This window comes from Ciconia boyciana, chromosome 6 (assembly GCF_034638445.1).
Source record: "Ciconia boyciana chromosome 6, ASM3463844v1, whole genome shotgun sequence".
NCBI classification, from domain to species: domain Eukaryota; kingdom Metazoa; phylum Chordata; class Aves; order Ciconiiformes; family Ciconiidae; genus Ciconia; species Ciconia boyciana.
In genome coordinates this window covers 62663602-62807780 of record NC_132939.1, presented here as the reverse complement: position 1 = coordinate 62807780, position 144179 = coordinate 62663602, and the positions used below count along the sequence as shown (strand labels likewise).

The 144179-nt window shown below is 41.6% G+C and overlaps 1 protein-coding gene across 2 annotated transcripts; it reads left to right on the top strand.

Moving 5' to 3' along the window:
• Positions 1 to 61224: 61224 nt before the first annotated feature.
• Positions 61225 to 124436, top strand: NUDT14 (nudix hydrolase 14). Of its 2 annotated transcripts, XM_072865550.1 has the most exons (6): positions 61394 to 61481; positions 74343 to 74449; positions 89809 to 89852; positions 104689 to 104753; positions 109572 to 109809; positions 122344 to 124436. In XM_072865550.1, the coding sequence occupies exons 3-6, from the start codon at positions 89836 to 89838 to the stop codon at positions 122651 to 122653; spliced, it is 630 nt and encodes a 209-aa protein (XP_072721651.1). In that variant the 5' UTR covers positions 61394 to 61481; positions 74343 to 74449; positions 89809 to 89835; the 3' UTR covers positions 122654 to 124436. The 2 variants fall into 2 exon arrangements, with proteins under 2 accessions (XP_072721650.1, XP_072721651.1); XM_072865549.1 differs by lacking the exon at positions 74343 to 74449 and having other exon boundaries at positions 61225 to 61481; positions 122344 to 124435.
• Positions 124437 to 144179: the final 19743 nt, after the last annotated feature.

Here is a 144179-nt window from a genome sequence, read left to right as displayed (position 1 = left end):
AATACGTGAAATTAGTAAAGTCATTTTCTGCTTTGATTCAAAAAACTTTTCTGTTCTCAGATTCAGAGTTCAGCAATAAACTCTGTGTTCGGGTACCACTGAGAAACCTTAAGATATGAAAAAAAAAATTATCAGCGCTAACAGAATGAGACAGACGGCCTTCTCCTTCCACTTTCTAACACCCTCTGGTCACACATGATGTACAACAGTAAAGCTGCACAGCAGTTTTTTGAACAATTCTAGCTTGTGAAGAACTCCACTAAAGTTTTAGTGTCAAGTAAAGTTTTAGGACCTCATTCAGATTTCAGAGTTTTGGAGTAAAGAAAACATGAGCTGATACATTATTAGTAATGATCTGGACACCCACAGCTCATCTCAAACTAGCTATACTATAGCCTTCGTGGTAAACAGTCATAGATTTTGTTTATGTTAAAATCTGCAGAAAAGGCATTTGGGGGACGCTTTGAAGCCTTTTGAAACAGGGCAAAGAACACTGTTTTTCCCGTTAGCCTTCCAAACTCACATATCTAAGGGCATCTTAAAGTGAAAGACATAGTGGGGGTGTCACAAGGCCACCCCCGCTCCAAAATAACAATAATACACAAATAGTTCAGCTATTGAATAGGATTGGGTAATCCTTTGTACTTTTAGTATTTCACCATCTGCCATGTCTAAAAAGAAGTACATGTAGCCAGGAGCACTGTGAAAGATAGGCAGGCGAGGGATCATGACCCCTGCTTTTGACCTTGATGCTGAAAACTCACATCTCAAAAGAGATCTAGGACTGCAAACCTGTCACTAGTCCTGCCCTTCAGAGGCGGACAATTGGCAGGGCACAGATTCATCTCTGTAAAAATGAGAAACTGTTGTGGGGGGCTTAAGGGGGGGAGAACATCAGAGAACAACAACTGCATTTCGAAGTACCCAACTTATTCCTCTCAACCCTCCTATCAGCATTTCCCTTCTCTCATTTCCATACCGAAGGCAGATATAAAGCTGTGAAAGATGTTCAAGATGTGGCATCCATTTGGAAACTTCCCAGGCAGTTGTACTAACATGTTTTTAAAGACTGCCTGTAGGTCTTTCATCTGGATTAGCTGCACATTCTTTCCTTGACTATTTTTTTGTACTGAAGAGCTCACTCACTTTTATTCGCTGCAGGACAAAGTTCCCCTTAAATCCCCACCTTAGAACTAGCTAATTTACACAATAGAAGAAGCTCGCTTACCACCGCTTTTGCATCTGTATTTACACACGAAGGGCACCTGGATCCAAGTGAAGCTTCTTTTGGGGATTGACTTCCCTTTGCAAATCAGGAGTACATTCCAGAGCTTCACTCACTTTAAGTTCACACCAAATACACAAGTTCAGCTGACCTATTCATTGGAGTAAGGCAAGCAAGAGCTGGCCTCCTACTTGACTTCACATACGAGCAAGGTCTGTCTTTTCTTTTTTTTTCTTTTTTTTTTCTTTTCCCTTTTTAAGTGCTAGAACAAGTACGCAGAAGTTTCTGCTTTCAAAGAAAGGACTGCTGGATACATCACACCAATTTTGTTGTCCTGGGCTACTTCTCTTTCATTAGGTTGGTTTTTTGTTATTGAAGAGGAAAATAACATAGATGGAAAAAATTCAGGAAGATCTATGCCAGACACATAAAGCTGAGGTGTTCATGTTTTGCAAATTGTTTCTTTCAGCTTGTTGATAATGGAGTTTTTGACACTGAGCCACAGAAAAAAAAACTTTGCCTGCCTTGGCCAACATATTGAAACAAATAATCTCCTCTTTCCAGTCTGTTTCCAGTCCCCTCATTAATCCTTCTTTCCTGCCCAGCTTAACTCTCCCATCCTGTTATCTTTACTCTATGATGTTTCACCCAAGACAAGGGTGATGCCTACCGTACTAAATTCCTCCAAGAGACGTGGCAAAAAGAGAACATGACAAGAATCTGCAGGTAGACAGAAACCTGAATGGCTGGCCTTAAGCAATATTGATATTTCTGTAGTGATATATAAAGGAACTGCAATAAAAAACTAGACCTTTGGCTCAGTAGGGCCAGTTACTTGTTTTTTAGATGTGGCTGCTAATTAGTCTTTCAAAGGAAGATGAAAAGTCGCTGTATTACACTGAGCCACAGTGTATGCTACACAGAGGAAATTTTTCCTCGGCCTTACAAAATCAGCAAGATATGTCATGCTTATTCTGGTATTGTCTTAATCCAAATACCTACAAATGTTATCAAACAACATCAAATAACTGAGTCCTAATCAAAATCCTACTCAAAATCCAAGTAAACAAACCTGAGTATGAGACTATGTAATTGTGTCATTGGTCATGATATGTTGCCCTTTAAAAATTTTAATTTTTCTTCATTTTGGAAAGGTTGAAATAAATGATCTGATTGTCTCTGACCCAGCAAAGGAAAATTAAATAAGAACAGCTGGGTAGGTCAAGAAGGAGATGAGTCATGTTACAGTCAACTCATCAGGAAGGGCCAGAGATCTGGACTACAGGAATTAGGACAGCTGAGTGGGAGTAAAGCAATTGCAAGTGTATTAGACTCTTATCCAAATCTTAAAATGGGCTTTGGTTCTCACAAAGACAGGGCCAAATAGAAGTCAACAGAAAACTGGTAATATTTTGTTGGAAATATTTAACAAGAGTGGAAAAGAAATTACTTTAACACAACGTTCAGTGGAAAATGTCAATCCTTTATTTGAAAATATAGGCTGCTGTCTGAAAACCTGGAAGGTTTTAGCACAAGAATTGTTGCAGTAAAATCCAGACTAATTTAGGTGAAATCAGAAATGTTGTCAAAAGATATCTTACCCTGACTTGATGCAAACTTTTTGGATTTTTTATTCCTGAAGTATATTATACAGACCTAAATCAATACACTGAAATACTAGCAAGCATTACGAGCTGTACATATGCTTTCATTTAACTATTAATGGTATTAATGCTAGAAAGAGCAAACTGTGCTCTTTTACATGTATCTGATTACTTCCACTTACAAATATGGATTTGCTGTAATAGTGATCTTCTAGAACAGGACACACCCTTGAATGCTTCACACTTTTCCCCATATAAATCTTGTGTAAACTCCTTCTCCTGGCCACAATCATCTCTCTGCAATACTGCTCCTGATCACTTCCACCATTTCTGCTTCTTAACCACTCACTTGGTATGGTGTCCACAAGTAACGTCCTAGTGAAGTCTCAAACCAAAACAAAGCAATTGTGGATGAGTGAAAAAAGCTCTGAGTGCACAGGACCTCAGATAACGCTCTAAATACAAATGTGCATCATGCCAGTGGAATAACTGAAAACTCTCTTCAGGTCAATGAGGATCAGGTAAAATTGGAGGCAAGCAAAGGCAGGCAAACAGTCTTTGGATTAAGCACACGTTTTTTTTCCTCTGATTTTGCCTCAGGTTCATTTTGAAGTTTATAAGGTTTTTTAATTATACCTCCAGTGTTTGAGGTTTTATTGGGACTTTTGGGTTTCTTTTTTTTCTGGGTAAAAAGAATATTGAAATATGATAAATGCTCAGACAAACTGGCAGGAAATATTTCCTGAAACCAAGAGAAACAAAGATGAAGATGAAAGTACCAGCAACTCACATTGCTCTCGCTAGTCACTTCAGTGCTGAAGATAATTGTTTTTTCACAAGGAACAAGAAGGAATGTACATGCAACAGCAACATCTCTGAAGGACCAGGGACTAGCACCGTATTGCCCAGTACATGAACTCCCATTAGCTCACTGCTAAATAGCTGCATGGTTTAATGTATTTAAGTATCACACAGCTTCAAGAGAGCAATGAGTGCTTCAGATCATTGACTGTTGTGGAGTCTCCATTCTTGGAGATACTCCTGACTGTGCTGTTTTTGGCTAGGATAGAGTTAATTTTCTTCACAGTAGCTAGTATGGGGCTATGTTTTGGATTTGTGCTGGAAACGGTGTTGATAACACAGGGATGTTTTAGTTGCTGCTGAGCAGTGCTTACACAGAGTCAAGGCCTTTTCTGCTCCTCAGCCCACCCCACAGCGAGTGGGCTGGGGGGGCACAAGGAGTTGGGAGGGGACACAGCTGGGACAGCTGACCCCAACCGACCAAAGGGCTATTCCATACCATATGGCATTATGCTCAGTATATAAAGCTGGGGAAAGAAGGAAGGGGGGACATTTGGAGTGATGGCGTTTGTCTTCCCAAGTCACTGTTATGTGTGATGGAGCCCTGCTTTCCTGGAGATGGCTGAACACCTGCCTGCCCATGGGAAGGAGTGAATGAATTCCTTGATTTGCTTTGCTTGCGTGCATGCCTTTTGCTTTCCCTATTAACCTGTCTTTATCTCAACCCACGAGTTTTCTCACTTTTACCCTTCTGATTCTCTCCTCCATCCCACCAGGGGGGAGTAAGTGAGCGGCTGGGTGGGGCTGAGTTGCCAGCTGGGGTTAAACCACGACAGTCCTTTTTGGTGCCAAACGTGGGGCTCGAAGACTTCAAGATAACGACAGATTTGATTGGAATGTGCTAGATCAAATTTATAGCTGTTAAAGCTGTTTAGCTATTAATTGACAGGCTTCTGTGCTTGCCATGGGGCTTGCTTGCCTCACTGTATATTAGAGTCTAGTGCTTATTAGTGGCTGTGTTTTGCCTTCGCTGCTTGCTGTACTGCTGTACTGCTGATCATCTTACTCTGCTGTGCCTGGGAACATTTTGGTAACAGCAATGGCAATGCACCTGGGCTGGCAGATGGCTGGGGCATCTCTGCTGTTTCTGTGCTGCTGTACTGGACAGGCTGGAACTCCAGTGTGAACTCCAGTTGAAGCAACTGTGACCTGTGGATGAGTGCATGCAGGAGCAGGACACCCCGAAGCATCTGTGGCCGTGAATAAGTCCACACCAGAGCAGGTACATCTTGAAGCATCTGTGGCCAGGTTATGTCTGTGCCACGGCAGTTATACCTCTGAAGGGATTGTGGCCCAAGGATAAGTCCACACTGGAGAAAGTACACCTCAAAGCATCTGTGGCTGTGGATAAGTCCATGCTGCAGCAGGTACACCTTGAAGCATCAGTGGCTATGCGTGAGGTCATGCCAGAGCACCTCAAAGCGTGTGGCCATGGATAAGCCCATGACAGAGCAGGTACACCCCTGGAGGGACTGTAGCCATGGGTAAGGCCATGTTGGAGCAGGTTTACTCCGACGGGACTGTGGCTATGGGTAAGGCCATGCTGGAGCAGGTATATCTCTGAAGGCATTGTGACCCATGGAGAAGACCACGCTGGAACAGGTGCACCTCAAAGCGACTGTGGCTGTGGAGAAGTCTATGCTGCAGCAGGTATACCCCTGGAGAGAATGTGGCTCATATATAAGGCTCCACTTGGAGCAGGTACACCCCTAAGGGACTGCAGTCTGTGGATAAATCCAAGCCGGAGCAGGGGCAAGGGGAGGAGTTCCTTGCAATGTTAAACCCTATAACCTGGCCCAAAGGGACCAGGGGTGGAGATTAATGGAAATACCTTTAAATTGTTGTAACCTGGGATTTGAGTTGCATGTTACAGGAATCTATAGCAGGAACCACCTGAACCAATGGAGGACAAGCCTTACAAGAAGCAGTGCAAGTGCAGCAGTGGCTGAGCTGGCTGAGCTGGCTTTGGTGCCCAATAACTCCACTCAACACACCACATCTCCTGTCCTGAGTGACCACCATTACAGATGGAGCCCAAAGTCATGGACTAAATGAACTCAATGTACATTTTGTGGACATTTTACAAGGGTGGTCCATAGACTAAGGGAATTATATCTGTGTATTATATCAAAGGATGGAAATGGGGGTGGTGGTTAATGAGGGTGTATTGGATAGTGTGGGACCTGAGCATGATGTAAATGATATGGAATAAGGGGTGGAGAATGTGCTGGTTTTGGCTGGGGTACAGTTAATTTTCTTCACAGTAGCTAGTATGGGGCTGTGTTCTGGATTTGTGCTGAAAAGAGTGTTGATAATACAGTGATGTTTTCATTATTAGTGAGCAGTGCTTACACAGAGTCAAGGCCTTTTCTGCTTTTTTTCACCATCCCACCAGCAAGTAGGCTGGGGGTGCACAAGAAGTTGGGAGGGGACACAGCTGGGACAGCTGACCCCAACTGACCAAAGGGCTATTCCATACCATATGGCGTCATGCTCAGCATATAAAGCTGGGGGAAGAAGAAGGAAGGGGGGGACGTTCAGAGTGATGGCGTTTGTCTTCCCAAGTCACCGTTAGGCGTGATGGAGCCCTGCTTTCCTGGAGATGGCTGAACACCTGCCTGCCCATGGGAAGGAGTGAATTCATTCCTTGTTTTGCTTTGCTTGCGTGCATGCCTTTTGCTTTACTTATTAAACTGTCTTTATCTCAGCCCATGAGTTTTCTCACTTTTTCTCCTTCTGCTTCTCTCCCCCATCCCACTGGGGGGGAGTGAGCGAGTGGCTGGGTGGGGCTGAGTTGCCGTCCAGGGTTAAACATCTCCAAAGGACCAAGGACTAGCACCGTATTGTCCAGTACATGAACTCCCATTAACTCACTGCTAAATAGCTGCATGGTTGGATGTATTTAAGTATCACACAGCTTCAAGAGAGCAATGAGTGCTTCAGATCATTGACTGTTGTGGAGTCTCCATCCTTGGAGATACTCCAGACTCAGCTGGATATGACCTTGAGCAACCTGATCTAACTTTGAAGTTGCATCTGACTTTGAAGTTAGCTCTGCTGTGAGTGGGCGTTGGACCAGGTGACACTGAGAGGTCCCTTCCAGCCTAAGTTGTTCTATGATTCTCTCTAAAGCTACTCAAATTACTTACTTCTACAGCTAGAGTGACATAAAGAAAGGCAGTGATAATGTTTTAGTACAGAAGCTATAGGCAGCAATATGAGTAATGTCTCTCTTTCCAAAGGCAAAGACAAGATGTGAGAGTTGCTAAAGTCATGATGATCTCACGATATAAACAAGGCAGTTGTTTGGAAGGTAAGATAGTATCTTTTTATTAAGCCAACTGATAAGGGTGTAAAAACAAAGATAAGGTTTGAGGCATTTAAGCCTTTTTCAGGTCTGCTTTTTTTCATGTTAGGTCATCTTCAGTTGATCTTGTAAATAATCATAATTACTGCAGTGCTAAACTATGGAGAGATGGTGACTCTATGCATATAATTACTCAAGAAAATGAAGAATGTGAGATTAAGCTTTAAAATGTGTATTAAGGAGACGTACAGCCTGAAGCAAAAGGAGCATTGAGTTTGTTTTGAAATAAAATACAGTGTAAAGGTAAATTCTACAAGCTGGATTTCAAAAGTAATTTTAATTTACAGGTTTATGTTTAATTTCCTTGGGATACTCCAGTTTGCACAGACCGTAAAACTACCGCTCCTTTCACTGGAAATGGTGGTGCCTGCTGAAGAGAAGCCCTTGTCTGGGACAGCAGAGGACATTTCAGGTCAGAAGTAAAAAAGTTTTTTGCTAGCAGTGATGGCCTTCAAAGAGCTTCCTAGAGCTGTGCTTACCCTGTGCGTCACTCTTTTACAAAACCAAGAAATGTATCCAGATTATATATACTTAAAGCAAGAAGCGAGGTTTTTTACCTTTTTTTTTAGAGATGTCTTATTTCTTCAACTGTTCGACATCAAGACATCTTCCAAGTGCTGCGTGGCAGCTGTGTCTATCCTGCATTCAGAGAACTGTCTAACCATGTCAGGGCTGGTCTGTAGCTTGGACGAATCCAAACCTCCTATATTTTTGCCCTTAGATTACCCTCTAGATTATTTGTTAAAAAGTCCCGGCCATTCAGCAGAATGAGTTATTTGTTTAGAGTCTGAGGGGAACCCCAAAACCTCCTTTCCTCTGGTTCCTGACTGTCTCCAACTCCATGCAGCTCAGCACCCCTCTTCTGCTGCCTCTGACTCTGTGTGGATTAACTAAGGGTGAAGTTACCTTGGTGGGGGGCGTGGGAAGCCTCTTGGGACTTGTTTCCAAGTGCTGGTATTTTTAAAGAACCGAGGGTTATTTGAGAGGTGGACTATACATGTCCAAAATAAGGTATCAACTCTGAGAAAAGTCACAACATGCTGACTGCAAAAGGCACAAAGGACCCACATCCAAAGCCCACCGGATCAATGGAAGGATGTGCAACAACCTAATCTGATAAAGCACAAGGCAATGAGATGCTCAGAAGCTGAAGCCTTTGATACGTGAGCCCTGTAGCAAAGATTCCCTGGATACCATGAAGGTGAACTGAGGTTAGCAGGGAGCAGATAAACACAGGACGGCGCAGACTTCCATCCACCTGATGACGGAGCACACTTTGCTTTCATCTAAGTGGGGCCCTGTGTTTTCTAAACATTTCAGATGCTGCGTTCTTGTTTTGGTTTGGTTTTCATTATTAAAAACGCAGCAAATGAAACTCCCAGAAAAGAAGCGGGAGGGAGAGCTGCTCCCACATTTTCACCTCTAGGTGGATTGCTTGACCCTGCCCACAGTCCCACCTCGAGTGACTAACAAAAACATAAATCCCTGTGGGACACGGGAAAATACTGGTTTTATGTACCAGCAGAGCATGCCTCAGGAAAAGGTGTGAAATCATCACCAAGGAATCTCAGCATTCGTATGCAGCTCCAAAGTAATCACCATCTTCTGTTTATTGCTTGGGTAAAACCCTTTATTTCTTGGGTGGTGCATATTTGAGTTCCTACCTATCGCAGACAAAACAGACATTTTGTTCTTCTTGCAGCTGCATCCTGTATACTCAGAGGTGCCCCATGCTCTCTCAGATTTTCCCTTTTTTTCTCTTTATTGGCATCATTTTCCTCATTGAAGAACTACAGCAACATTTTGTTTGCACAGGAAACAATGACATATACCAGAGCTACCATGAACATCCTGTTATCTGTAAGCAACGGTCCCTATGCTTATTTTTCACAAAGGATATTTTAAAATTTCCAGACCAAAATGGCTTGAAAACTCATTAGTTAACATGAAGCTGTCCAGTCTTTATTAGGCTTGATATTTCTCTGAGTACGATAAGGCTCTGAAGTCCATCCTCAGTGAATTACGTCTACAGGGCAACAAGGGCCCTATAGGGAGGGAGAAAAGTTCCCCATAACTCGCAGCTCATGATTTAGGCAGGGACACCTGTCCCAGGTGCCCTGCTTGGAGAGCAGAGGCCAGTTAGGCAGCATAAACCACTCCATTCCCTGTGTACATCCACTACATGCATAGCTGTTTCAGTGATGCACCAGGTTCAGCACATATTTTCTGCAAAGCAACAGCTGATGGAGAACACCCTTTTGACACCTACACAGACTCCAAATCTTTAAAAACATGGTCTTTTCAGTATGAGATGAGAAACAGCATCTTAACTGACGTATGACTTGTGTCTAGTTCTTGTGACTATCAGTCCTTGCGTGCCAAGGCAAGAAGCACGCAGTTAGGAAGACATGTCCATGTCCATATCCAGACCCTACCGACACCCGCAGTCTGGGCAATGGCAGATTGACTGAGTTGAGGATGTTACAGAGAGACTCTGTTCCTGGGAGCTACCCAGGGCAGACCTGAGCAGGGGTTGGCACAAAACGCAATCAACCTGAGAGGTTTATTTGAGCAACAAACCCTAGTCTTTCTTACCACAAGCAAGTTTTGCCCCAGACAGTGCTTTAAAAAACTCAGATCCATCTATGTGGCTAGTGCCTCCTGAACAGCCTAGGTATAGTCCATCCGCCCAGGGGCTTGTGCACACCGTTGTCATGACTCAAGCTGTCCAAGAAGTTTGTCGATGAATTTCTGTGTGCCAACTAATAACAAGCCACTGGCTGGGTGCAGATGATGGGTGCATTTGCTCAGACTATACCACTCAGAGGGTGACTCGGATCACCCTTTCAGCAGCGTGCTATGTAGGGAATACTGTAAAACACTTTGGCAAACATGAATGCGCACAATGTGAATATTATAACCACCAAATGTGTTCTGGGTCCCTGTGACTAGCCAGAGCTCTAAGATTTCAGCAGGGATTGAATTTTGTAGCATGTCCCAGGGAACTGTGGGAAAGTCATCCTTGGTATAATGCCTTAGATCTTGGGGTGAACTGAGACTTGTGTAAGTGTTAATCCCAGGTAATTATTCTACAGGATTTTGCTAGAAGAAAGTACAGTGATTTGATACTTGAGCACTCTAGGGCTAAGGAGAGCTGGGTTTAATGCCCAGTCTTCCACAGACCCTGCCTCATGGGTCACATAGACTGTCTGGGGACTGCTGGGTGACAGCCACTATCTCTTCTCTGGTTATACCCCGAGAGACTGGCAGGAATTACATCGCATCCCCTGTCCACCTGTCCCTTTATTCTTCTCCTCCATCTTCCACCTTTCCAGTCCAGTGGTTGCTGTCTGCAGCCAGCAGAGTCCCAGGAGCTGTGGCACAGCCCGCGTACTTCATGGCTGCACTCCTGGACATGCTCCTGGTTTTAGGTGGCATGGCTGCAAAATGCCGCTCTACCAAAATCAAGTCGTTTGCAGTCTCCCTCTCTGGGTGTGCCTTTTCCAAGGCACAAAGATAGGTTTGATAACACTGCACTAGCTACCATGTTTTTTTTTAAAAAAATCACACCTTTTGCCTTGTGCTGGGAAATATGTGGGCATTGGAGCAAGATATATATATACACACACACATATGTCGGTGCGTACGTATGTTATGTATATTCTGCCTATCTATGTATATAGATATCTGTGTCTACTTACATATATGTGTATGTAAAGTAAGCCTTATCTGTAGAAGCAGGCTAATACGCCCCTTTTTTCGAAAAACAAACATTTATTGCTGACTTGTCAGGCATATTCCTTTTTGTTGTTTTTTTAACTTGGCCAGTTCTTAGAGTACAATAGTACATTGGCCATCTGTGCAGAGGAGAAGAGGGGTTTAATGAATAGACAAAGCAGGGAATGATTGACTGATTGGGACTGTTTCCCAGTCTCATTCATACCAGCCATACAATGGAATCACTCCCCATTTACACCGCCAGAAGTGAAAGGAGAATCACGTCTGTTTTGAGTTCATTCCTCAGAAGCTCGGATCATCCTCCTGGGCAAAAGACTTAAAAGCACGTGTTGCTGAATCCAGGCTATCTAGTTTATTCAGAACGTGCCCAAGCCTTTCATACATGCTAGTAAAATTAGCTTCTCCTCGGCCCTTCTGATGGTGTCACGCAGCAGACGTGGCCTTTGTATAGGGCTAGGACAGTTTGTGTCCGGACAAACTTGTTTATGCAACCCAGTATGCCCCTTCCTTTTTTTGTCCCCATGTATAATGACAAAGTTCTAGGCACGTGGGCAGATCACTTTCTTTCCCCTTTTGTCAGAGTACAAATTTACAACAGCCTGTTTGCATACCGTGCGCTGGATTTTAATCAAGTTCACTGTAAGGAGAGATAATAAAAATGAGAACCATGATTACTTCACAGTTGATTTCATTTGAATAAAGAGCTGCTCAATGACAGATGGTTTCTAGAGCTGCTCTATATGTGAGCTGCCATGATGTTGAATAGTAAGAAGCACAAGAAAGTATGCTGCTGTGGTCTTTGGGTCCTTACTTTGTCTTATCTATATTCATGTTTTATTCAGAGAGGAAATTAGATTCCACACCATTTTTTATTCAGAAGAGAAGGTTGGAAAGGGATAATTCACAGTATGCAAACCTGCCAGCTTCTCTCAGATCAGGTCCACATCCCTCTACTCTGCCAATACAGCTTTAACAGAATTCTCCACCAGCAAAACGCCTTATTGTGAATGCAGCTTATATCAGGAAAACTGCGCTTTTGGCAGTGTGACTTGTTTCACCTCCACCCTCAGCCCAGAGGCAAATGTGTTATCCCAGAAAAACAAAGCAAGGGGTTTTTGTTTGTAAGACCTGTGTGAGGAAGGGATGTCTCTATGTACTGCCTGATATGGCTATCCCAGCAACTCTTTGCAGTGCAGGCATGAGCTGTGAGTCTGTTTCCACTGGCTTTGCATTTGGTGACTTCTGTTGGTTACTTTTGCCACGTCTATATGCTACAATACTTGCCGAGGACTTTCTTTTCAGAGTTTTATTCTGTGGCAGCAATGCCCCTCTGCCAGATATTGAGGGAGTATATAACCTGTCCAAAACAAAGACTGATGCTTGCAAACTTTTCCTTGCCTGCACAACCAGAGGTCTGCTGGCCACAACTATCATTTCTTACCTCATCTTGCAACATCTTGGTGACATATTCTTGTTGAAATGAGTGGTTTTTCATCAGCAACCTAGAGTAATTTTTTTCTTCTTAAACAGAATATTGTTTGTCCTCCCCACCTTTTCTGATCTCTCCCTGATTGCATGCTTACCTGATCCCAGCTGCATTATTCTGATTGACTCTGTTCTGAGCTGGAATGGAAAATCATTGACTTAATGAATTAAAATGCTAGGCTTGCTTTGCATTTGGAACAGGTTTTCCAGAAAATGAGAAAATCTGCAATTTCTGAACATCCAATTAATAGTTAGGAAGGTCAACATTTGTAGGGAAAGGGAATAGCTTTTATTAGACCAGCTGTTGTGCTTGGAAGGGTTACACAAGTTTTTAAGCACACCACTGAACTTCAGCTCAGAAAGTACCAATCTTCAAAACTAGGTACAGGTTGAAAACTGTTGCTCTGAATTCAGTCAATACATCAGGAAGCAATATCGCTTGAGATGAAAAGTAGTTGGTGCCTGTGGCTTGTTAGTGTCAGAAGGGATTACTAGTAAAAGTGGAGTCCAGAAGGGCATTAGCCCATGTGGTTCAGAGGGAAAGAGACAGGTAATTTATCACCTGAGGAACACAGAGGTATTTGCTGAGAATAGTTACTGAGGGATTAGAACATGCCATAAAACCACTGTCTTTATTGCATCCACAAATTTTGCATCCAATAATGATTAAAACCAAGAGGTAAATATTTCAGCTCCTCAGGCCTCATTAATGGGAGTCTTTCCAGTGGCTTTAAAATGCTTTGAATCGTGCTCACATAGAGCACATTCATCTTGTAAGCTTTTGGACTAAACTTTTTTGGCTGTTGAACCATGGGTTCAGCTAGTGACCACCTGTGACTCTTGTGATCACTGTGATTATTAGCTTAGGCAAATGCTCTTGTCTTCCATTCCTCCTTCCTGTCTCCATTTATCCTACCAGGGTATTCACCTGTTGTGTGTTGTCTAAATCCTTGATTAGGAGGTCTCCGGGTCAGGGCCTGTCTTTGTGTCCTTTGTTAGATCTCTTCAATATTAATCCCTTTCACATTGGCAGTATATGAAAGGTGGATTCCTCACAAATTCTTATTAAGTACCCAATTAATAAGAGCAAGAGTGTGTTAAGAGCACAGCACAGAGACAATGCTCCATTCAGATGCTGCATGAAATCTTGATGCTGATACTGTCATTTGAGTGAAGTCTGTCTAGGGCTGGGGATGAATCCCATGATGAGCACTAGGAGAGGATTATTAACAGGGCTGGACATTTTTTATTTATTTATTTGGAATTTAGTGTGTGTATGATGAAATAAAAGCAACAAATGATTCCTTTGTTTTTCACTGTGCACCATTTATACAGATTTTATTTTAGAAATTCAGACATAGCTTGATCCTGGGAAAAAACGATAAATTGGCCTAAACATTAGCCCCCAAATCTGAGCGTAATCAGGGGTTTCATTCTGCTTTACACCTTCTCTAGAAGCATACCACAACACAGAGCATTTTATGGCCATTTGGAGGAACCAGGACATCTAGCATTCTCTCCTGGGGTATCTCTGTCTGTCTAAGGGACTCATCAGTTCCCATGTGCCAAAGGATTAATGAAGTTCAGACAACATCAGACCCAAAATCTGAGTAGAGCAGAATGCCTAAGAGCATCAGCGAGGAACCTTGTGGCAGATAGGCACTGAATAAAAAGGGGCTTGTATTAGACTGAGAGGAGAGCTGGGAGCAAGATGACTCCTTGGATTCAGTGACAACAGGGAATTGGCAGAGGCCATCTGACCACGAGGGCAAGCAAGATGAAGGGAAAGGTTCTGGTAGGCCTGGCTGGGACTGCAGGTTGAGAGAAAACCCTGCAGTTTACCTGAAATGCCAAACTAAATAAGGTGCCAAGCTACAATATTCACTTTCAGAATAGATGGCTCCACATTTCTGGAAGGAGGCTCACATCTGAGGTTTCCAGTGGGTCCATACTGAGAAGTGTCAAGCTGTGAAGCCTGGTTCTGCTTCCAGGCTCCTTCCCCTTGCAGGAGTTCAGACTTCCTCCTTCCCTCACTCAAGTCTCCTCAAATACGAACGTCAGAAAGCACGGGCACGTATGGAGTGCCTTGAGTTTCTGACTCTACCATACCAGTGCCTTGAAAAAATATTCCCACGGTGCACCTCCGGCTGTGGATGCGAGGTGATAAAGGCAGGCCTCTGTGTGCTCCCAAAGATGCTGGGTGCTCGTTTTGCCATTCATTGCCCTATAGAGCAGCCTTTAGGCTGCTCTGAATGGTAACAGGTGCTTCTGGCCCCATTGTGCTGTCCCAGCTGTCAGGGATTTCTGGGGACCAGTGAGTGAGATTGTGTAGGAGTTGCTTTAGTGGCTCTTTGCCATTCAGGAATTCTTTTGCGCCAAGGGAATCCTCCAACAGCTGTTTGGGCTGGCTTGGTGACAGCTTTGTGCTGCCAGAGCTGGGCAAAGCAGCCCCAGCTGGGCCAAGGATCTGGCTCCTTGCGTGTAACTTGCTTATTTAGGCCTGCCGCCCTGTTTCGTAGGTAATCTCTGCTACTGTTAGTGAATGCAGCAAGCTGCTGAAGTTGGTGGCCTTTGCCAAAGAGCAAAATACCGACTGATGTAATTGGAATGTGAGATCTGCAACGCTTGAAAATTCTGCCAGAAACTAGTTAAATGGAGATGGCATCTCATTAAAGGGAAGAATGGGGTCTCTGTGCATGCTTTCTGTCCTTAGTCCGGGCAATGGATCTCCAGCAAGTTTCCTCTGCAAAAGATAAGCATTTGAAAGAGAGGATGTAGAAGAGCTGGATCTGTGGGTGAAATGCATAGGTGCAGGCCTACTGTATCCAAGGATGTGACATCCAGGTGCAACAAATGAAGACATGGCTGAAGGCTACACATCCCTCATAAATAAAGATATGCTTTGCCATGCCATACTTTTGGTTTGTGCATGTGCTCTGATTGTCTTTCCTCATCCCTTTGTGCTATTGCCTATTCAGTAGCCACGAGGAGCATATCATAAGGCCAGCTAGCGACAATGTCTCCATATCTACTGAGTCACGACTGGCAATGCACGCTTCGAGGATCAGCTGTTTGATTATCCAGAGAGCATGTGGCTTTACTCAGCTGCTCCAAGCAAAAAAAGCTGAGAAGGACAACTGACTGATTGTCAAGAAGTGTGGACAATGAGGCAGGAGGGGGAATCCATGTGACTGGTTTCTGAGTATGGTCCTTCAGTATCCAGTCAAAATAGAATTGGCTTGAGCTATCTGATGACCTGCACATGTAAAAATATTTGTCCTTATTCAAAAGGGAGTGGAACACCATATACTGTGAATGGAACAATGCATGCAAGCATTTGGATATCCAAGACGTGCCTTGTAGTTAAGTCATATGAAATGACATATTTCCCCAAGTGCACTGTTGATGGGCAGTCAGGTCCCAACAAAGCTGTGAGGAAAATAAAAGTGGCACAAAACAAACTCCTTGCTAGTGAGCAAGCCCATTATTTGTCTCTGCTAAATATGTAAATACTGAAACAGGTTAAGCAACTGTAGCTTAGAAAGAGATATTTTTCTGTTCTTTCTCCTATATTTTGTAGGCTAATGGACTAAAGTGCAAAGCTGACAGGCTGCTTTAAAGAGATGTTCCTTGTGGGACGTTAAAAAGTCTTCATACATTAACCTAGACAAAACAGACAACCACCTCGCTGTCTTTGCTCTGATCGAAAATGGGGCTGCTTTTTATATTCAGTGCTACCAAAGGATATGCTTTATGCCAGTAACTGGATGGAGGAAGGATACGCAATAGAGACAGACATCATCTAGAAATTACAGTATTTGCCATTATTTGAAATACATCTCCCTCGGGAGGATGGTAAAAGCATTCGCTTCCCTCACCTCTGTTAGAAACACAGTTACAGAATTATGTGGCCTGGATTAATCTGCGAAAGTAATGCCTTGAAGGGACCTTCCCAAGGGAAGAGAGGTCAATGTGATCCCATGGTTCCCAACTATTTCCTTCTGGACCTTAGTGAAGACACTGCCTGCAGATGGTGTCCCTATGGAATACCAGGCTGGATGGGCTAAGGCAGGGCCATGAAGCGGCTCTGTCCCCAGGACAGCGTCCCAGAGCTTACCTGGAAAAGCCAGAAAAGACTGGAGCCCCACCACGTCTCCTGTGCTGCCTCCAGGCTGTCTGCTGGGGAGCAGCGGGGAGGCATGGGGTGTCCAGCCCCTGTGGATGGGCTTGGCTTTCCGCAGATCCCCTAGGATTTGTGATATCCCTGGAAACCTCTTGGATGTGAACCACCCACCTCTCTTCTTCCTCCAGCCCCAGTAGTGAAACTTTACCACATTGACCATGTCACGGATGGGGGCCTGGGCTTGGATGATGGGCACCTCCAGACGGTTGCTCGCCCAGGGGCGTTGGCATCCCTCTTTCCCGCTGTGGAGGAAGCCAGTGCCCACATCCGGGGAGCCGAGCTGAGGGGCAGTTTCCCACAGGAGGGAAGAGAGGCTGGTGGGTTTGGAGCCAGGGCTTGCAGCTATTCGAATGCAGAGGTAAACTTCATCTGCACCCGGAGCCAGCATGTTTAGGGGTTGGAGGGAGGGAGGGATGAACTCTCCCTGAGGCAATATCCTCCCTGCGAGGGACTCTCCAGGGTTTTTAAGCGTAGGCTGCAGAAATCTTTTTGATTCGTAGATACATGTTGCTCTTTAAAGGAAAACAATCCCTTCCTCTTCCCCCCCCACCCCGGGCTACTTTAAAATCTTCTTCTCCCATGAGGACTTTATCCAAAGAGAGAAGACTCCTCATTGTATTAAAGAGAGGCCTGCTGGGTGTGAGCCATTGCACCAAATTCAAAATAAACCTGGAAAATATTGCCAAAAATAATAATAATAAAAAAGAGCCTGTGTGGTGTGAGAAAACATTTTGCGAGCAGATTAAAATAGGAAAGCAAGGGGGAGCTTTCCTGAAGTGGAGCCCAGAGGATCTCTTAGGGCAAAGCCTGAGCATTGCTGACCAAGCTTCTGCCCCTCTGCTCCTGCTCCCGTGCTACACAGAGTCCTCCCAGGTCTCCTGGCCCCTCCCCATCACACATGGTGCCTCCTTTGCCACATGAACCAGCGTGCCGGATCCATCCCACGGCCCCCATTGTCTCACACCAGAAAATGTGACAGCTCTGTGCATGAAGCTTGGTGCAGACTTACCCAGCCTCAAAGTTAGAGCATAGTATAAATTAGGAAGAAAAGCTCCACGCTCCTCTGATAGTCTAAGCTTATGTCATCGCAACCTGCTAATACAGGAAGAGGGCCAGCTATTATTTTTTCATGCAGTGCTTTTTGTCAGCTTGAGCATGTGTAACGTCAGCTCACTGATATTTTTCATGCTTTAATAAAATGCATCCAACACTTTGGGAACAGCATGCATTTACATTTTCTGCTCCAGTCTCAACCACCTTAAAAATCAGCAGTACCAAATGCTAGGCAGTTACCACGACCGACTTACAGTCACTGGTGATGATGGACCAGATAAGAGAGAGAATACCGTTTTCTCAACACTACTTTTATCTCATACTTTAAACCCCCATCAAAGAATTTCATACATATTTCTCTACATATTGCAACTTGTTGTAGGGGCTGGACTTGGATTGTCTTTTTAGTTAATTGCTACTTCACTTTATATTTTATTTAAAATACACCAGTTCTAAGAAGCTCTGCTAGGAGGTCATTGTCTCAGGTACTGTGTAAATGTCAGCTATGTTTTCATTTGCTCCTTTATTTCCTTTTTTTTTTTAGGATTTTCCTCCAGGCCATACTCCCTTGAGATTCAGAGTCCCTGAGCCTCTGTTCCAGCTCCTTTACTTTCCAGCTGAGCATCCTACTATCGTTAGTAATGTAGTTCCAAAATGCACACATTTCTTACAGCTGAGATAAGAATCTTTGGGGTTTTCTTTGAGTAGTCTCTCTTCCTTCAGCCTCATGTAAGACTGTTGTTGTTCATAGGCAACAAATCTGCACCACTTTGATTCACAAATTCATCTCCCCTGTCCTTGTGGACCTAACCCTGTAATTGGATCCAGACACAGAAGCTACATGTACACTGGTGAATTAAACATGCCCAGCAGTGTTCCTGGGCACTGCAGCCAGCTGGCATGGAAAAGGCAGTGTCTGTGCTAGCGAACTGCCTAGTTAAAAGTGTTCACATAGTAATCACTTACTGGAAATGGTCCCTGGACTGGTCTAAGTGCTATGTCCAGGAACAGAGTTAGAATGGGCCAAATTCATGTCAGGAATGCTCTAACAGTCTGCTAATGCAGGCAGTCACAGCCCAGCACCTGGGGATGCTACTGCCATACCTGAATTTACTAGCATAGCCATTGCTGCCCGAGTATCTTGCTACAAAGACAGTGCTGTGGGAGCAGGCTATAAGGATCAGCCCACTGCTTTATCTGGGTGAGTTGTTAGTACCGTGGTGCAATCCACATCTGCTGTATATGATAGCATACCACTCGTGGCTCAATTGCATGTCAAGGTACAGTTGTCTTAAGTACTGTAAGATACACTGTGAAGCTTGAGACATTGCTAAATGACACACAGTATCTGGATACATAGGTAGGTAGGTAGGTAGGTAGGTCAATAGATCGATCAATCAATCGATCAGGGTTTTTCGTCCTTTGGCTGCTCTTCTCCAATGTCTAATTAGAGAAGATGAGGTGGAAGGGACTCAAAGGGATGTCAATCCCCACTGCAGAGCATCGACATAAAAATTCTTACACAAGGTCACCCATGAGTCCAGGTGCTCCAGGACCCTGTCTCTGACAGTGACCTGCAGCACGTTTGTAGAGGGAGTCCAAAGCAGGGCATAATACAGTAATCCTCCTCTGGGCATGGCCTCCTCCCAGCTTTTGGCAATCAACAACTTCCTAAGTCTTTGCATTCAATACACACAAAAGGAATTTTTCATCATGAATGTTTCTATTCCTTTTCTGAAACCAGTTATGTTCTTGGACTCCATAACACCCTGGGCAAGGAGTTCCACAAATCCATTAGATGTGGTATGAAACACCATTTCTTCTTGTTTGAGTTTGCTGCTTGATCATTTCTTTGCATGTCTCCCAGTTCTTCAAATGTAAGAACAGCTGTCTTTATTTACCTTTTCTATACCATTTGGGATTTAAAACATTTTTCTCACATGTTGCCTTTCATCATCGCTTTTTTCCATAAGGAAGATTCCAGTCTACTTGTTCAGTCTTTTCATAGAAGTTGTTCCTCCATAGCTATCATACGATACTCTATCACAGTTACAGATCTCGTCTAGTTCTGCTCTGTGCTTCTGAAATGGGGGGACCAGACCTGTTTGAATGTACTTGAATTTAAGTAATGGCTTAATAAATTTTTCTATTTTTTCTGTATTCTTTTTCCAATAATTACTAACATCCTGTTTGCCTTTTGGACCTCTGCTGAGCACTGGTGTGATAGTTTCATAGGACTGTCCCCAGTAGCTCCAGTTTCCCTTTCCTGATCGGTAACAACTATATTAGAAGCCCTCATTACATATGTAATATTTGGATTGTTTTTCTCCGAAGTGCATTACATTGCACTTTCCAACACTGAATTCCATTTGCTGTTTTATCATCTGGTCACTCAGTAATGCCAACCTCTTCTGCAATGCTTTGCTCTCAGCTGTAGTTTTGACAGCCAGGTCCTACCAGATCCGGTGGAAACCCCCATGCTGACTCTTTATTCTACCTTTGATTCCTCTCTTTTAAAGAAAGTCAATTTACAGAGGAACCCATCCATCCCTTTGCAGACTCTCTGCGACCTACACACTATTGCTGTCGTCCAAACAGAAGTCTTGTCATAGACCTGCCATTCTTCTCCAATTGATATTGAACTAATGAATTAAATCTCTTATGCATGTTGCTAGGAATAAGATTGGACTTCTCCTACTCTATAAGCGATATACTGTGCTCCATTGGCCCCCTGCAGCAGTTTTCATCTCCACATATCAAAGTACTTGCAAAGATGGGGGAGTATCAATGTCTCCAGGTGACAGCCAGGGAAACTGATACCCCTTTTAGCAGTAACAGTATGCAGTGTTCTAGAGTGGCCTGAATGCTATTTGTTGAATAAATTAGTTAATGAGTAACAGCAATAGTTTCTAATTAACATACTCAATGAATATTTATGCTGGCATCTCGCCAGTTGTACATCTTATACAATGTGTCTTTTACTCTCACTTTCCCCTTATTTATTTCATACCATGAGCTCCCATCGGAAACGACCTATCCTGGCTCTGCCTCCCCAGCATCTGTCGCAAGGAAAGCCGACTTCTTCTTCCCACCCTGCAGCAGCCAATCATGATCAAATGTAAATCTCGGAAATCATCCCCAGACTCACTGTGGCCCTACTTCCCAATGTAGCAGTCGATCAATGGGCCCTCCACAGCACACCTAGGATTTACAGAGTGAAACTGTAGAGAGGAAAGAAGATCCCAGCTTATGGGATGAGATAGAACTGACAAGTAACCTGTGGGATTCGAGGCACACTTTTTGCCTCTGTCACAGGCCAGCATCAGAAGAGGTGTGCTTTCAAAACATAAGCGTCCTGTATATTGAAAGCTTCATAAAGAAAATCAATAGCTTCATTTCAACCTGGAATCCAATCTGCAGCCTGCACAGCTCCAGGCCCATCACTGTACCCCACAGCCTGGATGAGCTCCAGTGCCTGGAATAGCCCCAGGCGTGTGCATTACAGTCATCTCACTAATCAGGCATTTCAACTCTGTACTCCCTGTAGGATGATGAGGTAAGAATTGGTGTTTGTAATTCAAGAAATGAGGGAGTCTGTTGGTGTCATCTCTCCTTTTGAGATGTCCAACACATCTTTGGTCCAGAGAAGAGCATCATACAGACACAAAACCCAAAGCTTGACGGCTTGCGTTCAATACCACCCTTAGAGATGGGACTCTATTAATGTCGCCCAAGTTAGTAAAAAGCTAATGCCAACTGTGAACAGTAAAACAACTAATGCTGGTTGTGAAGAGTCGCAGAAAATCCCACTCCAGCAGTGACTGAAATCTCACATTAGCAAATGATAAAATAGCAAATAAAAGTTTCATGATAACAAATGCAAACTCATGCTTACAGGGAAAAAACTCCACCCTAACAATGTCTCTACAGTAATGGACATTACATTAGCTGTTACCACTCAGGAAAGACACTCTGCAATCACTGTGGATAGTGCTGTTAAGTACGTAACTCAGGATCCAGCAGCACTCAGAAAGAAAAACTGAACATCAGGAACTATTAGGAAAGAAACTGAGAAAACAAAAAGATGCCTGTCCCCATCCCTGTGTTGCTGTGTACACTGATGGTGTGTGCCCTCTTCACCACTGCAGGCAGGGCTGCTTGCTGTGCCTAGGAAAAACAGAGTAGGACCAAAAATGTTCACAGGAGATCAACAGGGATGATCAAAGCTACGGAAAGCCTTCAAAATAAAGAAGTATCATATGGGCTGGGACTGTTCAACTGGAAAAGAGACCACTGGGACAGCAGATGAGAGAGGTATGTGAAATCAGGAATGGCCTGGAGAATGTGATAAAAACGTGTCTCTCATAGTGCAAGGACTGGGAAGCCTTTACATGATTACTTGTCAGGTTTAAAGCAAACACACCCAATGCATAACCACATTGTGACACCCGTTGCCGCAGGATGTCATGGAGGCCAAAAGTATAAATGGGTTCAAAAAGCAATCAGAAAATTCTTGAAAGAAAAGTCCATCAAAGGCTCCTAGACCGCAGAGATGAAGATAGAGCCCTGGCTCAGGAAGTCCCTAAACTCCAGATTGCCAGAAACTGGAAGGATGAAGTGGAGGAAATATCGCTGTACTTGCCCTGCTCTTGTGCTCTTTTGCTGAGCATCCGCTATGGGCTGGTCAGAGACAGGATATGGTCTAGGTGACCCCTCGGTCTGACTCAGCACTGCTGTTCCTGCAGCCTGGCTCTTTTCCAACTGGGCTAATTCACACGATGGCTGCTTGGAGGCTGTATTTCTTCATGTCCCGCTGTCATGTGTTATTCAGGTCATCCAGAAGAGACGATTGTCTCTGCCAGTGAGGGCAGACCCTTGTTGGGATCAAGTCAAAGGGGCATTTTTGGACACAGTGACCAAAGCCAAGGAACGTGGTACTATGAGGTCAAGGGTCCTGACATGTAGCTGCAAAGGAAAAGCAATGACAAGGACAAGAGCTAAAACAGACCCTGGGTCTGCTGTGACAAGACCAGCAATGGCTACCACATCGCTCTGGCAGGACCTCATGGGGGTGTAGGAAATCACACTCAGATCCATTTCTTCTGAGACAGGCCCCATGTCCAACCTGTGCCACACAGGGTAGGAATACGGATGTGTAAGGGATTTTGGATCCACGCCATGCCCAGCACTTAAACACTTTCTGCTGACTTTGCCTCCTACCAGGGCATAACAGCTCTGGGCTTTGCACTGCAGTTCCTCACTAAACGAAAGAGGGGGCGAGTGTTGCTCCAGGCTCCTGCCAGGCTCTTCACTGAGACTTCCCAGCCTTCCCATGGCACATGCACAGAGCTGCAGGAGGTTCAGATAAGGCCTCATTCCAAAAAAAACCAAAAAAACCAAACCACCTGAGCACCCAGGTAATGAGCAGCACCTGTGCACCTCTAGGCACACGGCACTTCCCAGCAGAGCCTATGGAGCTGCTCCACATGCTGGAAATTATGCCTGTACTTCAGCATGTCGCTCTATCAGGGCGTAAAATTGAGCAGAAAAACCGTCCTTTGCCTCACTTTGCAAAGCTACAGTATTTGTGAACATCTTGCTGCAGATAAGTAGTTTAAGTGCATTGTAGCAGTGCAGCTGTTTTTGAATTACTAAAATCCCAGCACTACAAGCTTTGTCTGTGATAAGCCTAATCTCCTCTTCTCATCATTATCATGCTAGAAATCATGCTGGAGGCCTCTACAATCTGACTTCATTTTGCATTAACCATAATTGTGAGAACTTGCTTTCTGCATGCGTGTTTGGGCAGAAATTGTTTGCCAATGACTTTATACAATTATTTTACTCCCAGAACCATGCCAGAATTAATTTCTTTTGCTTGATTTAAAAAATAAAAAAGTAATTATCCCAAGGGCAAAAGAAAAGGGAAAGAAAAGAAAGTCCCTGTTGTACAGCATGACTCTGAAGTGTACACTGATAGCCTTAGTGGCACAAATTACAGAGTCAGAGATACTGAATAACCAGGCTTTGCCAGTCAGCTTGGTGTATGTTGCCTCAGTGAATATTGCTGTGACAGATGGAGTCCCAACGCACCAGCTCTCAGTAGGGGAAATATGTAATAGCATGTATTGCAGATGTATCTTCACCTTTGCTACTCTCTAATTAATACAGATACAGTGTTGGGTTTGGACATCCTTTTTTTTGTTCTAGTTTTACCAAAAGCCACACTGTCTGTTTGCTCATTACTTTTTCCTTTTCTTTACAGACTACCAGGAGTTTTCCTTACCTCTAGGGACTAATCCTATTCCTATTAAACCAACAAGAGACCTCACACGAGGTGTGGGACAGGGGCAGGACTTGGGATGGGAGCTGCAGAGGAAGCTCTGCACTGCAGAGGGTGTGGAGACTGAGCACAGGCTAACAGCTCTCCAGAGTCAGTGAGGAGCTACAGGGCCCAAAGAGCAGCGCCAATATTTGCAGCTGCAAAGCAGACCTGATGCTGATCCCAACCCCTTTAGATCCCAGTCTGATACGAGAAAAAAATATTTCATAGTCTTTCCATTAAACACCTTATCAGCGATGTTAAAGCATCTGGAGTGACTGAGTGCTAAGGAGGAGACACTCATCATGAGAGAGGTTTATAAAGAGGAACACCTAAGAACATGAAACCAAATATATTATTATGGCTAATGAAACAAAGGCATTTGATTAATTACTGACATTGCAGAAGTACATTTTTTAAAATGATTACTATAACTAGAGATGTCGAACATGATAATATGCACTAAGCAACATACAATAGGGCTGGAGAAGATTTATGAGATTCTCCTGCACCTTGGCTGTAACACGGTGAGTTCACTGAGTCCCAGAAGCTCACAGGAAGAGACCTGAAGAGCTGTGAGTCTTCTCCAAACCACCGGAGAGCCACATTAACTAACTGAGACTGTCAGTGATACAGATAATATACCATGAGTCACCTAGGAGGGGGAGAAGAAGGCAAGGCTGCTGGGCTGGTAGCCTGTTCCCAGTACAGGGGGTACAGTGGCTTGGCCCTGACCAGAACGTCCAGGGAGTTGTGTAACAGGAGGCACATGGGGCAATCGCGGTGCTCACGCTTCCACGTGCCACTTCTTCCCAGCAGTCCTCATGGGGCAGTTTGGAGGTTGCAGGGGGTTCTGCCACAGAGGGGCAAAACTGAGTTTTCCTGAAGGGCTTCACCATGGGAAGACCTCCAGCACATGTGAACCCAGCTGTCTGCTGGTGCTTTCCACCACCCTGGCCACGGCACGATGGAGTCATACGTTGCCTTCCAGCACTTGGCCCTGCACAATTTGCTTGGGCAACACCATTACACATGAGCCTCAGCTGCTGCAGGGGGGGGAATGCATCCAGTCTCCATTTGCTGGTGCAACCCCAAAGTAATGAGGAAAAATTGGCCCAGGGAGGGGAAGCCCTCTGAAGAAGGGCTCTTGCAGCCTCCTGCTTCTAGATCAGGATGTCTCCAAAAGCTGAGGACTGTCACTTGCATTATAGATATAAGTGTTGGAAAATGGGTAATTTTTCATCAACATTTTATACATTACCAATTGCCACACCTGGGTCAGATTAGTCACTGGTGGCTAGCAGAGCAGTCTGGAGAAATACCACTATCTGCTGCCCTGTTATTATCCTCTCCCACAGACATCAGTCCCTGGCTGCTCTCAGAGAGCACCAACACATAGCCAAAACTCAGGTTACACATTGCATGTTAATTTGTAAGCTAATTTTGCTCTCTTTGCTCTGTTTGTGCTCTGGCTCTGAGTTCCCGTTCATAGTTAGAACTAGCCATGCATATTTAGACAGTGACGGTAAGGAGGGGAGAGCTCAGGACAGGCAGGCAGTCAAGTCTTTAACATTTCCACCTGCATTCTAGTTGAGGACAGTACCTAGAAACACTGCTCCTCTCTGCATTCTGCATGGAAATACGTCTTTATTGATTACAGGTAGGACTGCAAACAAAGCATTTCTGAAATGGCAAACAAATGGTGATCACAAAAAGAAAAACAAGTTATGAAAAAGAAAGAATCAGATATAAGAAGGCAAGTTGCAACAGTGAACACCGGGGATTTGTCTAAGGGCCAAAAACTAACCCAGTGTTGGTAGGTGCTCTTGGACAACTGCAATGTAAAGATTTGGAGCCAGATTCTCTGTCAGGGTAAGCAAGCAATGAAGTAAATTGCACTAATCTGATTTATAGCAACAGAAACTCTCTGCCATTAAAAGCATAGATCCCTCCAGAAGTGCAAGGGGCATCTTTTATGAGTTGCTGCATGACAGCAATTCCTTACGCACTGGAGAAATATCTCAATGATTTCATTGGCAGACATATGCCCGTAGGGAAGTGTCAAAAGGTGAAAAAAATAACAATATCCTTAAGCTACCTGTAACAATTGCTAATTTCCAGCTACCTTCTTTTTTAATCATCGAGACTGGAGTATGTTGACATTCCTTTATCATTGCTATTAATCAGATTCGCCTATCTCTGTTTAACTACCACCTTCGTATGCCCCATGGCATTTTTTTGCATTTGTATGACAGCTCCGTAACCTTAACTGTGTTGACCTGCACTAACAACACTGGGTGTAGTGCGATAGGTTCAGATAAAGGTGCTAATAAAATATGTTTGCAGATGCCCTTAACACAGTGGTGTTGAAGGAGGATTATAGGTCCTGCCCCTGCCAGCAGAGGTCACTGCAGAATGGATGTGCCAACATTCACCTAGAAACCATTTTAAGTCGAATTTGCAAAGTGAGTTTCTTTCCTCCTTCTCAGATACACACGTGTGAATTCACACATATTAAGTCTTTTTTTAAAAAATTTAGACTTGTGGAGGTCTGAATCCAAACAGTGCCAAAGCCTCCAGGTAGCACAGTGGATCTCCCCAGGGCTCAAGTGACCAGACAAAATGTGTTTCTAATGCTTGCCTCTCCCAGTAGGCCAGATCACGCTTGTTTCAGGCGAGGGTACCCACTACAACCAAAAACAATACAACATTTTCTTAAAATAGCAATATATTTTAATATCATTGCTAGCAGATTGGTTACTTTTGATAGCAGACCTATTGTGTAAAAAAAAGGGGGGGGGGGCGTGGCTATTTTTTATTATTATTGTTCTTTATCTCAGTTTCTGAGGCCCTGATATTGAATGCTGTAATCTCAGTGAGATTTAATTCTGATTACCCAGTATGGAAACATTTCTCTTATTCATCTCTCTGGGGTATATAAACACATGTGAATATGGACAGTATGGATTTTCCAATGCACCCAGGGTCACACAAGGGTTGTCAGAGTAAGGACTAAAGGGGATTGGCAGGGAAGATCAACTCTGCTGGACATTCTGTTTTGTCATGGGAGCTTTCATGATAATCATCTGACCTGCTGTATAACCCTGATATAAAACCAACTCCCATGAGCTCTTCTGCATCTTCAGATGTTGCAGAGGAGATCTCAGGAAGTCATCCACCCTGGATTTAAAGAGAAACTGAGAATCCAACTTTACTCTAGTAAGTTGTGGTTAATTACCTTCAATTTTTTTACTTGACTTCTGTTCTGGATGTGTCTAGCATCAACAACCAACCACTGGATTTTATTATGGGTTTATTTTCTGCTTGAAACATCTGTTGCATTTTCCCCATGCTCATACTTGTAGACCGCAAGCAAGTCACCCCTTAGCCTTCTTTCAAACAGACGAATTCCACTGAGTTCTCAGTCTCCTACCATAAAGTTTTCCAGATCTCAGATTGCTCATATACCTTTCCCTGATGCCTTTCCAACCTGTCAACATCTATTTTGAAGTGCAGACTTGAAAACAGGAAAAATGCGCTTTTGTGCACAGAAATAAATCCAGGTCATGGCTCCTCCTGTGCGTGTTCAGGACATTCTGCACAGCAGCACTGCACGAGGAGCTTACATTTATCTGGTTATTTCCCATCACCCTTACATCTTCACAGCTCCCCTGTGGTGCAAGGAATGGAGTCCTCTTCTTTTCGGAGGGAACTTTGACACCACCCCCAGCTCCATACACAGTAATGAAAGGCCGGCCCTGAGCTTGGGGAAGAAAATGGCTCCCCTGATCCTTGGACCATTTGGCTTAGGACCAACCCCAGGTTTAAGTTAGAGCCTCAAGGGAGACTCCCCAGCTGCAGCAGCACAAAAAGGATGGAGCTGGGAGCAAGGGTGGAGCCTGCATTCCTCAATCTAAAAGGAGACTTTTAGTCTCTTCCTCGCCTCCCTTTCTTTGAAATGTCTCTCAAGAGATGGTTAGAGAACAAAGGCGAGGAATGAATAAAACACACATTATCAGCACTTTGCATGAGTCCTGCAGGGAAAGGTGGCAAGCTCTCTCCTTTTCTCCTCCTTTTCTTGTTCCTCCCTTGCCATAGTGACTCTCCCAGCTCCGGCTGGCTTGGCATCCTCCTTGCAATTCTTTGCAGATCTCCCCTTGGAGTCCCAGGAGATGCTGGCTTCACTGTGGGCCTCACTGCTTTGCTGCTGCTTATTAGCATCCCAGTTAAAAATGCCTCGACTGGAATGACACAAATGGCAGTAGCAGAGGGAAACACACAAGAATGGGAACAAAATGCTGCACAATGATAAATGAAAAGCCATAACTGTTGGGGGCTGGTGCGCACCACTGACTCACTGGGGAGCAAAGCAGAGCCATATCACTCCTCGCCATCAGGAAAATCTGTAAGGACAATGTTACATCCTAGAACAATGACATTTTACAAATTAATATATTCTTTCTTTTCTGTCTCTTGGAGCATACCTTCGAAAACTACATTGGCCAGTGCTGCGCCATACTTCTTTTTTTTTTACATAGGATTTTAATGGAAATTACTTCCTTTCCGATCCATAGAGCTTTACACACAGTTCCTCCAACTGTAACTCCATTAGTGCCATGCAATGGAAAACCAAGCCCTACATCTTGTCCTAATTGGTCAGAGTTATTTGTATAGGCCAGAAAATCTTTTGAATGCATTCTTTCATTAGCTATTAAGGGTTTTGTGCCTTTTCCAAGCAAGTTCTGCAGAAGATGAGCATTTGCTAGCCTGGAATATGTCAGCATAGCTCCATGAATGATGTAAAGCCAAATCTGAATAATGCCATTGGTATTAATTTGCATGACCGCTTAATGTAATCACAGAAAAAGTGGATAGGGATGGATTGCCCATTGTTTTTTGCTGTACATGAACTGGGTTCAAAACAAACAAGAAGTGGTAGTTTTGCATGCAACAGATAGCAGATCTATGGAATTGCTTGACAAAGGATGTTGTGGATGGTAAAAGTTTATAAGGGTTCAAGCAGTGACTGGACAAGTTCACAGTAGAGAAATGCACCGAGGTTACTAAACACGCAGAAACCACACCTAGCTCATGGAGTCCCTGAACTGAGAACAGTTGGATGCTGAAAGAGTATCATCAGGGGAACATATCTTATAGGTTTGCCCTTTCCTTACTCTTCCCAAGGCATCTGCTTATGATTACAGTCCAAAACTGGATGCCAGGCTAGATGGACCTTGACGTGACCTGGTATGGCTACTCTCCTGTTTTTATGTTTGTGGTACAGATAGATAGTGGTGGCAAGGAGGCTGTAGTTGTGTTTGTATTTCCTGAAGTGTTTAGTTCTTATGAGAGAAATGACCTAGATATTTGTATTTATTTCTACAACTACGGTCTGTTTTGGGTTATGCATGGCTTTCAAGAAGCAGAGTTGGATAGTGGCAATATTACTTATATTTTCTGTGGATGAGTTATGTCTTCTTTATTCACAAACTCACAAGAAAATCAGGACAGTAAAGAAAAAAAAGGGGGGGAAATTAAAAACAAAGAAATGGAGTACACGTGTTATTTTGACCCAAAACAAGTCCATGACAGCTTAGTACACACAGACATTTCAACAGGCATGTTGGCTTTATAATACATTCTTTGGCATCCGCATAAGTGATGAAAGGTAGCCATGTGTCCAGATAACTCCATATGAGTGATTAGAAAACCTGGTCATTTTTCCCATGGCACAGGCCCCTACCTGCCTTTTTAAAGACAGCCTTCTTCCAAGATGCTTGATGAATGTGAGCTTGTTGCAGTATTACCAGTAATGTCATGTACCTGTGAACATGCAGCCCAGCCCTGCAAGAAGCAAGTGCCAGGGAAGAGGATGAAAAGCAGCCTCTAAAAGCTTGAATACTCCAGATGGGCAGACTGTCCCCAGGGAAGAGCTCTCCTCTTGTTTCTATCAGCAAGCAGAGGGAAACAGTTAAAAGAGACAGGCCGTGTTTGCATTAATATTTAGAGTGTTTTGGCCAAAACGTAGCTAAATAATGAATCTGAAGGTACTAAACACTGTTGTGTGAAGCTGGAGCTCAGACCAAACAGAGGAAGAGAGGTGGCAGGAAGGCATCTTGGGGAAGCAGAGACTCTGCTTGGCCCCATGTGCCATCAAGGTCTTTCTGCAGGACTCCACAGAGATCAGACTGCGAGACCACGATGAACCCGACTGCAACCTCAGGAGGAAACATTGGTGCCATATTAGTGGCCAGTGGAGAGCTTTTATTGAAGCAGCTAAGGACTGCAGCTTAGCTGAGAAAATCCAGCGAGGGCTTGTCTATCCAGCAAGCCAGAATCACCTTGGCTAAATTAACCAGTGAAAGCAGGAGAGGCATCGCTTCCCTGAAGGGCCGGAGATCACCCAAACTTCCCGATGCCAGTCAACCGGAGCGGCGGAGGAGGAACAGGCACTGAATGAACACCACTGTATGGGATGTTCAAACTACAGGTGGAGAACTGAGCTCAAAAACTACTGCCAAGATGCTGCTGGTGGTGGGAAACAGCGAATCTCACTTCGCAGCCGTAGATTAGATCTAGATGCAGACGTAGATATTGTTGGTTTATTAATGCGCCTATTCTCGAACTGGGTGGCATGCCCCCCCAGGGGGCTGGAACGCATAGGGTTGAATAGTTTACTTCTGCGAGGGAGAAAGCAAGTCTGAAGCAAATCCCCCGCGCCGCTTCCCTCTGTGTTACTGCTCGGATCAACCAGACTTGCTTTTCCAGGATGCCAGGACCCACAGGCCACATCCGACGTCCACGTGCAGGCCCCACCTCTGCATCGCTATCCTCCTCCAGCCGGGGATGTGCCCAGCGGCTCTCACCTTGCCCTTGGCACTGGCCTGGCCACATTCCCAACCCTGCACCAAACAATCCCCAGCAATTCCTCCTGCTCCCCCAAATTAGGATATTTTCCCTGGGGACTGCTGTCTGAGTGTCAGTTTTTCCAAGTTGAGGCTATGCCAGCTTTTCATTTCCTTTTCTTTCCTCATACACTAACTCAAGCTTTGTCCGTGGGAAGCTTTGTCTAATAAAAGCACCTGGTGAAGACAGTAGTTTTCCTAGGCCTCCAGGCTAGGGCTCAGGTTGGTGGTAGCCATCACACTGGATGAAATCACGAGGCATTTAAACCCATCTCTGCTGCTGCCAGTGGCAGCTGACAGGGGGGTTGCAATATCAGGGTATAAAATAGCAATTTATAACAAATGAATAATGTATAAAAACTGACCAAAGACTGAGGTACCATGCCTGATGCACACAGTTGGTACCATGCCTGATGCACAAGAAAGGCAGTCTACACTGACCAGAAATCCTGACCTCTTCCATTCACGGCCACCCATTTTACCCCTGTTCATGCAAGTATTTGAGTTCATTCCTCTGCTTCTCACACTGTGGTGCAAGAGGTGCTGGCTCTTGCTCAGGAGGGTGTGCTGCCACAGCGGTCTCCTCGTCTTTGCCCAGGGTAGAGCCAGAGGGCTAGTCTTCACCACCTGGGCACTTCAGTCCTGCATGAAGAACGTGGAAGCCCACCTGCCCATGCTGCTTTAGTCACTGATGTTCAAAACCCTCCTTCAGTTCCTGGGTCATCAGGGAGCAGTGTCAGTGCAGAAGAGGTGTGAGGAGGGTCAGAAGAAAGTTCTTTGGTTTGCAGTAACTTGATGCTGGCTGAGATCCTGTCAGAGCCCATGGGTCTTTTATGACAGCCTAATGGCTGGGCAGAAGCTGCCATTGGGATTGTCTGATGGAAAACTGAAGCCAGAGGTGGGTTTAGTGACCAATGACCAAGTCAACTCACCAGGGCCACAGTCATGGAAGTGCATACGTGCATAATAAGATGCTGGGTGAAAGGGAGGAAGATATTCTGCCTTAGCCTCTCCTGAGGATCACCACAAGTTTAACTCCTGAGTGTAGGTTCAAGAAGGCTCTTAATTTTGTGATGAGAAATGCAGAGATTTGATTTGATGCTGGAGAGCTCAACATCAGAGAGCTGGTGACTTTCAGTAAACACCCCCTATCAGCAGAGCCTGACACGGCATCACAAAGAGCCGAATTTCATTCTAAACAGATATATTTGTTTTGGAAAGGTGTCCGTATAGCCGAACATGGTGCAAGTATGCTGCTGGCAGTGAATTTTCTGGCAGAGTCCCTCTTGGCATGCAGCAAAGTTACTAGTCCAGTCCCGTCATTCACGCTGGGCCTGAATCACCAGCGTGTTGCTGCAGCTTTGTGCTGGTACCATTCCAGAGAAATGAGTGAGTTGTTCCGGAGAGCCCCTGAGCCATGCTGTGCTCCCATCTGCATGGCAAGGACAGTGGCAAAGCTGCTCGCCAGCAGCTGGCTCTGTGCAGGAATGCCCCTCCAGCCACGTCAGGATCCTCTTGCTGTCGTTTGCCATCTGCCCATCTGTGCCTTGTTTTCTCTCCTGGTCCTACATCAGGCTGGGTGGACAGGGAGCATCCCGGTGAAAGCGATAAGCAGCTGCTGTGCCTCCTGCAAACAGTAAGAACTGTGTCCCAGCTGTGTTGCAGAGTGATGATGACAGGGGTACTATAGTGGAAAGTGGGGGGAGAGACACAAAATCCCGGTGAGGTTTGCATCTGACCTATGCTCAAGGTGAGTAGCGCCCTGCTTTTTTGGAGAAAGAGTCAAGTGGCTTAGAGTCAGATGTATGCCTTGTACATACAGGCAAAGAGTTATTTTGAAGCTAAGACCCTGAACAAGGACTTGAAATAATAGGAGTTAGTTCTCACCACTGTCACAACTCTCATAGGTCACCAAACAACGTTATTTCTCCAGGTTTCAGTTCCTTCCCTGGGGAATGGGGAATTTCATCTTCCTTCTCCCATCCTTTGCTGCTCCTGCCTGTTTAAAACTGCAAGTTGTTTAGGCCAAGTGTTTCTCATCAGGTGTACGTACAGTGCATACGCCTAGGAATAAAAATGGAAACTTAGGACTCCTATAAATCTGACAAGTCCCGATAAGGAACCTGCTCACCCTGCAGGCTGTGTCTACCAGGTGGCAGCATATGTGGTCAGTGCTTTGAGAGGTATTAATCCGATGTTTCCTCGTCCCCTCGGTCTCTTTGACCTCGTGTGCTGCCAGACATCCATGGCTACAGCGAGTCTCCCTAATCACTAGCTGCTGGCAAATACACAATCAGTCACCAGCCACTTTTGAAGCGTGCCAGACACGTAGTGGAATATGTGCTCCTCTCAACCCATCTGCACAACAGGCTACAGATGCCAGCTGCTTTCCTTGGAGTGACATGGACGAGAGAGAAAGAAGGGAAAAGGAGAAAACAGAGTAACTGAAAACCATATTCTCCATGCTTCTTTTAACTCATTTCCCTCTTGCCTGCATACTACTGTCTTGCTGTTGCCCCAATCTTTCTCTCCTTTTCATTTTTCCATTGACTAATCAGGCTATCATTGAGTTAATGAGGTTAGTGAGTTTCTATCTCATGACAATAAAATATGAGATGTTCCTAAAGTGCCTCCATACTGGTCTTTCAAAATATAGGACTTTTATTCAACATGTCCCATACTTGATGGTTTCGATCATTTGAATACACTGACAAGAGCAGCCAGTTCTGAGAACCTCTCAGTGGAATTCACCCTTCCTTCATAAAGAAAACTAACACTGTGGATTTCCTTGGGAATATTCCTGATTTTAAAAAGGGTAAGATACAAAAGAGCACTGGGGATAATAAGCCTAACCTTGTTCTCCTTTATACTTTCCCAACACTGCTCTGACTTCACTGACCATGATGAAAGTACTCCTGGTTGATGCTGGCCAGCAGCAGTTGAAATGGAAGTTGGGTAGTCTGAAACGAATAGCTGGTCTACAGCAGGTACACATGGAAAATGCAAATGTACAAGTTCTGAGGCATGCTGGTATGGCAAACTGTTGTGAACAAGGCTACTGGGTATGTCGCTGGTCATCATGTTGCAACAATATTAACAGGGTAATGATGTCACCATGACTCTTGTGCAGGATCATACATATTTTGTGCCAATATTTTAGGAAGAAAATTTACTTCTTAAAATGTTTATCCTCCTGGTGCAAATCCACATGCAAAACCTCTTCCTTTAAAATAAATGTAGCTGGGTATGATTTTGTGCACGAAGGCACATGAGCATGGCTGCATCACCTGAATAAATTCCAGTTCAGTGGGATTGAACCTGTAATACAAAACAAAGTGCATTGGACCACTTGGATATAGAAAAAAAGAGGAAAGAGATCACTGTGCGCGGCTTTTCCTTTTGAAAACAAAGTGAATGAAAGCAAGCAAAGGTTAATCATTCCATGTGCCCTCAGATGAAAGGTGGTTGATGAAGACAAGAAGTCATTCTGGGAGTTTGATTTTTTTAGCACACAATTTTTTGTGAAATTCTGAATTTGGTCAGCATCTACCACATCAAGCTCCCCAGCTTATCTGGGAGCCCTGCAGACCCTCCCTGCATGTGTAATGAATAAATAAAGATTGTGAACAGCAGAAGCCACATTTCTTCTGAGTGAAGTCTGTCTGCACAGACACACCATATGAATGAAACCATTTTCAATTCACAACTCTTATTAATTTGGTGACAGAGGGGGAGAACACAAGACTGGTGGGTACAATGAGCTAATTGGATAAAAGGCATGTGAAAACACTATACCTATAATGTACCTTGTTAGCATATGCAAATGAGAATTATACAGGCTGACAGCAGTTAGGCACAGTAATACATAGTCCATGTGAACTGTCCACAAATACTTTTGAGATCAAGAAATGAAAGTCAATTCTTTAAACATCCTAATTGGTTGCCAAAAGGAAATTCATTCCAGCTAGAACTTAATTCAGTGTAAAGTAACGTAACTCATTTGATCTCAATGAAGATCAAAAAAACACAACCATATCCAGACAATCTTGGATTAGAGTGCATTGTTTGTATATATTTACTACATAAAGTTATTATGGAAAAACAACCTAAATGAGATGAAGGCTCTGTGAAATCATTCATTACTATTTCTCATGTGTTATTAGTGAGCTGAACACTGTCCTGTTCATGCAAGGAGACACCAGATCTTCCTAAAATCTGGGTTTGCATACAGGATTTCTACAAGTCAAATGGATAGCCAGATGTTTCTCATTCCCTCAATTGCACTCAGTGATTTTGCACTTCAAATTTAGGCCAGCCTCTCACCTTTCAAACTATTCATGTACCTCAGAGACATTTTCTAGGGAATTATTCAGGTAGACAACATTTTTTCTACTTGATTTGCTATGAAATGACAAGCACTGTTAAACCAAAGGTTAATCATTGATTAAGTTTAATGACACTAAAAGAAACAGGTCATGTGAGAAAGCAATTGCACTTTCATTTTTGCTGTCACAGGTCATTTATAGCTTTTGATTCAAATTCCACCCCACGCAAAGAGTTGCTAACAACATCCTACTTCAAATTCTAATGTACTACAACTGCAGAGCAAGCATGTGAGCTGGCAGTAATCAGGCCATTTGTAAAGCATACACTGATTCTTTCATTCATCCTGGCCATTAAACTGTTTGAAAAGATTATTTTACTGTTCCACATTAAAAGGCAGTGCTTTTGACAACTCGTTTTACAGAGAAGTGCCCCGTTTTATTTGTACGCAAGACTGTTCTGCCATTTTCATGCATTTAAGAACCTCAAACTCATCACCACCTGCAGTTCTTCCCACTTTGGTATGGACTTAAAACAAAAAACAACAACAAAAAAGGAAACCAGCTTGAAAGGAGAGCATTTATGTTCTCTGTGACCAATAGCTCTCGTGCTCCAAAATACACGAGGAGCTGAAAAGTCAACTGTAAGTCTCTATGATTCTTTCAAGGATGGCTACATCAGCAGAGAGCTGCTCATAGCAGTAATAGAGCTTGCTTCTGATCTCATCCTGCTTTGTACTGTGGCATATCCATTTGGTTCCAGGACGTGGCTCTTCCTTTACACCAGCATCAAGCAGATCAGAATCAAATCTTCCACCTGCTGAGGGAGAGTTAATGGGCATTGTTAATCCAATATGCATCTATCCTTTGGCCTACTAGCCAAAATAATTAGCCCACTAACAAAGAAAGGAGCCTTTGAAAACTTAGACGTGGGCAGGAAATAAGCAATAGAAGTAGATCATGAGGCTTGTAAGGCTATATAAAGCCTCTGTAAGCTTTCTTTTCTTCCTTTTCATCCACATAATATGAAAAAGAAGGGCCTACTGCTCTAAGCTTTTGGGGACTCACACCAGGACCCATACATTTAATGCACAAATGTCAAAGAATTTTCAAAACTGACCTTGTTTGAAAGAAAAACCATAAAGACAGTGATATTGGTTTGACCTAAAAAGTCAGGGTTTCTGTTACAAAGAGCACTTATAGGCAAAGGGGAACTGTGCTTACAAAAAACTAATCATGGGACAAGAGATGAGGTTGCCTTTATTTGTAGATTGTACATTAATTCAGGGATGAGTTGGAACTAGACCATTGCCAGACTCTTCAGAACTAGATCGTTGCCAGATGTAAAGCTGTGGAGAACGGCTTGCCTCTGAAGCATAGCACTGAATCTTCATGCAGTGGGCAAACCACTCTGGGTGTGATTTGATGAAAAAGGGCTATTGGTATAGATCAATTGCAGAGTATCACCAGAGTTGATATCAAGAAATTGGCTTTAAAATGGTAGTAAAACTGATTCAACAAAAGGAATGCCTTGAAGCATTAAGATATTTCTCTTCTCAAATAATGCAGCGAGCATTGTTCAAATATAGAAAACATGAAGAAAGCTCTAGTTCTGCAATATTGACATGATTTTTTTCCTTTAAATTTCCTCTAATTCAGGAATGATCATAAAAAAACCTGCATTCAAAATTCTCATTTTCAGTGCTGCAGCGCTGGAGCATTGCCATGGGCTTTTTGAAGAGTCACTCCACATCCACATCTATTTTCACCCTTTCAACCCAATTCTATATTGTTACTGCTGAGTGGTGGAGCTGCCTTTGAAAACATACAAAGCAGGTGATTTTCAATTGTGTAAAGCCGTGTTTGGCTTTAGGCGTTTCAGTTCATGGGAATAGCCTTTCAAAGTGCCTAGTCCAAAGCATAGTGAAGTCAATGGAAAACCTCCAGGTGACTTCACTGGGCCTTGGACCCAGTCCAAACTCTGGAGCCTCGAAGTCTGGAAGTCTCAACTGGGCTTGAAGTTAGTCCTAATTGTTCAAAAACAGAGTAAGAATTTTGCAAGGTCAACCTCCTCCACACATGCTGTGTCCTATTTTGCAATGACTTGAGGGTCTCCTCAAAGGCCACAGGCATTCAGCACCTCGCAAAATGAACTCCCATCTTAGGATAAACCTTCTTACAAAAGTCACAGCAGTAGATGTGCAGTGGATTCATCACGTTGTCTCAATCCTTCTCTGCCAAAATTCGTCCAGCTGTGCAGTTTAGTCATCTTTAGCTACAAGTTGTGGTTGCGGCTCATTTGCTGCACTTAGAAAGCCACATGGAAATTCACTTCTAGGAGACTATTCCCTCCAGGAATCAGCCAAGAAAAATAAATAAATAAAAACAAAAATACAAAAATTTAAATTAAAAGTGTGATCTGATCTCCGAAACAATTCTTTACCCATAAAGTTCCCACCCAAGGAACCAGTTATATGTGTGCTTCACGGAACTATATTGTTTAAAGAAAGTGTAAATGTCACACAGTTAAAAGAGAGAGATGCAGCTAGATTTAGTTAAACAATTGACTAATAACTCAGTCAACAATATTCTTATCCTAGGTAGGAGTTATCAGCTTAGACAGCTGTTACAATCTTTCACTGTAATACTTAAAAGGCAAACCACCAAATTCAATACCATATTGTTTGTGTAGTAGTGTTTGTTTAAAGGTAAATCACTCATAAAAGTGTAATTTCCTGCTGATACATAATGGCGGACAGCGGCAGGAAGCCGGTCCAAGCAGACTGAGACCCTGAGATATGCAGTGCTAAACTGCCAGCAGTACTTTACCCCAGCTCTAAAATGATTGTGTTTTTACACCCAGTCACATCTAAATTAGCACCAGCATATTAGGCCTTCTTGCAGATGCCTCTTTTCTCTTTGTGCAACAGCACAAGATAAGAAAAAGTGCTACAATCGACACAATGAAGTCGTGTTTCTACAAATAAAGATTCCCTTCCTGCCAGGGAGACCCTGCTGGGCAAAATTCCCTCCCCAGTCTGTTTTTCTTATTGATTTGTTACAGAATCATACTTATATTTTGTGTTTCCTTCTGCTTGCTTTCAGCTGACACACTACCTCATAGGATTTCATCATTTTTGGAACTGCTAATTGAAGCTCCCAAATTCACAGTGTTTCATTCACTGGTTTCTGAGTGTCAGCAGCGTAGACAGAGAGCAACTGCTGTTGGCTTTGGAAGAGCTGCTCTAGATTCATGTCAGTATAACCAAAACCACAATTAACTCGTAAGCATGTACTAACTCTTCACCCAATGGCCCCTCAACCTATATAGGGGCTGGCAGTATGAAAGCAATGGGGATGCTCCCAGGGATTAAGCCTGAGACACTGACACTATACCAAGCATCGGATGAAACGTGCCCATCTTGGTCCTTTGAGCTGAATTCTTTTTGCCCAACTTCATCTGCCTAAATCTCAGGTTGCTGAGTCCAAGCCAGCTCTCTACGTGACATATTTTAAATTATAATCAATTAGAAGAGAGGCAGAAGGCAATTCATGCTGTGTACTCTGTGTACCTTTTTTGGGCAGAATGAATCAGTATCCATGTCTCAGATGGTCCCTAGTGCCCAGGGCAGGTGGATATATATTTTACTTTCCTGCATTTCTCTAAAGAGATATCCCGGGATGCCATCAATATGCCTCGATGGCCTGATGCCAGAGCACTCCCCGTGTGCCATAAGAATGCACTGGATAAACTCTTACAGCCTATAGCTCAAGCCCATGCAGAGCAGGGAGGAAAGGACTCGCACTGCATCTCTCTCGCTTTCTTTGCCAAGAGCTTAATTGTTCAGCCAGCTTAAGAGAGGAAGAACAACTTGTGTCCTCTGCTCTCTCTTACCCGTCTGTACCTGGAAAGCTGGACCCAACCAGACCTGGATCTAAGCCACAGTGTTCAGAGGAAGTTTTGACAGATAGAGGATGTTGAGCCTCATTTGGTAGGAAGGGCACTTGTTGTGGAATTTGTACTGGGACTGCCTTGTTCTTTTGGACAGGAGAGACTTCTGATACATGTATATGCAGATACTTTTTACAGAATTCCTTTTAGCAGTCCACAGAAAGGAAATAGGAGTCCTGCAAAGATCGCAGAAAAGTGAACTACTCTGCTAAATTTAAAATCATAAAACATTAATAGAAGACTAAATTGTAAATCAGTTCCATCTTCCTCCATCTGCCAAGCTCTGCTTTCTCAGCAGCAAAGCACATAGCTCAGGGAAATTCTCCCATCTCTCTCCATTAGGGTTTGATGTTATCAGCCTTTTCCTGTCACACACAAAAAATTACCTTTAATTAGCTCAGTTTACAGCTATACTACCCAGCCCTGGAAACTTGTTTTGGGATATGAGGAACCAGTGGTCTTCTCAAGTGTCTTATGAATCACCAGCAGCAATAAATACATCAAAGTCCTGCAGCTCAGGAGGGCTGTCTGGCATAACTGAGGCCAATACTTAGTCCTGGAGATGGTGCTCCATTGAACATGCCATTCCTTGTGCACAGTCCCGCATCCAGTCCAGTTGAGCCATCACTGCCCCTAGGCTATCTCAGCACTGAGAGGAACAAGAGCAAAAAGCTACCTTGCCTTCCTATGTCAGCAAGTGTATCCCAAATTATGACCTAGATAGAAGACTTGCTTGCCTAAAAATGCTTTTTTTTCCCCCCCAGTTGTTTTTGTTTTGTTTTGTTTTTTTAACACAAATGCATTTAGGAACATGAGTTTCCAGTGCAGTGTGAGCTGCTCACATTCCCTGAAGTTCATGTTGTTAGAAATGAAGGGGGATTCATTCCTGATAAGTTGGATGAAATCCTTTTGCAGGTTGCATAGTTCACAACTAAATATAGCATTTGTCAATGCTTTCCTTGCCTGGAAGAAGAGAAGATTGTCTATTGGTTTCCTCTTCATTAAACAGTTGCTAAAATAAAATGTCTTTGTTTAATTGAATGCCTCTGCAGACTTAGCCAGGTGCAACTCCTATTTCTTAAAAAAAAAGGGTAACAAAGGAAACATGCAACTGCCATATAACCTTGTCATTTGCTTTGAGGAGAGGAAGAGTTACACGCCAGTCACACGTTTCCCTCAGTGCTTCAAGGACAGAAGGAACAGCTGTCAGTCTGGGGGCAGCAGGATGGAAGAGGATCACACACTATATAAAAGCAGAATAGGATTTGGAGTTAAATTGCAATCAGCAGGGTTTGGAAAAGGCTATGATGGACACAGTTTTGTCATGGTAATTCTCTCTGCTGGACCATCAGGTTTCTGCTGCGGTAGGTGATTCCTCACCCAAAAAGTTCTCTTGAAGCCAAGTGAGATTTTACAATAACCCTGGCGTGAGTGAAGATGCCATAATTTCGCATCACTTGTGCAAAATGGACCTCTTTGGTATGAGGATCAAGCTACTGGCCTGAGTCAAGGATTGGGTAAATGTCTGTCCTTTTTTTAGTAAATATTATTTCTTATTATTGTTTGCACTGCAACCCTGACTGAGAAAAGACCTCTTCATACTTAGAAAGACAGGCCCTGCCCCTCCAGACTTGCATTTGAAATCAGTGAGAGAGATGTGGTATCGCAAAGATAACAGAAACGGAAAGGAAAGGAAAGGAAAGGAAAGGAAAGAATTAGGTTGTCAGAAATCACACAAGAGGTTAGTAGCAGTGCCTGAATGCTGATTTTAGGATGCTAACAATAGAAGGTAAGAATATGGGGAAATAATTAAGGAAATCTCCCAGGAGTTCATCACTTATTTGATGATAAAATTCAGGGTTTCTGAATAACACTCTCTGTTATTCAAAATAACAGAATTCAGAATAACATACTCTGTCAATAACATACATAGACCCATGTTTTTGCAGTCTGTACTCTGAAAAACCATAGGAATCTCAGGCTTTTCTTTTCTTAATTCATCAGGTCTGAATTTGTTCTCCCTTCAGTCACAGCAGGGGTGACTTTGTGGAAAACCACTGAGTTATACCAGAATGGAACTCAGCAGAGAGCAGAAAAACAGCAAGTCACCTGGCTTGCAGTTGCAGTGAGACTCTGCCTGCATTGCTGTTGTAAGATAGGTTTGCTAGCCTGTAAACCACTTCCACGTGAACCTGAATCTGTCCCCTCTTCCCTTTCTCCCTGTCTTAAATGGTGTAGCACAGGCAAAGCCCCATGCTGATCTCTGGCTGTGGCAGCCTGTGCATTCATAGCTCCCCAGGCCTGAATGCCTTCTCTAGCAGTAGAAGAATAAATCTGGACAATGACTGCAGCTCACGGATTTGTAATCATACAGATTTTAAGGCCAAAGAGGCTGTCATGATCTCGTGATCTGATAGTCTGACCTTTGGCGTAACCCAGGGCAGAGAAATTCATGCAGAAGCTCCTGCACAACCCTGTGGTCTCAATTTGTGGTTGTTGGTGGTTTAGAAACTATGGCTTTCTCCAGTCTCCTGATGATGGAGAATCACCACATCCCTAGTCAGGTATTGCAGTGGTTTGCTGCACTCAGTGAGTCACCTTAACACAAATCCTCTTAAGCCTCACAGGCCTCCTATCCGCTTGGAAACCTGGAAACCAAGACATTTTGCAGATTCCGTTTCAGTACAATACAAATAAAAATCTCATGTTGGGTCTATTGCTCAGCCTAAAGCATCCAACAGAAGTAAGAGCTGGTGCTCAGAATATATGGATATTCTCTATACAGTGTCACTGAAGAGAGGAAAACCTACTTTCTACCTACACCACAAATTTACAAGCTGGTGTATTATCCAACTCAGACATTGTTATTTAAGCCAGTCTTGGCCTCTGAGAGAAGGTCTGACTTTGCCAAGAGGCTCCTAAGGACATTGAAACTGAATTTCTCTTCCTGTTTGAAAACATCTCTCGCTGAAACACTCTTTGAGGGAAATCACAAATGCAGGAAACAGCAGCTACAGTGCCGCATGTTTGTCCGTATAGAAGGAATGTGATGATATCATTTTGGAATGTGCTTTCCTTCTCAGGTTTTTGTTTTGGTGGTAGGAATGTCACTTTCTTAAAAAGTAAAGCACATTCTTGGCCATTCTCTCCCTCCCCCTCCTTCCAAATTTTGCCTACAAATCAATATTCCCATCTCCTGCCATGTGTTTTTCCCAACCTGTCAGATACTGTTCTCATGTTACTAGTACAACCATCTGATGTCAGGCATCCCAACAGGCAATTATAAATAGTCATTTACTATTAGCTAGAGGGCTTATTTCTACAGATATAAGTTTCAAGATGTTCTTTGCTATTTTAACTTGAAAGCGTTATTTATTTGTGTTTGGCATAGAGGATTTGACCATTTAAAACACGTCCATTTCCATCATGCTGTGGTAAAATCCCAAGTGAAACCTTAGCCCTCTGAAATGAACCGTTAACACCTCATGTTATCCATTTCAGAGGAACCCAAAGGCATGTGATGTCCTGTTCTCCATGAATCTGACTGGGCACCTCTCTTTTACAGCTCTCACTGAGAGTGCGCATTTCCCAGTGGACATATCCTTATAGCCAAATAACATTTGTCAGTGCAGATGAAGCTGGCCAAGACATGGAGATCTCCTTTGCCGTGCTTTTGTGTGGAACTGTCACTTTTTTCCCCATTTAAACCTAATCCATGTGTTATGCACTTCTACTACATCCCCTATTACATCATGCTTTTATACTTCTACTTCCAATTGTTGTTAAGACTAACTTAAGGTTAAGTGATATCCTAAACCAGTCCCTCATGGTCCCCAAGGACTAATGCCCCAAAGGGACTGAGATGCTGGAGAACGCACCTGCACTTCCAAGAGGCAAACCCTGTCTCTTCATGCCAGGTTGTTGTCTCTGGGAGCACCTTCCATTGCATGGAGGAATGAAAATTCAAAATTGTCCAGGAAACAAACCTTCAGGCAGAAGAATCTGAGAGTTTAACACTATTTTTCTCATCTAAAGTGGCTTCCCACTGTGGATCTCAGTGTGCTTTGCAGACGATCAGGACAGAAATGATCCTTCCAGGAAACAACACGAGGGAAACTTTACATGGTTGGAAGGTTCCCTTGTCCACATGCGGAAGATGAGTGTGGCTTTCCCAGAAGACAACACTGGTGCCTCAGGAGCTTGTCCTGCAGCAGTCTGGGACCTCTTCAAATGGCAAGTGGATCCCTGCTGGATGGAAGGACAAAACGAGCTTCTTGTCCACCCTAGCAGCCAGACTCACGGTGTTTAAATTTTGATATTGAGAAGGGCAATGTGTATCAAAACAGTGAGTTACAAAAATCCTACTGATCCCTAAAACCAACATGTTTTCTAAAGTGTGTACTTCAGCAATGAACATCTGGTAAAGAATACAGTAGAACAGCAGGGCATTGCCAACATGGGAGTCAATTCAAATGCAAAAATGTTGATTCCTGTGTAAATGAAAGCTGACTTCAGAAAGCTGTCTTAAAGTCTTCTTGTCCTAGTATAACTATCTCATGTCTCAGAGATGACATGGTGTGTTTCCTAGGTCTTTATTCTCAGAGAACAGCAACATTAACATCAGTCAAACTGCAATTTCTTATCAGGATCATCATGTCTATAGTAATGAACACAGCGCTAGTGAAACCCAATTCACTGTCCCTGGTCTAATGTTCTGTCTGATCTCCAGGGTCATTTCCAATGAACGCTACTGTGGCTTTTATCATAAAAGTCTTTCCTTTTATTGAAGAATGTTTGACAAAATGCTAAGGATCTGTAATTGGACAGAGAATCAAAATTATCTAATATATCAAGGACACTGCAAGATCAAATATTGACTTTGCACTAGCAAAGCCATTGCTACAAAAGAATTAAGAAGCCTGGCTGGGCAGATGTAATCCTGCAAGCATCAGCTAATACATTTTCTTAAGTCTTCTATACTGGCTATAAAATGATTATGCAAAACCGGAGGCTTCCTACTGACTTAAATCAGTATTGTGTGTGGGTGTAAGGGTGTGCCTTCACTGGGGCAGTTTACATGGCAGGGGCCAGAAACCCAACTCAACAAGTCTCTGTATTCTTTAACAATTAGATAAACCAGTAATAAGTTCATAATTGCAATTCCACAAGGTAATTTCATGTGCCTGGGACATGACAATATGCATACAATTAAAAGAAGAAAGCTTTTCATCCTGCAAACTATATTACTGAATACTCCGGTCTTTTCTATTTGAAGCACACCAGCAGAAGGGAGGGCAGGGGTCACCCTGAGCAGCATGGAGGTACCAAGAGGGGAAGAGGGAATCCTCAAGGCTGTAAATTCACTGAGTTCAGTTCAACAGAAAATAGGGAAACACAGCTCTCTGATACGCTACCTCTTCTTAGCAATTTTCAGCTTTTTGGTTGTAGGCAAGAGGAAACGTCTTGGGATAAGGTTCTTAGATCTAGTATAACAAATAGGGTATGAAAAATCCTTTTCACGCTGACCATCTCTGAAATAACAAAGCAGCTCAATTTCTGAATTATTATATTTAAGCTGTCTTTCAACTTTCCTTTTTCCCCCGACAGCTTTAAATCTCTCTGTGGGTGGAGGTCTAATGTTGGCACATGCAATTCTATACTTTAATCATTTTTTAACTACAAGATCAAAGCAAGTAGGTTTTTATTACTCCAGTGTCCGATACTTCATAACTTAACTATTGAATGTCAGGCAACAGCTATTCTCAATGCATTAAAACTGCATTCTCAACCGCATTAAAATAAATCTTTCCAGCTACACTCCCCTTCCACCAAGAAATGTATTAAAGAAAAAAAAGAAGAATATTTTATTAATCATATGAAAATTAGTAGCAGTACAAATAAAATATAACAAACTTGTTTCTTCACTTACTCTGGGGCTGTGTGAGGGGTATACTGCCTAAGACAAAACCCTGAGGCAGACATTGTTAGCATCTTCATCTTACTTTAATTTCTAACACTTTTCTTCACTTTCCCTGCTCCCACACAGGAACCGAGAGAAATTAATACCTGGCCCGTAGCCAGACTGTCTGGGTGAGCAGTCCCCTGGGGTATTATTCCTCTGCCATGGCAGTGCAGAGCCATCACACCAGGAGAATGAAGGCATCTTTTACCCCCCTAACTGTGCCCGAATCCTGTCTACATTGCTGGTCTCTCTCCACCTCCCTGTCTATGGGAATTCCTCCTATCCATTTGCTAGTGTCTCACTCTCATGGCTGGGTATCACGGGAATAAAGTTTTCCGGACTGACTGCACACATTTGTTCTTTTTTTGACATCACTGGCTTCGAGTTTGGGACAAGAACTGCAAAACAGGGCAAAATTTTGATCACTCCTTTGTACTTCTGGATAAAAGATTTCACTTACAATTATACATGACTTGTTAATGCGTTCACCACTGCTTACAGCGAAGTGACATAATCTCATTTAGTAGTCCAGAGGAATCTTAACCTTCTTATTGTGACTACAGCATAAGCTCTGAGCTAACTTTTCTGCACGTGAATCACTTTGGGCACCCGAGCAGTCCCACTGACCCTTGCCATTCAGCTGCTCCCTGTGCCCGAGGATTTGCCGGGCAGCATTTCCAACCGAGCAGAGCATGCACAACGCTTGCACTTTGTTGTCAGGTTGAAATCCTCCTAAATACTTCTCTGTCACAAGCTGTTCCAATTAAGAAGGCATGCAATATTATCCCTAATTACATTTTACTTTGATGAGAGATCTAGGCATTTTTTAAAAATGCGTGTTGTATAGGGTTAGGAGAATCTTCATTTCAATTCTTTGCATATTTTGGCATGAGCCGAGTCTCCGCCCTTCGGCAGGCTCCAGGCCCTGCAGGGGCACATGCATCTCTTCTGCTACGGCAACCCAGGCTCTGGATGCCAGACGCCAGCAGAGCGACGCGGGGTTATTTTTTGCTGACTCACACTGATGCTAAACCTGCGAGCTCTGACAGCTCCAATGCAAGAAGAAAAAAGACCCTGAGCAGTCCAGGGGCTCAGATGGAAGGGTCCTGCTGTAAAATGCTCCCTCAGAGCTGTCAGGTTCAAGCGAGCGCTTAGAAGGAGATTTATATTTTGATGATTACAATGGTAATAAGCCACAAACACAAATTCAAAGAGTAAGAGTCAACCAAACCCATGTTCTCTTTGAGTGAGATAAAATCTCTACCTTTTACACACCTATCTATTGATGTGTTCCTGGATAAAATGTGTAATTTTAATTAACTGAAAGTACCTGCCTTTTATATTGAACTTGGTGCTAAAAACAAAGAAAATCATACAGCAAAAATGCCATGTTGGCTGTGTGCATCTTTCTTTTGTGCTGAGAAATCGGTATGTGCACTGCTTTCCTCTCAATCAATACACATTAGTGTGTAATTGGTGACTATAAAGATATCCACATCACTTTGCTAATTCTCTTGCCAAACAGGCACAAGCATTTATATGTTAAGCTTCTCCGATGCAGGTTCCACAGACAAATAGTGAAGCAGCTACAGCGAATGCAATTATCCCTAAAATAAGGAAGGAAAAGAAGAAAACCTAAAAACAAATGTGTCAATGCAGAACTAAAGTCAAGCACAAGGAAATTAGATTCTTCACTGTAATTGTTTAATAATATTCTAGTATGATACATTTGTCTCTATTATTTAAACTATTATGTCAAAACCATCTCCATTTAACACACATATATGTAAGTACAGATGGAGGTATACATCTATGTTTTTATCTATGTATTTATCTATGTATGACTCAAGAATGGTCTTTTTTTGTTGGATCTCTCAGGATTATTTGGTCAGTACAGATCCCTTGATCATACTAAAGAAGAATTTTAGGTCAGGAATTTATATTTACACTGAACCAAAATTCTGAGCAAATGGTATTTCATTAGAGCTAACTTTTAATCTCCATCCAGACCCAGGTCTCAAACATCCCTTCCTGGATATCCTCTGTTTTCTCTGCCCAAGGGTTTTGCCATCTCACTCTCTTTCGACACCACCCTGTTGTTTGGCTAGTGAGACACGTTGTTTCTCTAACTAAATCAAGGATTTTGCCAAGTCCTGTTGCTTCCACTTCTGTAGCATATTTTGAATTCCTCCAGCCCTCTCTATCTCGAAATTCTTGGCCCTGCACAACTGTTTTATTTTGGCTGCTAGAAGCCGACACTAACCTAACCAGATTTTGGTTGGCAACATAGATCTGTTTAACCATGTCTGTTTTTCCCTGGGCACATCCTTGTTTACCAAGTCTGGTGGTGGTGGAACCAGTACAGTAAAACTCAGCATATAGAGACAGCAAGGAAAATCCACGCTGAGTCTTTAAAACAAATAAAAGTGCCACAAAACAGACCTGAGGACATGGCTTAGCCTAAGACTCAGGTTTTCTTTGGTTTCTTTTTTTTAGGATACCTGTATCTGTCTACTGACTACAGCTTCTTTTTAATGTTTCCAAAATGTAAGCATACGATGCACAATTTTAATTTTTCCTGCCCAGTTTGTACACAGGTGAATGCCCACAAGCAACCGTCTCTGGGTAATGGCAAACAAGATGCAGAGACTCTGTGATTCCCCCATTAAAGCTGACTGAATTGGGCTATTACAGCTAATAATGTCTGTTAATATATTAGTGGATTGCTGGTTTCATGTACACTGGTAGATAAATGTAGATGTTGGTATTGGTGATGGCAGTGATAAAAATATAACAGTACAAACACGCTGTCTTCTGCTGCAAATCAATTCTTCCTCTATTACCTTCCCCAGTGTTTTAAGTAAAATTCAGATTCAATTTTAGTAGCAAACCTTTAAGCAAAGCTCAGCTAACATTTATCCCATGACCATTTTTATCAGTATTATCTTCCTCCTCTGGTAACGTTAGATAGAGCGCTAACTTCAACAGTTTTCCTACATACACTATGCACAAGATTGCTTTCCTTTAAGAGTTGCCTCAGTGGTTTATGAAAAGACAAAGTTCATCTTTCTTTTTTAGAGCTTTTTATAAAACCCATTTTGGCTGAACTTGGAAAATGTGACTATACAATGGGAAAGGGCAGGCCCTGCTTTTTTTTTTTTTGTCTGAACACAATGGCAGGATAAGGGAGGCACCGCTCATTACAAGGAATACACTTTAATCAAGTTGCCCAGCACCAAGTATTTGTCTTCCACCACTCTAGATGCCAATGTTTGTCTTCTGTCTGGGAGAAGAAACAGACACCACTTTTCATTTTAATAAAAATCTTTCAGAATGAAGCAAACAGATGACTTATTTTGGAGGATCTACTTCTTTACTTGGTTTGCAAGTGACTTACTTAGGAGGTAAAGATGACTGGAGGTCTCCCATTACAGCGTTGCTGGAGGAGATTTAACACTTTCCTGCTCAGTTTGCTAGCTGAGAAGAGTGAGATCGATTGCTATGGTGTTTAATTCCACTCTCACTGCTTCAACAACATTGCCATTACTGTCACATACAGCTTGGCTTGAATGGGAACTGCAAAATATGCTGCTATGACTAAAACTGCAGTTGGAAAGGTGGAAATCTGGTTTTATTAAACACATGTGGGCGCCTGTTAAAATTACTACTGCAACTAAAACCAGGACTTCATCTTCATTCTCACAACAGTCCCATTCTCTGGTACAATAGCATCCAGCATTGCCAGTTTTAAGGATATCATTGCAAGTCTTCTGATACATTTCTTTACCCTACAGTACTGGATGTCTAAGTATATGAAGACAAGAAATCTTAATCATAAGGCTCATTTTTCACCTAAATAATTCATTTCAAGCCTCCAAGTTTGTGCAGAAGAACAGAAAAGCCTTAAAGACTCATAGTGCAGGGAAACTGAAATGCTTATTTATTTTGAATCCTCATTATATCATGGCCAATCTCCAGGACTCTGGGGCTCGAGTGCTACATTTTTTATGCTGTTAGCTGACAGCAGATACTAACAACACTTGAGGGCTTCAAGCATCTTGTCCTGTTTGGATGTAGCATCTGATAACAGCAGAGACTTACTTTATTGTCTGTGACCAGGTAGAAATAACAGCCTGAATTCAGACTCCTGTTCTGTTCTAGGATTCATCTCCTTTAAAGCCAGATCTCCCCCCCTCTTCTCCCAGCAGCACTTAACTCCTCAAAATCAAGCAAGGAAAGGGTAAGAGGAAGGGTGAAGAAGCAGAAACATGAAACTTAAGTCCTCTTTCCCCTCCATCACCTCACATACCAAGGGAGCAGCCCTGTTGTCACTGAGCTGCAGGCACAAAAGACAGGATCGCTGCAGGTTGTCCTCCTGAGATTCTCTGCTGGGAACAGAGGAGGGACACCAGGGAAGAGGAGACAGGAGGTCATGGAGGACTGGAACCAACGTGTTTTCTACCATGCACTTCTCCCCAGATAAATCCCTACTTGCCTTGCGTCACACAGCCTGTAACAGCTGAAACGTGCTGGAATCTGTCAACTTGTCTACAAACTACCAAAAAATATCGTATTAACTATCAGCTACCATGAGACAGTTTCCCTTGGTACTTGTGCTCCAGTGGTGAATGTTGGAAACACATGTCTTATTCCTCATTTAAACTTGCCTCACTGTAGCTTTCTACTGCTAATTCTTGCTATCACAATGCCATACAGCATCTCCCTGCAAAGGTGAATTAGGCAAAAACAAGGCATACAAAGATACTGCCATTTTTTTTGTGAGCAGAAGCTGGGACCTGCTCTTCTGCCTGCCTGCACCAGAGAATACAGCAGGTATTACTGATAGCATGGAGCTGCTTTTGAGGCCCAGGATACATGTGCCATGTAGCTAATGTACAAAAATAAACGGTCTGTTGTAAGGATCTTACAGTAATATCTGGCAAAACATATACTGGACACTGTATACCTTGAGGGGGTCATTGACTGGTGACAAGCATGGGATTCAATCTTTGTCCCAGAGCCATCCATGAATGGATTAGTCCTCATTTTCATAAAATTCTTGTTTATTCTACTGGCCCACTAATTACTACTATTAAAGCAAATGGTACCGTGTATGGTCTTGCATGTGCATTATTAAGAGCATCAACAACCTAGAGCTGCCAGGCACCTAGGTGTGTTGCAAAGTGCTGCATACAAACATCTACACCCATCAGATGGGCATGTCTTTGATTATCCCTCTGTTTTACCTTTGCTATCTCTTAGGGCAGTTCCCCTCCATGGGCACTGTACATACTGATATCACTGCCTACCTGTTTTAGCCATCAGTTGCTACCAGCTCTGCACTATTCATTTGGCAGAGCTTTCACTCCCGAGAAGGTTATCATGGTTATGGGCATTTTCCTGTGTTGGAGGGACCAGGAGTGAAGGTGCTTTCACGTGGTTTTGGTCCACATCACTCTGTGGCCCATGGAGTATCCAACTCCCTGAAACCATATCCCCTGTTCACTGCTGACATTGGGAATTCATCTGGATTCAAAGGTAGGAGGTGCAATTTAATATGTACTTTTCCTCCCGAGCACTGTAAACCACCTTGGGATTTTTTTTACCATTTCAGAGATGACATCCAGGAGAATGTAGGATTAACTTTCCTCTACCAAAACCAGCAATACTATGTCAGCAGAGAGTTTGTCCCGAAGGCTGGATTAGTGCTGGATATGCAGCACTCCTGGTAACATGAACAATGGATTATTCTGGAGAATAATCTGTAGAAATCCTGCTAAATCTCACCCACAGAGAGGTCTCAGAGATCCCAAGCTGGGGCAAGGGAATGACCCACGGGCACCCAGAAGGACAGATTCCTGAAGACATTACTACACATAAAGCAGCCACTAAGCTTATCAACTCCAACACAAGAGTTTAATTTAGATCAAAACAGTTCAAATTAAACATCTCATCATTCATTAGTATTTTTCTTTTCTCTTTTTTTCTGGTTGTAAGAAAATGTTTTTCTTCCACCCAGAGCTTTTAAAACAGTTTTAATTTAGCAGTCTGCTGTCCCTGCTTGGGAAGTGCAGAAAACAAGTGGAGAAATACAAATTTATTTTCTATAGATTGGAAATCTTTTTTTCTGGTCAGCTCCGTTACTGAGTCAGCTATCTGTGTGCACTGCCAAAGGAAGTAATGGAAGTTGTCTATACAAAACAGAGGGAGCACAAATCAACAGGAAAGAAAATTGGGTTTCTCTTGAGCCACCGGCAAAAACAAACCTATCAACGATGTAAAACAAGACAGGGCTCACTGCAGACTTGCAGATTCCCTGTACTGTATTGATGATATCTAAGTTGCATGACTGCTTCGCAGCTCTTTTTCCTGTTATCCAAATAGTATCAGCCCTGAGACTGCTTCTCAGCAGATCTGTCTGCTTGCAGACACTACTGCATTGATTTCCATCTGGTGCATGTTTTAAAAGTTTTCCTCACAACCTTAAGGATTAACTGCCCCTTTTTTTTTTTACAGAAGTTTAGATTCTGAAGCACGCTGAAAAAAACAATCATAGCAAAGAAGTACCAAATCTCTTGCAAACTCTTCCCTGATCATTGGGCATTCAAAGATCTACCAGCAGCTGTTAATGTAACGTTATGGATGTTTAGCAGGACTTCCTGTATCTAATGAACATAGCTCTTTCAGTGAGGAGACAAAGTGCAACGCTGTCCCAGGAAAATAAAAACGATGTAACATTCAGTCAGGAATGCACTTAGTACATGGCCTGGAATGGCGAATTGATCTCATGCTTCTGTAACAAAGATCTCATCTGTAGTCCCCATGCACTGCAGGCACTGGCGCGGCTTCAGCACAAGCGCGATGATCCTGCTCCCAAAAGGAACTGATTAGGAGGGATGTTCCAGGAGCTATTTGATACAGGCAGCACAATCCAGAATGCCATTTATAGAGTAAAAAAAAATATAGAAATACAGCAATCTTAAATATTTTTATGTCTAAGAATGCCAACAGCATCATCTAACTGATAGTGAAAATAAAGGCTTTTTAAGCACTCCTATAAAAATGGTGTTCCTGGATTTGAAGTAGGCAGAGGGGACGGACAGATGTTTTGGTGTGAGTATGGCACATAAGAGAAAAAGGTTCAGTTTGTTTTCCGCTGCTTTCCTCTTGATTTTAATAGGAATTATATATGTAGGTCCATTTAAAATCCTACTGCTCATTTCTCTATGCCTGCACACAGAATGTATCCAGGGATATGTGAAGCAAAATGTAAAGTGGTGAGGCGACCCGCTGGTGTTGGAAAAAAGGATGATGTAAGTAACACAGGCAACTTGTAAGAAAGGCCCTTGGCATCTTTTGCCAAATACCCAACTTGCGGTAACAGTGCAAGCAAGGGAGTGAAAATGTACTCGGAGTTTTGCTTCGTCAATACTATAAAATAAACCTAACTTAAAATGGGTGTTGCCCAATCCAATTGTCAAACATCGCTGCCACAATACAAAGACAAATGTTTATTGGCTTAACTTTGAAACTGCAGTAAATGCTCTTCTATTCAATTAGATAAACAAATACAGTACTGAGTATATAATAGGGTCCTTTCAAGTAAATTATGCTTCCTAACTCATGTGTAAAAGAAAAATGACCTTTAATGTTTATATTCCTGTAAAATAAGAAACCATCAAGGCTCTCCTTCTGTTATATTCCAAATATAAAAAAATAAAGAAGGTTTAAATGATGTCCATTTTATGACAACATGAGCAAAGCAAAGAAGTATAGCCAGGCTGACATTCCAGCTTTTCTTCTCACTATTACGAGAGTGAAGGAGAAAAAAATTCTCTGTTACGTTCTCATTTACAGTAGCACAAATCCCCAGGAACTGCACTGACTTCAGTTGGTTATTTTGGATTTACAGCAGACTGAAAGAGATTAGAATTTGGTCACACATGAATGAAGAACAGAATATCCATATTCACTCTAAATATATTTTCCTTTCTTATGTACACAAAACAGCAATGCTGTCCTTAGCAATGACAGATTATGGGCTATTGTTTTACCTGATTGCCTAGAGGTATTTATAAAGGTATCAAGCAGGATGCCTCAGTGAAGGAACTAGTTACCTTCTCCAGCAAATGCACCCACATCCATGTCCAGAAAGAACTGCATTCTCTACAGGATCAGGGCGTTAGGCAAAAGGCTAAAATGCATACATACAGCATTATGCATCCAGTGATGAGAACCACCTGTTTGTGAGTCTGTTCTATTGTTTCTGCCAAAGATTGGCTCTAAGTCATGACAATCTCTCATGCAGATATAATAGCATACATGGATTGTATATCTTTAAAATACCAAGTAGAAAACTGTAGTAGTTATTGTAGAGCACTATGGTTAAAACAATAATAATTCCTGATCTTGATGAAGGAGGGCATTTTCTTCATACAGCCTGCTTAGTTATGAGAATCTCAGATTTAGTCTCAGGAAAAAAAGCAATGCAGTGAATCCCTATCGATTTAAAAGCAATGATAACCCTTGCACAGCATGAACCAGCTTCGGATCCTAATGCCCCATGCTTTGCCAGTCTTGTTCAGCTGAGGTGCAAGATCCTTATGCACAAGCAGGTAGCCAAACAAACTGTCTTTCCTTTGGTCTTGACACCTATCAACATTAAATACATCCACCTCTTCCATTTTGCAGGCTTTCTAATGAAGTGTCTGCATGCAAGGAAAAGGCATTAAGAGAGGGAGCATGGCAAAAGTAAAGTGAAAATAGGCTGCTCCAGGAGATCGACAGAGATTAGGGTTGGATATCCCTGGGCTCAGTTTGACTGCGAGCATACTAATGCCCAAATCTCCAATTGAAATGCTCTGGAAACCATCTCTGCAGCCTCCAACAACACAGTGCAAAATAATAAATCGAGCAAGATGGTTCACAAATAGGAAAGCGGGAGAAGGATTGACTTTTGTGTTGTTTTTTTTTTCTAGGACTATAACCAAAGAATTGAAAATGTCTAAATATGCAGAACATTTACTAAAACAAAAAAATTGTCAAGGTTTCAAAGTCAAGCACTCGAAAGTTAGAAAATGTTAATGCCAACAGTTTTGAGAGTCCAGTGTAAGATGCCTAGGATTTTATTTTTCAGAACTTTGATTCCTATGGAGACCCAATCTCTTAAAGACCCCATCTCTAACCTTCCAGCGAGCTCTCAGCAACAGATCAGCTCAACTACTTGCAAGCTACTTGCTGAATCATCTCAACTAAATCAGTCCGACCCCTATATTGCTTCCTGACTTCAACTCTCCTATACTGAAATCCTGCTGTGTCGCATCTCCAGCCCACGTCCCGCACTGCCGTAGTGCTCCCAGGCTCTGTTCTCCATGCTGTCCTTCAATCACACATGCTCTTTGATGAAAGTTACACCCCCTCGAATTAGGCTGTGGAGAGCTTACCCTGTCCTTCCTCAGAGCTCTCCTCCAACTCACTTCTAACCACAAGAATCTCACAAAAGCATTTAGGCTGTTTTGCTCCATGTTTTGCTCTGTCCTGTCTACAATAAAGTTCTGGATTTCTAAGCACTGCTGCAATACAAATAAATAGGAAAATAATACAGTATGCCTAATGAAGAAGAGGCAGGAAAACGGCCAGTTGTATCTCCTTACCTTTCTATCCCATAAATCACATATACATGTATTTATATTTAAATATATCAAGATAGAAGCCAGGTACCTGCTCCCTACATCTGGTGGAAAAAAACCCCTCTGACAATTTTTTTTCTTTGGAATGTCTCAATTTACCGAACAGAAACATTTCATACAGACAAGTATTCAATTAAGTTCCTTTGGAAAGCAGGCAAGCTTCCACTGGAGCTATGCCAGCCCCGCCTTCTGAGCAGTCCAGCTGGTAGTCTCCTGAGGACCAGGGCTTCCAGCTCCCACAGCTTCAACAAATCTTGCTAGGCAAACTGCCTGAAGATTAAGGACCCTTGGGTTTATAATGCCTGCAGTCCAGGGCAGGCTACCAGGCATAGCACAGTGTCACGGTGACTGGAGAGCTCAGAGATACCAGGGTCATGGCTAGAGCCATGGCCAACATTCAAGTATCCAACAACTTGGGCTCCAGTCTTTTTTACAGACAATTTCAAACTATTGGAACATCAAGGTTCCCTGAGAAATCAAAATACTTTTCTCCTTCCAGCTCTATTGCATACATATGGGGCAAACAAAAGCAGATTATTCTTATTCCTTTACTCTCCTTCAACTGTTCCTTATTACCATACGTTAGTCTTGTTTGTTCCTTTGTATGAATTAGTTTGCAGCTTTTTTGGAAAAGACACCATTTTTCTACCTGAGTTTGAATGGTTTCTAGCATAATGAGACCCACATTGTAGCTGTACGTGGTACTGTAATACAAATAACAAGGTGTTATCTTTTTCTTTTTTCCCTCATTAGACAGGAGCTTATTGAAAAATCAAAGTCTTCCCTCTAATCATTTTCACTCTGTTAGCTGTAGGCAACATTTGTTGGATAGTAATTAAAATAATTTAAAAGTATCTAAATTTTGCATGCATATTGTTTCTTATTTTTTCACAGACTATGTGTTTGTTCTTCCCCCAGCTGAAAAGCTAGAAATCAGAATTTACTTCCCATGTTCTCACCTCCCTCTCTCTACTTTATACCATATTGCAACTTGTCATATTATATTATGAGTATCTTATGAACAGTCTAATTGACATATTAGTTACATATTTATGTTGAAGAGCTTTTTTCTTTCACTATTTTTAGAGATCGATTTTACATGTCATGATATCCATATCTATATTTATACTTAATATATTTCAATTATTTTTTTCTTACCATATTTAGTTCAAGGATTTTAATGATAATATGCACTGAAAAAAGACCTTTGTATCAGCCCTTGATTTCACAAGGCAGACGGATAAATTTCAGCTCTTCTGGGAAATCATACTATGCTACTAGACACAGGTGAGTTTTCCACTACAGCCACGAGACAGTACTTCACTTTGCAAAGACCAAGATGGTCCTTTCTCATTAAAAGATACGCACTTTGGTTTTCTGAAAACAAGGAGGAGCTAATGAAAACATCTAAGGGAAACAAACTGAAATATTGCTCTAACTTGGAGTGGTGCACATCAACAATACCACACACCATTCCTGTCCTGCTTACACTGTCAGTCCTTATGAACCAAATTCGGCAAACCCATACATGAATAATTACTCTGAGTTCTTCAGACTGAGGCTATTCATGTGATTAAAGCAGCTCTAAACCAACGAATGGTGAATAAAATTGTTGGAACATAATTTTATGTACTGCAGTGCAGACCTCTAATTTTATATTTCGTAATAGAAATGTAAATTATTTTTTAAAAAAGTCGTCTCTCAGAAATGTTACTACTAAAATAAAAACAAATTTCTCTAGGGCTCTATTTACAATGCAGAAGAATTGCATAAGCACGATTCCTGACTTTCATGAATGTAACCAGGGTGGTTATGCCCCAGAACTGAATAATAATTAAAAGCTAGATATTGGCAGCTTCAGGCTTGCTTTTCCACAGGAGCCTAAGGGGTAAACTTTAGAAGGCAAACTTCACAACAGCCACTTCATTATGGAAAGAACCTGCATCTGATCCCCAGAAAGGCACTCAAAACTAACATCTCTGTGGCAATGCAAGGATGGTCCACATGAAGAGGACAAACTCTCATGCTGCCACCTGTATGGATTCCTAACATGAGATTACAAAATATACTTGATTTTGGACATTTTCATCCATCTATCCCACTAAGCCTGTACAGCAAGGGTGTCTGACCTTCCCGATACCCTTATGTGACCTTAACAAAAACTGCACGTGGCCCGGGGAGCTGAGGAGGAGGAGGAAGTTCTGGAGTAGTTTCCAGGCAGAAGACAATGGCTCTGCAGGCATCCCAGCCATCTGGTGCTGGAGGGGGCTGAACCCGGCACACAGCTGGACCCTGGGTCAGCCAGCACCTATTGGCTTCAGCAGCCTCTGCTGGCTTTCTTCTGCCCAGAGCTGGGGATTCAGGTTATCTGTCACCCCAACATCAAAGCCTTTCTACTACGTATATGGCACCGCTTTGGCATGGGACCTGTGCTTAACAGCTCACAAACCATGGGTTTGCCATAGTTTACATTTCCTGGCTTTTTTTCTGCAACCATGAGGGTTAGAAATTGTTTTTTAAAAATGAAAGCTGAGAATTGCAAGTCAGCATGCCTCTAGTTGCTGAGGCTTTCATACTCACAGTATCTTAGTAACTACAGTACTCACAAATATAAAAAGAAATATAAGAAAGTAATGATCCTCTGCAATATATTAATGAGCCCTCTGGAGATAAGAAAGGCTCAGGATTTGATGATTTTTGTTCATGAGCAACGGCACGTCACAGAGCAAAGCAAGCCCGGTAAGGACTGACTGAATTTAAAAACACATGCAAAAACGCACACAGAGAAAAATCACTATGGAAAATGTGCTGCCTAACTGTGCATGAATAAACCCAGCAGCTCAAGCACTTTGCTAAGCTCCAGCAGGAAGTGGGAAGTACTGCAAGGGACATTCCTGGGTGCCCACCCGCCCACGGTGAACAGTGGGGCTGCTGCCTGAACAGATGGGCCAGGGCAGGTGGCAAAGGACAGTCCGGACTCCCTGCACACCCATACCCATGAATGCAGATGGAGGTGAGATGGTGTGCTGGCTCCTGGAGCCACCACGAGCAGGAGAAGGGCAGTAGCGCCAGGCTTGCACGGGAAACATTCCCCGTTTCGTCCCAAAGCAAACAGCAATAAAACAAACTGCTAATGAGGATGCAACCTCTGCAAAGTATATGCCCGAGGACTGTGTGTCTGCCTGTGTTTAAGGGGAGGGGAAGGACCGTGTTGGTGGAAACTTCAAGCTCAAGGGGATTTTTATCCAAACAACAACAAAAAATTGTTTGGATATTTTGCTGGTAATAAAAGTTACTCACAAAGTACCAGAGAGAAAACACTGCTTTGAAGGAAAGAGAAAACTGTTAAACAAAGAACCTTACCCTGCAGAAAGAATTCCTTTTTAACGCTAATGTTAACATTTCATTTTTTATAAGAAATCCCAGTGAATCTTCCCTTAGGACTCTTCAGCTCCAGACAGGACACTTCTCTTTTTTCCTCTCTGCCTGTTGACCTACTCTGCTGATCTTTCTTTCCAGGAAAGAAACAAAATTTTACTCACATTTTTTGCTTCTCTTTATTAGGCTGTTTATCACACTGTTACACAAACTGTTCTCAGACCCGTTAGAGCCTTTGCAGGTAAAACATCTAGATTTTAGTATTTTACAACAGGAAACTAAAGAACCCATGAGGAAACCACTCATGACAACATTCACAACCTTATATCTGTTATTTTAAAAGGCAAGAAAACAATATATAATACAGAAGCCACTTCTTTGGAAGATAAAGGAACGTATTTAATGTAGTGAAAGGCAACCTGTCATTCTGACACCTTCCTGGTTTTGGGGGAGTCAAATTAACAATAACACTTAGCAAGGAAGATGTGATGGCACAAGGCGGTTGGGTTATTGAAGCATATCATTAGCAGCTATTTTAATTATGAGTGTAATGTTAAACATGGATAGGGCTCTGCAAAGAAACTGTGATGGCAGAGAGTAATCCAGGATGTAAAAAGTTTGGAAACTGATGATCTAGGGACAGTACCATAGAAATGTAAATGATACTGTATGGAGTAGTGTTAATCAAAACCAAAAGATTTTGCAAGCAGTTAAACATGGGCTTAAACTTAAGTATCGGAACCATCTCACTGAAGCTAATAGACATGAACACAGTACTCGAACACCTTGGAATTATGAACATCTATTTTCACAAGTTTCGGGAGGAACACCACTAGTACTTCTGCTTTAAAAAAGGAGCAGACACACAGGGATGTCAAGTAACACACAACAGAGTAGTTCAGAGATCTACAAGCTGATCGTTATCTGAGGTTATAAATCCATACGGGGCAGCACTCTGTCTGAGCAAACACACCTGGTCTCTCAATGTCCTTTGGAATCAACTTACTCCAGCAAAAGTGGTGAGCGCATGGTGGGCATATCCCACACATGGTGGGACTTCATGTGTGAACAGAGCTCTCCTGACTCCTGAGCAGAGCTGCTAAGTAGCATCTCTGCATTGTATCCTCTCATACTTCTTGCTGTGAAGCCAGTGCATTTAGAGCCAGGTCAGAGTCACTGCCAGTCAGCACAAGCAAGCTACAGAAGTAGTGCAAGGGAACAGGAAAGCAGGAGTGCTGTTAAGCACTAACCCATGCAAAAGCATCTAACCCATGCAAAACTAAGTTATTCCCCTTCATTATTGTCCACTGGAGTAAGTGGGAGCTGAGGGGCATTTCCTTCCCATGAGTGTTCCTGGACGAGCAAAGGCAAAGCCACTTGCTGCACAGGGTATCTAGGCCTTAACGAAGAATCGTAATGAAGTTCAGGTCCAGCTGCTCAACACTAGTCCCACTATGCACGACATATTTTTCCCATTTATTTTCTCACTCAGGTTTCACCTGTAAAACAGTAACATTAAGGCAGCTCCTCAATCGCAGCCTGTTAAATACTTAGTTCAGCTAGCATAGTCACAAATAACATTTTCCAATAAAGAAGTCTACAACTTGCAGTTGCAATTGTAACACTAGAAGCCCCGTGAAATGTGCAACAGTGCGCTCAACTGTTCCAGGTACATTAGCGAGATCAGGTCTGTGACACATCACAACCCCAAAAGCTTCCCACCTAAGACTAAGAATGGAATAAGCAATCCATCACACGCTATGACATGTTCCCCAAAACACACACACACTGAAAACCTTAAAGTGGTGTCAGAATGTTTATTGAAGAGGGCAATCTAACTGGCTGAACCGACCTGGGTACCCGGTAACTTTTAATATAAGCAAACAGAGATACTGTAAACTTTCTGTGCATGGAAACTGTGTTTATACTTAAATTAGACTTGGAAGACTGAAATAATTTAATAGAAAAATATAGCTTAAGTTCCCAGGAGCTCTGAATGACCTCAAGATCATTCTGAAAAAACATAAATATAGGGACATCTCCAATTATGCAAATAGTTACACAAATATTTTCAAAGTCAGATAATAAAATACATTTAGTTGCCTATTTGTTATGATAGCTTTGCAAATATACTTTTAAAAACACTTTTCGGTCCCACCAAACATTTGTCACTTGCGTTATTAGAACTGATGGTAAGCATTCTGCAATGTAAGTGCTGCCTCATTTACTTAGTCAGTTTTGTAATTGTTGGATCTATTCTTTTTAGCCATACTGCTGAGATTCTTACTACCACGTGACAAGATAATAAACTTTCTTAGTGATGCAGCGGAAGTAGATTAGAAAAGAAGAAACAAGATGCAAGAAATTTCAGATTACTCTCACTGTGGTCAATATATTGACAAAATAATTTGATTTATATAGCAACTAAAATAGCTGTACACTGGAACATCAGCATGGAACGTGAACACAAATCACAGGGATAATGACCATGACAAATTGTGAGCGCTGTTGTTCATGAATCTAGAAAATCATTATTTGGAATATTAAAACACCAAGGGGAATCTAACCTAATGTTGCATAACGATGATCAGACTCCTATGAAAATCAGGAAATCGTTAAATCTAATAGTGATTTACTTAATAAAATGAAGTAAAAGGGGAGAGGGTAATTATTTTGTAACTGTCGCTGAAAACAGCCAGATGAGTCTAATGAAGCTGCATTTGTTCTTCTGCCACAGGCTGGGTGCATGGCCATGACTGGAAGCTGGCCCCGAAAGTTTGAGAAGCACTGAATGACGCGTTGCAGTTACCAATGAATCCGCATTCATACCTGCATTTTCCACGCCACTCACACAACTCCCGTTTTGACATGAAAACGCCACGCAGGCAGACATAACGGACTGTGCTTTTAACAGCAGGGTCCTCATGCTGCAAAACCTTACGTACGTCCAGGATCGGGACGACCTGTGGCAAAATTCAGCACTGTTTTTGCGGAGTAAAGGTGACCAGGCACCTCCGTGCTGCTGCAGCGTCCCCATTTTGGGGGTGAAACCCAGCATTTCGGCTCTTCTCTGAGGGAAGGGGGCAGGAGGGCGCAGCAGCTCCGCACCGGGCCCAGCCCTGCACTGCGGCCGGCAGCCGCCCGCCCGGCCGCGGACACCACCGCGTGCTCTGCGCGCACCGGGGCCACGCCGCGCCCTGCCCTGCCCTGCCCGCCCGGGCCCTGCCCGCCTGGGCTCGGCTCGGCTCGGCCCTGCCCGCCGCCCTCGGCCCGGCCGCCAGCGGCTGCGCGCGCCTCTCCCCTTCCTCCTCCTCCTCCTCCTCCTCCTCCTGGCGGCCGCTGCCCCCGGCAGGGATGGAGGCCATTGAGGAACTGGCGCTCAAACCCTGCACCTCCTCCCTTTACCTACGGCCTTTCCGTCTCTGTTACCGGCAGGTGAGTGGCGCCGGCGGCTCGACCCTCGGCGCCCGCCCAGCCCCTTCCCTCACGCCCGGGCCGGCCCCTCCCGGCCCGTCCCCCCACCGCTTCCCTCCGCCGCGGCCGGGCGGCGGGGCCTCTCCCGCCTCGTCGCGGCGCTGAGGGGCGGGAGGGCGAAGGAGAAGGGCCGGCCGACCCGCGGGCCCCTCCGGTGTCCTGTGACTTCCCCGCCTCCGCCATTTTGGGACATTGGCGGTGTCGCCGGAGGAGCGTCCGCCTCAGCCTCATGGCGCCCTCCCGCCCCACACCGCTCGGAACCGCCCCTCAGGCGGCTGCTCTGCCCCTGCCCGCCCGCCGCATCCCTCCCTGGCGGGCGGGGAAGTTGGGGCTCCAGGTGAGCAGGCAAGGTAGCGCGAAAGACCGGTGCCTGTGGAGGGCACTGCCTTGGCGTGTGCCACCAACTCCGGCTCCTCCATGGGTGCGCCAAGGCGCCGGGTGCCCGGTACCTCACCGGGGTCTGGGGCTGTCTCCATAACCCCGTTCTGTTTTTTCGGTTCACCTTTGAGTGGGGCACCTCTTGATTTGGGTCTTGCTTTGGTGCTGATAGTTTGCAGATCGAGCCGTTGATGGGCAGCCCTCAGCACGGCAGGTTGTTACTGATACCGACGAGGTATGCCGCTGCTCTGCGAGGCCAGCCTCAGCGCTGGCACGTGGGAAGCGGGGCCCCTTTCCTTACCATGTTTATATCAACGTCAGTCACCTGTCAGAGGGTCCCTGAGAACTGGTGCTTCCAAGAGTGGCAAGAATGCAAGGTGTGAAAGGAAAATCGCTTCTCGTGGCATAAAGTGCTGCATGTTCCTTGAATGTTTTCTGCGAGCAAGGTCATGCACAAAACGTCAGTTGTTTCTCTAGCTGACAATGCAGCGTTGGCCAGTCCAGGGTGAGCCTTTAGCCGGGTAGAGGGGGGGAAGTGGAAATGCAGAAGAATTTGGGCAGCCCTGGAAATGCATGCAGCAGACCACCTCCTCTCTTATTCCTCCTTTGCTTTGGTTCTAAACACATCAGTTGAAAAGGCAGAAGAGGGAATGTATATGGAGGAGGTGTGTTTAAGTCCAACAGAGAGATAACATACAGAAAAGGAAAAGCAAGGGTTTAGATAGCTTGCATCAAAGCAGATGAACTGATTTTTTACCCTTTAAAAATACATTTTAATACATTTTGTACATGATTTTCCTAAAGAAAGCTCTCTTCTCATTGGTTGGGATAAGTAAAACATTTTGATTTGTGAACAGCTGAAAGCTTTACACTGAATTAATTATTTCTTTTTAGGTATTGGAAGAAAACCTGAAGAACATTCTTTCATGTTCTGAATTTTTGCTGGCTTAGTTTATAAGTGACAAGTTTTACTTCTTAATTTCATTTTCATTTCTGAGTCATGCTCTATTTACATGAAAAATGAGATTTAATTAAAATGTACAAAACATTGTACAGTATTACAAAATTACATTTAATTGAATACCAGTGCCTTAAATGTGATGAGTATGGTAAAGAAGAAATAAGGATGTGTTTGGTCACATGCTGTGATTTGACAGAGACCAGCATTGCCACCGTAAGAAGTAGACTTGCCCTTTCTGCACATCTTGCTACTTCCTCTCCTTGCACAAGTGTTTGTGCAGCAACATCGTGAGCTGGGTCAGGTATCTGGTCCAGGTCAAACCTAATCTGGCCAAAAAAAGAAGTAAGTTTTAACCTAAACAGGGTCTCTGATTCAATTCAAATGCTTATGCTGGCAGAGGGGAGGTGGTAATGTGGTGGTTAGGGATGAGTGTTTGGGGGCTGGTTGAGGGCAGAGATTGTTTCTCTTGGCTGCAGCACTGTCTTAAAATGAACGTGAAAATGTAGTTTATGTGGCATCTGTACAGAAGCTGGCTTGGGTCCAGCCTACTGAGAGCATAAGCTCAACAAGTGCACAATTGTCTGCACCTGACCTGGGAGACAGGCCATACATTTGTTAAAAACACATTTTGCATTTAAAAACTGACTTACTAACCAGAGGAAATGCTAAATATTTTTAGTCATTTCACTAATTGTTTCAAAGGCATTTAGGCCTGCTGAAAACCCCATTAAATACCTAAACAGTTAAGTGTCTTAAATGTAAGGGAGTTAGGTGCCTGATCTGCTTAAGAATTTTTGAAAATTCCACCACTCATCTAAAACTGAAAATGATTTCTGAAATCTAGTCCTTGGTCTTAATGGTTTTATGCTGAGTAGCTCTTCCCCTTGTCCAACTTTTTTTATTCACTAGCTGAAAAAAGAAAATAAACTTTTCTTCTTCTAATTGGTGCCTTATCTTAGAGTAAAATTAGTTTCCCCCTCCATGAATTCCCTGCACCTGCTTGCTGAACTTAACCCAAATCTAATAAAAAAGTCTTTCTGAATAACAGAACAATTTAAATGAGGAAAATGTCAATAATGGCATTTGTTGCACTATGAAAACTGAAACTAGTTTGGATATTTACTTTATGCAATATGTGGCATCATGCTGTAACCAGAAGGTTTGAGGCGATCTTACACAGAGTTTTTGTGAAGCTATAACATGTCCCCTATAATTCATTATAATCTGAAGAAGATTAATTGATGCATATTTTTGTGTTATGTAATATTGATGAAGGATAATTTAGGCCTTGAAGACTGAGATTTTGAAATCTGTTTTCAAAGAGACACGTTCCTAAAATAGCATTGATATCTCAACATAACTTCTCTGTCCAAGGATGTACGTAGAATTAGAATTTTATTTTATTAGTTTGGTTTTTTACAACTACTGCTTTTCTGTACAAACAGGAAATGGAAAGAATTTTTACATACATGTGATTTTAAGATTATTTAAGCATTCATGAGCACTTATGTTACAGCATTGATTTGTAGACATTTCATCATGAACATGTATGTTACAGCATTGATTCTAAGACATTTCATGTAAAAATTACACTATTTGTGTGGAGGTAATTTTGATCCCATCACTATAGCTAAACCAGTTAAGTTTTCAACAGTTAAACATAAATTGATATAGGTGATTTATATCACAGTTTACTGTGCAAATCTGGTTTTATCCATTCAACCTGCACCCCACTGAGTTGTAAACCACAGTTGCTCTAGCAGGTTTGCAGACCACCAGAAATCCGCAAGACATCAGAAGGGGATCCTGGAGGGGGGTGAAATCTAAACAAAATGCTGAATAAATACTGTTGTAAGCCCACACAGGTTATGCATCTGAAGAAGGTTGTGGTCAGACCTGATCAAGAGCAGAGCCAGACACTCAGATGGTCATCTACCTGTTCGTCAGAGGCACTTAACATATTTAAAATTGTAGGCACAAAGATTGGATTAGTGTTTTGGCCAGCTCAGTATTTTCCTTGGGTATCTGGATGTTCAGAGAAGGAGTTGTGGACACACACAGGAACAGAGTTATATGTACTTAAAATCAAGTGAGGTGGGTACTGTCATGTTAGACAAAACTCCAGTATTGTCTTTCTAGGTTGGTGCTTCAGTCCCAAGTTCCCCTTGTTCCGAGACCTTGATTTGTGTCCTTTGGATTGGACCTGTTACATTTGGTTACATATAGAAATACTCTTCCAAAAGGTCACGAGAAAAAAATGTAGATTTCTGGCTATTTAACTGTGGAGAGGATTGTAATAATTCTTAGGAGTTCCTGAATTTACAACAATTTATGCCCACAGTGGATCTACTCTTCTAATAGAGAGGGTCATGAGATCTTTTCATATGAGGTCTTTGGTCTTTCTCTTCCTCTGCCCACCCATATTGTTTTAAATAAAAGTAATGAGCACTGCATGTTTCTTGTAAAGCGTAAAAGTAAGTGTACACACTTCTGAAAGAATTCTAGGTTTTGAATCGTGTGGATGGAGGCAACATGCAGCTTGGTGTTAGGCATCCAAGTTCTGGGGAGTAGCCTGGCTCTCCAGACCAATCACTGTACCAGCTACTTTTTTAAATGATCTGTCTTTGTATAGTGCAAAGGTAGAAACGGAAGTGCAGTAAAGGAGTCGTGGAATTCAGCAAACTGTAGGCAGATTTGGTTAGGGCCGATGTGGAGGAGTAGTGTGAAGAACTATGTTCTTCAAAAGAGACATCTAACAGCTCCTCAAAATGGACCTCACTTTCTACTTGGGATTTTCAGCTGTCAACCCTTTCCTTGAGATGGGGTCCTCAGTCAAGGAAGCTATGTTATTTTAAGTGGGGTGGCCTGACTGAGAGATGGACAAGGTACCTCACATGAATATCCTCTTCATTTTGTCAGTAGGTATCCTGTTTACGTATTTTTGTTCTGCTTGGTACTGAAAGAAGAGAATTCATTTATCTCACGTATAGGATAGCATCTGGCTAGTTTTAATGTGTACTTGCCCTCGAAGTGCAAATTGATTTGTTGTCTAAAGTGGCTTTTTTTTTTTTTTTTAAAACATATATCACCTCCTGAAGAATTGGCTTCTTTACCAGAACTCCATGGTAAATCTCTTTTCACTTTTTCCTATTGAAGTTTTCCTGCTTTTCATAAATAATTTATTCAAGAGACCAGAGGGATGGCTAATGAGATATTAACTCAATGCCCAAGGGCTAGGGCATTTCCCTGGGATGTGGTGGAGTCAGGCTGCAAGATCTTGCTGCAATTAATACTGCTTCCCACATCACAGAAGAGTGTGCTCACTGCTGGGAAACACATTTGTGTGTAAATCTTCAGCTTTCATTTGTGTATGTTAGCCAGGCACTGGCCTATATATTAGACAGACAAAAAAAATACTAAGTTTAAGAATTCTGCTGAGACTAAGTCATGAAGTAGACTCTGAGTAGTAACAGTTGAGCAGAGTTGTTCGGATTTGGGGCAGCATTAAGTATCCAAATGGGAATCTGGATTCAACGTAGACTTCTTAATCAGCACCTGAGCTGGGATTTCAGTGGTTCTGCATGTTGGATTTGGACCCTAACACAGGGCTTTGACAGTCAGAGCTCTGGTGAATCTTGCTGTAGTTATTTAAGAAGTTACTGCATGCACTTGTTTATCCCTGTGCTAGTGGTTACTACCCTCTGAGAATCAGCAGAAAGGAAAGTAGTTTTGCTCCAGCTGTTACTCTACTGTTCCAGTTCAAACCTACCTCCATCAGCCCTTTAAGCTAAATTACTGAGCTTTACATAGGGCTAAGTGAGGAGCCTTTGCATATGCTTTTTGGTGACCTCTGTGCTGGGGACAATATCCTTCAAGGGGAGGCAGAGCATCAGCTGGGGGGAAGCATCTAGCTGGGGGAATAATATCTTGAGCTGTTACAGAAACTGTTGCCCAGAGCTCACATATCAAAGCCTTTGTGGATCTAGCCCAGACTCCTATAGCTTTGTTTTTGAAGGTTGTTCTGGCAAGGGAGCTCTTGCCACTGTTTCCTCGCATTGTATAAACATATATGTGCCCAGGAACTTTTAGAAGTTTGCTGCTAGACTAATATCAACTGTCAGTAATTTTCCCAGTGTGTACGTAAATGAGTTTGTATTTCAAATCTGTGGAATGGTGAATGGGCATCTGTTTCAATGATGTGGGATAAACCTCAAAAATTCTGTGCATATCAACTGAACCATACAGTCAGTAGTGGTAAATTGGAACTATTTGCTGTTTTGTGAGCTTCTCATTCTTCTGCCCTGGAGAGTAGTCCAGTGCCTAAGCATCACATTTCCTCTATTGATTTAATGTTTAGAATCATTAATTTTGAAGTGAAACATTAAAAATGTTCCCTTCAGTTTCATTTTAATGCATGATGTTTTCTTTCAGTGTTAAGGGAATTAAATTATAATATCTTTGAGTTTTACAGTCATTCTAAAGGAATTTTCAAGACTATTGTAGATTTTAACGCATTGTGAACTTTCTAATGGGTAGAAAATGTACTTCAGGAGTAGTGCGCAATTCATCGGTGAAGAAGGAATTTCTTCTTTCTAATCTTAGATTTGCTACTGCTTTCTTTTGTGACCATGAGCAACCACTATGTTTCTGTGCCTTACAATTTAACTGTCTTGGAGATGTCATGAAGATTAAAACCCTGATTCTATGTATACATGCAGAGAGAAGTGAGGCCTGTATCATTAATGTCATGAAAACTTTGAAGATGAAAAAAGCAAAGCGGTGCAGTGTTACAATAATATTAACAATCTGATTTTACATTCAGAATTTTTTTTTATATGGTAATAGCAACATGAATGTGCCCAGCTGCCTGAAATATTCTCTGGAACTTACATCTGCTTTTTTATAAACATAAAACATTCTTTTCTATTTTGACAGTTAAAAATGATGCTGTTGAGGGAGTAAACAGATTTTTAAGTTACCTGTTCAAACAAGCAAGACTTCTGTTGAATCTTCAAAAGCCTCCAGTAGTAGGAAATATACTACTGAGTAATACATTTATTTGCAGTTCATTTTTTCAGAGCAGTAGTGCAATAAAAGGAGATGCCATTTTTGCTGCAAAATTTGTCTCATTTTCTTCAGCTTGTCAAGTCTGTTATGTCAGTATATAGTATTAATCTTAAATGCAAACATACCGGTTCTAGCTCAGGAAGTCCCTGAGCTGCAAATTGCAGGAGGCTGAGAGTATTTTAACAATATATTCTTCCTTAGGCATCTTGGGTTCTGTCAGAGGTAGGATCCTGGATGAGACAGATTTTTGATCTGACTGATCTGACTGCTGCTGTGTTAACCGGGAATTATGCTTGAAGTACAATATAATTCTTTTATATGGGTGAAAGAAAAGAAATGTGAAGTTTTTGCAGTGACAGCATTAGGGAGTTAAATGCCAAGGGAACATAATTTCCTTTGAGAGAAACAGTGTTCTTTGCAATCAGAGCACAGATTTAAGAAAATAAATTAAGGAATCTAGGTGTATCTGCTTCTGGCTCTGCCATATACCTTGAATTCAACCCTGGAAAATTGTACCAGTTATTCTTGTATGAGACGTTTATGAAATATTAAAGGGGGAAATGAGAAGAATTAGTTAATAAGAGTAGTAGTTGAAAAGAACACTAGTACTTGTTTTTGTTTCTGTGAATATTATGTTGTATTAAATCTTAATTTCTTTATCTAGCGTGCTTTGACAAGTGAATGTAGGGTTCTTTGAAGTAAATGCATGAAAAACAGTTGGCAGTGACAAAACTTCACATTTTTAGGTCAGTCTTACTATGATTTAACAAACTTAGGACAACAAATGTCACTTGTTGGAAAGAATAAGGCTCTGTTGAGCATCTTTTGTAGCACCTTGTAGCACCTTGCACAGGGCTGAAATGTGTCTACACTTTCATAAATGAACATTAAAATCTCATTTAATGTCACCAGTAGCTAGACTACTTGGGTTACTGTGCAATAGCTATGAAGTTAAGACTGAGTATTTATTAGGAGGAGGTACGTAAGTTGTAGTTAGCTTAAACCAGTATTTTTCAAGTTCTGATACGTAGCTCATTGAGGGCTGTTGGACTACTTGTAGGTGATCCATGTGAGTCAACTAAGAAAAGCAGATTAATTATCAGCAGATTTTAATGTGCTACCAAGATCTGCAGCTTCACTGGAAGATGTTTCCAGGTTGCAGATGAAGAGGTTGAAAACCATTGGCTTTGACAATACCACTCCGGTAGCCTCATCTGCAAGGGCTTGTCTACACAGGACTTTCCTGATTAACTCCATGTCTCATTCTACAACAAAGAGTCTGGTTCTGTTTATGTTAAACCATTTTCAAAGTACGACTGCACTTTGAATTCATACCCTACCTTAATCCATGTTAACTTTCCAGTGCATGCCCTAAGGGAGCAGTAAACTGAATGACTATGTCCACACAGGGGTTTAATGGAGTTTAACTAGCAGAATTCAAGTTCATCAAGGTACTTATCTCAGATTCATTTTCTTGATGTCCTGGTATAGACAAGCCCTAAGAATGAAAGTGGTTTAGTTCTAAGTGAACGAACCATGTTATAAAATCCATCACTGAGATTTTATTATATTTTGTGTGTGTGAAATACAACTATTGTAGGGTATAAAGTAGGGGGTTTTGACTTGTTTGGTACCATCTCTTTTGTAGTAATTGCAGTTAGATCTGAGAAATAAAATACTATTCATGTTCTTCAACAACTAAATGCTTTATTTGTTTTTTGGTTTGGATCAAGATACATATGTTTGCTTAAATAGCAGAAACTTCTTTTTCCTAGTACAAAAAATCTGTCATCTGAATCATAATTTCAGCTATGACATTATGTGTATTTGGTATGTTTTAAAGCAGATGCACACAGTAACATTTTAAATGTTTATAGCAAATCTGTATATTATGGAAATTAGACTTTTTCTGTAGATGGGAATATTCTTTAAAATGTCTGGTTTTGATGGTCTATATGGAATGAAACTATACTTTATTATATTCCTGAAAATACAAGCGTGTTTTAAATAACAATTTTACCTCAACTGCTGCCATATTTAAAATACATTTGTATTTGCAGCTGTAACTCATAAAGGGTCAGCTCCCATGCTTTGAAAACTCTACTCAAGTTGATGTTGCATAAATAAGCATGCTTTACACAGCAGACATATAAAGTTAACTGCCCCTCTGACTTGCATTCAGATTAATTTTTCTTCATAATTTTTAACTAACACAAGTTAAAGAACTTAGCTTTTTGGTACTGTCCTTCAGACATTGATCAAAATCTTGTTAATACAGTAACACTAAAGTTTACTGAAGTTTAAACAAAGTAAAGCTCAGTTTTTCTTAGTGGTCAGCTCATGTCACACTAAAGCCCTGATCACTGATCAAAACAGCATTAATTATTTGTTTCACGTTGCGGTTGCTGTGTCAAAATCCTTTAAATACCTCTTGGAGCTGAGAGGGAATCTTACGGCCTGTGACAGAGCAGCTGGTCTGGACATGGGCTGATGCCCCAGTTGACAGGTTGTTGGATTAGAAAGAATATCAAAGGCAGTGAGTAAGATTAGGGATAAGTGAACATCTGACAGCAGTTTGCAGCAGGGGAGAACAGATGATAAACAATGGGAGCGGGGTGCGTGGGGGGGGCGAGAGGTGAGAAGGCCATGGGAAAAGTGTGGCGGCAATCACTAAAGCTCCAGGTTGCTGAGCCTCATGAATAGAACAGGAAATGGGATTTGCTGGGACAGATGTGCTGAGCAGTGATGAATACATTATAGGGAAATGAGGCTAAACTCCTAAAGGTGAGAGATGTTCTTTCTCTGAAAAGAGAAAATACGGGGGGGAAAAAGTTTACCCTCCTGGAGAAGTAAGCATTAATACTTGAAAACTAATACAAAAAGAAGTAACGCTAATGGCACTTTTAATTAAATGGTTATTCCGCTGTAGCATTCATAACAAACTCTAGGTCATGTACCTCTAGCATAATAATCTTACAGTGCTATTACATATATAGTATTGCAAGTATTTATTTTAAACCTAAAATTGCACAAATGGTAGAATGGTTTGAATGATGGAACAGCCTGAATGGAGGCTCTGACCGGATAATGCTCAGTTGCATATTCTGAATCTGGCATGTATTACACAGCACTCACATAACATATGTTTGATCCTGCCACCATTAAAAGAGAGTTGTACTGAGTGATCTTGTGAGGTCCTTCCAGCCTTACATTTTTTCAATTCTGTAAAGTGATTGTATGCTTGTAGAAAATTATGCATAACTGTTCCTGTTCCTTAGGATATTGTTTCTGTACTTCTCAAACTTCTTCAGTTTATATTCTTGATGGATCCTTTTCCAATATTTCTGATATAATTGTCGCAGAAAGCCAACAGAAACTTTTTGTGTGTTTACTGATAGGACTGTGTGTCAGTTCACTGACTTAGAATTTCTTCTGTGTTTTTTTTTATTTTTAAAGAAAATCTTATTAAAAAACAGATCTCACATTAATATTTTAATAGTGTATTACTTTAGCAGAAGGGGGAGATGCAGAAAGTATGACTGTTGACGTTGCTCTGAAAAATTATCGATAATTTTTTCTCAGACATCTAGAAGTTTATTCCACAGTGTATTCTCCCAGTTTGTTTTACAAATATAAGCTTGCTAAAATAAAGTAGAAACACAAACTGTGAGAGTCACCAACTGGAAAACATAAAGCTCAATGGTGTAAGGACAAGAGGTGAGGTAGCTGTAATGGAAATGCCTACCATCTGTCTTTCCTGACCTCAAATCTCTTGTATGTGCTGCCCCTGTCCTCAAGATGAGGAGACATGTATCCAGCCTCCTATAGTTCCTGTTTGCTCCTAGCCATGTGTACTGTAACTGTAGCTCTAGTTTTTAAAAGAACAAGGGATTGTAACTAGAATCTGGGATGAATAGGTGTGTCCCATAGCTCTGCTTCATGGAAGTAGGTGTTCATGTTGCAGAAATGCCATGTGTGGTATTTTGACCACAGCAGCATCACTTGAATACAGCAACTGAAGAGTCCATAGAACTCTGGAGTTCCAGAAGTTCCCCAAAATTAGTGATCTACAAAGATTGTACTTCAAGTGGCCATAATAATAAATAAATAAAATGATGGCGAGCACAGCAAAACATAGATAAAAAAGTATGCTTTACTGATTCTGATCAGCGTAAGTACTATCCTCATAGTTCTGTTTTCTATAAAACTTTGATTTCTACATTTGCATGAAACTATAACCAAAGAACTTACCATTTGTTACAGGCAGTTCCCATTTTTAGAGTGCTTGAAGATTATTTGCAGTTGGCTTGCATAGTTCTTTAGTTTATATCCCAAGATTTGAACTGTTACAGGGTCACTGTCATTATGAAGGTTTCAGAAATACTGCAGAAAACATAGAACTGTATATAAATCACTAATCAATCACTAATTAATTCAATTAATTGAATGCCAGTTGTATATGACTTTTAAGCAACAGGTACATTTCTCTGTACCAGTGCTCTCTTCAGAATAGATGACAGGTTAGAAGACGTTTCCAAGTTACTTCTTGAATCTTTCTGTGTATTATTTTTTCCCAACGGGAAGATATGAGGAGATGACCACAACTATGGGAATCAGATTTCAGTTAAGTCTATCAAAATTGAGAGGTAAAAGTGAAATTAAGAAAATAGCAAAACCTGGAGCTAGTTGCATCTGTCACTTTGAACTGATTTTTGGGGGGGTGGGGAGAAAGGAAAGGATGAAAAGCCCTGAGAATCTTTGTGAGGAGGGTCTGTGAGAAAGTCTTAGGAGAAAAATCTAAAGATTGTTACTAAGCCTTGGCTTCTATTAGCCCCCTGCTGCTGTTCTTCATCAAGTTGTTTTAATGGCTTTCAAAGCAACTGAGTGGAAAATGGTTTCTCTGGAACTTTAAGGAGACTGAACTGAAAACTGTCATTGCTTTATAAGTAAAACACATCAAAGATTGATGGAAGAATTGCTTGTTAAACACATTGTAGATTTTAATTAAAAAAATTGGAGATATCATAAAAGAGACATCAGATCATCATAACTACCTAAAGGTGAAAGTTTAATGGCTTGTCATCTGCTCAGGAACCTGTGTTAAGTATCTCTTTCATAGCTTTTGTGACCCTCTGTGTGTGTGCATGTGTGCAAGATTATTTTTTTTTTCCAAGAGGGTTTTTTTTCCTAATGTACAGAGGGAAAAGTACACAAGCGTAAAAATGTAGGTGGTGGTTACTATGCTTTTTAATTTTCTTTCCCCTGTATTTAGGGATGCCATCTTCTGGTATTTTTAACTATCTAGTGCTTCAAGTTCTTGTGTATTTCTGAAATAGTTATTTTTCTTTGTGTTGCAGTGTATAAAATAAGTTCTGTGTGTTCACTGTGTGCAAAGTGCATTTGTGCATCATCTAGTAATTACGTGAGTGTTTCTTCTGGAACCTGGTCCTCTCACTTTCCTCTCCTCTCCCTACCTTCTTTTCCCTCCACAGTCCTCCCAGACAGTAAATAGTGTGTTTTTGAGAGTTGTGTAGTACATCTACTTTAAAAAAAAAGTTAAAAAAAAAAGTATGCATAGAAAACATTTCCACTGAGACTTCGAGCTTCATTCTTTTAAGCCAGATGCTTGTTCTGATATGTCATGCTGCATATGATCAAGGTGCACATTTAGTAAGCAGGTACAAACAATTGTTTTAAAAGACTGGAAGAATTCCTCAGCAAGCTGATAAAGCACACTGTGCATTATTCACTATCCATCTTAAGATTTCAGAACTGTTCGATGTTGTAGTTTCAGTTTTAATTCGTGAGTTCTTTCTGGAGTTAAACAGCTACATCTATGCATGATTCTGACTCTAGATCTGATTCTTAATGTAGAAAATTGTTTTTCCCAAGAGTCTAATATGTGATGACTGTAATTACTGTTTTTTCTGCACATGATATGCTTAGGAAAGGTATGTATCATCAAAAAGCATAACATTATTTGTGTGATTCTGTAAGACTTTCACGATGTACAAGATTGTTTAAATTACGAGCAGGAATATTGGCTACGCAATCAACTGCATAGAATTTGATAATTTGGTGTTACTATTTTAAGGTTTATTGTCAATGATATTTGTCATTTTAGCTTATATTTTAGTTAGCTATAATAGTTATTTGTGAACTTGGAATAGATGTACCATTTTGTTTTGCTGCATAAAAAGGTTCTAGACTATAAATGGGTCTGGACTATGAAAGGCCAGACACTAAGATCGTTAGCATGTATTTTTATAAACTTTTGAAATTCCAACCTTGCTGAATGCAATGGTATTTTTGCTGCTCTCATTGGTGAGACCAGGTCTTCACTTACATTGTTTCTACTTAATCCTAGTTTAGGCAAAGTCTGAAGCAATTTGACTAACAGATTTTTTTTTACTTAGAAAGCAAGGTGATTGGAGTTGCAGAAGTTCAGTGCTTTTTGACCAGAAATTACATGTTCTGACAAACTGAGCTGGAAGTCAAGATGTGGAAAAAATAGGGGAAACAGGTAAATTTGTATATTGAGTATAACATTGTAAATAATTAAAAAAATTATTTAGGATATGAACCTATATAGCTCTTGTATATATTCTTATCTTGAACTGCTGAAATAAACTAGCACTGGTGACTTCATTCAGTTGTGTTTTGGCTTTAAAACATACCTTTGTTTTTATTTGGTCACTTAAGCTTGTTGAGCTTTTGAAACAGTAGGATTAGAAGAAAAGTTGCCTATCAAGTCTTTTGGCAAATCTGTCTTAGAATTTAATATGTATGTCTGCACTTAGCACTCTGCTTTCAGCATTGTAACATCTCTGACACTTTAAAATATTGGACGTAGGTAGGCAGTTTCTGGCTTACTTTGCAAGGCTTGTGTTGCTCTTTAGAGTGACATTTCCACAGCACTGCAGTTTGTACGGCCTAAAATTTGATCAATAACTCATCTGATTTGTACCGCTCAGATAAGTTAAAGAATAACGTGAGATTATTTGCCTCATATTCAGTGAAACCAGTCAGTAATCATTAGTATAGAAATTACTACTATAGTACTTTAACGGGATAGTTCCGTCAAATTTGAAACCTGATTGTCTCCCTGACTGTTTCTGTAAACCATCCTTTTTTCTTGTTGAGGAGAAATGGTTGACCTGTCAGTCTGGAGAACCTGTTTCTTTTTATCTCGTTACTTTCTCTTTGATCTGTCTAGGAGTTAAAATCTCTTGGCAGAGCTCTCACAAGACTCACGGGAACGTACGAGCCTCCCTAGAGCATTATGGTACACTCCATAGAGAAAGATTAATTTGTAAAAGTAATAATATAAATGTCAAGATTTAAGTGTAAGAATTATGGGGGGGAGGGGGGAAGAACAGAGATTTAATCACACCCAGGGGCTGAAAAAAACTAGTCAGGGAAACTCTTTCACTAAACGCAAAAAATGTTGGAATATTTGCTTTTGAAGTATTTCTCAAAAAACCACAGATGAATGGCAGTTGGCATTGTGTCTTCCGTCCCCTCTGTCTGTACATTCTTCTGCAGTCTTTATGATAGAGCAGTGGCATGCATTCCAGTAGTAGTGCATTAAGCGGGATGACAAACCAGTTGTGCCTTGGGGAGAGGATGAAAGAGAAAAGAAGCAACTTTCTGCAGTGCTATGTTTTGTATACTTTTTGGTCAGAAAAGTATGTCTTGCTCTTGGAAGGGAAGGTGTGTAATTGTCTGTAGTACTTGTGGAAGTTAATTCTTCATTCTCAGACCAGCCCTGCTGAATCTGTGGAGTGAATTTGTGACCTTCATTCTTTGTCTAGGATTTTAGGCTCTTCTGTATATGCTGGGTTCATGCCATTGCATGCTCAGGATAAACTCTTAGAGCTTAAGGTGTCTTGGTATTCTGTTGAAGGAGCCAACAGAAACGGCAATAAATAGTTTTAACGTGCTCACAGTATTCAGTACAGCTGAGGAGACATGCTAAAAATCCTGGGACCTTGTCTATGAAAACAGTTACAGTAAGTGGTAACCTTGAGTTCTCATGAGACTTGGTGTGTAGGAGGCGTCCTTCCCTGCTCTTACTTCACCATGGAGACACCGGGGTGCTGCACCTGGCTTTGTTCCCAACTTTATTGAAACTTAGGATCTCCCAAGTGCTGCTTGCTAACCTTGGTCAATCTTGTTAATGCTGGTTCTTTGTTGGCATGTACCAGACTAGCGTGTGATGCAAGGTGTACAGTTCATTGAGCTATATTGTTCCTGCATTGATTTAACTTCTGCATCAGAAATATTTTGTCCTTCTTAATTTATAAATAAATGAATAGATATGTTGATTACTTTTTAAAATCAGACTTACGTGATCCAGGCTATTGCTTTACAGGTGCATTTGCAAAACCAAGTAACTTTGAAGTTACACATGACATTGTTTTCTGTATTGTTTTTTTAAATCCAATTTTAATGCTAAAACAGTCTATACACAGGCTTTTTCTCATCAGTGTTCTGTTTCAGGTGACATGGTAGTTTTTGTTTCTGGAATTAGAACAACATTTGTCAACTGCATAGTTTTTGAATGCAGCTTTATTATCCATCTAAAAATGGAGTGGTCTAGTACTGTGGTAGAAGAGGGATAGGGTTTTCTTCTGCTGGCTCTTTGTCAACCTGAAAGATTTTAATCAGACCCTGTGTAAGTTGCAGTGGAATTTGTTAGAATGACTAAAAAGATAATAAGGAATATTAGACAATTGATGGTGGTGATTAGCATTTGGCTGAAATACCAGTGGCAACTTAAAACTGTGGTTTTATGGTGTTGTCAGTGTTGTTTTCCTGAATGGCATAGCAAAATTAATGATGAAAGGACAGTTTCTTTCCTTCCTCTTTTGGATGAGGGTCATGACCTAGGGTAGCAAAGAAGAAGAAATTATGCTTGTAGGCGTAGTGGTTGCCTTGGGACTGATGATTTTAAGATTCATTTTCTCCTTCTACTTGCTACTGTTTGTTTCTCTTCCTGCTGTGCCTGCAGAGGTGAGGTGATGTTGGCGTAAATGCTGTCGAAGTCAGTGGGGTGGATGTCTCTCTAGAGATTCTACACGAGGTTGTCTTCAGCAGTCCCAAATTCTTTGGGGTGCTATACCAGTAAGTGGTCAGGGGAATCACAAGTTGTGGGAATGTGATTTGGACCAAAGCAGTGTTTGTCCACCAATGTTTGTACCATTTGGAGAGTCTTCTTCCTAAGGGGTTGAAAGGGTATTTTGACTAACAAGCACACAGGAGGAGTCCAGGAAGGAGTTGAAGAATATAAAGTGAGATTTCTCATCTACTGTGAGGTCTCGGACTCGTAGTGGGTACTTTATATTGAATCTCACTCTATCTTGAAACAGCTAGTACAGACATCTAGGTATGTTATGACGAGTGCAGAATTGTTTCCCCTGCCTGTCATTAAACATCACTAGTCTGAAATTTCACAGTCAGGCCCTTTGTCTCAATAACTCTGTGGTCAAAAGAAGCAGCTGCCAATGGACCAGAAAAGATTAAAACAGGTTTCCTGGAGATGTTTTTCATTCTTTTGGTCTCTTTAAAAAAAATTAAAACAAAGTTTATTTTTCTTACAGTTAGCTGTGTCTCAGTAAAATTTAGCAGTTTGGAAAATGTTGTCTTTAGCAACTTAGGAGTGTAAGTGCCATTTTCCAAAGGAATTTGCAGCAATCAGTCTCACTGAATTTCACTATGGCTTCATCAGGTAGCAGAGCAGAAATAGTTTTGTAATCTTAGGACAAATATTGCAGTTTAAATCCCACCACAGAATATGACATCATTCAATAAAGGTGTTTAGATGTTATCTGGGGGTTCTGGCATTTGCCTGAAATGACAGTGGTTCAGAGTAAAGTCTAAATTCAGATCTTCCATCTTTCCTGTGAGTGCCTTAAAAGTGAAGGTTATTGAATGCTACAAAGTGCTGTCTTAAATCTCATCTCTTGGAGTTGTTAATTAATTATTATAAATTGGAACAAGGATATGAACCTGTGTCTCTTGTTCCCCAGATTCATTTATCACTGAACTACAAAACCCATGTTTGTTTGTTTGTTTCTAACTCAATGAATATGTAACAATTTATACAAATAAGGAAAACACCAGAAAAAGAAATGAAACACAGAACACCTAGGAGTTCTTAGCAGCTCTCTGGCTGAGGTATTTCCCTCGCTTTTATTCTCTGAGCTGGAGCCAGCAGATGTGCCTCCTGGATCTATGTTTCTCCGCCTCTTAGGTTGTTCGGGGAATTTTATTTTTCATTTCCCTTAATGTTCACTGGATGTGTAATGCATACAATAAACTAAAAAAAAATTTTCCATGCTCCTTTTCCACAGGGATATGCTTTTAATGTTAGTATCACTTTTGCTTGTCCTGATACAGAATTCAGAAGACAAACTGTTACAATTTCTGATCACGATTTACCCAGGACAATTGTCTCAATTGCTTCTAGCTTCTGATCCTCTTCAAAGATATGTGTATTAATCCCATTGAATGTCATCAAGTCTAGTATGTCCTTAATTATTTGGCAGATCAGGATTGTAGAATGTGAGACATGAAATTACAAGTACAGTTGTCCCCTCTTTTGTGTGGCACATACGTTTATGCAGTGGCAACATGACTAGCAATGGAGAAGCTTTTTTGTGTTGAGTTGGTTTAACCAGGTGGCATCTTTAGTGTGTCTCAGTGTGTGGTTGCAGAAATGTTTGTGCTGTTTGCACACAGGAGACTGTGCGGAAAGCAGGGAAAGGGAGGGTGATACTATTTTGATGGAAGTGCTGATTTAGGTCAGATTAAGCAGAAAGTATGGCAAAGGAAATCTTAGTGGTTTACATTTCCTGAGTTTTTGTCCCTTTGATAGTAATTTTGCAAATAAATTGTTACTGCAAATTGAGTGAGATTTTTTCTTTAACAATAACAGAAAAATATAGGGAAAAGATTACAAAAATAGCCTTTGCTGTGCAGGTTTTCAGCAAGTATGGATATAAGTGGCTGTGTGAGATGTGTAATACATCTGTTTGAAAGTACAGTACTTATTTACAGAAAAGTATTTTGCTGTCATGTGAGCTGAATGCACAGTTTGCAAATGATATTATCTCTGTTAAATCATCTTTCAGTATCAGGAATGTATTCCTTAACTATGTCCAGTCAAAGTTTCAGATTTCATGTTTTACTGTAACTTTGTGGAAAAAGTAGTGTTAGTAATTTGGTAAATATGGAAAGTGTATGTTCCTTTTATCCCTGCAAAATAAGAAAATGTGTCACAGACTTCAAAGGGAAAACACAGTTTAGTGAAAATGGGAAAATACATGCAGCAAAATTTAATAATATGACAGGAATTGAAGTAAAACACAGAGAAGTTGAATACTTGCTTTAAATTTTGTCATTTATATACAATAACACTGGAGTCTGAAAACTCTGCCTATTAGCAATTGGTTCCTTTCAACAGAATTGGAGTTAACTTAGTACTAGGAAAGCCCCATCTGTATCTCAACTTATAACCTTAAATTATATGCTGACCTGGCAGTAAAATGATGTGAGAAAAGTCATAAATTTGACCTCTGTGCATATTGTGTTTCTTAACGCAAGCACCATATCCTTATTCTTTGTAGTATAGATTTCAGTATGCTACTACGTATTTGCTGTGGAATACAGCATGTTTGATATGTATATGCAATTGTTCTTAATAATAAAAACAAGGAGAGAAAGGAGATTTGACTTAATTTAGTGTACTTATATCTGCTTAATTCTCATGTTTTATAAATTTCATTCAAAGGTAAGTGATCGTACTGATAGTTGAATGCCAAGCTAAACTGCAACAACTCCATTGTTGAAAAGTACACACAAAAAACAAACTGTGACCTGAAAAGTAAACTTCCAGAGGATTATACAAGAAAGTTTACTTATACATCAAGTATCTTAGTGGTAATTGTTCTGGCAGTTGATGTACATAAAATGAACAAAGTGGCTTGGCCCAGTATTGCACTAACAGTTGAATAAATTAATGCGTTCTCTATTGTTTATTTTACCTCCTAAAGTGTGAAAAAATTGCACCTTTGAACAGTAAACTCTATTGCCATAACCATCTGTTTGCAGTTTCATTACAAACTCCTACCAGAATAACCCTCACTTTGAAGAGAAAATTGATATGGGTTGTAAAAATTACAGTCTATGACCTTACGTTTTATGTCTCTTGAGGTACCCCTGGTGTGGTCTCCACTGGTATACATTATGATTTCTTCAAGAAGTACCTTTATGTCTTCCAGCTAATTTCAGATAAGAAGTCAAGTCCATGCCTCAAAGAGTTTGCTATCACATAGAGTTGAGTACCTCTGTCGCTTGTTCGAGATCCTCATACATAAAATGAGTGTAGTGTAGGCCACAGCAGCTTTGCCATGCCCTGCCCAGAACTGCTGTCAGCTGCAGCTGGCACGTTGTTCTTTAGTGTGTAGGATGTTTTGTCCCCATGAACTTTGCTAGCTTAGTCATACTTATGAAATTGTTAATATTGTCCATTAAAGCCAGTTAGCAGCAGTAGTGTTTGTGCTTTAGATAGAACATTCATTTTTAATGTTGTTGAAAAGTTATCAGTTTGTGTATTTTTGGATGCAGATTCCACAAAGGCAGTAAAAACAGTAATTTCTAACTGAAACATTTCAATAGGGGTAAGTTAAAAACTGCAAAATGCCATTATTTGTAATCATGATGCTTTTCAAATAAACATTCTGGATAGTTTAGTAATGAAATCTTACAAGCTTTGTTTAAAAAACAAACACTCCCCCCCTCCTCTTGAGCTTAAACAGTGGCTTGTTTAAAAAACAGTAAAATTCCATAACACTTAAACTCTTTTGAAGTAGTTCTTCAACATCAGCAAGTAATTCTGCAAATTGCTTTTGAAGATGAGGCTTCATTTACTCCAGCGTGTGCAGTCTGATGGAGTGGATTAGTGGGTGTGGACTGAAATTGTAATTTAGGCTTTTTTGTGTGCATGTGTCTTTCTCTAGAACACTCCTTATCAGATACACCTCTATCCTCTTGGACTAATTTTGAATAGACCAAGGCTGTTCTGTTTAATAGTCACTGGTGAAAACTTGGTACGAATATAATGGCATTACATTCATGTTAACTACTAAAAATCATTTTTTTCATCAGGTTGTATAGTAGAGCACTTTTTTTTTTATCCTATCAGTTCCCAGAACCAGCTTGCTGCATGGTTACACGAACGCCGATGATGGGGTAGAGCAGATATGTGCAGCTGGGGTAGAAAAAGGGGCAGCCTGGGTTTCGATTGACTTACACTGTTACAGGACTGCACCCTAGGACTGAGTTTAACAGCAACACTTTGCATTTAAATTAGTAGTTGTGTAATATGATAGCTAAGCATAAGACAGTTCCCTAATACTGATGTATACATTCAAAAGGAAAAAAAGAGGGCCAGGCACTCAACTAATGCAAATTAGAATGATTTTATTGATTTTATTATTTTTTTAATTGAGTTGCATGGTTTCATGCCGGCTGAAAGTGCTTCCTTTCATTTTGAAAGATATGTAATACTTTCTATGAAATCTGTAATTATATAAAAAGAAGACAGCTTTCTCCCTGCTTATCACAAATCAAACCTTTAAAGTAGACAAAAAACCTGTGATAAGTCGTCATTTCAAACAGATTTCATATGCAAAATAGTCTGTTCAGAACAGGATTTTTCTTTTAGATGACAAGGTTGAATATTAATTGTCCTTGAATTTTTGACTGTTCCTTTGCACTGTTTTCTTGTGGATGAAGAAGATTTTTAGATACAGCATGGCAGCTCTCTAGCTTCTATAAGCAAAAACCCACCTCACTAACTTATTAATCCAATAAAAATATTCAACAGGAAGCGATGAAACTTTTAAAGCCTATGGAACAGGTTATTTTATTTTATTCTTATTTGGAAAACATCACAAGTCCAGACTTGCTTTAGCTGTCTTTCTCTGTTTGATTTCTGTTCCTTATACAGGTTTCACAGTATCATGTTGACTACTAATGCTTTATTTCTTAAAAAAAATCCCAAACTATGCATTTTTGGGGGTCAAAGCTGGTGGTTTATTTTTTTATTTTTGTATACTGTTGAAAATACTATGAAAAATATTCAGGCAGTGCAAGGTAATTTGGCCACTAATTGTATGATAGGAAAGTGAAAAACAAAAAGTATTCAGTCCTGAGTTTGGCCTGGAAATACAGCTTCTGTGGGCACATCATTGTGGACACTGGAAACATTATGTATTAATTATATATAACAAAGAGTTATAGCATTAATAATTCAGCTGGCAAGAAATGGTTTATATTAGATTATAAATCCTCATATGTTTCCACTGAAACATATGTGACATCAGATTCCATTAAGCTGGAAAAAGAAATGTAACAAGGAAATGTCAACTGATAGGAGCACTTCTATAGCGGGTGGAGAGTGGAAGGGAAGTGTTCATTTACAGAGGGATGAGGGCTTAACTTTTAGCATCCAGTATCTCCTGTCTTGCTGGGTTTACCATAGGGGAAGTCCACTCTATTTAGCCCAAGAAATGTGTCTCAAGGAGAAGCAGCAGCTAATGCACATCTTCAGGGCATATATTCCCATTGTAGGAGCATATATTTTATAAACCAAAAGTAATGAATTACGGAGTTGCTTTTATTGCAAATTTACCTCTTGGCAGCTTTTATTGGTCATAAAAAGGTGAATATGACTGAAAAGCATTAAGCTAAGACCACTTAAGGAAATAAAGGTGGCAAGAGGCTGCAGGAGCTGTCTGCATTGGTGCACATTTTTGTCTGTCTTCATGAGTCAGTTGCTTGATTCCCTGGGTGTGCTGCTCATCTGGATTAACCTGACGAAAACCCATCTAACAAAGTGACAAGTTTGGTGTTCTCTTGCCACACAGTTCTGGGCAACAAGTAGACACCTCAACAAGAGAATGCGTAGTGAATTTCCAGATAGAGGCATTGCTGTGCACATTGATATTAAACTGTGTAGGTAAATTTATAGAAGATTGGTTGAATGTGAAAATAAGTGCAACAGAAAAATAAGTTTTACACATTTTAAAGAAAAAAATACCCTTATACCTTAAAAAAAAATTTGAGAACAGAAAAAACCAAAATCTGATTATTCCTCTAGGGAGTTTTACTGTTTTGTTACATATAAATCATTAAACAGGGACCGCGCACTTGCTTGGCTTTGCTGACTCTAGTTTAAGACCGTTATTTGCCAATTAATTCTCTTATCTGTTTTTCTTTACCTATTGTGTTATTATTTTATTGGATGAAGAATGGTCATAATTGCTTTGCATTAAGGACATTAACTGCTTTTGTGTCTTAGGAGCGTGGAAACAGATTAAATGGAGCAGTGAAGACAGAGTTAATTTTATGTTATAGTGGCTTCAACTTCTTGAGTTGGATTTTTTCACAAACATGGAACATTTACTTCTTGGATGACTACTTTAAACCCAGTCCAACTGGTAGAGGCTAGGGGATCATGACTGTTGTTTGTAATTTTAATCCTCATAACTTGTGCATGTAGCTTATCTATACCATAATGTATTTGTCGTTTTTCCTTAACTGCCGCTGTTTGTTTACACCAACTTTTGTCTGGGCTCTAAATGAATTGTAAGATCACTGAACAGGAACCGTTCCCATTACATATGTTTAGTGCCTATCACAATGGGTCGCCAAACGTTGTGTTGTCTCTCCTGTAATGTAAACAGTAAGAAGTTAATCATTGTCACGAACAGATTTTTTTTCTCTTTTAGTGGCATATGTGAAGTTAGTTTGCTTATTTTGGACATAGGTCTCCAACATTTTAAGGGATCTGCCTGCATGGCCTGTTACCAGTCTCCTCAAAAATCTGTACTACAAGGTATGAGGTACAAGGTATACACCTTTTTACGGAGGTGGTTTTGGTGTGACTTTGCAGTTCTTGGCAACTTTGGCTTTGTCTGTCCAAGCAGGTTTTCTGTGGATAAACATGGGAGATGACATAGGGCGGTGCCTTTAATTCAGTTGCTTTATAAATTATTAAATACTTAAATAAGGCAAATAAGATAGGAGAAGCTTTAAGTAGATTTTGGGTAAAGATTGTTTCTGCTTCAGTCACATGTTGTCTGTCCAGAGCTCATTACAAGCAGTCATGTAAATGAGTGCAAATCCAACATAAATTTCGATTTGTTGAATGGTCTGAACTCCCAACAGAGTAACTACAGGAAATCTGTTACTGTAAACCTGCATGTTGAGGATTTATTTTAGACACCCTTGTGTGATGTTGTGAAACAATTACTACAGAGTTAAAGGAAGCATTTAAAGGGGTTTTGTGAGTGTTCTTGCACCTGTTACACTAATGTATTTTGAGTTTACTCTTCAGAATAAAACCTTTAATAAAATCTAAGAAGTATAAACCTTTAATTACGAGTGTTTAAAACATGTATGTAATACAGTAGGTGTTTCAGAAGCTACCAGTTAATGGTTTTATACATAAAACAAGCAAGGCAAACTTCTCTGTGCAGCTGCTGGACTTTAGCACTGGCTCCTTGAAAGGAGACAGTTCAGTGCCCAGATAAGCCTTAGGCTTTCTCCTCAGGTAGTCTGCTATGAGATAGTGCTTCTGTATTATGAGAACTAGTGAATAATTGTTTCACATTCACCATCTCCATGTCATTCATGATTTTACAGACTTCTGCCATGTCAGCCCTTAGTGTGGCACTGTACATAGGTTATCTTTAGCTGCACAGCACGGCCTGCTGCACCATCCCTTTCACTTCCTCATCTCGAAACTCAGTAGCATTGGAAAGGTGCAGGTCTTGTTAGTTACAACTGGGGCACCACAGCTCTAATTCACTTCCATTATTTATAAACAGATCCCATTCTTTGGGAGGGTCCTTGGAGATGGTCCTTGAGGAAAGGCCTACATCTGTCTCTCTAAAATTGTGTTTAAGTATTTATTCCCTCCATTTGAAAAAGCTGCATCTACAGAGAAATTCTGAATCCCAGCAGGGCTGTACACAACAGGAGAGACCACAGCCAAACTGAGGGGGGGGTTGGTTTGTTTGGGTTGGGGGTTTTTTGAAGGCCCAGGATGGTATCAGTGTAGAACTGAGCTGAGTATTGGTAGGTGTGGAGACACATTTACCTGATGTATGAGCTGGTTCAAGAGCTTCTCAGGTGGCAGACTGCGTATGGGTGCTGCCCTCAGGGAAAATAGGGAGGAAGGCATTCAAGCTGCCCCGAATGAAGAGTAGAGAGGGAAACTCCCAGTGGCTTGTTTCACAGCATGTCCAAGGTCTGTCACATGTGGAGCACCCCGTATCACCATAAGATGAGTGCCAGTTAATGTTTCTTCCTACATCAGTAGCATAGCCTGTCCTTTTTATTTTCTTTATTGGCTAACCTGGGCTAAGTCTTAGGTGAGTTTCTCTAGTAAGCAAAAGATATCCTTTGCATAGGTATTTGCTAACAGCAATTTGACCATGTTGTTCAGACGTTATATTGCCTAAGGTAGTGCGTGAAAGCAGAAGACAGATATCCCTGGGTGCAGTGATTCTTAAGGCATTTTAGCCAGAGAGAGAGAGAGTGTAGGTGGGAAAAAGAATGGTATTTTGATTACAGGCTGCAGACAAATCCAACTTATCCATAACAGACAGTGTGAACAGGCTCCTGCCTGTAATTATGGCATTGAGCAGATGCAGGAGGAGTCTTAGGAGAATGATTTCAAGGATGGAAGGAGGACAGAGAATGTACAGATCAAGTATGGGTGGCATCATAAACAGCTCTCCACTGGTAGGAGTCACATCTGCTGAACTTGCATGCACTGTCAACACTTGTCTAGCAGAGAACTCTTTGCAGTGCATGGTTGTCCTGGAATCACTTGAACCAAAAGGGATAGAGTTCTCCTTGTGCAGACTGTCAAGCTGGTAGCATACTGTTGCAATTCTAAGTTGTCAATGCCATTATCAAGTCAGTCTTATAGACAAGATGAGCAGGACTTGTGACATGCTATTGCACATTGAAATAGTATAGAAATGGCTATTTGTGCTTGCTTTTCAGGGTGGGGGGAGGACTGTGTTTAATTTGGATGCCTTTTTGAGGGATCGTCTTTTGACAGCCTTCAGCTGCCTTTTGTCAAAAGCTTGGAAGAGTATTCTGGGGAAGCATTGCTGTATGCTTCCTCTGTTCTTAAATTTTCCTTTCGCTGTTAGAGACAGGCAAGATGGACATCTCATCTGACCTGATACAGCTTTCTTATGCAATTTGTGCTTATGTAAGTAATCTGTCTTCTGTGTAATATGAAACGAAGTTGTCTCACATGCTGCCTCTCCTGGAATACAGCTTTATTAATTTACACATACTATATGCACTAGTTCAGCATTGCAACATCACAGAACCTGATCACTGAGCACAGAACTAGAGTGTGATTACTTTGTGATTAAAGATTTACCAAATCAAATATGTGTTATACAAGGTTGTTGCAGTATCAGAACTGCATTTCTGAACAGATAAAAACTAATATAAAATACTTTTGACATATTTGTCTTTATAAAACATCACAGGACACATTTCCTATTTGAAGAATAATTTTTTAATCTTTCTTAAATGTGGTAATATATTTTTTTCTCCTTCCCATCGTCAGTGTTTAGATCTCCCAGCAATCAATTATACTTACTTCTCTCACTTCATTGAGAGATACTTTGATTGTTCCTTGTTAGACATTGGAGAATGGACTATTTTAAAATAATGAAAATATATATGTTTATTAAAATGAAGAGCATTAAGGGTTTGAGAGAACTTTTGTATTTCACAAAGATACTTCTCTTTTTTTGGGAGTGATGTTGATTGACCATTGATACCTTTAATTCTTTCCAACTATCTGTAACTGTGCTGATAGGACAGCATTGTCAAAGATCAGGATATATGGAATGGAACAGTTTAACATGTAATCATGGCTACTTGGCTTTTAAAAGCATGAATCTTGATCAGTTTCAACAATTAATATTTTTGTCTTAAAGATAAGATAGAGATATTACATACAGCTTGATGTACTTGGTCAGAAACTGGTTAGAATTAATGTTCTGTAAAGTATGTAAAGTAGCATAAGAACCATTGGTAACTGTTTACATGCTATTAATAATTAGCAACCTTCATACTAGTCTGTTAGGAAAGAACCACGCATTGGGTACAATAGAAACTCAACTCCATACGGTTGGGTTCAAATTACATTTTACTTGGACAATAGGGCATGAATGGGGCTCATTTGAGTTTCTGCCACTGTAAACAATGAGATATTGGAATGTTTCATTTGTTTATTGATTTATTTATTTGGACAGGTGCAGGTTGATCATATGAAATAATTTTTTTAATTCAAATACAAGCAGAAAATAGCTTAACAAACATCATCCAGTCAGAGTGTATGATGATAACCAACATCTTGAACGGACAGACTCAAATTAATTTAGCCTGTGGCTGGTTTTGAATTTGGGTCTTAAACTAATCAAATCATGTTCTAAAGAAAGTGCTTTATGTGCTCTCCAGCCACTTAGAAAATAGAAAATACAGATTTTATTTTCTGATTAATTTCTTTTTAGGTACTAAGTTTCTTCTTTTACTTTCTGTTAAAAATTATGTGCACGTTTGTGAGGTAGATTGTGTTAATGCTAATGGGGCTCATCCCTTAGAAGAGGTCATTCAAATCTGATGAATCCCATCTGGATGAGGATCATTCTCTAGGGTGTAATTTTCCTCAGCTATTTGAAACCCTTTCCTAAGTGCTCCCAAGCAATCAGGCTCTATAATTTGCAAAATGATGGCAGGAGGAAAGAGCCAGGAAGATTGTTGCTGGGATCATACGTTAGAAAGTGGTATCACAGGACTAATAGCCTAAATTAATGCAAGGAGAGCCTTGATTCAGGCGTTTTTGTCATCTCCATCAGCTGGACACCTGCATTTCTCCCAGGTGGACACAACAAAGGGAGAATGAATGATGGTAGCACATCTTACCACTTGGTGCAGGGGAAGGTTGAAACGGGAGTATCAACATGAAGGTACATGCAGAAGACATTATCCGTGGTCCACAGTTTCCCAACTCACTCATGTCAAATAGAAAATTGCACGGCAGTCTGCAAACAAGAGAAAATCCCACAAATACATGTCTTACAGGTAGAAATAAACCTACAAAAGGGTTGAGCAGACCTTACACATTTAATACCTTAAATTATTTTACCACACAATATAGCCTATGGTATTAAGTTCAAGTGTTGCAACTATCTGTTGTGTCATAATCCTTTCAAAGTTGTTCCTCTGTCTCTCACCAGGTAGAACAGATTGGATATACACTCAGCTTGCTAAACAATAGCTTTAATATTTCAGTTCACACTGAGAATTTGCTGTCTTTATTTCTCTTTCAACATTATATTGCATTTAAACAATGACAGGGCTTCTCTTCCAATGCACGCGTTTGATTGCTGTCAATGCTGGCAGAAGGTATGCACAGATACCAGTGGAAGAGTAGACTAGAGTTTCTGTTGAGGTGAACAACTGTGTATAATTAGAGTTGTGGGAATGAAGGAAAACCCAGCTAGCAAGCAAACAGTCACTCTTCCAAAAAACTTGGTAAACTCATAAAGCTCAGGAGCTTAATCTCTGAACCAGAGTGCTTGTTATCTAATCCCCACCAGCTGTTGTGTACTTGGTAGCCATGACATCTGTAATAGAGCTGAAGGGCCTGTCTATATTGGTTGGCACCTTTACCCACCAACTGAACTTGATTCTTCTTTCATTGCTCACATTTACCTGCTTTAAATCATTAACCAGTTGCTCAGGGTTTGATCATCCATTTAACCATACTTTATAATAGAGAGTTTGTGCTGCTTTTCACATTAAGCGTATTTTAGGTATGTAGGTTTTCAGCAGGTCGGGTTTTGCTTTGCTAATAAGAGAAAGGTATCAACCAAAAGAATTTCCTCTGGTTGCATACTGATTCCTTATATAGACTGAAAACTGATGTATAGGAGTGAAATCTCTTGAGTTGTATTTCAGCTGGAAAATACCGTCACGCTTCTGATAAGCAGGGTAAAGAATTATATTCATGTCTCTCTTAACTGGTGTGTATTAATTGATATAGGTGATTATAGAAGATAGAATATAACCGTAAGCAAGTGTTCATTATAACTGTGGAAGAATGCTTGTTTTCAGGGATTGGTTTCAGCAGTGCTGTAGTGGGTGTCGTTCTTTTAAGATAGCAGAGGACACAAATTGGCCCAACTTGAGAAAATAAACCATCTTAAGTCTCCCAGTTCTTGGATGAGTGCTGTGACTTCGAGCCTACTGTTTGACAGTATGTTTGCCACCACAAGCAGTGCAGAGTAACAGCTGTTGGGCCTTGTAAGGGGTTAGAGGGAAGGATGTCTTGTTCCTGGATCCCAAATGAGTTTAGGTAGGAGGTAAGCGCTGAGCTATCCTCCTAAGATAAGACCATTTCTGGACATCGAAAAACTTAGATCTATGGGTTATTTTACTGGTTAAAATGTAGCTGCTTACAGCTTCCTAGCACCTGAATGATTAGATTGGGCATCTGAAGTTGATACTGTGGCCAAAATTGGGCCCAAAGACTACCACATCTTAAGTTAGTTGTCAGCATAATATTGTGGATCTAAGATTTTGAACTGTCCTAAGATGATTCTCAGCATCTATTATACTTACTGTCAAAATGCGGAATAATGGTCTCATAAATAAAACCAGCTACACCAAATTTTCAAAGAAATGCCTTTAAAAATTTTGTTAAATTTCATTATAGTAATTTTTCACTTGGAATTAATTTTACTGATGGATTTATTTGTTTTTTTCCCCTAGAATGGCACTAAGAAGTTCTGGGATTTTATGAGGACACATGACAGGTAACAGATGGAATCACATTATTTCCTTTTGTCTTTATGTTGTTTTTCATACTGTGTTCTCTTCCATTGGTCAAATCTTGTTGATGTGGAGTCACTTCTTTTTCCTCCAACTTCCTCTTCAATTCTCACTTCTTGTGTAATACTTGCAGATAGTTCTCTACTATTTTAGACAGAATTAGCAGAAATTTTAAAATCTCCTCATGGTTTATTACGTTTTCAGTAAGTTTAGTCTGTGCTTGACTTTTCAAATATTAGAGTTTTGGCACATGATGCATTGTACATTTTCATGATTACATAGAAGATGGAACTGAAAGTTTGGATTGTATGAAATTTTCTTTTTTGAATGTGAAAATATCACCTGAAGGAAGGACTCTGCCCCCCACGTACTTAACCCTGTTTTTATTTGTGCCATTAAATGGTCTGGTCCCAAGTATGTGACCGTACTCTCTCACCTTGCAATATACAATCCCAGGAATTGTCCTAATATAAAGACTGTTAAAAAGTAATCTATACTTATGGTCATACTGTTTGATTTTTTTTCACTGGTAATTACTTGGAATAAAGTAGAGATTCTGTTTTATGTTTGAGTAAATCTAGTATTATGCTAACTTTTTTATTTTAATCCTCTCCATCACTGCTATATAAGGATGTTTTAGGCAAAACCTGATTCAAGTAACTTTACAAATGCCTGACACCTTTCAGGCCCTCCATTCTGTACACCAAAACCCTCTCTTAAGCACGCGGGAAGAAATGGATAGTCAGCAACTTTGTTCTGTCTTTCCAATTGTATTTCTCCTATCAGGGAAGAAAAGCAGTTAACTCCTGACTTCAAAGATCGGTTCATGCAAAGTTATAACAAATAGGGTATTATATGAAACAGACCCAGTCTCAGAGTTATTAAATACTAAAATATTCATATATCTTTTTTTAAAAGTATAAATATTTAATCTAGTCACTGAAAATTCAGGTACTAGAAGATAAAAGTAAAAAGCAAAGATAACAACATAGCTTTTCTAAACCTATTAAATGTAAAAAATGTAGCAAAACACTAATGGCAAAAGAAATTGTGACTTATAACCGGAACCATGTTGAGAGATGTATTCTTGTGCGTGAAATAAGTAGGTAAAATCAATGGCATTTTTGGAAATTCTTCTCTGTTGGAAGCCTCAAAATCCTTACAGTGAGTCTTTTTGTGTGTAGGTACCTGGGATGGACATAAAGTGATAGCAAGACTTTTTATCAATATAAACATTATGAAGGTAAAAGTTCCAGGAAGAATGGGAAAATATTACATAGATTAAAAATGCATGTACTGCTTGAGAATGAGGACAGAAAAGAGAGTGATATTTCAGTACTGAACTTCACACTTGCTCTTGGAATTTGCCTGGAAGACAGTTCTGTCTTTGCACTTTGTCTATCCATATGGGCATGTGCCTGAATTTATGATCGCAGATACAAAGGCTGAAATGATAATTGATTGCTGGAAATTTAATATATGCCCCGTACTTTCAAGCAAATTAATCCAGCTTCAAGTCACAGTGCTGAGAACATGACTTCCAGATGAATAATTTGTATTATTATTTTTGTTTAAACTTTAGATTATCGCTCTGTGATAATGTGTGAATGTATGCAACTAACTGAGTGGGGTAAATATTAAAGGATCAGTTTTCCATGAACTTCTTGAGAACAGTATTTCTGAAGGACTTTTGTGGACATTTTTAAAATAGTTGAGAACATAACTGTATAAAAAGGCTACGGCCACATGTCATGCCAGTCATCTCTGGTCACATAACATTTGTTAGCTTCAGATGTACAACAGCTGCCATCCTAACTTATTAGTGACTACTGTTGAACTGTAGAATGTCTAATGCTGTTTTATAAGTAAATTCAGTGCAACTTCTGACACCAAAGGTAATAATGTGAACTTTCTGTATAGCAAATCCATGGTTTTACATAAATTCTATTTGTGAATATGAAGCCAATTATTATCAGATAGATCAGTCAGGTTCAAAATTCCTTATAACGCATTGAAGCCCTCCATTTTATAGTATTTTAATAGGACAGCTGTGATGCTAGTTACATGGAAAAGTCACATTGTCTAGTTGCTGAAGAGCATAGAGGACTTCATACTTCGGGGTCTCTTAGAGGTTCATTACTCCTAATGAAGGATAAAATCTTGAAGAAGAGGAGGGGTTTCTGGGACACACGTCCTGCTGGTCAGTACTTCCTAGTGCATATGTCTTCTTCAGGAAGATTGTAGGTGTTTTCCGTAATTAAGATCTCTTTTCTATAATTAAGACCCCTTTTCCAAAAGTGCTCAAAACTTATTTTACTTCTGAAAATGCTGTAACAGTGTTAAATGCTCCAAATTTTTTTAAAAAGGCTGTTTACCTAAATTGACCATAGGCATTGGAATGCCAGATATGTAAAGTACACGTATATATTATACATTTACATATAATTGGTATGTGTAATGAATCTAATGATACTGAATACACAAAAAAAATACTGTGCTAATAATATAAAAACAGACATTGAGCCTAACTTATGCCTTTATCTGTCATCCTCTTTCATCAGCATAAGTAAACATTTGCTTAAGGCTGACTTCCTTGCTGTATGGCAGTGAACGGAGAGCTTGTGTGCTGGGTTCCTTTGGGGTTCCAAAGGAACTGAGAGCTTGTGTGCTGGATTCTTTCTCGTTTCAAATGAGGTCAACATAAGCCAATATTCAACAGATATTCAGAATATAGACTTAATACAGGAAAATTTTTAGCAAGAGAAATGAAGTTATTTTTGTATAAATTTATCCTTTCCAACTGTTCAGATGAACAGCTGATTAAATTATACAAAGACAAAAACACGACGACTGCAGTAGTCATTTCATTTGCCTTAAGTGTGAGTCACCTCCTTGTAAAATCTCACAATATATTGCAGTAGGACAAGATCAATTAACCATACGCAAGCTGGGGTGACACTAGCACAAGCTGAAATAGCAGATTTTTTATTAGATATTCCTTTTTTTTCCCCCCTCTCTTTTTTCTTCTTAGTTATTGCAGACCTGGGCTTGAGTCTACAGCGTGTGGCTCCTGAGTGTTCTTAAGATCAAGACTGTTCAGGACTAGGGTATCAGTCCTGGAGTCGCCTCTGCTTTATTCAGGTTGTAATTTCTGCTGAACATGCAACTGCTTGCTCTCAATCCCTCTATACCAGTTAAAGAAAAAAAAAAAAAACTTTTTGCAAAATTATTACTGGCCACACAATAAACTGTTACCAAGGCAACCTTCAAAACCTGTGTTGTCAAAAGTCAATTGAGTGTCCGTATAGACAAAAGCAGCAGCATTTCCTACTATATTTAGGTTTAAATTGTAACAGAAGGAAGACCCAGGACACAAAAACATACCCATGGAGAGTAGTTAAGCCCTGGAACCCTTTGCTCAGACAGGTTGAGGAACCTCCATCCTTCGAGAAATTCAAACCTTGACTGAACAAGAAATCAGACCTAACTTAGAAGTTAGTCCTGTTTTCATCAGGAGGTTAGATCAGATGATCTCCAAAAGTCTCTTGCCACCTGAAGGTTTCTAGGATTTTATAAGTAGATTAAATACTTAATGAATGTTACAGTTCCCATCTGACAACTGTCAAAAATTTGTAAACTTGTCAAGAAATCTGTCAACTTACAAGCCATTTTTCTACTGGAAAATAATGCATTTACTATCATTCTTGTCCTGCGGAGTTTAAGTTAATCTTTCTTTGAAACATGCAGATGAACATTATAGGAGCTCATTGCAAGGTTTTATTACATTGTTAGAAACCACAGTGAAAATTACTAAAAATGAATGAAGAAAAATAAAAATCCTTGATTACCTCTTTTCAATTGTAATTATTTAACAAGTTTATTGAGGTGGTGCTTGCAAGTGTTACATAGTTCTGGCCTGTTGTGTTAGGCAGTGACACAGAGCAAAAGATGCTTTCTGCAGTTATTTTATGCACTGTTTGCTTTTCTAATTAAGTTTACTTTTCCTCTGAATACTCAGATGGTGCGTTTGCTCATTATTAAACGTATCCTTATGAAAATCAAGCGGAGTGCAAGAGATGAAAATTTAAATGCAAGGTGTATTTCAAGATGCTTCTTAGACTAGGGTCTATCAGAACTAGTTAGCAATTTGTGGTGGTGTGATTTGCAGGGAAAGGAATTGTTAAATTTTTTTTTAAGGTCATGGCTTTTAAAAATAAAAAATCTCATCAGGAGAACATTTTCCTTCTGCAAATTTATGGTGATGTTCTGTCAGAAATAGAAACGTACCAAATATTACAAAGTAATCATCGATGTCTGTAACAAAAAATTATTCTCTAAAACCAGTCTCACGTTCTAGTTCTCCCTTATCCTAATTTTGCTATATTTAGTACAGTAAGAGCCTGAAATGTAATACTTAAGTTTGACATTCATCTAATTTATAAAGCAATAGACCAAGTTCGTTTCAGGTTTCAGCAACTCCCCTTAAACAGATTCAAGGCTTTTAAAAGACATAATTTGGGAACAGATGAAGGTCAGTGTACAGTCATGTGCTCGCTTTTGTGCTTTGAGTAATAACGTTCGAGAACAGGAACATAACCGTACTTTTTGCTAGTTGACAAATAGAAGGGCAACTTTCAAATTGCATTGTGAATGGATATAAAGCAAAATTATGGCTACTTGTCTGTTTACAAGTATGAAAAATTCACTGTAAAGTACACTACATTTGAAAGAAAAAAATTTGAGGAGACTGAATTGTATGCAAGATTGTTATGTGAGTTCCTCTTAACCCTGAAAATGTCATGTGACAAGGAAAAGGCATTAGGACCAAAAACCTTACAACTCTGTACCCTTGTTATGCTGTGTTTTTAACTACAAAAACATGTCACAGTGGCTCAGTGACTTAAAAATTCTTAATAGAAAAACTTAATAGAAAACTTCTTATCTCTCTAAAAGGAGGAGGAAGTAATATTCCTGCCTTATAAGATTGGCTTCTTTTAAGTAAAGAGATTAATTTATTTCACATTTAAAACAAATTCCTAATTTAGTTTAACTGTTTGCTTAGAAAAGAGGCTTTATGCTTTATCTATTACAAAGAAAACTGAAAAGTATAGTTTTCCATCAGAGGGAGTTTGCAGGGTGAAGGAAACGAAGGCAGTCTGCACCTCGGTGTGTTTTCTCCTGCAGGTACCAGTGCTGGGGGTAAACAGGAGGAGGTTCTTGAGGCAAGTTAAAAATGAACATAACTCAGAACGGGAAGATGAATATACTCAACCAGTCACTCTGCTCTGAAGTTACCTGGCCGAGTGCTGGCATCTGCACGCCGCTGAAGTCGGGGAGCGTGGCTGCATGGGGGGTAGCAAGGAATGCTGCCACTGAACAGCTGTGCCGGGAGCCTGCCGCATCCCCGGCCCTGGCCACGAGAGCCGGCCAGGTGATGGGTCACTAGAGCCACACAAGTGGCCTGGAGGAGCCGGGGTTGCTATTCTGGCTCCGTGGCTGTAGCAGGCAGCTATGGAGATGGGGTGGAAGTCATGTGCCCTGACCACATTATAAAAGTGGATTAAATTCCTTCTCCAATTTCATATGCGAGATCATTTGGGCTTTATGGAAACTTAATCCTGTATGTATTTTTCTGGTTTATGTCCTAGTGTATTATAAGACACCATGAAATTTAACTCAGATGCTTCCTTTGTGCAAGAATTATCACAGTAACTTTAAAATGGGTAAAATACAGCTTTTTAACATCTTTATAGGTAAAAAAAAATCTTTCTTGGGTGGTATGTGCCTTTTATGTGCAATGATGTGCTGTTGTGCCGTAAACCTTGACTGTCTTTGTAATGTCTCCTCCAGGGTGTCAATGGTGTGGAATTTTCATGATTATCTTCAAAGATAGTGCAGAAGATAATGCAGTGTTTCAAATAAACTGGATGTAGTTCAACAAACAACAAAAATGATGAAAAGTTTAGGGAAATAATAGCTGAGAGAAGGTAATGATGGCTGGGCATGTTCATGCAAAGGATAACACAACTGAAGAGAAAAATTACTACTTATCACAAAAATGTAAAGGAATGTTGTAAAGCAGGCTGGAATCATTTTAATTTCATCAGTAATCAATGACAGAACAAGAAATAGTGTCTCATGTGGAAAGTATTTTTTGAATTAAACATTAAGAAACCATTTTTACCAATAGGCAATAAAACAATCTAGGAAGGCATGTTTTGTAATCACTGTCATTGAAAACACTCAGGTCTAGACTTGATATCTGTCTATCAAAGGTGCTATCAGGATAATTATATTTTTCCTGCTATTAGAAGGAAAAAACATAGTAGCCTTTTAGTTTCCTTCAACGCAAGTAATTACACGATTTGTTTGGATACGATATTTGCAAATAAAATGCACTTAATGCTTGTGGTTTTATATTTTTGGGGTTTTTTTTGTTTTTTTAAGTGAAGACTTGACAGATCCTCTGCTTATGTGCCAGGAATTCTGCAGGCATATTTATTGTCTTTTAAGATGTCTTATTATGTTGTTACCGTAGGATCAAATCTAAATAAAATAATAGCAAGGAGGCAAAAATAAATGTATTTGATGCTGTAAAGTTATCGGAGAAAAACACAAAATCAAAAGCCAAATTTTCAGATTCTCATTTCACCTTTTAAAATACATGATAGGAAAGCACCATATAGCATATACACTGTTCTCTGCTGTATCACTGAAATAGGGTAAAATGGCAATAAAATCTTTATTTAGGGCATTGCTTTGTTGGGAATTTAAATGTTTGCCTCATTTTAAGAACGGAATCCATAAAAATTCTTAAAACTAAGCAGGTACACAGGAGTTTTGGCTGATTAGTCATAAATTTCTAAATACAGGTTTCTGGTAGACAGATTATAGGCATGTTGTTTTTACAACTTCAGGAATTTCATTTTTTAGTATTTGTGATAATATGCAAAATAAGTGGGTATTTTTATTCTCTCACAGTCACTGAAATAAAGAGGAGTCTTCACTCTGCTTCCAGGTAGTTTTCAATTAAACTTCTTCTGTCTGAAGAGTGGCAAAGTTTTACATAGTCTAGAGACAGTTGCATGATCATGGCCTTGGATTGGTAAAAATAATCTTATGAAAGCTAGGAAATGTTCTATAATCTGAGTGCCAGTGTTTTTAGAATTTAATCTGAAAATATCTCTTGGAAAAGAGGAACTATTGAAATCATTATTCTCAAAATGGGGAAATTAAGTAAATTGTGAACAACTGACTTTCTTAGTCTATGTTTCTCGCTGATGGTGGTGAGACTATACATTTATCCCTGGCAAAAGATTGTGTTATTCACTTCATATTTGGGTTTTGGTAGGTAAGAAACAAAGTTGCTGGTTTGTCCTTTACTTTAGCTAGGGCAGAACACTCGAGCTTTTTACTTTGTGAACTGTCCTTGAAACCTGATATTGTTTTAAAACTTTGATTTTTGCCATTTCAGAATGGAGTCATACTTACGCCTTTTAGATGGATTATTTATTGGTCTTATTATGTGATAACATTCATAAATGGCAATTTCACAAATAATTAGGAATTGAAACAAAAGCCCATCAGGCTCTGACATCTGTTGCACGTAATGCCCACAGAGGTTTATTTAATCAAATAAATTAGAATAAGACCTGAATTTATGTATTAAAATATTTTGTTGAAAGAATCCCATTGAGATGCAATGTGTCATTTCCAAGGGTATCCTGGGATACGGGCCAAGATATGACACTTAAAGAATGTTATTGAGAGCAACGTGCTTTGATGTCTCATTTATTTTGCAGTTGAATTTACTTTCTATTTTTTTCTTTGTTATATGAAAACAGGGTGCTGGGAGGATTGTTTATTCCAAATAAGTTGTCCTGCATCGTATTCTCTGGTTGGGTACAAATTACTATTTTACAGGTAGATAAAGATTATGTATTAAAAGTGCATGTATATGGATTTGTTAGCACTTCTTAATTCATTCTTCCACCGGTCTGATGGTTAACCAAACATGCTTCTTGCTTTATGCTGTCATGAACAACTTCCTACTGCAGTTCAGTTTACTGAAACCAATCTTCCTTTTGATTTTTTCCAAAGTAATACTTATTTTCTTAAGTATACGTGTCTCCCACTTTATTCTGGTTTTACTTAGTATTAAATATTTAAGTTGTATTGGAGAAAGCATTCAAATTTCATCAGAATACAGAAGTCTTCTAGACGTCTCTAATTACCTTTTGCCAAATCCACTTTATCTGTGATTAGTATGAAAGGCTGAATGTTTTTGTCTGGAGCTTATAGCTTTGCTTTTGTAATAGGCTGCATTTTAAGCAGTCAATTGGATTGGTGTTGGCCTTTGAAAAATGTAAAATGCTTTGAAGGAAGACTTAAATGAACCAGTAAAGATTGTGCAAGCACACACATTTAATCTCAGGACTATCTGCATTATAGTTAAAGCTCTGGGAAACTAAAGGAATTGCACTGGAGAGTAATCAAAGGGTACAGCTTTATTACATGTCTGTTCTGAAAACGAAGGGACTGTTTTCTATGGCTTAAAATACTACGTGCTGCTCTGATAAAAGGAAGAAGACAGCACTTTAGATACCACATTAGAAGTTTTCAGGGATGTGTCCAACTGTGAAATTGATGGTTAATTTGAATACAGATGTAATACAGGAGCTACATGCAATTCTTTCTCATGGTCACCAAAAATAATTTTGAAATAACTTAAGATGAAGTAGGACTTCCTGAAGGATGAATCATCCCAAATAATTACTTTTGATTGTTAACTCCCAAACAAGTTTGGGGGTTTTTTGATTATCACTTTAAAATTGAAAGCGCAGTCATTTCTGATTTGAACAAGAAAAGGGCACTTGTTCACTAACATGCTTTAATCCTGATCTGGGGTGTTTCTCAAACATAATATTTTAAAAAGACTGGATGGAATTATAGACTTGACATGGAAAACAATATGAAAGATCAATTTGTCAACACTGTATGAACAAAGAAAGCTGAATTCATATAACTTCAAGAAGAAAAATATTTATACTTTAAAACTAAAATAATTATAGGACTTCTAAATGATGTATTTATTTTCTTACTAACTTTCCTTCTAGTATGATTCATAAGTCTTGACATTTTCTCCCTTATGAGCCATATAGGCAAAAATATTACATGTATGTTTTATATTCACATGCTCTCCAACTGAGATGAATACATCTCTAAATACTTCTGTGGTTGCACACTACATTTCATTATTTTCTTCTGATTGTATCAAAGGGATTTTTAATACCAAATATCTGTTGAGAGTCAAGGCGACTGATTAAATCAATTACTTGCTTTTATTCCTGCATGCCATTTTTGTGTTTCTTTTTTGGAATCTGCCATTCTTTTTCATTGTCTTCTTTGAGAATGGTAACTAACTGAATTACTGCAGGCTCTGATAGTGTTGCAGGGGTTTTGGGGTTTTGGTTTGGTTGGTCTGTTGCATTTTTTTTTTAAATCAAATAACATTACTTCCTAAAGTCTCCACTATGGAGCTGAGATTATTGTTTGTAAGCAGCACAAACAATATTACAGACTTTCAACTAATTTTGAGATAATTTTTAGCCTTTAAAAGTAGGTGGAAGTGGCTGAGGTTAATAGCTCGAAGCCCTGGCTTTCAATGTTAAGTCAGTCTTTTTTGAGGTGCTTTATCTTCCAGTATTCAATTCTGATCACAATTTGTGTGACACACACACATACCCATGCTAGACACAAGGAGAATCCTGAGTTGCTCTTACAATGATTAAAGAAAGGTCAGTTTCTTTGCCTGTATTACCTCATCAATTACTTAGCATACTATAGTATTAGTACAAGATTATCTTTAAAAATCCTTATCTCCAGCTTTGAGAGTCTTATTTCATTCACAGAAACACAAGAGAATCTTGTCCTTTTCTTTGCTATTACTATACTGTGGGGTTTTTAAAATTATTTTTTAGTTTTGCAAATTCACATTTGTAAAGTATGCATTAAGGTCACATCTAAGAACAATGAAAGGCTGAATCAATCCTTATTTATTAAAGGATTTTAAAAGTTTGTCTCATGAAAAGCAATTAGTGTTAGCAGTTGCTTGTGGATTAACTGTAGCCCAGGTCAACAACTGACAAATCATCAAGATAGAAGATTACCAAACTGGTGACTACAAGGTGAAATTACATTTCTACCTAAAAAACCCCAACAACAAAAAGAAAAAAAGCCCTCAGACAAAAAAAAACCAAAAAAAACCCAACACAAAAAAACACAAAAACCCCTAACGCCCACCCCCCAAAACCTTCCTTCAGGTATTGCAGCTCTAGAAGTACATGCTTTTGTAGCTTTGGCAAAGCTCATTTGCTGATCTTAATTGCTAGGATGTATTTCAAAAGAATTAACTTTCCGTCCTTCCATATGTGTGTGCACATTTTAACAGGATGTCAGTTTTCATCTGTCCCCTACCTCGTAACTGCTGTGGTCAAATACTGTGTTTTTTACATTGCGCCGAGAAACGCCACCTTCCTTTCTCAGGTTTGAGTGTGTGAAGTTGCAGTAGTATTTCTATATAAATGTCTGCTCTGCTGGAATGTCATAAAGCATCAGTTACCATGAGTTCAATAAATACAGAGCTGTACTATGTTGGGGGAAGGAAAAAATTTGGAAATAGTTTTCTAGGCCAATGGCACACAATGGAATCATTTTCTAAACTCTTGTAAGAGGTGTTTTCAACTGTAGAGGTTGTATGCAGGTGGATATCTTCTCTTTCAATGAGAGTCTTAAAGGTGGAGAAGGAATTAAGATTCTGGACTCCTGTGTTGCAGATGTCCATGGGTCAGTTGTATGTAATTTCTGCACATTGACTTAGACATTTTAGGGAAGCCCAATACCCATTAGAGAATCCTAATACTTACGTATTTCAGTCAGAGTTTTCTTTGAAGTTTAAATGGTTAAATGCTATGTGAGATCCTTGACTGAATAGTTGGAATCCCTTTAAGAAAACATTGTGTTAAGATACCAAGACCAGGCACAGTTTAACTGCAAACTTGAGTACAATAAAAGCTCAAGTACAGGTTAGCTGGTCTGTGTAGATATGTCTTGCTGACATTTTAGGTACATCTTTCTTAAAATATTTTAAGGCTACCTTAATTGTTCCTGTGTTTATAGAAAGAACAGTATCCTACATTATTGTACATGAAACCTGTTTACATGCATGCTTTCTTTGGGAAGAAGTCTCCTGTGATTGGAGTAGTGATTTATTGTATGTACAAAGTGAGCAGGAGCTACTGCAGGGGATGCCGAGGAGGGGTTGGGCTGAAAGCTGAGCAGCCCTGTGGTCTTCACCAGCCCTGGAAGACACTGTACAAACCTGTGTCATCTCTTAATACATTGTCTTTCTGTTTGGTTGTAGTTCCTAAAGCAACCATCAGCAGATGCAGTGTGAAGGAGCCAAATCTCCTTTAGTGGTCTGAGGTGATCTGTGTCTTATAGAAGCAACTTATAGCTCCTGAATAACACATAGAGCACATTTTGAAGAGTTTTCTTCTCAGCCACCTCTTGCCTACAGAGGTGGCATGCCCACTGGCAGTGGCAGGTACCAAACGTGATACCTGCATGCAACAGTTGTGCTGTGTGCGCGTTGAGTCCCAGGTGCAGGTCTGTGGCTCAGTGGCATTGCATTTGCATTAATGACCTCTGCTTTTACACCAGCAATTTTCCTGAGCGTCAGCTGCTGGAGGAAATAGCCAGCAAAGATGTACAACTGTGGAATATAGTAAAAAGTAATAATCTGCCACCCAAAATGAAAATGTTGGCAGGTCTAAGCTGAGGTAGTGTTTCATATGTGCAGACATGTTATAGGTTGTTTTTAAGGTATGGAGGCAAGTTTTGGACCCATCGTGATCCTTTTACATCTGAGTATTCTTTTCCTTCATAAAAAATAACAGAAAAGTGGTCTTGTGCTCCTCTTTGGGACATGGCATGTGAAGCCTGTTGCTAGGTTAGGACCTTTGATGTTAAATTCAGATTAAATTGTGGTCTAAGATTCCTGCCTTTTTTAGGAAATTTGGCTGGGCTTTTTTTTTCTCTTCTAGTGGTTCTGTGTCATTTTTCTCTGATAACACACAGCTTGGGCTTTGTTTGTCTTCTATATCTTTTATTTGTGGAGATGTTCCCAAAAGTCATTGTGAATGTCTTAATTTTTTATTTTATATATTTTCTCTTTATTGATCACTTTAAAATATTACAACCAATCCTATTTTAGAATATTATATATGCATCTTTAAGCTTTAAAGGGAATTGCCTTGAAACATCAAATACCCTTGTAATATCCCGTGGCATGATACCACTGAAAGATGTATTTGCAACTCTGCTTTTGTAGTAGTCCTTTTTGGTAGCCTGTATCAACTGTAAAAATAGTAATCTCAGAATAATTTTGTAGTGAATTCTTTGTATGATGATTTAAAACTCCAGAAGATAAATACTTTCCTTATCTTACAGGCCAGAGCAAACAGCTGAACCCACATATTTGGGTTGTTGCAGCAATAAGGAAACCCATTGAAAGCAGTGGCTCAGGGGATCCTCCACTTAGACCAATTAAACAGTCTTGCCCTAACTTTCTATAATACACAAATAACTGTCCTGAATGCAGCTTCAAATGGGTTTTCAGAAGCTACAGACCTAGTGACCTGTGGAAATATTTCATGTTATGTTGTTTCTTGTGGAATAAGGAATGCGAAATGACATTCGTAATGTCACACTCCTCCTAAGAAGGTGTAATTCTGAACTTTCTCCTCCACGACTGTCCAACTCTGACAAGAAAAATTAGAACTTGTGTGTTGTGGTTTGTTAAAAAATGTAAATTTATGTTCAAAATTGTTTGTCAGTCTTTCAGAAAATTAGAAGTAATTAAAGAGAAAGTTCTACAGATTTGTGCCATTTCTGTACCCTCTCATCTCAAGATGGTGTGAGAAGCAGACAATTGTAATAACTTGCTGCTACTCCTTTCCAGCTTAATTTGATCTTGTTCCTTAATTCTGACAGATTGTTTTTAATTTTCCCATCTGTTCCATAAAAATCTCAAGTGATTGACTCTTAGGAAAAAATAATGCCTAATAGCTGAGCCATTTTTAATGAGTTGGTATGAGTTATTTAGTGAGACATGCTGAAGAAGGCAAGCCAAGTGAAAGATTGGGCCTGAGGTGGTGGATGTAAAGGAAGGTAAAGGGCAACCGTATGCTTCAGGAAATTTCTGCTCTTCTCTTTATCCTCAGCTTTAGACTGCTGCTGTCTCCAATTTCAGGCAGTACACATCCTTAGACCCATGGACAAAAAACAAAGGTTCAGTAGCAGTAACTCCTTTTCCCCTTTTATTTAGCACAATGTCTACCCTCAGACAGTACTGCTTTGGGGAGAGGAACAGTCATGCAAAGGAAAAAAAAAAGATCAAAGTATAATACTTAAGTAAACTTAAAAACATTGTAGGCTGTGGTTTAACATCATCTTTTCTAGCAACCTACACTGTAACTCCCAGTTACTCTGGTGTTAGGTCAGAAAGAACCCCCGTGCCAGTAAACAGAGTGAGTGTTCTCCTCCAGCCTCTCTGAAGGCTAAAACCCTTTGCTTTAAAATTGCCTGCAAATGACATCTCCTGGGGCAGGAAGCCATCAATATGCAGTACGGGTCTTTGAGAATAGCAACCATGAATATAAATGTTAACATCTGGACTTCTCCCTTCTGTTTTGGTTTTAATATATTATTATAATAAACATTAACATTATTTTTAATAATCATCAAATAGCAGTTTCTCTGGCAGCCTGAGACTTCATTATTAACTCAAATGGTGAAAATAAATATACAGCTCTTTTACAAGGAAAGTTGAAAGTTTGACTCAACTCTGCAAATATGCCATTGTTAGTCTAATCTATTGTAGAATTCATAGAATAATGAATTAACTTTCCAATTACATACAGTGAGGCATAACAAATGAGAGAATGCTACCATGGTAATGAGCAAAATATACACTTGTTTTTTCAGGTTTTAATGGGCTACCAACTAAGGAGGGAGACTTTTGTCTGCATTTCTTTTAACTAGTAAAATCTGAGAGTAATTTAAGTGAAAAAGAAAGCAGGAAACAGCAGTACTCCACACTTTTAGAGCATCTCCAAATACTCAGCCTGCCAGGTTTCCCTATGACATGTATTTCAAACAACCAAAGAGGACAGGGGAAGGATTAAAATGTGACTTCTAAACCACTGAATGTGGTAACAGTTAAAACTGCTTCTGGTTTAAATTTGTACAAAATTGGACTTAGATGGTGTCTGTTTTAAGGCCCAAGCTCAGCAAGCAGCCACAGATAGGAAATGCTCTGTGCTTATACAGAAGTCTCTGGCTGTGAATGAGAATAGACTGTGCCTAAGAGTTAGACTATCCTAATCTGGGACTGATATAAGGGAAGAAAATGTTTTTATTTTTAAGGATTTTTTTCTTGTTATTACCATCTAGTAGCAATGTTCCTAGACTTGGACTTTTTTTTTTCTGTTGGGGAGAAGGAATTGATTGGTGGCTTACTTTGTCTGCATGGCAGGAGAGAAAAGTGACTTAATTTTGGGTAAATTCTCATGAACTTTGGGAACACGCTCCATTATCTATCCCTCTTGATAGATTTTGGACAAGGATCTTGTTGCATTGTGGCTTTAGTAATAAATCTTCTATGTATTTATGTAGTTAAATTTACAAGATACAAGTTTAATGGTTCTGCATTAACCCTTCATAAAGCATTGATCTTTTGTTTTTTATCTTCCTCCTCAGTGTGTCAATCCTGATCTTTAATACTTCCCGGCAGTGCTTTGTTGTGGTGAAGCAGTTCCGCCCAGGTAATCCTCTTTTTTTAGATTTACTTTTGCTCTTAGTGAAGAAAGCTTTTAAGGGTTCAGCAGTTAAAAGTTGGTGCATCTGTGGTGATAAAATCTTTGTTCTATATTCTGTTTCTTTGTATGATAGCCCACCCTTTTCAGCTGGTCAGAATTCTAACCAGGGAAATTTCCATTATAGATGAAATGAATGATCCAGGGTAGCCTTACATTCTGCTTTTGGGCGAGTCATTGACCTCTTTTGGATGAAATTACAAACATCTCTACAATTATCATGCAATAGATTGCTTTTATTTGAAGTTCCTTCTTGACCTATCTAGTATTTAGTAGGCAGCTTCTGTGCAGAAACACAATATTCCCCCCCCTTTTTTTTTTGTCTTAAATATTCCTTTTTTTAATGTGTTATTGTGCACTGTATACTTGGGAATTTAAAATGAGGGAAATTTAGAACTGTATGCTTTTTCATCAATACGTGGACAGCTTTATTTTACCAGTTATTATTATGAATTTAGGTTAAAATACTTTTTTTCTCCTGAGTTTTTGTATCAATTATTTTAATTCAAAGCAATATTTACTTTTTGGAAGTTAAAAATTAAATGCATATTCTCTGCATGTTAATTAGAAAAAATCACAAGATATTTCACTGACTGTTGCTAAGAGACCATTTCAAGACTGTTCCTGGTAGACTTTATAGGAAACTTTCAAGGGTGGTGTCATGCTGTCCTTTCTTACTGACAGTGAGTGACAGGCTCTTCAGTGTTGTGCAGCACTGTTACACTGACAGTACATACTTCTCATGAAGCACTGTATTGACTATTATAAAGTGTTTGTTTATTTGTTTATCAATAATCCAATGTCTTTTATTTGCCAGCCGAATAAAATGGCTCATATAGCTATTGCTCTCTTTGAGGCAACCTTAGGCAGAAGCCTTCATATATGTGCATAGATATATCTGTACTGAACAGCAGCACATTCATTACATCATCCCTACGGAGTGTCAAATCTGCCTCAAAGGACTGGACTGTTCTTGTAGTTAAACTGTTCCAGAGGCTGGAGCTGCTCAGAAACCTGGCCTCAGGGACAGTGGTCAGTCAGACACTCCATAGCAATTCAGTGATCGCAACCATGCCTTCACATTACTCACATCACTATAATTCTATTTCACTTCCATGGTTATTGTCTGCTTTGGTGCCTGTTCCACAAAAAAACCTAAGGCTGAGACTTTTCTCACTGCTAGCTCCTATCAGGGTCCCACCAGGAAGGCGATAGCTCGTTACTTGTGAGCAAACAGCTGCCGCTCACTCACCAGGCACGTCCCCTGCACATGTGCTGGTTGACATATGTGCTTACCTTTCCTTAGGGCGTGGTGTCATGATCATGTTTTCCCATTGAAGTCTGTGCTGCTTATAAAGGCAGTCATCCCTCCCTGAATGTACATTCCCACCCCATTCCCTTTGGTAGCACCAGCCCTTACGCAGCCACAGCAGAGGTCTTATATGGCTGCAAACAGATAGTTTTGAGCATTAGACAGCTTATCTGACTGGCCTGGAAGAGTTCATGCTGGCTTGAGAGGTGGCAGGAGCACACAACTGGGGTGAGGCAGACAAGACCATATTTTTCAGTGTACTGTGGACTTAAGATCATCTTGAATAAATCACTTGGAAAGAGCAGAGAGAAAAAAGTTACACGTATATCTCAGTAGTTTCCATACTAGTTCCTCACCCATAACTGATGGGCCAAGGTCTTGGGCAATGCTCATTTTGGTAGTCAATTGACCACACATTTTCAAATATGGTAAAATAATATGTTCCTGGGAAAGGCTAGGGTTAGTACCTGTGAACATGTGCCCTGTTTTTTTTCACTGTAAGTATAATGACCTTTCCATGGATTGTGGTGTTTATTTTTGCATTGACTTAAAAGAAACAGTATCAAAGATCTGAATCATAAGTGGTGTTCTTTTTCAGGAGGTATGAAACACTGGTGCAATCAAAGAGAAATCAGAAATTTAAAGAAAAGCTAGCACGTTCCCCAGGCAGCTAAACCCCACTAACCCCTCAGTCCATACTGTTGTTTTCTTCTCTTTAGGGATAGCAAACAAGTCCCTGTATATGAGTCATCTAACAAGGCTGCTTTGAGTAACAGTTATCATCTGATTTGGTTGAGCCATCTATCCTTTGCCCCAGCTTTGCAGAAAGGAAGACAAGTACATCAATTCTACTGGAGTTTCCACTGAGACTTCTTACAGCTGAGTGGCTCCGGAGTAATTAGTCAAGATGTTTAATGAGCACTGGATAGTTGTTTGAGTCCTCACTGTGCTGCTGCTCATCTCATGTGTCCACCTGATGATGGAGGAGACTGCCCGGTGATGATGAAGTGGCAGTTTCTGACCAAAGTAGCATAAGCCATTGGAAGACAAGAGAGCAATCAGACATGGGACTAGTGGGTGGGTGACTGTGCTGGGAGCTGAGTTCTTGCGTCTAGTTTCTGCTCTCCGAACTCTTTGTGCATTTGCAAGAAGCTGACAACCTGTGATGAGGAAGAGGAGAGTCACAGGTTTCCCTCCAAAGAGTGTGCCCTGGCGAATAGGCCACAGACTGCTTTTCCATCCGGGTACTTTATCTCCCCTGGTGCATCACTTGTGCAGTCAATTTTGCACCTTCAGGAGAGATAGGGTGGACTCCTCTGTTCCCTGATACTAGCAAGGCAGCTTGGTTTTCTAGGCTTTGCTTATCTCTGAGAGATAAATTGAGTTTGAACCTTTCTGAGCCTGCTGATAATGAATTCATACTGTGATTCCTTGGTGAATGCTCTAATTTTTGGACTCTTACAGAAGTGGCTGGTACCGCTTCTTTTCTTCCTTATCTGCAGAGAAAAGCTGTTAGTGTGTTTTGAGTGTTGGCTTTGCTCTGAGGAGGACTGCTGGATTGGGTCCTTTTGGGAATGTAGGTTTTGATCTACGTGGAGCCCAGTTGTGCTGAGGGAGAAGGAGAACAGCAGGTGCCTGCCGGAATGACAAGATGGGTTTCAGGGATTCAAGAGACTTGTAACAGAGAGTTACTTTAACCACAGTTTCATATTTCTGTACCCACACCCTTACCTGCACCCTGTTTTGGTGCCCAAGTCCTTTACTGGGATATATGCATTGTTCCTTTTTGTATTTACTGATACAGATAAGGCAATACTGAAAAAGCAATACAATCTTGAGAGTATTTGGCTCATCTCAGAGAGATCTTGGAGGTAGTTGTCATTTATGATAATTGTCATAGCTTTTAGAAGTTTTTGGAATAATGACAATAGACACCCTTCAAGGATCTGTCCTTCAGACTCTGCATGGAATATTTTATTTTGCCTCCTTCTTACTGCATTTTAAAAAGAAAACTGAGCTCTAGTCATGTTTTTCAGCTAAGAAATGGAAGCTCCTTTCCTTAAATGTTTGAATCTCAAAGGCCTAGATGTACCTACTGCAAACAGCTTTGAAAGTTTTAAATTCTGGAGAAAGATTAATTTTGGGGCAAACTTCTGCACTTCGTTTTTCTTTTTAGACTGATCTAGATAACTCCTGTTCAGGTGCTGATCTTGCTATACTACACTTCTGAGGCAAGAAGCATTATAGAAGGAGCCTAGGCACAAACTTCTGGGGTACAGACTCTTCCCCAGAGACCAAGTACTTGAGAAGTCACTGTGGTGCTTTACTTTTATGCGACAACATTTCTTTAGGGACCTTGTTGTGTATCACAGTTTTAAGAAATAATAAGCTAAATCCAGTAACTGGAAGAACAAAAAGTTGTCAATTGAACTCTTTTATATACCAGCTCTGTAAGATTTAGAATGGGAAATAAAAGACAAGCTCATTTGAAAACCTTGTTACATGTATATGAAATATGCATGTAAAATATTTTAATGGAATAAAAATAATTTCAAATTTTAAAATAGTTTTATTCAGGGTGTTTTATAACACCCTCATGGTAACCTTTCATGAAAAGCAAAGGGATAGACATGAGGAAATTTCAAAAAGAAACAGGTGGGATTATACCTGTAAACTAAAGTTACAATTATTGGAATTGTTAGTAGTGATTCTTTGTGTGTTAACATCCAGTCCTGCAGTTCTCTCAGGCAATATTTCTGTTGACATCAGTGAGAGGTTTTGCTTAAATAAGGCCTAAAATCTGGCATTTGCACTTTGTTTAGGAGTGCATTACAGTGGCAGCTGTTTGTAGATTAATTCAAGAAGTCTTTTTCAGACTCCACACAGGAATCTGCGCAAGGAACTATATGTTCAAAAGAGGGTTGTTGTTTTTTTTTTTTTCAAACAAACATACATGCTTTTCATACCCTTTCTAAATAACAGCTGAGTTGACAGGCTGAAAGACTCATCATTGTGCACATGGTACATAATGTGCAACCCAACTTTCCTGCAAGATAACTGCATAGTTTAAATTAAATCCTGATATCCGCATTGTCCAGCAAATGGAAGCTGTATGGCACGTCTGGGACTCAGACTTCTTGGATAAACTAGCTTCCTTTTTAAATTTTTATTTATTTTAAGGTGTGCATGAATTCATTCCAAATGATGTAAGCACAAATAGACTTTAAAGAATAATTTTACAGAAATGGCAAGAGAACCTTTGTTCTCTAAAATTCCAATTTCAGTGTGTCATAATTTCAACAGATAACACAACTGAATTCCTTGTTACTCTCAAGTACTCTGATGGTTATAAATTTCCAGGCAAAATTTGTGTACCATCTTTTTTTCTATTTAATATGAATAAACTAACATATCCCCCCCACTTGTTTCTTTTTCTTTTGTGTTTTTTTTTTAAGCTGTTTACATGTGTGAAGTAGAAAGGCATCATCCTCAAGTCTTTCAGCATCAGGACAAGGAGAGCTTCTCTAGTCTAGAAGATCCCTTACCTGCTGTGGTAGGAGTGACCTATGAACTCTGTGCTGGCATTGTAGACAAACCAGACCTTTCTTTAGAAGAAATTGCATGTGGGGAAGTCTTAGAAGAGTGTGGCTATCGTGTTCCTGTTTCAGACCTAAGGAGGATCACTTCTTACAGGTAAATAGCAGTAAGTTAAAACACTTTGCGTTTTGTTGTTTCATAGATGTACCCTGTTGCCTTCTTTAAGCAGTGTGTTAGAGGAACCTGGAAATATGAAAGTATATGAAAGGTGTAATTTTCAACAAGTGAGAGGAGTATTTACAGAAACTTAAGGAATTATAAACTCATAATTATGGGATTGAATTCCCAGTAAGAAGGATACTGTTGTGATTTATTCCAAAGACTGTTAGAACTGGGAAAAGTTGCATTGAGCTCTTCAGAGCAGTTTGTTACAGCACTAGAAAACAGCTGGTCTTTACTGTGTCAGGTGTTTTCCATCTCTGATTCTTATTATTCTGGTTAACAATAGAAGCGGCCCAAGATGGACTCTGATTTACCATTAACACAATTTTGCAGAAGCATGAGAACTTGTACCATTAGATTTCTTCATAATATTTGGCCTGTAATTAAGCCTTCTTTGAACTGGACAATAATTAATGTTACATATGAATATTTTGCTGATTTGACTGAAAATTTTTACATTATATTTTTTGCAGGCTTTTAAATAGTTATTGAAATAGATTTTAACATGTTTTAAAACATATTTTAGGAGTAAGAGGCAAACTTAATATGTAAGAGGAAAAATACAAAATGTGAGTTGTTGGAGGGGAAAAAAAAAAAGAAACCAACCCTCAGGAGAAACTTTGCACAGAGCTTTAATCCCATTATATCTCCTTCCCAGCTTTTAGTATTGTTATCCAAAATGCATGTGTGTTTGTATTTTACAGAGAAAGCAGCAGGTTTTTTACTTTCTTTATTTTGCTTGACATCTCCATTGAACTAGGCTCTGTCATTGGTTTTTAATTTGGGAATTGAATACAAATCCACAGCTGTCAATCCTGGCAAATGTTATTTCCTGCTGGATTAACAAGCAGTGCTTCTGTTGAGGGGAGGGGGTGAATCACAGGAGCTGTCTTTTACAACTCCTTGAAACCAGATTAAGGGTTTGTTCTACTGAAAGAAAAAGTGCCTGCTAGATTTATGAGCAAAAGCTGTCTATAGAATTTCATAGGTTGGGTGACACTGACAGGCCATAGCATGCAGATATATACATATGTATATGTACATCTGTATGTGTATACAAACACAAAATAGGAAAAGTAGAATATAATTTCTGTAGCTGTAGAAGTTTGTAGCTTCAGTGTGGAAGTTTGACCCAACATTAACGATTTACATCTGGCTAAAACACCGTATGTTTTTGGGTTGATAAATGTCTTTGTATCTTACAGGTGGTCTTTCAGTTGCCTTTTTTTTTTTTTTTTTTTAATTGCACTGACTTGCAAAGAGAGTGTACAATTGGAGTTTTCTCTGTTGAGACCCATGCAAAGGACACTTGATATGTTAATCCTTCAATCCTGCTTTGTCTATGTGGGTACAGCTTTCTGCCCATGGAGATCCGTGCTAAAGTCAGAAGGACCTGTATAGTATTTACTTTTTTAAATTAGTATGAAAGGTTGAAGCCTCAAAGATTATATTTTACAGTTTCTTTTGTTGGACTTCCTGTGCTCTGTATTAGAATTTTATTCTAAATGTTATGGTCTTCCTGTTAGGAGTGTCTTGTTCTTCTTCCTTCAGCCAAAGACTGGCATATCTGCCCGATCCTTGAGGATCTGATGCAAAGACAGGAAGTAATTGGTTCCCCTATGGTCTGCTAAGGATGTTTTTTTCCATAATGGCTATATTACATATAAGAATTTCAGGGCTTTTTCTAAGTGTAACAGGTTTTTCTAAATGGTTTATGCTCTTTCATGCTGTGACTGTCAATACAATGCATTGACATGAAGCGTTACGTTAATGCATATGCATCCCATTAATAATTACAATACATCATGCACTTCTATTATTATCTGTCATCTCAGTGATCCTTGTAATAGTTGCTCTAACTTATTCGATGCATCTATATCTGATGCATTGTTCCAGTGCATCAGATCAGAGAGCAGCCTTAGAAAACAGAATTGGAAGGAATTTTGGGAGGATCTCATCTAGACTGCTCCTCTTCCAAAGATCAGGCTCAGCTGGATTTAAATCACTTCTCACAAATGTGCATCTGTGTTTTCTCTAAAATCTGATCATTTCATAGCCTCTATAAGCATTGCGTCTGAAGTGTCTATCCGTACCATGAGCAAGTTTTTCCTCATGTCTTGCCTAAACTTCCCTTTCTTCACTTCAAGCCTGTGACTTACTACCCTGTTCCCAGTGGACATGAAGTACTTCTGCACCTTCCACGTATTTGTTTGAACATGTCTCCCCTTTATTTTATTTTTGCCTATGCAAAAATACCTTAGTTGATTTAAGCTTTCTCTTTAGACCATGTTTTCTAGATGTTGATCATTCCTTCTGCTGTCCTCTGCCTTCTCTCCATCTGGTCCATTTCTTAAAAATGTAGTGCCCAAAGTGGAGCACAGTGTTTTAGTGGGGGCTTTACCAGTGTCAGATGGAGTGGAAGCATTATTTCCCTAGACTTACAGATTACTTTGTTTATGTGCTCTAGTATGATGTTTGCCTTTTTTGCAGAGGCATTATGTTGTTGACTTATGGTCCACAATGCCTCCCCTATCTCAAAACTGTTTTCTGCAGCAGTACTGCACTGTCATTCACCTCCTGTCTGTATTTGTGCTGTTCATTATTGCTGCCTGAACACAGAGCCTTGAACTTGCCTTTATTGAATTGCATCCTATTTTTTCAGACCATTTCTCCAAGTTGTTGGCATGATTTTGAATTCTAATATTCATTTCTAGCTTCTTATAAATAATCTATCTCAGCTTTGCTACCTGCAGTCTGTATTTCAACATACAAGTCCTAAAACAAAATATTGAATTATATTGAATGGAGGATGGTCCGCAGTGGAATCCTATTTAGTTTGTGTTTCCAATTAGACAGTGATATCCATTCCATGAGTACCATTTTCATACTAGTTTTGCACCTATTTCACAGTTTCTTCGATTTCTAAGTATATCATGATCTCCTAACTTCTTAATGAAACTGTCACATTAGATAGTGTTCAAAGCCTTGATAAACTGAAGTTATATTGTTTGTGTTGCTGCCCCTATCCACAAGACCTGTTATCCTATTAGAGCTGATATTTGTTTGACTGCACTTGATATATTCCTGACAAATCTGTTAGCTGTTGTTTCTTTCTTGATGCAGATAAAACCACATTCAAATATTTAGGTAACTATAATTATTAATTATAAAGTTAAGTCTATTAGATTTTTGTAGATAAAAACTCAGAGTTGTGTGCATGGTGAAAAGGCTTTTGTACAAAGGGGTTTCTGTGTTGTCACACCCTTTGGTCTGAAAACAAGGAGTTGTCTTGTATTCCTGATGACACCCCTTGCTGGAATCATGGTCATGAGAAGGAAATTGCCTGACTGGAATAAAAGCAGGACTTGAGCTAGACCTGATAGAAGGACATGGAAAGCAGAAGAAACATCAAATGTAAAGGGAGAAATGGTTTTGGCTAGGGAGGTCAATACAGTTCTGTGGTCAATGGATTAAGAAGGGGAGGGCATGGACAGTGCATAGGGAGAACTTAAACTAGGGGGAAAAATGGAGCAGAAAATCCTCAAGTACAAAAAGAGGAAGAAGACATGAAGGACTAATGCAGAGAAAAAACACAGGCGGAGAACTAAATGGACTTGGGGAAAGTACGTTCATGGTGATGGAGAAGAATTCTCTTTAACTAAATGAGGAAAGTACTCAGACTGTGTTCAAGCAGAACTTTGCTCTGTTCTCAGGCAGTGGATGCGGTAAAGATTGGAGGTAATCTGAAGATAGCATTTTTTTTTCTCATTTATTATCAGGGCATGCAGCAGTGGTTTGGGGGGAATTTTTTTTTGTTATGTTTCTCAGCTAACCAGGGAAGGTTAACTACAGTACTGCTACAGATATTTCAAAAGCACATAAAAGTAAGCCGTTGGGCCCCATTCTTTAGCTTGGTCAAAGTTCCTGTGACATGATACTCATCAGATAGGAGTCGGGCACTGAATTAAGCAGATGTCAGACTCAATTACCTTGAATGATCCACAGAGTAGCTGTGGAGTCAATGAGAAATCAGGAAAGAAGCCAGGAGTTGAGGAATTTACACAAGTTGAGCAAGAGTCTCAGGAACAAGTTGTTCCAGCAACAGGAGGACAGTATGGTGTGGGTCAATGAAGGAGCCTGGACTGGGGGCAGATAACAAGGAAGACAAACATATTAAGAGGGACTTGACTGGAGGAGGTCAGAGGAATCACACTTTGAAGAATCAGAAATATCTGTTCCTCTTATAGAAAAATGCCAGCCAGAAGGTGAATTTAAATGCAAATGGTTAATCTTGCTGTGTAGATGGGAGGCAGGAATCATTCTCAAAAAAATCTGCATTGTTTGCAACCTGTGTGGTGAGTTTCCTCTTTTCATCATGGCTACACAACTTGCTACTTTTGTGCTTGGCATACAAATTATGGTGTTACAAAAAGTTTGTTTTCTGTTCTGGCAGGAGCTAGTCCACTTTTGGAGGCTTCCTGAAAGTTTTGACGCCTATCGGTGTGTTGAGTTCTTGTCAGCTATATGTATGGCCTCAGTCAAAAATAGCATAGATGGTAGATGCGATGGGTGTAAAGGAACCATTTAGCTCAATAATAAAATTAAGCTAATACTATAGCAGTATAACTGTAAACTGAAGCTTCATTAAAATGGTTGCCAGTTAAATTGTTCATTTTTAAAAGCTCTAAAAGAAATCTGTGAGCTTCCCTCTCTCTTTTTTTTTTTTTTTTTCATAAATGCAGTATTTTGTAAGTGAACAACTTTGGACTTACTGGTGTATCAGATATAATAAATTTTCTATCTGTCATGGTATCCCAGCAGTTTTCAGTTTGAATCCCGTGTGAAATTAATCTGTGAGTTAGTTTCTTAGGTTGAAGTACTTCCAGCTATCTTCCTTGAGACTTGTTTCCGTACAAGACAGGGACAGGGAAATATTTTGTTGTTGTTAAAGATACTATTGCCATTGCAACTTAAAGTATTTTCTTTTAGTTCTTGAAATGTTTGGTCTTCTTGAAGAATATTTATAAAATTATTTGGACTTAAATAAAACCTCAGGGCTTCAGGATAAAGTTGAACGAGAGCTTCTGGTTCAACTTCCTTTTCCCTTCATTCCATCTTTATTTTCTCCCAGAGGTTGTAATAAACTCTCGGCTATGAATTGGATACAATAGGAGCTGCAGGTTCTCAGCCCTGCTGCAAAAAAAATCAGATGGATTAGTTTAAGGGCCTAACTATATTAATATAGGTACTTACTTTAATCTTCCCACATTTGATTTTTTCCAACAGTATACAACAAAGAAGAGCATTCAGAGAATTAATATTGGATGTTCCAATTACTGTGCTATGGCTATTAGCCCATGTGCAATGAGGTAAAAATGGTTTGTATTCACAGGTTATTATGTAGAAAGAATAATAGCCTTGAAAATGTTGGAGTGCATTATAATTAGAAAGATCACCTGCTAGTACACCTGTTGGGTGATGGCATAATGTAATATAATTTTATGTTAATTACTTCTCTGCTTTTTTCCTGCACCTGCTGCTCATAATGTCAGAACTGTACAAAGGTCCTAAGAAGTGACAATAGGAGCTGCATGTCACTGTTCATCAGTTTACATGTTCCATGCCTAAATAGATCTTGATTTCAGCATAAATAACAGAGATTTGTGTTGCATTTATTTGTAAACATGAATTAAGTATTCACTGTATACCCAAATTCCGCATCCAAATGGCTTACATCTTGTGAAAGGATATATTGCATTTAGGAATTTTCACATTAAAAATGTCTGATTAAAACAAAAAAAATTGTTTCTGTGTTGATAGGAAGAGGTAAATGTTGATTGTTTATAGATTTTATATTTGTTAAATATTAAGAAATGATGAGAAATTTAGCTTTTAATTGCCGTCTATCAGAAATCTGAGTTAAACTAATAAGTCTTCACAATTATAAGTCAATTTATTTGTTCCCCATGTTGCAGCAGAGAAGTAGAGTATAAGATACTGTTTATTTTCTCATACATGTTTGTTCCAATTAAAAATGTAATATTTATTAATGTAATAATTATGAACGTAACAATTGGTTGGCGTAGATGAGCACCCAGACATGAGAAGAAGGCAAAGCTAATCTTGAATACATGCTTTGAATTTCAGCCCTGCTTACAAACGTGCACGTGTGCATATATGCACACGTGTGCACGCACACACTCTGTTTGAAGAAACTCACTGTTACTGAGCACCAGCAAACATGCAAGGTGGACTCAATCTCACTTGTGGCTTTTAGACACTACTAAACTTTTTTTTTTTTTAAAAGCAATACGATACTGTTACCCACTTGTGATAAAAAAATGTGATGTATCTTTATGCTTATGAACTTAGATATGACAAGTGAAAAGTCCCATTTTGTGAGCTCTATCTCATGTGCTACATATTTCCTCATGCATTTAATAAAAGCGAAGAGCCAAACAAAGACTTTGTAAGAGCTGCTATTGCCGAGTTTCAAAAACAGATTGGAATGACAATCTGTCTCTTGTGTTTTCCCTGGTCTAAGAAGGAAGTAGATAGAAAATACTCTAGTTGCAGCCTCATTCTGCCAGCCAGTCCAGCCCTGGGCAGGAGGTGAGGAGAAGCACTTTGCAGTATTCTGCAGAAACTGCTTTTCCACTGTGCTGTTGCCTACAAGTGTGTTGCCCACAGCTTTGAAAGCCATAGCATGATTTAATCACAGTGTTTTGAGTGTTTTATTTAAAATGAAGTATGGGAATGCAGCATACAGTCTTGTTTTGATGTATTAAACTTACATTTAAGTTACTATTGTGATGAAAACCATACCACTTCGGTATCCTTACTTTGACATGCTTACATTCTTAGACTTGCTGTTGTCAAAGATAATGGAGGTTTCTAATTGTCTCTGAAGCAACGCTAAAAGTTTAGTGCTAATAGACTTCTAGTTTTAAAAATCTCTCTCCATTGAAGTTACAGGGTTTGTGAGCTTAAGCCCTAATGATTTGACAAAGAGTATTTGTCAGCCATGTAGCTGTTAATTGAAACAACTATAAACTTCTCATAGGAAACTGATCCTCACGATAAAGAGATGAGGAAAACAGAGCTGTGTTTTGTATAGATCATTTGCATTTGTCCCACAGTGGTAAATAAGAGTCAAGCACCGTACAGACACATCAAAATGCATGTGGAACAATCAGCTAGGTCAAGCCAGGCTTAGTAGGTCTGGGTCAGTATGAGCCATGACATGCCTGGTCTGGGCAACATGGTGCTAAACCCGTGGAGTGAGATTGAAGCCCGAAGTCTCACCCTGGGCTGGTGCTGTGAGTTCAGACCCTGCTTGCCCTCCCCCAAACCAAGCCTCTCGTGTACTGGGAAGGGGAGACACCTTTATCAGGAAGGTGGTTTTCCCAGGGTGAAACTCATCACTTGCAGTTCGGGTGTGCTGACCCCTGTGATTTCCACAGATGCAAAGCTAATGAATATAGCTGTAATCTGTTAATAGGTGACTCATTTCAGACCATGGCAAACGCATTTTATTTGTAATCTGAAATACTAGGGCAAGGAAAAGCATATGTCACAGACTTGGGATAGAGGAAGAAGGTAGCAGAAAAAGGAATATAACCCTGAATAAAGGCACATCAAAATTCCTTAATCATCGTACTCAGAAAGTGCAAGTAAGTGTGCAAAAGCATAGGAAGTTCCTAGTGACAGATAATCCTGAAAGCATACTGAAACATAATAGCAGCCTGTTGCCTCTTCACCAGTCAGACCCACCTTCTCCCTCTCTCCTCTCTTCTTCCTCCAGCCCCAAGTACCCAAAATTGCTGAAATGTATACACATTTTTCAAGGGTATGTGTTAAAACACTTTATTACTTCAACCAGATGGAGGCTCAGAACAGCTTTGAAGCAACAAACCTGCTAACTTTTGATTTCTATAAAAAACAAAGGTACTAAGACAAATGAAATGTCAATAGCATTGATTTTTGGACAATTTTCTAAGGACAGGCAGGATACATGAATATCTAAGTCTGGAAATGTTGTGAAAGACAGCAGTAGGCAATACTGGAGAATATTTAGTAACGGGCATACCACATGGATCCATGCAAAAATGATCAACTGGCAGAGTAAGCCAGAGCATTTAGAGGAAGAAATATCAAATTTAAAAAGTTAAGAAATATGCCTTTTTTATGAATTAAAGTATGTTCCTTTATCTTTTCTACCTCTTTCTGAAACCATTGAAATAGACATGTAGTTAAACAATAAAAGCTGTGAATATGTACATAAATAATGTCATGCAATAGTCTCCAAAGTCACCTGTCTAAATAGTGAGGGGATCCTAAGTAGTCTTAGAAACATTAAATGTGCTGGTTTGGGGGGGAAGAGTAGAATAGAGTAACATGAGTATTAATACCAGCACTCTTTGATTTTATTTTTATCTCATTTGGAACTTTTTCTTAGTTTTTAATGAATAACTCATGGCAAAGTTGCACCAGAGCAAGATAAGTTAGGTAATCAAATAAGCGAGCATGAACATGTGGGTATGTCCTGCCTTGAATACGTATTGTTGCAAATTTTTCATTAGTTTCTGTGGCAAATAGTAGGCCAGTATAGGTGAAGAAGTGCCATAACTTTGGGCATATAACAAAGGAAATACATTGATGTCCAGTGCTTTCCTCTTTTAAAGTATATTCAGTGTAGTAGCCACTCTTGATGTATTTCGTTCATAAGAAAAGAAGCACTGATTTAATGGAAGTATCATATGAGTAAATACAATGAAATATAGGCATATTGAAATCACTCCATGCTATTTGAGCTACAGTGGCAAGAACCTGAATCTTATGGTGTAGCACCTCAGGAAGCAGTTTTCCTTTACTTTAAAGAAAAGATGTGTGGAAAGTGAACTCCTGTGATTTCCACAGCTGCAGCTATTTCGTAAGTAAATGGTCACAGGTGGCATAGAAGGAGATTATGCTGTAAATAATCAAGCCATACCATTCTTATAGAAGGGCTTCTTAAATAAAGTCTCTATGTTTTTGTATGTAACCTTTACATAATATCAGGTGGACATGGGTATACTCAATTTAAGAGCATTTTCATTCTCCAGGTGGGGCACCCCAGATGCAGCTCAGATTTAGCACTCATCAGAAATAACAGAACATTAAATATATTATGCATAGTCCTGTGGTTTTTCACAGTACCTGTGGAGATTAGCAAGCTGCATTCTTTGTCTTGCAAATTTTACAGTATCAATTAACATGTGTTTTTTATTCTTATCAATTACCAAAAAACAATCTCTGAACCCCAGGCTTCCTATGTTTATTTAATTACTAAAAATGCAATTCTTGCAGAAACAATTGAAGAACAAGTAATCGCTATATATATAGAAAAACAGATCTGGATCTCTAGCTGACTAGAACAACATAATCCTTTCTGCCTCCTCACACAAGAAAAGAAGAAGGAAAAGAGGAAACAAAAAATGAACAATCAATCTACTATTCCATCACAAATACGTTCCCTCAGTGAGGCTCCTTCCAGTGGATGATAGCGAGGAGTGGGTAGCACACAGGTCAGTGGTCAGTGACAGATATCAAGGTGACAAAGCTGGGGGAGACTGTTCACTGAATGACTAGAGCTTAAATACCCAGCTGTGATGGATTGTGAAATAGATCTGTTTGCTCTTAATCAGTATTTCATTTTCAGTGTTGCTTTTTAACATTCTATATTACTGCTTCATAATACCAAGAAAATATATTGTATTTTAACACTAAGGGAGTCTAGTAAAGTGTGCCGTCATCCTCACGGCAGAAAGGGCACTATCAGTGCATATTAGCATAAAAAATATCATTCCAACTTTTGCAAGCTGGTTGCTGATAGCAACTTGATGCAAAACGAATCTACCTTACTTTTATAATGAGATCAGAATGATTAAGCCAGCATGGTGAGCCCAGTGTGCAACTCCTGCTGCTTTCAAAGATTGCGTTTGTGTTGTGCTGTCTGCTGGTTGGGTCTTCAGTTGTGGTGAGGTGAGTGGCAGCATGGCTGGCGAACAGCATTACTCTTCCAGGCAGCTTCCCATCAGAAAAGGGAAAAGGGAGAGTGGCACAGGGAGTCCTGAGAAACCGCTTGATCTAGTGCCAGTGGCACATACGGTCTGTGGATGATTGTCAGCCCTGGATGGCTCTTTTATTGGCAAACCATCTCTGATGGTCATCAGAATAGCATACAAATACCAAGGACAGTGGCTGCAGAAAATAGGTCCTTAAGGAAAGTAAATACTGAGTCAGATTGACTGAGAAAGGAGGTCATGTACTTTGGTGAGGGTGGAAGAGAGAGGGAAAACTGTTAGTCTGGCCTCTTGCTGCATCCTAGTAGGTCACATTTTGTTGGTTAAAATGTGTATCAAAAAACCCACTACTGACACTGAAATAAAGTGATGAGCCCAGAATGAAAGCAGCCTTCAAAGTTCCTGGAAGTGCTAAAGATGTGTAAGTTTCTCGAGCATTCCGTAGAGATATGGGAATGATCCTGGAGTTGTGAAATGTCTTTTCCAAAGTCACAGAACCTATCAGTAGTAGGAAAAGAATTCACTGGTTCGCTCCCTATTCTGTGTTTAAAAAAAAGGTGTATATTGATGTAAGAAACCAAGTTCAGTAATCACGACTAATTCTCCAAACAAAATAATTGCCAGTGTTCTTGGAAAACTGAGAAAAAAATTATTAATTCCTGCTATGGGGTGTGATTTATGCTGGATTAACTGAAAGATTTAGTTGGCTAATGGTTGGGTAAGTATTGATACACACTCTAAGATCATAACACTGCTACAAATCTTAGAAACCTCTGTATGTATAATATGTATGTATGTATAATATGTATGTATGCATAATATGTATGTATGTATAATAACACAGAAGCTAATTTTTCAGCTTGCCCTATGCCTCATTCATAGTTTCAGTGAACTTTGGATCCAGATTCAATGTGAAAAGTCACTTGTAATCATGTGAAATGAAGAAGTTGCGATTATGATGTGAATATTTTCTTGGAAGGACTAAATGAGTGGATTATGTACTTATCCCTTATTTAATAATACCTAAATGAAATAGTCCTAAGGAAATAGAGGATTAACAAGTAAGAAGTATAATACACAGCAAGCAGTCTAGCTGAAGAAAGACCACATAATCTAAAATATCCTCAATTAAATCTGCCGTAGCAAGTTTAGAAGGGAGACTGAATTACTTCAGATACATGCGTGCTTACAGTGGTCCATTTGGGTCAAGGCTAAAGTTCAGGAAGGATAGAAAAAGACTCTCAGGCTGCCTTTCTCTTCTTGTACCTATCCGGTCCATGAGTAGAGGACTCCAGCTGTGAATGGACATAATCTTCTTAAGAGTAAAAAATCTAAATATTTGTGTAAAAACAAGCAAAAATGTAGCATGATAGTATACAGATACACTGAGGAGCTTCATTCTTTTGTTTGTAAATCTCTATGAGTCATTGTGTGGTCCAGCTCTCACTAAAAGTCAGTTGAAAAAACTTCTGTTGACTTCAGTATATGTAGAACAAGAGTTCAACAATTCAAAAACTATTTTTTTTATTTTCTCCCAAACTAATATTTTTCCAAAGTTGCAGAGTATATTTGAAGACAGATCCATTTCATATGCAACTGTATTCAAAAGTGTTGGTATTTCTGCATGAAAGTTGCAATCAATGTCTGTATTAATGAAATTGCATTTATAGGTTCTAAATGACATTAACAGAGGGTAAGGATTTGCATTTTGATGTTGCTTAGTGACTGTCCGGGTTTCGGCTGGGATAGAGTTGATTTCCTTCCTGGTGGCTGGTGTAGTGCTGTGTTTTGGGTTTTGGTGTGAGAATAATATTGACAACACGCTGATGTTTTGGCTGTTGCTAAGCGGTATTTACCCTGGTCAAGGACTTTTTTCAGCTCCCCATGCTCTGCCAGGTGCCCAAGAAGCTGGGAGGGGACACAGCCAGGATAGTTGATCCAAACTGCCCAAAGGGCTATTCCACACCACATGACGTCATGCTCAGCATATAAAGCTGGGGAAGAAGAAGGAAGGGGGGGACATTTGGAGTGATGGCGTTTGTCTTCCCGAGCAACCATTATGCGTGACGGAGCCCTGCTTTCCTGGAGATGGCTGAACACCTGCCTGCCCACGGGAAGGAGTGAATGAATTCCTTGCTTCGCTTTGCTTGCGCGCGTGGCTTTTGCTTTCCCTATTAAACTGTCCTTATCTCAACTCACGAGTGTTCTCACTTTTACTCTTCCGATTCTCTTCCCCATCCCACTGCGGGGGTGGGGGGGATTGAGTGAGCGGCTGCATGGTGCTTCGTTGCCGTCTGGGGCTAAACCACGACAGTGATACAAGTTAAGAACCCAGGTTTCCATTCCTAGTTCCTAGCTGTCTTCTTTTGATCTAAAACAAAGTTTCCTCTCTGCTTTTTTCCAGGTCTGGAGTTGGTGTGACAGGTTCCAGGCAGACGTTATTTTATGCAGAAGTAACAGACCAGATGAGAACTGGTGAAGGAGGTGGCCAGCCTGAAGAAGGAGAGCTGATTGAAGTTGTAGAAATACCTTTAGAAGACTCCATGAAGTTTGCTTATGATGAGACTCTCCCAAAGACGATGGGTGTCATCTTCAGCTTCATGTGGTTCCAAAACAACATAGCACCCAAGCTACCAAAAAAAATAAAACACCATGATTTTAAGAAAAGCTTTCCTACTGGTTCTGTGGATAGAGAAAACTGCCTGCCTCGATGAACTCATCACAGAGCTAATCTTTCTTGAAATAAATTTGGAAGTAAAATCTGAATTAAAATCCTGACCTATTTTCCATCATTAGCAAAACACTTGCTGGCTTCACTGGGGCCAGGATTTGCCTCTGAGAAGCAATTGTTGATTTTCGCACAAAGGCTAAGTAAATGTGTCCAGTTCTCCTTTTCCATGGCACTGCTCTGCCACGGTTTTGAAGAGTTGCTCAGGACCTCAGTGCAGCTGCTATACCAGCCTGTCACTGTGGTCTGTACATACTGGCAGCTGTGTATTCACTGTAGTTTCTGATATTTTGGTGGCAGAAGGCTGCAAACCTTAATAGTCACAGATATCCTAACCACGTTCCTGAGTTCTGCACAGCTTTCAGGGAGCAGCGTTCTCTATGGTGTGTAGCTCCTGTACAGAGAAAACGTTTGCATTTCTGAACATGCAGACCTTTATTTCATAAGCAAACATGTCTGTAAATCCTTCTGCTAATGTGTCATTTTGACAATAGACCAGCTGTAAGATTGTGTGCTTCTGTTTGTTCCCACTATAATGCTGAGCAGCAATGATGGGGGGATGAATGATGGGGGCTTCTACTGGAACGCATGCTGCTTTGTTTGTTTTATGGGTAATACTTGATTAATTAGATCAAACTTTGTCCTCTAGAGCGGAACTCGAGAGGCCAAATTCTTTTAATTTGACTCTGAGGTGACTAATACAAGTGATTTCTCTGAGGTATTCTGTGGTCTCACTTTCCTTATGACCCAAATGGGAAGAATGGGACTTACCTCTCAGATAACACTCCTTGAAATCTAATGATTGGAAGTGCTTTATTGAGAGATTTTATCATCCTTTGTGCAGTTTACATTGAAGCCCATACAACCTGCACAGACGTACTGAGCAACACAATTTGATTTAATAAAGGGGTCTAATTAGAACGTATATTATTTGTTCTAACAGCATAGTTTAGATGTGGGCTATTTGTCTTGTGAAACTGTTAAGAGCATGACTGAAAGAGAATCAAGTCTGGCAATTTAATTATGCACTGATTTATGTTATTCACTGAGATAATGTTAATTCACATGACTACATTATATGTGCTTCTAGGGTTACTGAGGTACTAAGTATGTTTAGAAGATGAGTACTGCGAATATGCAAACTTTCATATAGCAACGGGAGTAAATGCAGTACAGATGCCTGATGGTATCCAGTGGCTGATTTAAAATCTCTGCATGTCTAAATAGATGTATAAATAAATAATTTTTTAAAAGAATGCTTTTAGAACTGGTACTTGCTGGTTCTCCATCTGACAGGGAGGAAAAGTCCTTGGAAAGCCACTGGAGAAAGAGCAGCCTTCGTCTGTGGGAGTCAGACACCTTTTGTGGAAGTTCAGACACATTCGCATTGAACTGTGCCTGGTCTGTGTTGAGTCAAGGGCTGAGTTATCGTGAAAAGTAAATAAATTCTGTCTGTCTGATGTATTTACATTGGAAGGTGTTTTAGGGCGGGGTCTCCGCTGCTCTGCGTCGTTACGGTGTCAAGTACAATGTGTCCTGACTGCTGCTGAGGCCTTTACGACCTACTACAATATGTATAATAAGTAATGCCTTTTATTCCAGGCTGTAGTTAGCAAAGTGTCTATTTTGATTCTGTCAAAGTTATTACGCAGTAGCTTGTTGATCTGTTTAGTGTCAAGCTAATAAGTGTGTGTGTATACACGTCAAAAGCCTTTTTTGCTGCATAACGCAGTAATTTGGAAAAATAAATTGGTGTCGTGGAGGGGGGGTCAGAGTTTGAAACTTTTCAAAGCAGCATTTATGTATTTATACCATTTGCCCCAGAATTACAAATGGACAAAACTCCACTTCTAGGGAGGCTCTTTGTGCAATGCTGGGAGCTTTTCCCCAGTCAGACATGCCCAGGACGTGGAGTCACTGCTTCACAAGGTGCACTCACATTGCATTAACCACTTTGGTGAGAGCCCAAGACTTTGACCCACCTGTGTGGGTGACGAGCATTCAAGGTGTGATTCATCAGACTAAATACAGGTTTCACTGATTAGTCTGTCTAGAAGTGCCTTAAAATCTCGGCACCTGCATTTGGTTTGGACTCATCAGACCACCCCTGGAGGAGGCAGGTCAGACAGTGCTGGATCTGTTGTGCCACCGTCCAACGTGCACATCATGAACTATGGGCTGCTGGGCCACCAGAGAGAGCACGCGGCCATACCCAGCACAGGGGCGGATGAAGGTCCTAAAATCTTTGTGCACATCTGCACAAAGCACACAGCTGGTGCTAGCCGGTCGTGCCTTGGCTGCACGTCTTGGAGCTGGACAGTTTGAAACACACGCGTATTTTGCCCACGCCAAGGCGCTGTGGCTGTCCCTCTAACGTACTGTCCCTTCCCAAGAGTGTGTGTGTTGGGGGAGCACCGAGGGCAGTGCCAGACTTGCCAAAATCTGGCCCAAACTACTGCTGCTGGTCAGCAGAAGGCTGTTCCCCATCACTCAAACAGCTGGGTGGAGGGCTTGCAAGTTGTAGGTGCCTGAAGCCTGTCTGCGTCACAGCCCCGCCCTGGGGCCGTGCAGAGGAGCTGCCACACCAGGGCAGCAGCAGGGGTTTCCCAGGCATGGGCTGGGAGCGGGAAGTCACTGCCTGGGAAGAGGGGGCACGGGGTGCAGCAGCACGGAGGGGCGTGCGGGAGGGAAGCCGCAGCCCTCGCGAGGGCACGGGGACAGCCACGCAGCACCAGCCCTCGACGGTGCTCCCAGGTGACCTTGCCAATGCAAGCTACGGGCTTCAGACTAACCATTTTTGATGCAATTTATATTTCTCTGCTGGGGAGCTGTGACAGAGGGCAGTTGCATGAGCCGGGCAGTCGCTCAGCACTTCTCCATGATCCAGAAGGCCGGGCGAGAAGCTGAGCAGCATTGCCCCCACCTCCCAGTCCGTTCCTCCCCAGCGGTGTACGGGGCAGACACCTCCAAAACCCCGGGGGACTGCGGTGGCTCTGAAGCCTTCACACCCCAAGGGATGCTACACCCAGGCCCTGTGCTCTGCCCGGCCGCAATCTGTAACTCTCAGACAGAAACAAAATGGTCAGGGGATTACTTACGTTTCCTTCCACAATTTGGGAATTTTCCACAGAACAGCGGTGATGCAATATAGTGAAAGCTGTACATAAAGCGATGTTGTGTCTGGTGTTTGGCTTTGCAATATTAAATATAAATGTATCATCATCCTTTTCCTTTTTTCCCTGTTAATTTTGGTGGGGATCTTTATAAGGAATTAGGAAGGTTTGAAAATGCGGGAGAAAGGGCTTGAACTTTTTTCAGAACAGTAGATGATTCATATTTATAAAAATACAACCAGAGCAATTCAGATGCCACGTCTCTCATCAGGGCTCGTTTCAAAGATCATAATTAGAGCAAATCCAATATACATTGGCCAAGACCAGGCAGGAAAAAAGTGCTTCTAATGGCATCTTGAAATCACGTCTGTGTTTCAGACACATCCTTTGGTCGTGCCACCACACATATGTCCATGGAGAACAGACAGTTCAGAATAAAACAGGGTCCCCATTTGCTGCTAATGAATACTGACTCGAGCCTGCAAAAATCTTATCTGATCTCATCCGACCATCCCCATGAGATCAGCATCTTTCTTTTATTGAGTACAATCGAGTGGTCTGCATTTAAAAAACGAATATTAGCATCTCTCTCATCTTTATGATGCGGCTTTGGGATATAGAGATAATCTAATGAACTTGAAATTATGACTCGGGCTCCTAATGAAGCCTGAAATTATAAAATCTTGAATGTAATGTCGCTGTCAGGCTCACTGTTAGGTGGCAAGAGAGACGTCACTAGCACCTTGCGAGTACATGGACCTCGTTTATTATTGTTGTTTATCACCCTATTTGTAAAGTACCTACAAGCCCTGAGCTACTCCCAGGTCTCATGGCATTAAGCCCTGAACAGTGATATGATTAAATGCCTTCTCTAAAAGGCTGACAGTTTAAATAAGCGAGCTGAATGACACCGTGGGGTAGGTGGGGGCAGGCGCAGGGATGGGGTGCGGGGTGCCCCGGCCGCCCGCGCTCCCCCGGGCTCACGAGGCTGCTGCTCGCGCTGCTGGGAGCACGCTGCCCTGGCAGGCGGCCGCTTGCCTTTTCGCCGGCTCCCTCATTACCATCCCTCCCCACCAACAATAAATTTCTCCAACTCCCCGCAGGGCCACGGCCAGGGCCAGGCCAAGGGCAACAGATATAATTGCTCCTGAAATACACGTGCCGACCGAGCAGGGTGACCCACTGGACAAATAGGACTTTTGCTAAATTAGGACAATTGCCGAGCACGCTTCATCCCCTCACCGGGGCTCTATACATAGATGAAAGGCACACCCAGTTGTGAAATCTGTTGAAACGGCACACCTGGTGCTGTCTGCAAGTCTATTCACAACCTTTAGCAGGTGCGACTTGGCCTTTGTGGCCATAAAAGTCTGGCTGCGCAGCTCCTGCTGTGCTCCCTGCGCCTTCGCTGCCCTGCGCGCTTTGGCAAGGGAGGCTGTCACAGATTAATACGGTTGTTTGAGGCTGTTAGGAGCCACCGCCTGAAGCACGCAGCGGCTTCAGAGGGATCAGAAGAAGGCCTGTGCACACAGAATGGATTTGCAGCCCCAGTCTTGGTGGCTGCGCCGGGGTGGAAGTAATGGGCAGGGCAGGGCTGCTGCCCGAGCAGGGACACGGTGCAGCACGGTCCCTGCAGCCCCAGGGGTGCAGCTGGGTGGCCTGGCCAGCAGGTACCAGCGATTTGCAATCTAGCCCCTGTTTGGGCTCAGCCTCTCCAAAAAGGATTTTGCTTGCTCTGCTTTGCTGCATCTCAAACAGCGCAGCAGTAAGGTGGAGCTCTGAAAGCCTCACCCCCAATCCGGATTCAAATTTAATTTAAGGAAGGACACCGTGGACTTTGGAGCAGGTTTCCAACAGCAGTTTTCATTCCCGCTGGTTCACACAGGATTTTGCTTGATATGAACAAAAAAAGGGATGCTCATACAAAACCTGTGCTACTGCAAAAGTTACTCCTCAATTTGTCTAATCCTTCAGAGCCAGTCTCATTCTTTAATTGGGAACACATTTTTACAAGGGCTTTAATTGCTCTCCAGATGAATCACGAGGGAGGAGAAGAAGTCATAATGTAGCTAAATGGCCCAGATTTGCGGCGCTCGGAGCTCTCTGGCCTGCCTCAGGACTGGCTTCAGTGCATTTCTCGTAATTGGAAATACAATCAGGTACGTATTAAAGCCTGCCAGCCATGCACTGTATTGCTTTGCTGCTGAAGTACTCAATATCCTGTGCTGGCTTCAGTCTCTAATAAAACATTCAAAAGCAGTGGTGCTCTGAGAAACCCCTTTTGGACACTTGGTTACGATGAAATGGGCAATGGGAATGCGCTGGGAATGGGCAATGCGGGAACGGCTGTCAACCTCATCAGTTGATGGATACCCCCATGCCCCAGCCTTGTTAACAGAAAAATCCCTGGGCTCTTCTTGTGTCCACCTGGGGTTCAGTGTTCAGGGTATGGGTGCGATGGGTAGAGCATTCAGTAGTAAGATAAACCTGATTTTATCATTTTACAAGAGCAACATGTTGCTGTGATCACTACAGACATGCTTGTGGCAGCCAGGAGCCAGCCTGGCTCAGCCACATCCCACCAGCCGGGGCCGGGCAAGGTGCCCCATGAGCCCTGAGCAGCGCGTGTGCGTGGGGACCTCCGGGGGTCAGGGGCAGCCATGCGAGAGCCCGACCCCTCCGAACGATGCCATCCGAGTGCATGTCCATCACACCGTAAACACAGCCTGGTTTTAACCCTGTTCCCTTGGAGTTGTGGAGAGGGGCTTGGGAAAAAAGAGCAGTTAATGAATGAAAAAGTTAAAAGAAAATAAGCCTAGAAGGACAACACCCCACCTGGCTCCAGGTGCAGTGGAAACACGGGTGATGAGGCTTGCCCCACTGCTTCGGGGTGTCTGGCACGGTGCCGGTCCTGTCCCCAGCCCTTCACAAAGTCCTCAATGGGTGCTGGTGGGCAGAGCCGGGTGCTTGCTGCGCCCCGTGGGTGGCACAGACTGGCTGCCACCTCCAAAGCCTCCCCAGGAGCCGCAGGCAGGGGCTGGGGCCATGGAAAATGGGGTGCTCCAGCCTGCTGGTCCCCTCCAGGGCTGCAGCTGCTCCAGCTGCTCCTACGAGCCCGGGGATGGGGATGGATTTCGGGGCCAGAGTCACTAATCGGGTTTCCGATAAGCCTGGCCAATGGAGGTGGTGGTGAATAATCCTGCCCACCGCGTGGGTCCCTCTGGCAGACCCGCCGTGTGTTTGTGGGGATGGGGTGTTCGGGTAACGCTTTTGCTCGTGCAGCAATCGCTAAAATAACTGGACAAGGCACAATCACGCACTTGAGAGTGCTAGAAACAATTTAAGAAATGTTCTTGGGACAAACGGCGGGCGCTGTGCAAACAGCTCCCCGGGGTTTGTGAAAGGGGCCCCGGCTGCCTGGCCCGCCCGGCCCCGCAGGAATGCACTCGTGCTGATAACCCACTCCACTCCTTTCGTAACCTCCTTCATTTCGTCCTTCAGGCTCCCCCCACTCCCGCCCTGGGGTTTCGGGGTGCTCCATTTCCAATAAAATCAGGAAAACAAAACCAGAGGTATTGCAAGCCCATGTCACACTATCTCCCGCTCCTCTTTTCTATTCAATATGAAGGCAAGGAACTTTGTAAGCACTTCAACGCTCCCCATGGGTCTCCCCAAGGATGTAATTTGGGTTTTGCCCCTCCACAGCTTCCCAACTTCAGCAGGCTTTAAGTTGAAGCTAGCCAGCCTGGCTGGGTTCATACCGCAGCCCGAGTGTTGCTGACCCCGGAGCTGGCGGTGCAGCAGGGATGCGAGGGCTTGAGTTACAGCAATCCATCAGCTGCTAATCCACTCTGCCAGCCCCACCGCTCCATGCTGCTATCAATCATGCGTGGAGCCCCAGGGCGGGTTTGCAGCACGTTTGCTCCCACTCCGGCGGGGTAGCAGGGCTGCAGCAGCACAGGGGAGCCTCAAGCGTGGGGGAGCTAAACGCAGCCCCCAGAGCTGGGACCTTCCAGAGGCAACAGGAGAGGGAGGGGGACATCCGCAACGTGTGTCCTTGGTCTTTGGGACTGGTGTCAGGATCTGTCCCGTCTCTTCCTATCACGGTCGGGGAAGTCAGGGAACCAGCATCAGTGCACCTCAGAACAGGCAAAGCAGCCGAGGTCATATTCAAGATTGGTGCTTAGTCATGGAAGTGCTTCAGAAAACCCCATTTGCTGTGGCGAGCAACATCTGCACCAATACTTTTGTCTGATATTTATGCAATATCTTTAAAGAGCAGGGAGGGGGGCTTGCAACAGGGTCCCAGCGCAAAAAAGTAGCAGAGTTGGACTGATGCCGGGTATGTATGTGTATGAAAATTGCATGGCCTTACGTTGGCCCTCCAAAGCAGCCACAACCCTTTGCATCCCTGACCAGCTGATTTGATAAGGGTGGAGGCTGTCCCGTCTGCAGCAGCCCCGGTTTGCAGCAGCAGTGTCATGCTGAGCAGCTTCTGGGCTGCACGCAGCTGGAGCAATGAGCAGGAGATGGTCAAGCCAGGTACCAGCTTCGTACCCAATGTTCTCATCTGCTGCATCTTCCTGTCATGCTGCCAGCTTCGTCTTTTCAAATGGCTTTCTTTTACCTCTAATGCCTTTGTTCGGGTTTTTTTTGTCTTCTGGTTTTTTTTCTTTCTTTTATTGCTCTTCCATGCAATCTGATCCCAGTCTCTCAGATGAGCACAGTCAAAATAACACCAATACATCAAAATAATAAGATTTGATTCCAGGGGCTCTCACAGAGCCAAGGCACTGAGCGAAGGCTAACGGGTTTATTGATCACAGCAGAGTGACAGCTCTCTCTAGCACAGGATTTAGCTCCTAGATGGACGCTAATGTGTAGATGTGTTTTTTCTCACTGGAAAAAGAAATGTGTAAATATTCTGCAGTTAATGATACAGGTCTGTTCCTAGTTCAATTAACGGGGAAGCAAAAAAAATTGAGGTGAAGGTCTTGCCTTCTAAAGCTGCATGACTGATCCTAATGCCCTGTCCTTTTTCTATCAATCAAGGCTGATTGGCAAAGCTTTTTAATTCAAGTCTCTAAGCAGGATGATCAGTGTTTACTTAGCTAGCGTTGATTCCCACTTGACCAGGCTGCTCTGGAGTAAGGTATCGTCTTATGGTGCAAACCCTCTTACAAGGGATAAAGAAACTGAGACCACCTCAATCCTCCTTGTTACCTCCTCAGACCTAATGATTGCCCCAAGCAGCTCTTGGTGCGGGTCGAGGGGACGGGGGGTCCCACAGGAGCCGGGCTGGCACCCAGCGGGGACTGCGGCTCGGAGGGAAGGGGTGCAGAGTGCAGGGCATCGCATTTGGCCCCAGCCCAGCTGCGGTCGCTGGCTCGCAGCTGCCTGGCCCCATGCCCCCCCCGATCCCCAGCCCTTGTCCCCGGGTGCTGCGCGTGGCCTGGGCCCGAGTCCCAGCGCTGCTGCAATATAAAACAAACCTGGCACCGGGAGCGCGCAGCCTGTGGCACATCCCCCCGGGCTATTTTTAGCTGCTTTTCCAGAGAAACTGGGCTTATGCAGCCTGCCTCCGAGTGCAGGGGCTCCGGCTGCTGCCCACCCCCAGCACGTCTGCCTCTCGGATGGGGTAGTTGCTCCAGGACGGGTTTAACGGTGCTATTGGAGAGGGCAAGCCCACGGAGCTGAGACACAAGCATCCCACAGACCCGGCCCCCAAGCTCTGCTGCTCGCAGAGCGACATGTTTCTTCCAGCATTTCTTCTGCCATCTGCACTCGGACACCCACCCAGGGCTGCCCGGCGGGGAGAGAGAGGAGATGGAAACATGCAATGCAACTAGTTTAACGTTAAACAAAGTGACTCATTTTTACATAGCAAAGTTGTTTCCTTGTAAAACATGTTTTTCTCTAAGGTCCTGTTTCTGGAAAAGATCAGAGAGGGTCTCGCGGGTCGGAGCTGAGTGTGGCCGTTTAGCTTTGCAGGACTCGGCGCTTGCGGGGCTGGTTTTTCCTCACTGGCTTCATAAAGCACATGCAGAATAAACATACAGCAGTGCAGAATTAACACAGAGCATTTACTCTTGATACGAAAATAAGTAACTGCAGGAAAGCAGTCAACTGCAGCTGCTTCGCAGCTTCCCTTGTTTTGTCAGCAAAGCAGCACACGTTCTGCCACGTAACACCAGGCTGAGCTCTAGGGATGAGACAGGGGAGTCAATGGGAGCCATCTCTGCAGGTTAGGAACTATTTCCTTCCCTTTAACTGGTTTCGGGGCAGCTGGATCGTTCTGGGGCAGAGGATGTGTGCCTGCCCCGTTGTGCCACCCACAGACGTTAGATCCTGCGCAGCAGCATCCGATACAGAGTGGCTCAATGGTATTCCCGGCCATTAAGTCGTCACAGTTCTTAGCCCACCCACCAGCCATCTGGGTACAGATCACAGATGCTCTAGATGAAATTAATTCTTCTAAAATTTCTATAATTTTCAACACTTATGTACGTAAGTCCAAAAAGTAAAAAGTGGTCAGCAAAGCACCAGGACTTTGTTGTGTTGCAGCTTGAAGGCCAGGATCCCGTTTTCCTCTCTACCCGTTTCTTTGATCCATCCATTTACACTCTGCCATGGCATCTGCATTTGAGCACTGACTTTTTGAATGTGCTCACCTCCTCTTTACTGAATTAAGACATTTAGCTGTTGCTGTTTAGCGTACCAGTGTATTCACATATTCACAACAAAGATCATGCATCTCAGCTCATAATACTGTCTTAGCTTACAGTAGTTTGGTGTTCATGTTTAAAGAAATGTAAATGCCAAGCAATAAAAACATTAGACGATTCCTCTAAGCCTATGTGTACACTAATATTCCTGTTAGGCTACAAAACACACTATTAGCACAGAAGGACTATTGCACTAATGCCCCTTATAAAACCAGCCTGAGTTTTAGTACTCAGAAAGCTGCTTATCTGTTCCTTTGGACTAAGAAGACTCAAATGCCTTTCAGTTATTAAAAGGGCTGAATTATGTCTCAGCCTAAACTTGGAAGTCAGAGGAGCCACAGACCTCTCCGAGACCTCTAAAGGAAGTAAAGTCCTTTAGACCTAAGCTCAACTTTTCAGAAAGAGCATCCTACTTCAGGAGGGATCCCTTGTTTGTTTGTTTGTTCGTTTGTTTTCAACTGAATTTATTTCCAAGCAATTTGCATTAACATGCTTTACAGGCTTGGGCTTTGCAGTCCTTCAAGGAAAGTCCCAGCCTCAAGGACTGTGCCGTCCCGGGTGGTAACAGATGGACGTGAAGGAAGGGACTCAGCATCCAGCCCTCTGTGTGCTGGTTGGTCTGACTCCCTCCCAACATCATGCCACCAAACAGCCTTTTCTAAGGGACACTGTTTTCACCTGAAAATTTGGAGACTGCGAAGCTCAGTCTGCATATTTAGTACAACCTAACACAGCACTGTAATCCTGAGAGGTCTCAGCATCAAAGACAATCATTTCACTTGCAAGCTGCTAAAGCTTTAAAAATGGAGAACACCAGCCCTGGGTGAAAGCCAAGGTCCTGAAGGTTAAAGGACGATAGGGGAATACAGCAGACCTACAAGGATACTGGATATATTTTCTATTTGCAGATTTATGTGTCTGTCCTGGCATGTGGTTTTTGTCATGCATACAGCACGAGTGCTGTAGTTGACACTTTAAATCAAGGAACAAAGGACTAAAACAGTAGAGGGGACTAAACTGAATTGAATTAATTTGTTTATCCTGCAAATCAACATCTGCTCAGACTTACTTCTTTCAACTCTGAAGTTGTCATAACGGAATATTTTGCCTTCTGCTCAGTCTAATTATAAACGCACAGACCAAAAGCTCTTAATTTTGCTCACAGCCATCAGCAAGAGCTTTGCTGTCGCACTCAGAGCGGGCAGGGTTAAACCAAGCTGTGTTTAAAAGGCTCTTTTTCAGGAAGGTGTTTTCCCCAGTAAGCTGCGTGTTGGTACCCATCTAAGGGGATGTTTTTACACTGAATTCATTGTAAAACTGCTTTTCAGCACTGATGAAAATCATCACAAAAGAAGACACCAGATCCCAAAGGATTGGGTCTGCTCAGGCTGAGCTGGGAGGAAAGCACTCAGTGGCACACAGCTCTCTGTCATCGTCACCCTGCAGTGCCCAAGAGGAGATGGACTTGTGCACAAATGAAGCACCCCTCACCACAGAGGGCCCTGGAGAGGCTTGTAACTCCATAAATATCCACCAAGAAAGCCTTTCCTCTATCCTCATGTGGAAGTGTGGCTCCTTCAGGATGGAGGTGCCCAGGCTGGAGCAACCATGGGGCTGGTGGCTTCACCGAGCCCAGCACAGAGATGCCTGCAGGTTCAGTGGCATCAGCCTGGGGAGCCTGAACCTGGTGCATCATTGTCCACACACCTTCAACTGTGGCATGTATATGACCTTAGCAACCACAGTCATTAGGTTGCATTTCTGATCATCTTGGATGATATCCCTTTCCTGCCACCCCCACAAGAAGTCCGGGTATCCCACACTGTAATGATAAAGGACTGTGGCTTAATCCTTTCAGGTTTCATCAATTTTCTTGGAAATAGGAGGCATCCCCGCTTCAAGAGATCTCCAAAACCAGAGGGAAATTTTCAGCTGCTCGCTGGCCTGATGGAAATGATATGGCTTTATTTGCAACCTTGGGGCCAAACCAGTTTGGATGCAAATAAATACAGCTCCATTGTTGTCAGAGAAGGGTCTGTGTTGACTTACAGGAAGATAGCATCATTTTTCTTTGCCTTGATTGTTTTGGCACAGCTCCTGAAGTGACGTGTCCAGCTTACAAGGAACTGTCAACACCAAACTCCAGATCCACTGTTGAGGAAAAGGAGCACTCGCAGGGTTTCCAGGACTTCTGACCACAGAGCCGACCAGAAGAAGGACACGGGGATGCAAACGTGTGGAGAAATTGCTCTTCCTGCCCTTCAGAGCCATACCTGTCTCTGAGGTCCCCCCAGGACCTTTTTCTGGTTAAGAAAGAGTCTCCAGCATCTGTCAGTGGCTGCCCTCGGAGGCCCTGCCCTGCGGCTCCTCGAGATGTTGTCTTACCATTCTACTGCTGCTGCTCCTTATCAGAAGCCCTGGCTTGAGGCTACCCCCAGTAATTCTCGGTTTCAATGCATGGCCATTATTTCCCCTGTAGAGTTGCAGAGTTGGGTAAAACAACAAGCTTTCCCAACTTTTGATATTCGCAGCTGTGGGTTGCAAACTAATTAACTCCCCTATCTAAAGTAATCTTCAGCACACCAACTGGGTCTTCTTTAAGTAAGGCTCATTTAAAAAAGAGCATCTCATTAGCAGTATTGGGCCTCATACATTCAGGTTTTCTCAGAGGGGCTTGGGGAGATGAAGAGATTTCACCCTTAAGTCACAATCTTCAGATTTGAGTGCTTTTCTCTCCATTAGAAATATGCCCTGAAAAGCGCAGCTGCTAAAAGCAATCCCTGTGCATGTGTCTGTATTGGTGTACACACAGGAGGGGTCAGGATGGTGGTTTAACTTCTCTCCACGGATAGGTTTTGTTGCCTACAGCACCTTCCTTACTTGTTGTCCCTGGATACTCTGTCAGAGTGGTTGCCTCAAACATCCCGTGGATCTTACCCCTGGATATGACATATTGGACCAGAACTTACAGCAAAACTTTAATATTGCCATTTAAATTTAAAGACAATATTAAAAAACACATCCTCTGGAAATCAGGCGACCCATTCACAAGAGGTAGCTCAGTTGCAAGTTCATCTTCCAGAATCCCTGGAGAGGCAAAAGTCCCTCAGTGGGGGCAAATGCAAGAGTGGTCCAGATGTTCCCTGTAAAATGTGGAATAAACAGCTGGAGTGAAGTTAGTGCTGCGGTTAGCTATTGAGATGCTGCCTAGCAAATCGGTACAAGAGACCTGGGATGAAGAGACATGGTAACCATCCTTGTTCCTCCAAATGCTGGAAAACGTCTGCATTTCTCTGAGTAGTACCTGGCTGGTCTCTTCAGTTGACTTTTAGGCTCTAACGAACAATGAAAAAGGGTATGAAGTAGGGGAGTAATGTGCCTGGTGAAACCCTGGCCCGTGCAAGTCAATCCACTAGTTTTGGTAGGGCTGGGGTTGGACTCTGCCAGATGCCCTGTGGCTGTAATCCTTTGTAAGGAGCGTGGCAGTGGCTGGATGTAACTGCTATGTCCTAAACATCTGCAGGGCCTTCTCCACAAGTGGCACAGCTTTTCTCCAAGCTGAACGGCTTGGAAAATTAAGGTAGCACTTAAGCAATATCCTCTCGCAGAGACCGAGCAGGAATTTGGAGCACTTGAATAGTCCATCCCCAAATAATCTTTTCCAGGTCTGACCCTGATCCTGGTGCATGCTGAGACAGGACTATGTGAATTCGTAATCGGGACTGTAGACATGATTTAAGACCCTATAATATGTATCTCACTATCACATCACAGTGCTTTGAATCAAGGAGCTCAAAGTGTTGTATTTTCATGCATATAGCCTGCATCTCAGATAACTCACACCACTGTAAAAGAACTGTCCTTTGCAAATAAGGACTTAGGTAATCTGCATCCTCAAATAACTCAGGGGTCATCTCAGAGTATCAGTTATGTATGTGAAACCATGGGTATAGGGTGGCAAGCAGCCGTCCCCTCCTTCCTCTAAGCTTCCACCATCCATTCCTGCTCCCACCTCCTTCTCACGAGAAGACGCGTTTTCTGCAGTCTCTGTCCCCGTGTGCAGCAGATGTGAGATGGGCCAACAGGGCCAACAGCATCTCATGCTGCTCACACCTACCCTCTGGTTCAGTTTTGTTTCTACATGTAACTCCTGGTGCAGGTGCTGAGCATGGACCACTCCGTGGGCTCCAGGGGACGGTCAGCACGGTAGCAGCCTGCAGCTGCCAGGAGCTGACGTGTGGAGGGTGGAAAGATAGGGGAAAATCACAGGTTTGGCCCTAAAATTGTGCTGAAAAACAAAACAACTAATTCTGTTTCTATTGCATGTGTTGCCCTCTCAGAGGTAGCTCTATCCAGATGATGTTTCTGCATCTTGTTTTCTTATTCCCAACTCGGAGTGCAGATGGTAAAGCCTCCCTGATGCAAATTTCCGCTCCAGCCTACAGAAGCTTGACAGAGGAGCTGAGCATTTACAGGGATGCTTGTTGCAGCCAAGAGCCTAAAATTAGACTTTCAGTGCCACAGCCAGCACCCAAGAGGTGACCTGATTTTCAGAAGTGGGGGGAAATTTCAAAGCCTGGTCCATGTATGGCTTGGTACTCCATGGAAGTGGCTGAGTCTGCAGCAGCTCTGAATCAGCTGCTTAAACCCTGCTTTGCACCAGTCGGGCAGGTCTGCAACACGGAAGGACACCACGCACGTAAAACCCAACTGCCCTGTCAGTAGGGGACTTACCTGCAGAGGTGTTTCATCTGTGGCAAATTTATAAGCCCACCTTGCCTCCTCCAAACTCTTCTCACTTGCAAAAATGTCTGATCATCCCTTTCAAGTTCTGCAGTTGAGCAACTTTGCACATGCATTTATTCAGCTGATGAGCTAACGGCATAATGTATTTGCAAACATCAGCTCACGGGCACAGAGATTTGCCAGGCTATGGGGTTTATTTATTTAAAAGCATAAATATATTTCATGGTTTCCAAATGAGCCAAAGAATTAGCTAGCTTCCCAGCCAGCAGCAGCAATGCTGCTAGGTGTACATAAGGCCAGCCAGCTTCGGCAAGACAGTGACACATAAAACCTTTTTTATAACAAAACCTGTGAGTGTATCAACCCCTTTGCACATGCTGCACGTTGGGGCCCGTGTTTGTTTTTGACCAAGGTCATCAAATGAATTATATCCTCATTGCAGGGTTTGTTAGAAAGGTCTTTGAAAGCAGATGGTATTGTGAAACACTCTTTTACTACACCTAATGCATTGCAAATAACAGTGAAAAAACTGACAGCAGGCTGGAATGCTGAGAAAATTGCTTTGATAAACTAAAGTGTTTAAAATAAACGTTAATGTTATTGAGTTTAACCCATGTTGGGAAGCTGAAGCAATAAGCATTCTTTCTACAGTAAATGAGTTCAGCTCCAAGTCTCTATAAAATTGAAAAAAGAACAACACAGGGAGCAAGAATTAATCTGTGGAAAATTAGAGATGTGCGAGCCATCTCAGAAGAAAATAAATACAGGCTAGGCATCCCTTAAAACTTGCTCTGGTTTTATTATTTTTTTCACAGAGGAATATGAGCATCCTAGCCAGCGCCATGTGCCCTAGGTCGAGGAGGTGTTGGATGGAGGATGCAGACGGTCAAGCACACCGTCCCTGGCAGCGCTGTCCTCCGGAAGGGCCATCACCTGTGCTGGGGCTGAGCCGGGACCTTTCCAGGTGATGTGTGTTAGAAGACATTTCCATTACAAAGCCACCTCCATGTCTTTGGTAGCTCCTGTATTGCCACATGGAGACAGCATCCCATGGTTCGGTCTCTGAAACTGAGCTGATGTTCACCACCAGGCAAAGGCAGTGGAGAAGGAGGGACCCTGTCATCACATCAAATTGTCTATTAATGCTGTGAAACAAGAAATCGGCACTTGCTGAAGCAATGTCTGCAGAGAGCTTATAAGTCTCTGGCCCCCATCTCATCCCAAGCTTAGGGCTGGGGGGGTTGTCTTTGCTCCACTACAGGCTGGGAGGAACAACAGTGACAACCTCCTATGGGCAAATGTCCCCCCAGCCATCAAAATACATAATTTGCATTTCTCTCATCCACGGAGACAGGGGAGTGTTTGCAGCCCAAGGGAGCCAGCACTGCCCTCCCATACCTCCTCCAGCAGAGACGTCTGCTCCAGGGAAGCGGCAGCACACAGTGCAGCTGCTCCGTGGATTCATGCCTGACGGGTGTGCCACACCAGCATGGACCAATATTCCCGGAGGGTCAGGCCCATCGCACACCAGTCCTGCTGAGCAGGCTGGGCACTGGGATATCCCCTGTTCCATCTGCCTGTGTCCTCCGGATCGTCCCTCCTGCCCCAGAGGTTGGCACTGATGGAAGCTGCCAGGGCTTCTCCGGCCATCGCTGTTTCTTATCAAGGCAGCTGGTCGCTCTCTTTGGAGATCAGACCAGAACATATTACCCTCTCCCAGGAGTTTTCTGCTTTTTCCCCTTCCTCTGATCCTGTCCTTCCTTTCTGGCTGTGCAAGTCCCATTTCTGCTCAGAGATTATGTTAGTTCCATCCATCTCTGTTCGATGGTAGTCCAAGCAGAAAACACAACCTTTAAACAGCCAAAGAAACTCTTTCGACAGCCCAGGAGAGTTGGGAAATGCTACCTCCTGCCCAGGCGATGTCACAGAGCTGGGCTGGGACTGGGGTCTTTGAACTGACCCCGGATTTGAGGCTTTAATGCCCCATCCTGCCCCACGTCCAAATCTCCTTGCATGGGCCCTGAACTGAGCAGAGGGTCAGATTTGTTAAGGCAGATTTGTAAAGGCTGCTTGCTTGCTTCTTTTTCCTGGAAATCTCCCAGCCAGCTGCTGCTGTGGCCTCATCTTGTTTGGCTCACAAGGTCTGATAGGATCACAGCCCGAGATAGTACAACCGCAGGCCAAAACGACTGGTGTCATCTGCTCCTCACTTGTAGGAATGAGCCTGCGAGGACGCGAACGTGACAGGTCTGTAGGGTCCCTCTTTGGGGTCCTCCTGTCCACAGCACCCTTCTCTGCAGAGAGGACGTTGCTGCTACATCTTCTAGGTCCCTCCTATTAAAAAAGCACAAAATAACCCTGCATTTATCTCCAGGCTTTGATAGATATTGTTATGTAAAGCAGCTGCTTAACCCCTGAGGGCTCTGTGCTCTCCTTTTGGCTCAGAGTCTCAGGATGTGGAAGCAAGATAAAAACAAAATCTCCTGATGAAACAGCTCTGCTGGACTCAGGGACTGGAGACCCACGATGGGAGTACAGGACCCCCAGCTCCAGCCCCACCTTGCCATGAGCAGCACAGTGGTGTCATCCCCTTTTGTGACTTGATCTGTCTCTGCCATAACCCACTCCACTTTCCTACAGCAGCTGAGGCTTTGATGCTTTGCTTTTTGCACATACCAACACAACCCCTCTGGGTATTAAATTCTACCTCAGGTCTAAGTCTTTAAAAGTACATATCAATATGCACCATTTCTGAAGGTCTATTGGAATTGGAAAAGCCCCTGGTGTTGGATTACAGAGATTTAAGAGGGGCAAATAATAATAATACTACTAAACCTCAAATGAACCAGTTTAGGGTAATGACTGTTCCTTGGGTGGTCACTGCAGGCAGAGCCCCACGTGACAACGTCCCCCTGTCCTGCCCCATCCCAGCGTGTGCTGGTGACCACGGCACTGCCCACATTTGGAACCAAGGAGCCAATTGTGGACCAAAAATGGCAGAGCATGGCATAAAAAAGAGGGTGTGATTTGGCCCTGCAGATGTATTTTTAGACTTTCTATTTCAGACTACTCATCTCTAGCATAACATCTGTTGGATCATTTTATAGCTGTGATTGTTTACTGGTGACCAGCTGACACCGACACTGCAGGGATTTGGTAATAGTAGTTTTCCTGTGTATCTGTAGATACATGTTACTGGAAGGCAGTGGGGATGGGTAAAAGAGCTGTATTTAAACACCATGGCAAAGGGAATACATTTTTAAATCAATCATTTTCTTGCTACTTGTAGGATTGTCTAGTCTGTAAAAGACAAAAGAAGCAAGCTCTAGGCTAATGTTTGCTATTCAGAGATTACCTTGCATTTGACCCTTCTGCTCAATTTACTCTGTAGAAGCTGCTGAAATGGTCATGTCCAAATGCCCCAGAGTCAATTAATCCAGGCTTTGCAGTTGCAACTCTGTCCAGGGACTCCATGGTTTCTGCACTGTCAGTTCCTGTGAGAGCCTTATCTGCAGGGCACATCAGACAAAGGAGAGTGAGGGGTTTTTAAATGATAAAATTGTGGTTTATTCCAACAAAAGAGGAGGGAGAGAGGCAAAGAGGATGGGTGGTTTCCATGAGAGGAGAATCAATCTGGGCAGAATTTCCAGCAAGGCACATTTAGACGTGGCGTGTAATGGAGATTACATTGATTTTCCTCCATTTACTGTAAGGTAACTGCGAGTGAAACTGTAACAGGAAACTTAGAAATGCTCTTCACAGAAGCTATATTTAGGCAGACACACTGACATGATACCACTGAATAAAATAAACATGCAGGAGACAACCCGTCCTGAGAGACTTTCAGCTCCATCCGCATGACATGCGGCAAGGGGAGTGCGTTATTCCCAAGCCATGCGACCTTTACTGTAGAAACCTATAGAAGACCAGCAGGCTGCTGGGCAACAGCTTGGGTAAACTGGGGGCATCTCACTTAAACACAAGAGTTTTGCCCTTCCCTGCTAAAAGCTGGCCAGAGCACAGCTCCTCAGGCTGCTGTTCCCTTTTATATAACAGGATAATTTATGGGTTGTTGTCAACAGAAAGAGCAACAATTTGTTTGCTGTGCAGGCTGGAAGAGATGAGTTTTCTCAGAAGTCCGGGTGATTTCTGGAATTAGGGGGCAGCTGCTTCTTTAAAGCCTCTGGCATCGTTTCCCGCATGAAATTAAGCCGTGCACCAGGTCCAGCCGCCTGGTCTCAGTGATGCCACCGCAGCGTACGCAAGGACCTGATTTTCCACGAGACACCCAAAGCTTTATCCAGTTGCCTGTGCTGAATTCCCTATTGCTCCTTTCCCACTGGCAAGGTACACCCTTCCCCAAAAGGACAGCTCCCAAAGTCCCAGGGAAAGAGAGCAGCCCTGTGCCCTGGGGCTCTGCTGGCTTTTAGGTCCTGCTAGGGTCTTTCCAGAGCAGCCATGGACAAGTCACTTAACTCCCCTGTAAGTGGGAGCGATGATGCTTTCCCTCCTCACAGTCTGCATGTGACACACGCTATGTAAATATTTAGTATTTGAGCCAACTAATGCTTGCCGGAGCGGCACAAGTGAATATCAGATCTGCAAACATTACGTCTAGGAATGCAGCAGAGAACACTGTTTATTTTTATGAGCTAAGTGCACACCTTCTCCCCTTGGCTGCAAAGGCTGCTGTGTGATGGGAGGGGAAAGTGTAAATGTCTGAACACTGTCCCAAATCTCAGTTTGTTCCTCCTTGCACAGCATCCATGTTGAAGTTAGCCTTGCAGGCATTAAGGATGAGATGTGAAATGACCATCCACTAGGCTGGAAGACCTCAGGGTGCCACCACCATTCCCCGATAGCTGGGAAAGACAGGGAATTTTGGCATGTAGCAGTGAAACTCTCTGCCCGGGCTCTGAAGAAATGGGTGCCGAGGCCAAATACCCTGAGAGATGAGAAAGCAAAGTCAGAGGATGGTGTGGGGCTGGCAGGGTCTGCAAAGGAGGCACGAGGAGCTACGCCAGCTGGTCTTTGCCATGATCCATGCTTGAGGATCCCCCTGAGCAGCTGGGGAATAAAGGTAATCCACACAGGCGGAGGGTATATTTCAGCCCAGGAAGGTGACCCATGTAATCTACTCTTCGTTATCAAACAAGCCCATTGTTTCCCATCTTCTGGTTTATAGCAAGTGCCAAAATGATGGATTCATTTGTGGGAATCAGCCACATGAAATCAAGCCTTTGTTTTTGCATACCTGGGGTTAAGTCACTTCTCTGTGCATTAAAGCAGGTTTTATCTGCCCACCAGAAAATAAATTCACAACTCTTGACCCAGACTGATTGCCAGGTTGCGGGGGTTGCACAAGAAATGCCTTGTTCCATTTCATGCACACACTTAACATTTGGTTACATTAATCACACAAAACTGATCACTAGGCCATTTCTTCTGCCAGGCAGAGTCAAAACCCCCTTGCTCCGTGGTTACAGACTGCAGAACATGCTCAGTGTTGAAGCCACGAGCTAAGATAAATATGTTGCGTAGATATTTCAAACATTTGCGATGGCTCAAAATCCAACTGTTTCCAGGATGAGTTTCTGTGCGAGCTTCACTTGTTACAGACAAGTGTCTGTAAGGCATCTCCAAGGCTTTTATCCTGTGCACGCTCCATCTTTCAGATGACTACTGCGGTAAATCAGCACGAGACATCTACTGCAAAAATCTGCCGCGTGACAATTAGATGTGTTTGCCGGTGCCACTCATCCTCGTTATATTTAGCAACACAAGCACCAGGTGGGCCAGCGAAGGCTGACCCGCTGCAAGGGAGAGCGTGGATGATCTCACTCCCCTGCAGCCCGACGGCATGGGAGGGGAGGAGGAGGCATCACTGGAGGCCAAGGCGAACAAAGGTTATATGTCATTTTTCAGTTATTCTGCTGTCTTTTTTTATCATTTGGTATGGGTCACAGGGAGGCCGCTGGCCAAGGCGAAGAGACATCTCTGCCACCTCTCTGCAGAACGTTCCTCTGCAGCATCAGTAGCCGTGGTCCAAGTGGTACCCGCTCATTAGGAGCCCACATCCACTGGTGGCAGGTGGATATCGTTAAACAGGAGAAAGAGCATGGCCCAGTTGCACCCCCAAGAGATGATGTGATGGGGCACAATGTTGGGGGAGGGAATTGAAGCCCAGAGAAGAGTGAAACATGCGCGAGGAGTTGCGGACACAACACAAGCCGTCGAGTGCCATCTGCTGCTATCTGGAGATCATGTTAGCTCTGCGAAGGGCACGACACTTAGGGGTCTGCCTAATATGGAAGGAAAAGCAGGAATGAGCTCAGTGGTGCTGCATCTGCTCTCCCAGGCTAAGGACGAGCAAGGAAGGGGTCTGGAAATTGTATAGATCCACCAGCTGGCTCAGCACAGCCCCGATGCAGAGTGCAGCCATGCCCCTGCGCTGGGGAGGAAAGTCTTTCCCAGAGATGTTTTTCTTGCCACCAAATGTTAATAACGTGGTGTGAGGTCCTTGCAGACAGGCGACTGCTGCCCTTTCTCCTCCCACTGCAGAGCTCTCTGAGGTGATGTTTTTCGCTGCTGCAGGGACGGCTGGTTTGCACGGCCCTCACTGATGCCACGCAGAGCCTCCAGCAGTGGGGAGGGCAGAGCAAGGCTGGCAAACTACTCATAGGAGCTCAGGAGCTGCTGTAGCTCCCAAAATAGTTGGTTTGTACTGTTTGGGTCCCAGTGGACCAAACCCAGCATCCATACAGAGCAGTCAGGAAGCTGTTTGGGCAGCGTTCACTGCTTGCACGACCCTTCCTTGTCTTCTCCGGATGGATGGAGCTGCTGCAACGAGATGTGACCTGTAGGCCACCAAGGGAACTTCACCGCAAAGAGGGTGTGTGGCACACGGTTGCCTGCCCTCCTCTTCCAT

Bases quoted from the DNA above. Each gene is read 5' to 3' on its own strand.
- NUDT14 (XM_072865549.1), top strand. From the start codon at position 61,401: ATGGAGGCCATTGAGGAACTGGCGCTCAAACCCTGCACCTCCTCCCTT. The intron at 61,482-89,808 runs GTGAGTGGCGCC...TTTTTCCCCTAG, and splicing joins TCCGTCTCTGTTACCGGCAG to AATGGCACTAAGAAGTTCTG. The intron at 89,853-104,688 runs GTAACAGATGGA...CTTCCTCCTCAG, and splicing joins TTTATGAGGACACATGACAG to TGTGTCAATCCTGATCTTTA.